The 140,283-nt window shown below is 45.5% G+C and overlaps 7 protein-coding genes and 1 pseudogene across 22 annotated transcripts in view; 4 read left to right on the top strand and 4 right to left on the bottom strand.

Moving 5' to 3' along the window:
- The window catches only part of PGF (placental growth factor), a 16,135-nt gene extending 5,941 nt beyond the window's left edge, over window positions 1-10,194 (top strand). Inside the window, exon 6 of one of the 4 annotated variants that reach the window (XM_074909977.1) lies at window positions 4,800-10,194. In XM_074909977.1, coding sequence (XP_074766078.1) covers window positions 4,800-4,902 — 103 coding nt within the window. In that variant the 3' untranslated portion in view covers window positions 4,903-10,194. Of the gene's footprint in view, window positions 1,034-4,799 lie in introns of those variants that run through there. The other 3 variants (XM_074909976.1, XM_074909974.1, XM_074909975.1) reach the window with 3 other exon arrangements.
- LOC141962200 (endoplasmic reticulum-Golgi intermediate compartment protein 3-like) lies at window positions 4,063-12,106 on the bottom strand (annotated as a pseudogene).
- Window positions 12,107-13,033: 927 nt separating this feature from the next.
- Window positions 13,034-21,247, top strand: RPS6KL1 (ribosomal protein S6 kinase like 1). 2 transcript variants are annotated; one of them, XM_074909972.1, is made up of 10 exons: window positions 13,034-13,465; window positions 13,799-13,923; window positions 14,756-14,848; window positions 15,693-15,740; window positions 16,496-16,628; window positions 17,964-18,872; window positions 19,689-19,778; window positions 19,919-20,001; window positions 20,294-20,389; window positions 20,483-21,232. In XM_074909972.1, the coding sequence occupies exons 1-10, from the start codon at window positions 13,228-13,230 to the stop codon at window positions 20,591-20,593; spliced, it is 1,926 nt and encodes a 641-aa protein (XP_074766073.1). In that variant the 5' UTR covers window positions 13,034-13,227; the 3' UTR covers window positions 20,594-21,232. The 2 variants fall into 2 exon arrangements, with proteins under 2 accessions (XP_074766073.1, XP_074766074.1); XM_074909973.1 differs by lacking the exons at window positions 17,964-18,872; window positions 19,689-19,778 and having other exon boundaries at window positions 20,483-21,247.
- Window positions 21,248-23,525: 2,278 nt separating this feature from the next.
- On the bottom strand, window positions 23,526-39,935 carry DLST (dihydrolipoamide S-succinyltransferase). The gene is made up of 15 exons (XM_074909971.1): window positions 39,820-39,935; window positions 35,082-35,115; window positions 33,704-33,752; window positions 32,602-32,657; window positions 32,191-32,265; window positions 31,770-31,825; window positions 30,962-31,073; window positions 30,332-30,487; window positions 29,970-30,055; window positions 29,234-29,331; window positions 27,273-27,403; window positions 26,629-26,702; window positions 25,685-25,768; window positions 24,992-25,159; window positions 23,526-24,519 (listed from the first exon to the last, which is right to left on the bottom strand). Exons 1-15 carry the CDS (start codon window positions 39,886-39,888, stop codon window positions 24,385-24,387), a joined length of 1,383 nt encoding a protein of 460 aa, XP_074766072.1. The 5' UTR covers window positions 39,889-39,935; the 3' UTR covers window positions 23,526-24,384.
- A 6,111-nt stretch (window positions 39,936-46,046) lies between these two features.
- PROX2 (prospero homeobox 2) lies at window positions 46,047-49,269 on the top strand. The gene is made up of 4 exons (XM_074909224.1): window positions 46,047-47,645; window positions 48,201-48,308; window positions 48,720-48,914; window positions 49,022-49,269. Exons 1-4 carry the CDS (start codon window positions 46,083-46,085, stop codon window positions 49,205-49,207), a joined length of 2,052 nt encoding a protein of 683 aa, XP_074765325.1. The 5' UTR covers window positions 46,047-46,082; the 3' UTR covers window positions 49,208-49,269.
- Window positions 49,270-66,381: 17,112 nt separating this feature from the next.
- On the bottom strand, window positions 66,382-105,482 carry YLPM1 (YLP motif containing 1). Of its 6 annotated transcripts, XM_074909970.1 has the most exons (22): window positions 104,368-105,482; window positions 99,283-99,525; window positions 98,152-98,346; window positions 96,226-96,968; window positions 90,226-91,455; window positions 89,098-90,126; window positions 86,434-86,528; window positions 84,138-84,572; window positions 82,882-82,974; window positions 82,306-82,480; window positions 82,030-82,151; window positions 81,498-81,652; window positions 80,816-80,878; window positions 80,424-80,543; window positions 79,963-80,139; window positions 79,661-79,744; window positions 79,319-79,402; window positions 77,762-77,848; window positions 74,693-74,744; window positions 69,385-69,515; window positions 67,421-67,600; window positions 66,382-67,057 (listed from the first exon to the last, which is right to left on the bottom strand). In XM_074909970.1, exons 1-21 carry the CDS (start codon window positions 105,412-105,414, stop codon window positions 67,454-67,456), a joined length of 6,507 nt encoding a protein of 2,168 aa, XP_074766071.1. In that variant the 5' UTR covers window positions 105,415-105,482; the 3' UTR covers window positions 66,382-67,057; window positions 67,421-67,453. The 6 variants fall into 6 exon arrangements, with proteins under 6 accessions (XP_074766071.1, XP_074766068.1, XP_074766066.1 ...); XM_074909965.1 differs by having other exon boundaries at window positions 66,386-67,057; window positions 81,498-81,685; window positions 82,030-82,175; ... (1 more) ...; window positions 86,423-86,528; window positions 89,098-91,455; XM_074909964.1 differs by having other exon boundaries at window positions 66,387-67,057; window positions 81,498-81,685; window positions 82,030-82,175; ... (1 more) ...; window positions 86,423-86,528; window positions 89,098-91,455.
- Window positions 105,483-109,906: 4,424 nt separating this feature from the next.
- On the bottom strand, window positions 109,907-114,661 carry FCF1 (FCF1 rRNA-processing protein). The gene is made up of 8 exons (XM_074909963.1): window positions 114,625-114,661; window positions 114,481-114,548; window positions 114,256-114,327; window positions 113,826-113,974; window positions 113,317-113,389; window positions 112,340-112,427; window positions 111,812-111,906; window positions 109,907-110,533 (listed from the first exon to the last, which is right to left on the bottom strand). Exons 1-8 carry the CDS (start codon window positions 114,625-114,627, stop codon window positions 110,485-110,487), a joined length of 597 nt encoding a protein of 198 aa, XP_074766064.1. The 5' UTR covers window positions 114,628-114,661; the 3' UTR covers window positions 109,907-110,484.
- A 42-nt stretch (window positions 114,662-114,703) lies between these two features.
- AREL1 (apoptosis resistant E3 ubiquitin protein ligase 1) lies at window positions 114,704-139,650 on the top strand. 7 transcript variants are annotated; one of them, XR_012633882.1, is made up of 21 exons: window positions 114,704-114,793; window positions 119,155-119,413; window positions 120,584-120,643; window positions 121,290-121,516; window positions 123,163-123,400; window positions 124,398-124,567; window positions 124,692-124,872; window positions 125,603-125,847; window positions 127,513-127,590; window positions 128,074-128,215; window positions 128,609-128,730; window positions 130,451-130,526; window positions 130,904-131,013; window positions 131,534-131,713; window positions 131,869-131,994; window positions 132,194-132,323; window positions 132,410-132,468; window positions 132,657-132,746; window positions 133,739-133,914; window positions 134,101-135,175; window positions 138,587-139,650. XR_012633882.1 is itself a non-coding variant. In XM_074909960.1 (20 exons), the coding sequence occupies exons 3-20, from the start codon at window positions 120,628-120,630 to the stop codon at window positions 134,201-134,203; spliced, it is 2,469 nt and encodes an 822-aa protein (XP_074766061.1). In that variant the 5' UTR covers window positions 114,704-114,793; window positions 119,155-119,413; window positions 120,584-120,627; the 3' UTR covers window positions 134,204-137,246. The 7 variants fall into 7 exon arrangements, 3 of the variants coding, with proteins under 3 accessions (XP_074766061.1, XP_074766063.1, XP_074766062.1); XR_012633884.1 differs by having other exon boundaries at window positions 134,101-134,958; window positions 138,587-139,649; XR_012633885.1 differs by lacking the exon at window positions 138,587-139,650 and adding an exon at window positions 137,275-138,004 and having other exon boundaries at window positions 134,101-134,958.
- Window positions 139,651-140,283: the final 633 nt, after the last annotated feature.

Here is a 140,283-nt window from a genome sequence, read left to right as displayed (position 1 = left end):
CCTCCTCGTGGCGAAGAGGAGGGAAAGGGGGTTGCCAGGGGTCCTCATGTACTCACAGCCACACCCCAGCCTTGCCCTGCTCAATAAAACCTGGTGGTCAGACACAGGAGCTGGCAGTGTGAGCACTCCTGTCTGCTTCCCAGCAGCTGCAGGCAGGACTTTTCCCTGTGGGCACTGCCCCAGGCTGGAGGAGGGCAGTCCTGTGCTGGCCCAGGGCTTGTCCCTAGCACTAACTCCTACAGCACCCAAGGGGCTGCCCTTGGTGTGATGTTGGCAGTGGGCAACCAGCAGGTCAGTACCAAGCTGCTGCCCTGGCTGGGAGGCCCTTGGGGGAATTGCCCTTCTCCACACCATGGTGTGGGGCTGGTACCTCTTCCTAGTCACCATCCTCATCCCATTCTCACCCCAGTCCAAATGTCTGGCTCACTGTCCTGTGGCTTTTCTTCCCAGTGGCTGGGCTTATGTGAGGTTAGGGCAGTTGTGGGGCAGGCTGCCCCTGGGCTTTCCCACCCAAGAAACACCCTGTAATCCTGGTGCTGCCGGGGGCTGGCACAAGGACATGGGGACAGGGCAGGTCCCCTGGCAGGGAAAGTCAGTGGTGAGTGTTGAGGTGATGTGGACCTCCACACTGCCTCCATGCAGCATGGCATGGACTGGGTGAGTTGCAGCTGGGCATATCCTCCAGGAGCTTGCTGGATCCCTTTTGGACCTCATTTCCACTTCTGACATCCACAGTGTCCTGAGGCCCCTACATGGTCTCTGCTTCAACAGTGGCCCATGAAGCTCCTCCTTGGCTGCCTCATGGACAAGGGGGACTTGCTGCTCCCCTTCCCACACCACTCAGGGTCTGTGTGAGCCACGTGGCACCCTAGCTCTGGTGGCCTGCCCTGCTCCATACAGGCTCTCCCCATCCGTGTGTGCTGTTTCAGCCTTGCTGGTTGCTCTTTGAGGCCAAGGAGAACTGTGGGCAGCACTTGAGGGATGTATGTGAGGGTTTCTGTACGGTTTTTAACAATAAAGTTTCATTGTGGTAATATAAAAACCTTTAAAAAGGAAGTTACGTAAGCCCAAGGACATTAATTAATAACAGTAACTTTGTCAAGAGTGGTGATTAGGGTTGAGAAAAATTCAAACCAATTCCTGCCCTGTGGCTTTTCCTAACTGTTCCTGGTGTCACCTCTTTGACTGCTGCTTGGCACTTTTTCAGGCAGCTCTGCTCAGAGCCAGTGGGGCTGGGCACCTGCTTTGCATGGCCACCTTGTGTCACTTCTCCCCTTGCATCACCCAAGCCCACTGGGTGCTTTGTGTGGCTTCATCCCCCGCTCCTCCTATGGCATGGGGTGTTGGGGTGGATGGCAAAGTTGTGGGTGCCTGGGAGGCATGTGGCTGTCCTGCTGCGGCAGTGACAAGAGCATCGGCAGGGGCAGAGGAAGGCACCACCAGCATGAGAGGCTTGAGAGCTGCGTCTCCAGGTGTTGGGGCCCCCTCCAGCTCCGGAGGGTGTTTCACTGAGGCTTCACATCCAAACCCAATGGTTGGACTAGGTGATCTTCAAGGTCTTTTCCAACCTAGATGAATCTGTGATGAGCCCCAGCATCTCCCTGGGGCTCCCAGGGCTGCTGCAGGCATCATGCACCCAGGGGAGGATGGGCTCCCTTCCCTGCCCCTTCATGTCCCTGCTAGAGGGGAGGGTCCTGTGACACTGCCCCCCCCCCCCCCCCTCCTAGGGTGGCAGGGTCTTCCAGCAGGACATCGCACACAATGGTGATGTCAGGGTGGGGGCCTGCTGGCCTGAGGGGGAGAGTGGGGCTCCTGGTCACCACCCGTGCTCCCTCCCAAGGGGACCAGCCACTGTCTGCCTGTCCCCTCTCTGTGCTGCTTCCAGTTGTGCCTTTGGAGGCTTACACCAGTAGCTTCTGTCAGCCATCCCTGGCCCCAGCAGACATGTTCCCCAAGCACCCTGGCAAGGCCAGCTACATCTGCAGACCCCCACTTCCCCCAGGCACTGCAGAGCGGGGCTATAGGAGTGTGCTGGTTGCTCTGTAAAGGGACCTGGACAGACCCCAGCCAAAGGCCAGTGGGGAGCAGAACAATTCCATGCTGGTCCTCCATGGCTAGGCAGCAAACATGCCCCAGCGCCGGTGCTCCCAAATCCCCCATCCATCCCCTGCCTGCATGCCCCTTGCAGACGGGCAGCTGTCCCACAGAAGCAGCACACCACTGGGTTATCAGCGTCCCTGGGCTTTCTGCGTCTCCCAGCCTTACAGAGCAAAGGTTTGTTTAATAAGGCTTTAGGAGTCAGAGCTGCACCAAGATGGTTTAGAAGGAGAGTTATAGGGGAGACAAAACATAAACTGGGCTCCAGGCTGCACTAGGAAGAAAACATCACATATTTTTGGGGCAGTACAATGAAAAGGCGATGTGGAGATCAGCCCAGAGACGTAGCATTGCAGCTGATGAAGCCCTGACGTTAAAGTTTCTCTCATAACCTCCAGCGTCCCCCACCCCGGGATGCCAGTGGAGTGCTGCTCCCAGCAGCTTCTCCCTGCACATGCCAGCATAGGTATCCCACATCTTTCTGTGCAAATAAAGATGTGCTGAGGTCCTAACCTCTCCCTTGTGACTTACAAGCTTTTGCATCCTGACAGAGTTGGGCATAATCTTTTTGCTTGTTGCAGCCAGCAATGTTTGCAATCTTAGTGTGTTTTAAGCTTTTTCCAGCTCTCATACATCTGTTTTAGGCTGTGAGAAGAACGGTGGCTCTCGCTCCCCTCCCTGTTATTTGTCAGTGCTGGTCTTGCTTTGGAAGTTCCCACTTCCACACAAGCGCCACAAGGTCTTCAGCAGGTTATTCTAAAAAAAAACTCCCCAAATTTAACATCAACCAGACAGCACTGATGTGGAAAATTGGAAGCCCACAGAAGGGCTGCTGTGCCTCAGGGCTGGTACACGTCTTCTCCCCTCGCAAGGCTCTTCCTCACAGGCCCATCCTTGGGGCACTTCTCCTCACCAATGTCTTCAGCTCGTTCTCTTCTGTGCTGCCCCTTGTCCCCTCTGCCTTGCTGGCCCCGCAGCATGACTGCTGAGTGACCCCAGCATTGCCCAAACTCGGCCCCACTCAGCTTCTGCAACTCCGCTGCAGCGTCCCAAAAGGAGGTCAAACCACTGTCTTTTGGCTCTTCCCTTCCTGTCCAGAGGGGATACAGCTTTAACTGTGTGAGGCAATAAAATGCTTTAAATACAGTCCTGATGCGACTGTGGGTAACAGCTGGTTTATCTCTGCAAGGGCTAAAGGAGGCATTTGGCAATGAACTCACCAGAGTTCCTGGCAACTCCTCTGCACACATCTCTACCACCATCAGCCTGATATCCAAATCCCTTAACAGAGGTGTTTTGTAGTTTACCTGTGCTCTCTGTCCTCTCCAGGCCCACATAAATCTGCTGAAGTCAGACAGGTGAGTCATACAAGCAACATCCCTGCTCTCGTCCCAGGCCCTGCTTGACTCTTTCCTGGCTCAGACTTTTCTCTTGAAGGAAGAGCCCCCGGGCTCTGGTGGGAATTAAAAGGCCCTAGAGACCAGGGGTATAAACAGGCTGGGCAGAAAAAATTGGTCTCTGCTAGGTAGAGATTGGTGGGAAAGGGAACCTGGAAGTGTTTTGAGAGGAAGCCAAAGAACGAAGTATATGGATCATGTTTTGGCAGCGGGTTGTCTTACACAGTGCTCTGGTACATCACGTACCACATTTTCATACATCAGTTGCCACCTTTCTGAGTATCTTCAGCTTTGACAACCACCTCCAATAGTCTTTCTTCCACTGTTTTTCGGAAGAAGATAACATTTGCCTCTCTCCAGCACCTCTGCTGGCAAGTTGTTAGTTACTGGTGGTCTGTTTTAACACTCAAAGGGTAGGTGGGACAATCTAACCTCAAAGAAGTTGCCTCTCCTTCTCCAGAAACCTTGGCAAAAAGACTCGCTAGCTAGGTGGTAGGAAAAGCGAAGCTTCTCCAGCCGGCACACTTCCTACCAGCCCACACAACAAAACAGACAATTAGCTCCTTCCCACCACTTCTCCCCTCTCCTACTGAACCCCTTTATGGGCACAAGTACCTTGCTGAGCCCAGGGGTTATTCTATTACAGTCCTGTGAACACCTAAAGCTGAAAAAGGAGAGGAACACCGTGACTCTGCCTTTCCACAGTTGTCACCATCATGCAGCAGGTTCACAGAAAAACTCATCTCTCACCTTGTTGACCTCTAGGAAACCATACACTTGGCAGCCCTTGCTCTTCTGCTCTTGAATTTTCTGGCTAAACCCTTCCCTCTTTCACAGGTCTATGCTATCTGGGTTCTTGAAGGCCCAGCCTCATCGCCTGTAGGCTTCTCTTAACATTGTCACAAGTATTACAATACCTGCAAAAGCACAAGCACGATCTTACCATCGTTACGGCTATAAAGAGATGCTCCAGCTCAAGACTCGCATCCTTGGTGGATTTTTCTTCAACAGAGCAATAAAGCAAACATCAGGGACTGGACCTTGAAAGGTGGCCTAACACTACTGAAGGAGCTCGAGCTTCTCGATGTACTTTTTGAGATTTTGGCATGAGGATGCAAGCTGGTTTAATGCCGTGCTTGAGTCTGAAGAGAGTTTTTCCTGTCCATTTGGACAGCCAGGTCACTCCTTGGTAAAGAAATTTGTTACAAAAACGACAGCAGTGTCCCACAGCTCTGAGCTTTTTGGAATGTCTCCATGTCAACAAAGCATCTTCCTGTTTCTAATCCTCCTTTCCTCTCTTTTTAGGGCAATACTGTCAACGTTGGAGGAAGTGTTAATGGCAAACTTTCTTCATTACTTTTCTACCCCTGGACAACATCTTGGTCATCAGAAAAAACAGTTTTCTTGATGGGTTCCATGTTTTGCTGTGTCAAAAAAGAAGTTAAAAGCGGGAATTGTGAATCCCTCAGTATGGAAACATCTCTGGGGAAGGAGATGCAACTTGACAGATGGGACAATCCAGGTCACTACAGAGACAATAATAGCAAAGGATTAGAATAGTGCAGAACCTGTGGACTGTCATGTATCCATTCTTCCATGAATTTGCAGGTAGGAGGAAGGAGAAACACCAATGGACACTGTTGTTTGTATGAGCGATAAACACCTGGTCTTTGCTCCCATAAGGATGCAAACCCTGCAGCTGAAGTGAGAAGGCAAAGCCATAACCAGGTTTTATTCCAAGACAGCTCGTGTAATGGTGAAATAATTTACAAAGCTCCCCTCTGGACACCAAATAACCCCAGAAAATATTCCATTTGCTACTGCAAGGGTAGTGCAACTTGCACTGCCCTTCAACAGGCATGTAGACAAACTAGACAACGTAAGTCTTCACGTTCTTAACAATCACGAGTACCGCTTCCAAAGGCATATCAAAACCACAACAGTCCTCATCATTCTCTGAACACGTGCCCAGGAGGATTTCATTGCACAGGCCTTCATAGACATTTGTTAAAAAAAACCCCACGCATGCAGCTAAGTCAAGTGCTTAGAAGATACGAAAAGGGGTAAAGGTTACTAAATGCCCTCTGACTCTGCCCCATAACAGCTCTTGCAATGATCGGCATCCAAAGAATTTGGATCAAACCCTTCTTTTTCCTTCCCCAGCACTAAGAGAAAAGAGGATTCAAAGTGAGGAGGCATGTCTAGAAACACTCTCTTGTACTACTGTTCTACGCACAATAACTGTTCTCCACATGAACGCATCCATTTTGTGTCAGAAGCTGCACATCCTGCACCCAAAGCCCACCTGAAATGGTAGGCATAGAGCCTGTTGAGGTGTGAAACAAGAGCAAGAAGCTGAGCAGCATTTGTCATCTCAAAAACACCCTCCACAGAAGGAACTGGCTATCTGTAAGCCTTGCTGGAGTGCTGATCAGATGTTACTTGCATAAAGGCTTTGTCAAACCATTGTCTAAAGTAGACCCAATCAGTAAATTGCGACTGATACAGGACCTGTTACACAAACAAAATTTTACATTGCAGTCAACAGTGCATAACGCATAATCCTGTCCCAAGACACGTGGGGAACACAGTTTTAGACTGCTGTGAAACATGATCAGAGTGGGAGCCTCCCAAGTGGAAAACTGACACCTAGTCCTCCAGGATGACAATGCTGATGTGGCACACACGTGTGCCACTGCTCACTGGCTCTCCAAGGAATTGCTACCTTCTTCATGGCTTAACAATTCTGCCATGTCTGTGCTGTGTGTGTTGAATGCGCAGCCACAGTATGACTAGAGCACAAACTCATGGGAGTTTTATGTTTTCCTGTGTGCAGAAGCCTGAAGAGAGACTTGTACCAGAAGAGATGAGAGCTGGTGACAGCTGAAACCTGCCAAAGGGCAGGAAATGCCTACAGAAAACTCAAACAGGGCTTCTGTTTTCTCAAGAACCAAAACAAATACCAAAAGACGACAAGTTTTGGAGTTAGGAGTAAGTGAGCCAAGGAAGTTTGTGTCTAAAATTTTCAAAAGCATTGGCTCATAGTATAAGAGGCCCCCTTAGAATGAGGCTGCTTCAACTCACAAACCTTGAAGCACAGGACCAAGTCCCTTGGGTTACAGAAGCCCTCTAAGGCTCACTATCCAAGCACTGCTGCACTACTCTCTATAAGCCTTGAAAAGGTGGCTCCCTGGATAACTAATGCTGGGGAATGTGATAAGCTACATAGACAGGCACTGCTGAGGAGATAAAATGCTATCAGGCCCCTGTTTGTCAAGACTGGGAGGTATAACAGGTGGACAGAAGGGAGTATTAAAGATGTCTGTATTTCGTATTAGCCACAGAAAAAGAGATTTTAATCAGTGTCCCGATCCAATATCTGTAATTTACCACAAAAGCAACTCAAAGGGGTTATTGTCCTGAGAGGGCCACACCTTAGTATCCACGTTTCCCCTTTTCTCTCTCAGGAGGCCATACCTTACCCTAACACAAATGTCATTTTACTATCCACTCTCCCCCCTATTCACTCTCAGGAGGTCACATCTTAATGTATGACAAAGGGGGTTATTTCATCCTGAGAGGGTTGTGTTGAACACAGCAAGGTAGTACAGCACCCTCACCTCTAGGGATCCTGTCTGCAACGCCAATTGAAAATGTCCCAATACAATATCGGGGAAGGTTCTTAAACGATCCCAAGAGTGAGAGTAAGACACAAAGGAGGTGACATGCTGTACAATCTTGTAAGCTTTATTTCGTGAAAAAAACTGATAATAGTGACAGGACAGAAGGAAATAAAAAAGAAAAGTCAGAATACCTAAGCAAGCCAACAAAAGAGATGGCAGCAATACTAATTACTACTACTAGGTCCCGCTGACCTGGTTCCAGCGCAGGCGATGGGGAATGTGGCCACCACGTGTCCAGTGGCTGCCGGGCCCACTGTAGGTTGGGGGGTGGATCCCACAGGTGATGGAGAATCTTCAACAGGCGATGGGGGGAATCCCCTGCCAGGCCATGGGGAAGGATGCCGCTGGTCTGATCCTGGCACAGGCGATGGGGAGAAAGCTGGCAGGTGAAGGTGTTGGCAGGTGAGAGAACTCGGCAGGCGAAAGCTTCAGCAGGCAAAAACAAGAAGGCACGGCAGGAGAGAGAGCTCGATAGGCAGCTGCGGGAAAGCTTGACAGGCAAAAGCTTTGGCAGGCGGAAACAAGAAGGCTTGGTAGATGAGAGGAAAACTTCGGAGAGTGATACAGCGAAGGCCAGCGAAGAACTATTGCAAGCGCGAAGTAGCACCTGAGGGGAGCATGCAGCCCCGTTTATCCAGTGCCCACCACTAGTCGCTTGCTGCCACGGAGCTCATTTGCATATTCACCTCGGCATGTTCCCCCATGTGCACATGCCCATGTGCCCACAGTGGTCATACCAAAGGGGGTTTGGCCATTGACGCCTGCAGCTTCCACACATCCCCCTTGTCCCCTGGCCCTGCACACATGCCCGGCTTCTCTAGCGCCAGGCGGATTTTGTCCTCCTGGCAACAGGACCGCAAGGCCTGGCCTGTGGCGTCGTGCTGAAACAGAGAGCTGCCATGTTACACCACCCTGCGGCTCGGGAGGGGGTAATGGCGTAACGGCGATGTCGAGACAAAATGGCTGACACAGTCCTTTACAATCAGAAAGTATGAAATATGCATGAAAATCAACCACTAACCTTAATTCTTTAGTTGTATACTTTATGGTAGTTATGATCAAGCAAATAAAAACTCTTAGGAAAATATACCCTTTATTAGCAAGAAAGTCTCGCACAGGTGTTTAAAGCTTACAACATTCAAAGCAACTGAAAGTGCACTTCAGAATTGTTTAAAAAGTGGTATGGCTTTTAATCTTATAATTACCCCAGAAGATAGCATCAGGAAGAACACAGCTTAATCGTTGCTACGCTTTCTCAAAGACATGATTCCCACCATTTCTACAAGAACACCTGCACAATACATGGAGTCTGTCAAGATATAGCAACCATGAAAAAGTCAGGACAGTATTACTGTTAGAATGCAACAATTTGCCAGAATCCTTTCTGGTTTGTGTCAAAGTACAACAATGACTCATAACATCTGGAAAATGTAGAGGAGAGGTTTATGTAGCCAAGGACCATTACTACTTGCTAAGATTTGTAACCAGTAAGTCAGCTAAAATATATATTCATCAGGTAGGCATTAACACACGCAAAGTAAATGTTGTAAGGTGCAAGTTTAGGCTTAAGGGTCGAGTCATTGGAGCCCTCCCTGGAGAGAGGCTCTCTCCTCTAACCATGCTGTCCCATTTGTTAGTCCACTGTGATTTAAAGATACAACCAAATCCAAGTTGTGCCAGAACTGCTGCTTGATTCCTAGTCATCAAAGACCATTAACTCAGCAGCTTTATGCCTGAAAGGCATCCATGAGTCCCTGTCATAATTTCTGAGGGACTAGGCAAAGGTTCGCCTTGCAAAAGTAGTGAGTATAATGGGAGTTTCCCTGATCTGCCAGTTCAGTAGATGTGTGCTTATAAACTCTTCAAGAGTTTGTGGAGTTTAAACGCTCTTCAGCCATCACTTGTTCCTGTGAATCTCAAAACAGGCATACAGAGATGGAAAGACTATGACAGCAGCACCCATCCAGGAAAGGCATGATAGCATCCTACTGTGTCTCTTTGCCTCTGGAGTCACATAATTGCCAGCTTTATCCAAACGTTGCTGAAATGGATTGTGTTCTACATCCAGCTGCTGCTCTCCTGCCTCCATGCCATCCATGCTCAAATCTGAAACCAGTGTGCAAGGAAAGTGGTCTGTGAACATACATTTGTTACGGTCTGTGGCAGGCTGAAGAAGCATTCAACCAGTGAACACAAGGAATCTTTCAGCCAGGGGGATGACAATGTGCCAAACTGGAAGGGTGTGTGTGGCTGGGGGCAAGGGATGTATAGGAAATAAAATGCACATTGCAGCACCCTGAATGACTCTTCCAAATACGAGCTTTGGTTTGGTGTACAAGAAATACCATTGCCAACTGCCACAGAAAGCATTACCCTGAAAGGTAGTAATACACTTAAGGCAAAAGACCCCAAATCAAACCTCTCAAAGCCCATAACCATTTTCAGGAGTTCAGCTTAACGTTGGTTGAAAGCTGCCTCCTACCTCGACCCTCCCCCACCCTTCCCCCTTCAACATCAGCACATTTCCTTGGGGTCCCTTTTAACAAAGCAGATGGAGAAGGTCTGTGGTCTCAGCCTGGTATCGAAGCACCATGACGCACTTGCCAGCTACACACTCTCTTATCAGACTGACAGCTTCTCTGCACGGAATAGCAGAGGCTTCCAGACTCCCAGCCTTCCCACACCCTTTAAATGTGAGGAAGGTAAAGAGCAATAATATCTTGGGTGGTCGAAAGGAAGTCAGACTCACTACATTTAGAGCCCAGTGCGTTACCCAGCGGAATTACTACAACAGAACAAGAGGCAGATGAGCGGACTGTCGGATAACATGCGCAGCAGTAATACCCAGTAAGACTTGCAAAATCCTCCGTCACTTCTCCCTGCAACCTGGTTTTCAGTTTAGTTCAAAGGTAATCAGATGATAAATGCTTGTTCTGATTGTAAACATTTTGGAGAAAGCTTATCACGTGGCATTGGCATTACAGTCAGAATTTAAGTACAAAAATCAAGGAAAAGTTGTGCCTCATCAAGTAACTGCCAAAGGAGGCTCAATGAGGTTTTTTCAACAATGACACAGTAAAATTTTGAGACCCAGCTGAACTCTGTGCCAGCTTTTTCAGTACTACTGAGCTCCCTGACACAGTACACCACCATACAGAAGTCTAAGTGGGTTTATACCGTAGCCTCATTTATAACCTCGAAAAATGCTTCCTGACTAGAAGTGCTGGTTGAAGCACCCAGCAGGTGATTTGCGGAAACAGACTCTACAACTCGGAGAGAGTTATAAAGCAGGTATGTTTACTCCAGCACCAGGGTGCAAGGGGATTTCTCCACAAAGCTTGCACACCACCAGCACATGTTACCAGAAACTTACGGAGTGTGGATATACATATTCATTGGATTACATAATACAAATACACATATGCATAAGTAAGGCAGGGTTAGTTCAAAAGGCTGGTGTCAGCAGTTTATATCTTTGTGCCTGCACATTGCCTCCTGGTGGTCGTCTTCAGGGGTCTTTGGAGGAAGGCTCACAGTCATCTTCACCTTGTCCTTTTCCTCAGAGCATGCGCAGATTCTCTTAGCCAATTTCTTGAACAACGAGTGGTTCCATCTGTTTTACCAGCTCTATCTTATCTAAACCCACTAGTTTATTAGTTTCTACTGACCGTATATAGTCTCAAAGACTAAACTTGTTAGAACCCATTTGCTTTCCAAGGACACGTCTCTTGTTTTTGCTGAACATAGTAATTCTTGGTAAGTTTCCACGGAAAACTGCTTTGTTTTGATGAACACAGTAGCCCTTGGAAAGTTTCCACAGAACAGTCAGGGCAAGCAGGATTATTAAGCAATATTCAGAAATCATTATAAACTGCTATAAGTTGCTATAAGTAAGTAAGTTGCAAAGCAGGTGATCATTTCCTTGTATCACGGGCCTGGATGAAATCGCTGCATGAGCACAAGGGATCACCAACGACTCCCTGCCCAGGGCCCGGGCAGAACCTCTCGGGCCCTCGGCAAGTATGAAAACTACCCCCGATATTCAGAAGTCTGACTCACAAGCACAAGGCGTGTGTGGAAAAATGACATCTAGATTGATCTTCAGGTTACCTCCCCTCGGTTTGTTAATGTACAATTCTGGATGAACCTAGGAACAAAAAAAACCCCAGAGTCCCCTTTCACTTGGAAGCAAACCGAAAGGCCCCCTTCCCTCGACTGCTCTGGCTCAGGAGCCGATTTTTAAGATGTGGGATCGACGACACAGCTGAGCCGCTGCCTCCCACACCTTCCACGGTAGCTAAGCCCTTACCACTTGTAAGGCCTTTTACAAAAACAGTAACCTGGGCACCGGGGTGGGGACATCGCTCTCGCTCGCTTTGCATCGCCTGCTCGCAAGCAGCGGGGGCAGCCAGAGGAGATTCCGAGCCGCTCTCCTGCCGCGGCGCTCCCAGCCGAGCTCGGCGCCCAGCGGCTCCTGGGGGAGGGCAGCCGGTCCCGCCGCCACGGCGGGCAGCTGGCGAAGGAGAAGCCCCGACAGCTCCGGGCGGGCGGAGCTGCTGCGCGGGCAGGGGCGGCGCCGCGGGCCCGCTCCGCCGCCGGTGCTCCCCTCCTTGGTGAGGTGGTACTGCGCTCCGAGGAGAAAAGCACTGCCGTGATGGGCCCGCTGACGGCCGTCACTGCGGGGAGGCGAGACCCGCTGGCAGCCCCGCCACTCACGCCCGCCCGCTGCCGCCGAACGCCGCCTCCCGCCGGCCCGCAAGGTCCCCCCACGGCGGCCGCCGCCCCACGGCGAGGCCCGGGCCCGCCCGCCGGCCCCGGCCGCCCTCACCCCGCCCGCTGACCCCGCGCGGCCCCGCACGTTTTGACCCGAAAGTCTTCCAGGGTCTTGGGGAAGGCACCCCACCGCTTCAGCCGCCACAGCCCCTCCATGGCGCCTCCCGGCGCGGGGCCCGCACCGCGCCCCCCGCGAAGGCACCGGCACCGCCCCTGCCGCGCCCCGAAGCCGGCCGAGGGGGCTGGCGGGGTGGGCCGGGGCTTCCTTCCCGGGGCGGCCTGCCCTGCCCTGCCCTGCCCTGCCCTTACCCTTCGCTAACAAGCGTGGTCGTCTAGCGGGCCCCGCAGACCTGGCGTCCCAGGGAAAAGCCGGGCCGGGAACGCGTGCTTCTAGGTTAAGCCGAAGGCTGATATTTCCCGAATGGAAAGCGTTTGTTAAGCATTAGCTGGAATCTCCACTGTGCTGTCATTTTGTTGCACCATTAACGCATTTGTGCTGATGTTCCCTGCTCTGTGTATTTGAAATAAGTTTGTAAAACCAAATGGGTCAGTAAGAGTTGGTAAAAGGGCCGGTCGGGAGCCCAGGGCTAGGGGGCAACGACACCCGCCTGCAGGCTGCAAATGAGAAAGGGCAGTGCCCCGGGACCGGCGGGGCGGGGCGGGGGGGTAACCGGGCCAGCAGGGGGCTGCGGGGACGGGCGCTCCCTTCGAGGGGCAGGCAGAGGCAAAGGGGGGTTAAAGCACGGCCGAAGACGTGTTAGAAGAGGGAGGAAACACGGCAGCAAATCCAGTACGTAATGAACGGCAGCGTTATTAATTAAGGGCCCTTAAAGGTGAATAACGACGGTAATGAATCCAGCAGAGCAACCGCGCGTCAACGGGGCGGAAAGGGGCCCGCCTGGGGGCGGCGGCGGCACCCCCCCGCCGGTCCGGACCCCCCGGTCCGGCCCCGCGCGGCGGAAGGGCGGGGGCGGGGGTGATGATCTCATCCGCAGCCAATCAGCGCCGCCGCGGCAGCCCCGCCGCCCCGGGAGCGCGCGGCGGCGGCACGCGGGCCCGCCCCGCCCCGCCCCGCCCCGCCCCGCCGCCCCGGGGGATGCTGCGGGCAGCGCGCGCGCAGGTGCGTGCCCGCGGGGGACCGGCGGGGACTGAGGCCGGGGCCGGGGGGCAATGCCGGTCACCGGCCGGCGAAAGGGCCGAGGCGTGCGGCGCGCCGCGCCTCACCCGCGCGTCCCCGCTCCCCGTCTCCCGGCGGCGCAGGGCGGCGGTGCGGGGCCATGAGCCGGCCGGAGGCCGAGCCCTGCTCCCGGGCGCTGGCGCAGGCCCGCGTCTACCTGGGGCAGCTGCGGGGCCGCGTCTCCCCGGCGGGCCCCGAGGGCGGCGGGCGGCGGGACTACCTGGTGGAGGCGGCGCGGCAGCTGCGGCTGGCGCTGGAGCGGGACGTCAGCGAGGACTACGAGGAGGCCTTCAACCACTACCAGAACGGCGTGGACGTGCTGCTCCGCGGCGTGCAGGGTGCGTGGGGCCTCCCTGGAGCGCGGGGGGCCGGGGCATCTCTCCGGGAAGTGTGGCCGGGGGATCCGGGCACCCCGCCAGGGAGCACAGCCAGGGGAACCGGGACAGCCCGCCAGGGAGCACGGCCGGGGGGACCGGGGCATCCCTCCAGGGACTGCAGCCGGGGGGCCAGCGCATCCCCTCCTGGGGGAAGGGTGAGGGGACCAGCACATCTCTCCGGGAGAGCAGTGAGGGGTCCGGGGCACCCCTCCGGGGAGCACGGCCAGGGAGACCAGCGCGCCCCTCCGGGGAGCGTAGCAGGCGCCTCATGCCTGCCCTCTGTGCCAACCGCAGTTGACCCCAACAAGGAGCGTCGGGAGGCCGTGAAGCGGAAGATCACGCAGTACCTGAGGCGCGCGGAGGAAATCTTCGACTGCCACCTCCAGCGGGCTGCGGGGGGTGGCAACCCCACCGCCACGGTGAGGCGCTGGCACGGGGCGGCACGGGCGGGATGGCAGCGGATCTGCGGCACTGGGGGACGCGCACGTAAAGCAGCCCCGGTGAGCCTCCTCGACTGCCTCTGCCAGATGCCACAGTCAGGTGGTGTAGAGAAAATGGCAGACGCATCAGCTGCAGAGCGTCCCAGCATGCTGGTGGCTGTGAGGGAGCTGGCAGCCCTTCACGCTGCCTGGGTCGAAGAGCTGAGGTGGGTCGAAGAGCTGAGGTGGGCCCAGCTTGCCTGGGGCTCTCCCAGGACCCCCCTGAGGTGTGTATGTTTAGCTTGCTGCCACCATAGTGGAAATGGCCATTTTTGGTGGGACTGAAGCCACTGGGAGGAACTACCTTGTCAGATGTTTAAAATGTCATCTTCCCTGTCATTGTTCCCATTTGGATGGAAATGAAAGACAATGTCTGCTTGTGGCACTGTGGAGGGAGGTGGTTAATGAGGGGGCAGGGGAGTGAGGCAAGGCAGGGTCAGGGCCTGGTGAGAAGGGCGAGGGGATAAAGGCAACTACTTTCTGTAGAAGAGGTCCCGTTAGTGTTGAAGCAGCCCCGCTCCAGGTACAAATTTTAGAGTGATTTTACCTCTGCTGCAGGTGCAAGCTGTCCCTGAAAACTTCAGAAATCCAGGAGCTGGCCAAGAAAATGGTCTAGCTGATGTTAGGAATCAACCACAGCCGTTGGAGAGTTGTCTCTAGATGTTGAGTAGCCCAGCAGTATTGCTGCCTCCTCTGGAAAATGTGGGGACTTCTCCCACTCTCTGTCATGGCATCTCTCGGTCCCTCATCCTCTTATCTCACCGCCTTGCAGGGTTACAGCAGCCTGCGCTTCCGGCCGATCAGGACGCTGAGCTCGGCAGTGGAGAACCTGAAACGCTGTAAGGTTGTAGGAGTGATCGATAAGGTAATGACTTGACCTGGAACTGGGGGGGTGTGGGGGGGGGGTGTGTGAAGGTTGGGGCTGGACCAAAGGGAGTGTAAGCTAGAGGGTCCTGACAGCTGGGATGGGGGTGCCAGCCCCCAGTGCACCCACCAAGAAGTGTGAGGGTATCCATCCACACCATTCCCACCAAGGAAAACTTGCAGGTGAGGATGCAGACCCTTTCAGACTTAGCTGGGAAATGTGTTAATGTCCCCACTACTTTTGCTTATCAGACCTCCCAAAATATTTACAGGGAGGTTGATGCATTCAGTTCTTTCTCATGCATGGAATCGTGCTTGATGCCTAGGTACCATGATGGTGGACTCCTATGGATTATCTTCAGCAGAAGACAAGCTATCTGGATGAATAAACTAATTGGTCGTTCATGATCTAGGAGCAAAGATGCCAGACTTCCCATCTCCATGCAGGCACTGGCACATTGCTCTCCCCTGCTGTTCACACATCTCAGTTTGTCAGGACTGATGTGGTCCGCCTGGCCTGCCAAGGCCCAGGTGGGCAGCCCAGCACACCCCACAGAGCCCAGAAAGAGCAGCGCAAACCCCTCCTTTGTGGAGGAAGAAAAAATGGTGTGGGAGTCACCTCTTGGTTTAATTAACTTTCCACACCCTGGCTGCATGGCTGTCCCATTGCTAATAACCCATGTTTTGTCTTCCAAGAGTAGGGGTTTGAGCACCACCAAGCTCTTTTACTTGGGTGGGAGCATGTTTCAGTTCCAGAGTTCTGTCCCATGGGTCATTCCTGCAGGCTGTGTGTTGGGGTGGGAGAAGTCACCATTTCTGACCAATACTGCATCTGCTGCTCTCAGGTGCAGATCGTCCAGGATCTGGCCACTGGAGGGACTTTTATACTGAAGGTGGGTGTTTTCAGTTTCATCTGCCTGCTTTTCCCTGTCATGCCAGAGCCTCCTTGTCCAAGCAGGCAGCTGGGGCAGGTGAGAGGACCGAAAAATAGCAGCTCACAGGGGTATTGGAGGAAGCTCATTGTTAGTAAAACTCAGCCTCAGCCATCTTCTGTGATCAGAGGGGAAGTGGTTCTCCTTGGTCATCTCTTTCTCTGCCTTGTAATGCTGCAAGCCAAGCCTTCCACCCATGTTAATCTGGGTCAACCCCTGGAATAGCTTGTGGGTGAGATGTGCTTAGTACAAGTCTTGGGATATTTTCTAGTGCCCCTGGAACTAAAAAATAATAATTGGACAAGGAGACTCTGGCATGAGAGAGAGAAGCATCAATTCCAGAAGGGAGAGGAGAGGGGGCCGGGATGTCAGGTTCCCGTCTGAAGGGCGTGGAGGCAGTTGCAGGGGAAGGCCACTTCTCTGGACCAGCAGTGTCCTCTGGGTTCCCCAGTGCAGGTGGGGAGTGCTCTGCCTTGGCAGAGTTTTGGAGAGCCTTGCCTTATCACAGTGGGGTGCTGAAGACTGACAGACCTCTCAGTGTGAGCTGCAAGTTTTCACAGATGGGAGCTCCATTGCAGGTGATGCAGGGGAGCAGCCATGGGGCTTGGCAGACGACACGATACCTTTCTGGCTGGCCTCTTGCCCTGCCAGGTACTAGGTTGCAGGAGTCCAAGTCCCTATCATGCTGTAACACCCGTCTACGTGTACCTCCTCAGAGCCTCCCCAAATCCCATGTTGAGACCCGTGAGCGACAGACCATCATCCCGCATGGGGTCCCCTTCATGGTCAAGCTGTTGTGTTACTATGTGAGTGAGGACTCCATCTTCCTTCACCTGGAGCATGTGCAGGGTGAGTGGGATCAGCATTGCCTCCCATCCATGGAGCATCCTGCTCTTATCCCCAACCTCCCTTTCTTTAAAATCTCAAATACATTTCTCCTGCTGCTTTGGGACTGTTTTTTACAGTGACAGCACAAACCATCGTCTTCATAGAAGGGTGGTGGGTAGAAGGGCTTGGAGACTTTGTGGAAGGAGCTGCTCAGCTGTGTGGGGGATTCTGGAGATTTAGTAAAAGCTGACCAGAGAAGTAACCTACAAATGGGCCTGTGGAGACTTACAAGGAGGAAGAGGTTGTGTGTGTAGGGGTGTTATACGGAAACTAACCTTAGCGACCACTGAGTCCCATGGGAGGGACCCATGCCTTGAGGTAAAGAGGTTGATGTGGTCCAGCCTCTTGAAAAGAAAAACCCCTTCATTTTACTGGTATTGTTTGACAATGACAGGAAGGTGGTGAAGAAGGAGAACAAAGTGAGGTAGTTCACCTGGATGTTGTAGAACAAAACAACCTTTTGATGAGAGCTTTATAAAACATTTTTTGGTTACAAAAAAAGGTCACACTGGATTTTGAGATCAGACCAAAGAGAGGAGATGGAGAATTTGGGGCATAAAGGGCAGGGAGCATGTTGGGGCTCGAGTACAACAAGGAGGCAAATTTGAGGCTTGTCCCAGATCCTGCTGAAGTGTGACAAGGCTTGTCCCAGGGAGCTTCTTTGCTAGTTGAATGGATGCGTAGGGAACAGCAGCTGGAGTCCAGCGATGACAAAAGAAGGCTAATGTGTGTTGGAGAACAGCCTCAACTCCTTGTGCATTGCTGTGGGATGAATTTGCAGAAAGCAGCCAGCAGCTGAACGTAGTGAGGCTGGGAAGCCCTGGCAGTGTGCTGTGGGCTCCAGGGCTCACTGCTCTGGCTCATCTCTGACCCACAGGTTCTGTGCTGTGCCGTGGGAGCTCTCTGGCATCTCTGTCACACAGGGAGGGCAGACTTTTGGGGAAAAGTAGGGATGGCGGTGAGATCAGGGGCATGTGTGAAGATGTGGCTGGTCTGTGACATAGAAGTGGCAGAGCTGGGATCAAGGAGACTTTGCAGAATGGGGAGCAGGGCTGCTAAAGGAGGAGGGAATGAGCCTTTGGTGTGCTACATCCCAGGGGAGGTGTGGCATTGAGCATGGTGTGCTTGTAGGGCTGGGGAATATTCTGCATGGACCAGAGCTTTGCTGCAGGGGAGATTAACGATCACGTCCCCAGTGTGTGGGCCTTGGCCTGTGTGTGAATGGGCTGTGTCCACAGTGGGGGAACCAGGGATGCTTTCTGCCCCATCACTTCTCTTCTTCTCCCTGCTTTTCAGGGGAGACACTGTGGTCTCACCTCCGCTCCAAGTGCTGTGTCCAGCAGGGCTCTGCTGATTCAAACACCGTTCAAGCCCTGCGGGACCGTGGCAGAGAGGACAGCGTGGGAAGCCCCCAGGCCAGCAGCCAAGTCTCCATCTTCTCTGCACGGACAGTCAGTGGCCTCCCAGGCTCTATGACCCACCGAGTATTGGGAAATACTGATGCCTCGCCCCCTCGGGAGCAGTCCCCCGACCCCACGTACCCCAGCTCAGGGAACCACTGCCAGCCTCGCCTGGCTCCTGCTGGCGGCACAAGGGCTGCAACTGGAGGGCAGGACCTAAGCATGACACAGGCTGTGTCTGGCGTTGTGGACCATGTTCCAGCAGCATCAGCCAAAGGCCCCGGCCACCTTACCAGCCAGGGCCTGACCGTCTACCCTTGGGACACTCTAGCCAGCACTGTGGGCTGCGTATCAGAGAGAGCAGCCTCCCAACAAGACCCCAGGCTTCCCCAGACGCCCGTCTCTGTACCGAAGACTCTGAGAGGGGGCCGGCCAGGGGCAGGGGAGCTGCCATCTCAGCAAGTGTCTGAGGTCTCCTGGGCTTGGCCCCTCCTGACCTTGGGTCAGAGGCAGCTTCGTGCAGAAGTTGCCCCATCCAGCTCTGCCAAGCCCTGTGGGCCTGACCCAGTGGTGCGGGAGCCCTCACAGGAAGCAAGCCTGACCTGTGGCTGGCTCAGTGAGCAGCCACCGTCAGGACAGTACAGGGCTTTGGCTTCCCGTGGGCATGGCCGGAGAGCATGGGCTGTGAAGGAGGAGCAGGTGCAGCTGTGGGCAGCAGAAATCCTCCTGGCCTTAGAGGGACTTCACCAACAGGGTGTATTGTGCCGGGACCTCAACCCCAGGAACCTGCTGCTTGATGCAGCTGGTAGGTAGTGCCCTAAGCTGCTGCCCCAAGGAGGAGGTGGTTGGCTTTCTTGGCTGGGAGACTGCCATTTGCTCTGTTTCCAGGAGACGTGGACTTTCTTGAGTTTGCTTTGGGGGAGGGTGAGAGTCTGGGGAGGTTTGGATGTTTCTGAGCCTGGAAGTGCAGTCTCACTTGGGATTTCCAAGCAGTTATTACAAGCGATGGCTGTGCAGTGGGAGAATCAGGGCCTGTAGCCACAGGAATGCATTACCCCTGCTCCCACATTGGGGCTGGCTGCCTGGGAAATCCCAGCATGGGGAAGCTGAGGGTAGCTGAACTGTGCCTGAGGTTAGTGGGACTGCAGTATTCCCCTGCTTGTAGTTACTGCTTGCTGGGGTATTCTGGAGCCATCCCATCCCTTTGAGCCATGGGTTCCACTGTCAGTGCAAGCCAAAGGCAAGTCCCTGCTCAGGTGGCCGCTGGGGCAAACTGGAGAGGTGCAAATTGCTTAGGAAAAGAAAAATGCAGAGTTTTACCAGGGGAAAGCTAACCTTCTCCCCTTTGTAATCTGCTTCTTCCCTCATTACAGCCTGTGCTGAGGTCTGTGAGCTTGGAGCCCACCTAACCAGTCTCACCAGCTGCAAGTACCTGCTGGGCATCTCGGGCAAGCACTGGGAGGCTGGGGGGATTCACAGTGCTTCTGCATTCAGGGCATGTCTGGGGCCCAGTGCCCTGCCTGTTCCCAGTTGCAGGGATATGGCTTGGCTTTGTGCTCTGACCAAAAGTCCCTAGCTTTGTCCTAACCTTCCTGCTTTTGACTCTGGTGCTGCTTGGCAGGTCACGTCCGTCTCACCTTCTTTGGCCAGTGGACAGAGGTGGAGCCCCAGTACTGCAGCCAGGCACGAGAAGAACTGTACAGTGCCCCAGGTGAGGGACGCATCCCCTGCCTTCTGCTGCCCTCTGCCCAGTACCACCGACTGGGGAGGGGGCTTCTCCAGGCAGTGAGATGTGTCCAGCATGGTACAGCTCCCTGCCTGCAGCTGTAACACCTCTGGCTCTTTTCGCAGAAGTAGGGGGGATTGTGGAGCCCACTGAAGCAGCTGACTGCTGGAGTTTTGGCTCTCTCTTGTATGAGTTGCTGACAGGAGTGGTAAGAGGCAGAGGAGTTGTGCAAGGAGGTGGGGGAGGAGGTGATGCTGTAGTTCAAGGGGTCCCGAGCATGCAAGGGCTGGGAGGGTGCCTGGCCCTGCTGGCACCTCAGTGCTGTGTCAGCTTGCTTCAGGTGTGGGATTCCTAGTGCCTCTGTGTGGTCTGTGGGTGTTCAGGACCCCGGGTTTTAAATCCTGCCGTGCAGGGCTCCGGTTGTGTGGCAATGAAGGCTCAGCAGTGTGGTCCTACCCTCCTCTGTGCCTCCACTCACCATCACCCTCTGCCTCCTGCAGCCACTGTCCCAAAACCACCCTTCAGGGATTCAACCTCACACCCAGCTGCATCTGCCGGAGGGGCTCAGCCTGGCTGCCACATCGCTGCTCACCGAGGTGAGGGGCTTGGGAGGATGGGGCAAGGCAGCTTGGGTAGCTTTTTAGTGTCCCCATCTCTCCATCCTGCTGTCCCATCCCCTTTCTCTGCAGCTCCTACAGTACAACCCAAAGCAGCGCTTGGGCTCTGGAGGAGGTGGCATGGCGAAGCTGAAGTCCCACTCCTTCTTCAGCACCATCCCATGGAACAAGCTGGCGGGCTAGGCAGGCTGTCCTTCCCCCGGGGACCTGGGCACAGAGCTACTGTCCCTGGCACTTGTGACCCCAGGTGGCACAGGCAGCTCTGCCTGCTGGGGGAGGTTTGCCTGCAAGGGCTGCCCCAGGGCAGGGTTACACATGAGGTGTTCTGTCTCTGCTTGTGTTTGTTGGCATCTTCGAGAGGAGGCTGTGGTCTGGGCCAGGCTGTCTTCTCCTCTAGGTCCTCCCTCATGGGAAAGGGAGCCCAGGTGCCCACTCCCAGGGTGAGACCATGCTCCCCTTCTGGGACATCCCTTGCTCAGCTTAGCACCACACCCTGGGACTCCCTCCCTGTGTTTTTTATCTCTGCTGCTACTGCAGTGACCCCCTGCCCTGTAATGTTTTGTGACTTCCAAGTGCAACTCCTCTGGGCCCTGCTGGCTGGTGCCCATGCCCCGGGGTCTGTGCCCATCCCTGACTGCATGTGTGTGTGGGTAACACCTGCTGTGGAGGCGAGACAGGAGGGAGCCCTCTGCTCTTTTCCCCACAGCCCTCTGAAAAAAATAAACCACTCTATCACTTGCAGAAGTGTCCTTTTGTTTCTCGTCTGGGCCAGCCAGGACTGGGCCAAGCATGCTGAGTGAGGGAGAGCCCCAGATCCATTTCTCAAACCTGCTGGGAGCCCTGGTTGGTGTTGTCCACCAGCTATCAGCATCCTGCAGCCAAAACCAAGAAGGTGGCAGTGAGTGCCTGGCCATCTGCCTTTGTGCCCTGCCTGGCTCCTGGCCTCTCAGGTCTGCACGGCCACACAGCTGCAGCTCAGAGTGGGGAAAAATGCCCAGAGTGCCTGTGTTTTCCTCCAGCCTTGACTTTTGTCATTGTTACCCATTCTGGCTCCAGCCTCCTGTGCCTGGTTGCTCCTCTCTGCTGGCAGGACAGCAGCCCTGCTGTGCTTGACCAAACAGCGAGGGCTTAAAGGGATGAACGCTGAAGGCCAGCACAGATGGAAGGAGGATAAAAGTAAATACAAACCAGGATGGAAGAAAGAGAAGCCTGAACAGAAGGTGTCTGCTAACAGCCCAAAACAGGCTGCTGTGCTCATTTGTGCAAGTCAAAGCCATAGGCTGAAGGACAAGCTAGCAATGGCAGCGGTGTAGTTTTGGCCCTCCTCTCCCCGCACTCCCTCATCTCTAATAGTAAGGAATTAACTGGCACCAGTGAAACTTTCCTGTGGCTAGCTGGTTCCAGCTCCTGCTTGCCACCAGCAGGACCAGCCTGCTCCGTGCTTACTGTCGGGCAGCATCAGGAGTGTTTGCCCACCAGAGGGAAGCAGAGTCCGGGAGAAACTCACCTCCCATCCCAGCAAGGGCAGGGGACACCTCAAAGGCTGTGCAGAGGCAAGAGGACTAACTAACCAGGGAGCCGACCACTAATGCCACAGCAGGCCAGACAGCAGGAGCAGCTAAGCCTGGGGCTTCTCCTCTCTAGGGCAGCCTGCAGTGGCTGAACCCTCCAGTAGCAGGCTTGCACCCTTGGCCACCAGCCTCCTAGTCCTGTGATTCAGCTCAGCAGGACCAACCCTGTGGCCAAAGCCATAGCATGGCTCCTTGCAACCAGTGACATGGGCATAGCCCAGGAGGGTCAAAAACCAGGAAACTTCATGAAACTGCATGACCCTCCAACAGGGCAGATTAAGCAGTTTGCTGGGCTGCATCATTTTAAGCACTTGATTGTACATTCACTCCCTGGTTAGTTCAAAGGCTGCATTTACTGTGGTTCCAGACAGAACACAGGCATTGCCCTTCCCCAGGCTCATGTACACCATCAAGGTGGGCCCTCTGTATCCTAAACCAGCATGGACAGCTGGGTGGTAGCAGCACTTTTTAAACCACAATCCTCTTTCAATTTATTTGTGCAAGAGCAGCTAGACTCTTTGCCCTTCCTTTCCAGTACAGGGAAGGGGTTTTTCCTCTCCTCTCCTCCTAACCTTCTACCTCAACCAGGGACAATCAGAGGAAAGCTGACTCCATGCACCGGTTTGTCCACAGCTGCCAGGAAGTCACACAAACCAGTACAAGGAACTGTTCTCCCTTTCATCAGCATGCCAGCTGCGAGTGCAATAATTTTCTCTTAAAAGGGGCTGCCCTCTTCACTCACAGCCGGGAAGGGCAAACCATTCTCTATAGTTGATGTCAGAGCTGGAAAAACCCTGCCATGACCCAGGAACAATTTCATATTGTTCCAGCAAGGACAGCTCCTTGGGGAAATGCTCTCAGCACCACAAACAACTTTTGCTTTACAGTTCTTTTATCATGCCTCCTTTCTCCCTCTGCTACTCTTAACAGCCTTTTTCCCCACTTGCATGATTTGCAACTCTCCCCTGTTGTAGCAGGGAAAAAACAGCCTGGCTCCACACCTGTACTTCATAAGCCTGTCCCAGGTCTCCCTCTTGGCCATCATAGCATTTAACAAACACTGAGATTTCCTCACCATCTGTAACAGTTCTGTTGCTAGACCAAGAAAAGGATGATATCCAGTCCTGAAAACATCATGTTTGCTGGGAAGAGCCAGTTCTGTGCTAAAGAGGGTTTGAGGACACAACCAGAGAAGCCTCAATTTACCACCACCAGCAATAGGCCCAGCTCCCATTTCCCTTTCTCTCACCACTAGGTAACAGACTTCTTACACTACATGCTGCTGATGCCCAAGTCCTTGACCAGGAGCTGCTGCTCACCCCCTCAAACACACCCCACCTCGCAGTCGTTGCCCAGTTTTATTTCATTTAAAATCCGCTGTGTTAAATATTTTAGTTACAAGTTCTGTGTAGAGGGTAAGAGTAATAGACTCTGCAGGCACTAGCAACCCCCTCACTCCCCAGTACACGTGTGCGCTATCAGATTAAGGACTGCCCCCCTCCCCCCAAAACCAGCAGCCTTGGGCTGGGATATACATTAAAGGCCTGGCCCTCCCCAGCTGTCTCCCTGCTGATAGCAGGCCAAGCCCCGCACGCAGGAAGCCAGCAGTCGGACCCACCATCAGTGAGCTGTGATTCAAGGACAGCCGCTGGGGGCTGGTTCTTGCCCCTGTGTTGGGCATGTAACTGTGACAGGGTTGTCCCCCCAGGAACAGGGCTCTGCCCACCCGGACATGAACATTCACACCACAGTGACCAGGCTGGAGCCAAACAATCTCCAAGGGAAAGCAGGGGAACTACCACCGCTGCAATCCTGTCTGTGGAGGGAGTGTAACTAGGGCACTGCCAGAGGCAAGACACCTACCTCGAGCCCTGCTCTGATCAAAACCTCTGCTGCAAGCAGCCTGGGGTCCCCCAGACTGCCCTTGCAAGGCAGATGAGTGTGAAATATTTTCAAGCAGAACAGGGACAGAACAGTAGCCTTTCCTCTCCTCTCCTCTCCCTCCCAGGAACCTCGGTGCTAGGAAATAAAGCTGAACCCGCCTTGGAGCGGCAGGGAAAGGTACCCTAGCACAGCAGCAGCAAGCAGTTTCCAGTGGTATAGGACAAGCTAGAGGTGAGAGTTTGGTGCTGTGAGGGAGAGGACGCCATACAGATGGTTCTGGAAAGGCAGCGCCATTCAGTGTTTGGCCCACTGCGTAGCAATCCTCGTGAGAAATTGAACCTTCGTTAAACAGAATAGGAAAGGAGGTAGGAGCTATCCCCACAATTCCCTCTGGGACAGCTCGGATCACAGCGGAGGGAGGGAGACTGGAATGACCCCTGCCAGTTCCTGAATGCCCTGGATTGCCCCTGCTGGTGCTGCGGCCCTGCCCTGGGTGGGTTGTGTGGGGGTGTGGCTGCTCTACAGGTCGAGCAGCAGCACGCGGGGATCCTCCACCGCTGCCTTGATCTTGCGCAGGAAAGTCACTGCCTCTCTGCCATCAATCAGCCGGTGATCGTACGTCAGAGCCACATACATCATGGGCCGCACCTCGATCTGAAGGGGAGGAATAAGACAGGCATTAGTGAGCTCAGCACCATGATGCCCTCCTGTGAATCTGGGCAAGACCTGGCTTCTTCCTGTCCTGAATTCAGGGCTCAGGCCCTCCTGGATGTGTTCTACCTGGCAGGATTGCCTATCCCCTCAATCAGCCAGGCACTGATCACTACCCGGGCTAGGTCCTCACCACACAAGACTGCATCCCTTTCTGGAGCTGTTCTCTACCACAAAGGCTACAGCCTCCTCCTCCTCCCCACACTTAAGCAGATTATCCAATTCTACTCCTCATGAATAGGACAAAGCCCCCTGCACACCTCAGGCAAGTACCAGTGCCAGCCCTATACCCATTAGTCTCTGCTCCTCTTTCACATTAAAGCCTTTCAGAAGTTGACACCAACCTGCTAGAAAAAGCATATGGGCTATGGTCCTCACCTCTGTTGATCGAAACCTCCTGTGCAGCTCCACCTACCTTGCCTCCCACAGCCACAGGCCTGTTGACAATGGCATGCATGCCCAAGATGGCAGACTGGGGCGGGTTAATGATAGGCGTCCCAAAGAGTGACCCAAAAACCCCTCCGTTGCTGATTGTGAAAGTGCCACCATCCATGTCTTCAATGGCCAGTTCATTCTTCCGTGCCTAGAAAGAAGAGTAAGGTGTTAGAAAGCCACAGATCACAGAAGGCAAAGGACATGTATTTGGACATTCACTCTCTCCAGGAATAAATGCTGATGGCAAAAACTTCACTTACTTATCTGTTCAAACCAGCACAAATTACTTGAAAATGCTTCCTGTCTTTAGATCTTAATGCTTACTGGCTTTGGGGAAGGATTCTCTTGCCTTCACTTCCAACTCCTGCTTTTGCAGGGGACACACACAGGGACTTCTACCCCAGGGCAGTTCAGCCTTGGCCTCTAAAGGCAAAGGTGAAGATACACCATGTCACTAATGCATAGTTTGTGGTCTTCTAGAAGGGTAACAAGTAGACAGGCCTGTCCTGTAAGGCACAGGCACAGCTACAGATGTTGCTGATCACGCCTCACAGCACAACCCAGAGTGTTAGAGGTCAGAGATGATGACACAGAGGGACTGAATCAATTCCTGCCTGTCCAGCACCCCCAATTCCTCACAACTCTTTTCAGAAAAAACTCCAACCTTTCTTACCTTCTCCCCCAACTCAGAGATAACACGTTCTATGTCAGCATAGTTCATGTTTTCAACATTCCTAACGACAGGGACCACAAGACCCTAGGAAGAAGCAAAGTGCATGATCAGCAAATTCACCACACCGAAACACAGATAACTGTGGGCAGGAGCCTGGCTTCATCCCAGCAGAGTTATTGCCTCCTCCTCAGCACACAGCAGGTGGTTGGCAGAGTTGCCTCACACCCTGGCGGCCTGCCGGGAAACCTGGCACGACACACACCAAGGGCTGATGCCGTCAATGAGACATCATCTTTGCCTTTGTAAGCCAGTCTTACAAAATCAACTAGGTCTCTCTGGACCCAGCTCCATGTCCATAAAAGCAGGTGAAGCAGTGGGCAGAGTTCAGCTGCGACTTCTTTCTCCACGAGAAGAGGGGAATCCCTTTATGTTGGACCTCCCCTAGACTTTAGGAGAGTGTGAAAACTTCAGTCCTGGCCAAACCTCTGCCTCACAACAGAGCCAACTAATTCAATATCTGTATCTCCATTCCATACTCTCCCTGGACAAGAAGATCTCTTTGAAGCAGCAACTTCATTTACAGAAATGGTGGAACAGCACAGCAAGGTTAGCCAAAGGACAGGACATGCAAAGCTTTTACTGTCTATGCAATATCCTCATGGGTCCATGAAAAAAACAGTTTCCCTAACTTGGCCCTACTCATTAACCAGATCTATATTGACTTTGCTACTACATCTCCTAGTACAGGAGCAGAATATTCTTGGTCCTCCATCTTCTCCCAAAACCACTCATCTCAGCAGTCCACAACGTATCAGATGTCTCATTTAGAAAGTCAGTCTCATCAGTAAGTTTCTGCTGCAGTGGAGCTCAAAGTTGAGTTGGCTCAAAGTAAATGACCATCCCGAGGCTGCAGAAAGCATGGCCAAAGCATCCAAGGTACCTACCCGGGGAGTTGCTACAGCGACACTGATGTCCACATAGTCCCTGTACACAATCTCTTTGGTCATGTCATCAATCACTAGAAGGAGAAAAAAGTTGGGTTACACATGCAGTACCCAAGATCAAGGGCTCAATAGGTCAGAAGTAGCCACAAAATTGTAACAACTTGCTCATCTCTAGCTTAAACATAACGATTCCTTACTGCACCTGTGGGAGAAGCATCAGGACAGACAGAAAGGAAACACAGCCCAGATAGGTCTGTCCCCCTCAGACATCCTCTTGGTTGTTCTTCTCTTCTGGGTTTGAGCAAGCACCTCTGACACCCCCCACGAACTGCACTGCACCTACAGCAGCTACCTCAACACCAGCCAGCAGGCTCTGCCCCCTGTGAGTTGTTTACACACAGCTGGCATACACACTCCTGGTGACCCCTTCCTAGTAGGGCCCCTCTTGGCAAGCTGTCCTCCACCTACATAGTGGCATTAGCAAAATAAGCTGCAGCACGTAGGACTGTTCCCCTTTTGTCTGTATATTTGACTTGCTTGTTCAAGCTATTAGCCCCCTGCCACGGACTTGGCCACCTGCTTTCCCCCACTTTGCCACATTCACCAGTCAGACATGCAACTCAGCAGCAAGGGTCACCACTCACCTGCATTCACAACAGGCTGGTCCTGCAGAGCAAAAGCTGCAGCTTTCACAAAAGCTGACATGAAACCTAGCTTCAGGTTGTGCTTTTTCAGGAAGGGATCCTTGTGTAGAGCTCTCATCTCCTGGATGTTGCTGCAAAACACATGATAACGCTGGTCAGCAGGGAGTCCAAGAAAACACTTGCTCTGTAATAGATCTCAGAGCCAGCCCCAAGGACCACAAACCTGTACCACCAACCAGCAAAGCCCCAGTCTACTGAAAAATGCTTCAAATGTCATAGGTGAAGTGGGCTGAAGGTGGCTCTAAGGCCCCTGACAAAGGATCTAACAGGAACTGGTCTTGGACCACAAACTCAGCAGGACAGGATTAACCTGCCAGGCACAAAAGCAAGATGGGGCATGGCATATTTCCTGCTTACACCTGATGTTGCCACCAATCCTCTGGAGACACCAGTGCTGATACAACACCACAGCCAGCAACTGCTTGTGTGGTTGGGCCAACAGCCCTGGAAGGGTGACAAAACGTGAAATGCCAAGAGCAGAAAAGATGCAAGCAGTGATCAACAGAAGATTTCAATCATTGTGCAAGTCCAGCGCCAGTCAGAACAATACCTCCATACCCAACTCTCCAGCTTTGGGAGTTATATGAAAGAAATCTTCCCAGATACTATGGTAGTGGGTGCCAGCCCACCCACACACTTCAGCCAGACTAATCATGTTTCCCAACTGCTTCTATTTATCAGAACTGAGGCAATTTACAAAAAGTCAACCAGGCTGCAGCTACAAGCTCTGCTTATTCCAGGCTAATACCAGATGCTGTGGAATTACACGGTACATCCTTCCCCCCTCCAGAGATCTCAAGTCTCTGAAGAGACAGTTTCAGCAAGGGGCAGGGGTCTCCATGGTTTAGAGTGTTTGTTTTCCTGTGTCTAACCTCGTTTAGGGCTAGGATTACTGCCCAAAGACATTAGTGCCTCCCAAGACACAAGGACTGCAGCAATGAGGACGAGGTTTGCTATGAAACTGGCTCATTATGGCTTCCTCCTTTCAGACACTGACCCCCCGTGGGAAGCAGGAGGCCCCAGCACAGCTCCTCACGAGTCAACCGTACAGCAATCAATCCAAACCAGATTACCACATGCAATGAGAGCCCCAGGCCAGCGTAAAGCGACACCTCAATGAGCCTCTGAGAGGAGATAAAGCTGCAGCACTTCCCCTCCAATCAAGACTATTTTGCCAACCTTATTGTTCTGAGACCCAAATATTTACATGTTTTGTCTTAAGGAGCAGAATAGGATTTCACAAGGCAATTTGATTTGGGTACAATTTCCCCTTAATGCACTGTAACATAAGCTGCCCACCCTCCAAAGCCATTAGTGCATTCAATCCATGCAAGCATTTGAGTCAGGAGACCCCCACCTGCCTGGAGGGGATGGGGAAGGATGCTAGTCCATCTCTGGAAAGCTACACCATCTGACAGCAAAGGCCTCAGACCTATATAACGCTCACCTGGAAGGCTGATGAGCCCCGGGGAACCACCTCATTGCAAGCTAAATATGCCCACCTCCAAAAGCAGAGTAACCTGGTGGGGTGGTGGAAAGCAGATGCTACATCTTGCTGTCTTCTAGTAGCCACTATATAAGTGATACTAGTCACTCCTGGTCTTCTGCTCAACATCTACCAGTCCTCAACCACGAACCACACAGATGAGGAAACAGACTGCCTCTTTTACAAGCAGCAGATGACTCTTGAGGAATGACAGGCCATTAGGAAGCTATGCAGTATGTGCAACAGCAACATGGCCCTGATGAAGCTGCGCAGTCTGTAGTACACACCTAAGAAAGAGGTCCCAAAAGACATGTTGCTAATCTCTCCAGAGAGAATCAGTAAGGTCTTGACCGCTATTTAAAGGTGACTGCCTGCATCTATTTCTACTTGTAAAGGGAAAAGGTCTGCTCCTCACCTCATATCAATCTCGTTGAAAGTGGTCAGCATGGCACAAGTATTCTGAGCCTCTTTCAGCCGCTGAGCAATACGCTGACGCATCCTATTCATCTTCACCTGAAAATTAAAAAGATATAAGCAGAAGCTGCCTCAAGCTCAACCAAGGGGCAAAATGCACAAAACTCATAAGGCCCCTCTTCTTGCCATCTGGTTGACTAGTAATAGACAGCTAGGGCCAAGGCTTCCACTCCAGGTCTCCCTGAGGAGCATGACAGGCTGAGTTGATTTCACTGCGGAGCTGCCCAGCTGAACACACAGTATCACAATATAACTACTTCTGACCTGTGTGTTCCTCAGGACCTCCAAGCATGTGTAGGATTTCAGCATGAGGCTAATGCGAGAAGAGCAAGACTGCTAAGAGAGCAGCTGCTTAACCATGTTCTCTTAAGAATGCACAAGGCAGCTGCAGCAGCCTCAACCCTTTGCTGAGGACTTGTGGACAGATCAAGCAGATCAGTCAGCAGAGCTCAAGACAAGATTTTTGCCTAGAAAAGACCTGTATCAGATCGGACCTGGCTCTTCTTCCACCCCTAAGTGGTGCTGTCATGTAGAGAATTTCCCCATCTGTGACAGGCCCACTGAGCTGGATGTGAACCAGTAGATATGGACACACCCAGAAGGCTCAAGGCTTATGCCAGAACAGATTGTCACCCAGCAACAGAAGTGCTAGCAAGGCCCCTATTCCCACATCTTACCCTGTGCTCTGATCTGGCACCTTTGCTGGGCACTGCCTCCCCAGGAGGGGCTGCTGCTGGGGCTGCAGCCGGCTTCACTGCAGACACTGAGGGTAAAGAACACATCAGTCAAAAAGGAAAGCCGGGGCTTGATCGCAATGCCCTGAGGTAAAACACCCGTTTTGCCCAAGCAACACAGCACAGAAGCAGCCTTGAATCAGGCTGGGCAGGTTCCAGGCATAGCTGAGCTCTCCAGTCTGGAGCATGCAGGGCAGTGATGCAGGGAGGCCTTCACCATAAATGCCAGACTGTTTGCATCTCTAACCTTACACACTCTCCCCAAGGAGAGACTTGAAAACAGAAGAAAACAGCTGTTGCCTCACCTGGTTTGCTGTCAATCGGCTGAGCTGACACAGATGGCACTGGTGGCATTGTAGTGGGAATTGGTGCTGCGGGAGGGGGAGGAGCAGCCGCAGCTACCGGTTCAGGGGCTGCAGGAGGAGGAGGGGCTGCTGCTGGTTTGGCCTTGGCAGGAGCAGCTGAAAGACAAAGAATAACCATGGTAAGGGCAACTGACAGCTTCCACTGTCAGGGATCTCCTGATTCCAAACAACTTGATAAAAGTTAACCATCTGGCAGAGTGCCTTTATGTTCTCAGCACTACTGAACTCACAGCAGCCACCACAAGAGAATCCCATGGTGAGTGTTTTACTCACCGACACCCTAGATCTCCCTATGCGGAAGACTGGATGCTAAAGAGCAGTGGGCAGAAAAGGGAGTTACATATCAGGAGAATTCTCAACTAATTTTAGCTTAGAGCTGCAGTCTTCTCCGGAGGGAGCAAAAGTAAAGTTTTCCCCTCAGGAGGATTTCTAATGGACAAGATTGGAATATTTTCTTCCAGCTACAGAGGCAGATGGAGGAAACATTTAACCTCTCTCAGAATTCCTCCGCTTCAGAAAAACATCAGTGGAAACAGGAAGGCCTGTGCAAGTTATACATGCCTGACTTACCTCCAGTTTTCCTGAGTTTGAACAGGGGTGTCCCCCCTTCCACTTTGCCACCATCAGGTACCAGAAGGGCTTCAATCACACCAGCTGCTGGGGCTGGAACTTGCACTGATGTCTGCAAAAAGGAAAATCAGTGAAATTCCCCCAAACACTGGATGGAGAACAAGTGCCCAAGAGAAGGTGCCAATATGCGCAGATACACATTGTAATTTGGCACAGGCAGCAGCTCCGTCTCGCATCATTTGCGCCAGTTTTCACACCCTCTACCAGGATTTTGTGCCAATACTGAGAAGTTTTAGGAGATGCTAGCAGTATAACATATAGCCTGATCTTCCTGCTCCAGGGTACAATCAAGAATTAACTGGCTGCCACCATCCTCCTGAGAGCAACACCAGAAGCAGAAATTGGCAGGGAGTTTTAGTAAGAACTTAAAAGCTTAAGAGTCCTTTAAGGAGCGAGTAAACTTAAAGGCTAAATTTAAAACAATCCAAAGACATCCTATGGCTCTGCAGATTTCTCCTCTGTTTAAACACAAACAGCTTAGGACTGAGATTTGAAGGAGTGGAATTGCAGCTCCAACAAACATCGGCACCCCTGATGCTTAATCAAATGTATAAGGAAGGAAGAGTTATCAAAGAATTCTCACTTAAGGCACAGCCAACTTCAATACTATATGAGAAAAGCTTTTCTCCATGAAGGGAGCAGGAAACATGGGCAGGGCCTGCAGGCTCTAGGAGCTCTTAGCGGGAGAGGAGCCATACAGGGCATCTGCTACAGAACTAGAAAAAGTTTTGGTCCAGAAAACTCCTACCTTGTCTGTTTCAATCTCACACACCACTTCATCTTCTGCCACTGTGTCTCCAACAGCTGAATGATAGATATGAACACCACTGTGAGGAGGGAGGTGTGCTCCAGCCTCCCCTCTTAACCCACAGCAGTCTTCCCCACCAACCCAGAATTTTCTCGTCCCAGTTTTCCACAACTTCTAAGGAAAAGTCTAGCTCCAACAATCAGTCTACTGCACAAAGTCTGATTCCAGTTTAGACATCCAGCATCACCCATAACAGAGAGGTGCTGAGGCAGTAACTTCAATTTTCACTCCTTAGGAGAACTGCAATTAACTGTCTCATTTGTCACAGACTGAAAGGCACAGAGCAGACTGTCAGTCAGTGAACTACAATCCATCCCTGAGCTGTCCAGCGCAGAGTTTCAGGGAAGAGGCAACTGCTCACCTTTCTCCCACCTGACATCTCCTTCTGTGACTGACTCTGCAAAGGCTGGGGTGTTCACTGTAACCACATCATCCCCTGTGAGAGAGACAGACAGACTTGAAGACATTCAGAGCTCAAAATTTATGGCATTGCTTCATTCTTGTCAGCAGGACTCTACTAGAGGGGCAGGACAACAGACATCAAGCTTTCTCCTTGCTTCAATACAAGAGAAATTCCCATCTGACCAAAAGCCACACTGTGACACGAATGCCCGACAAAATCTTTAGAGCCTTGGAACATAAACCCTCACCCATCCATCAAGGCAGGACAGCAGTGGGCCTAGACTAAGGATGAAGAAGTAGCTTCAGCTGTTGTCAGGACAGCAACAAGTAGCACAAGAGCCATCCCACTGACTCCTGTCTTTTTACTTACTATGTACTGCAGTGGTTCTGAAGTAACGGACAGTGAAGACACCGGAGCTATTTACTCTGCAAAAAGAGAGAAAGATATGAACACAGAAGTACATTCCTCTGCAGGCTGCCAGCACCAAGCTCAAGTACAGAATTTACATTTGCTTAACTGATCTGAAAGGCTGCTCAGCTGTTCTGATGTATTTGTTCCAAGGAACTCCTGCAGTTCAAGCTGCAACAATCCCCACTAAGAAAAAAACATTACAGCTTACCATCACTAACGCTCTCAGAAACTCAGTGAGAAAGGACATTTATGGAATTTTAATTTAGGAAGACAACCCAACAGAACCCCTGTGGTTTAAATACTGATAAAAGGCTGACCTAGCCAGCCCACCCTATGCCCAAGACTAGAGCAGTAACCATTTTTTACCTCCACATCAGGACTGACTTCTCTACAGAAGTTGCTAGATTGCTCCAAAAAGAGAAAGCACCATAAATTGCCTATTGCAACACATCCAAGGGACAAGCTATTTCCACCATGTCTCTTCACAGGGAGCTGGCAATCCCAAGTATTCCAAAGGATTTTTTTTACACCTACTGACACCACATTTGGAAACCTGAAGCAAACATGATTTAGTATTTCCTCTAACACTGGCTACTTGGTGCAAACAGACCAGCATTTCAGGCTTTTATGGGTGTGCTATTAAGGTTATTTCCCCAAATACATTTTTACAAGACCACTTCATCAATGCAAACCTTGCCATATGAACAACAGCTCCCTGAACCACCCCACTTCTGACAAAAATCCTACCGAGAGGCCACCATAGAGCAAACAACACTTCTAGTCAGATAATCAAAAGGTAGAGATGCACTTGTCACCAGTCTCCTCATTCCTGTTCTTTCCCTGCCTCGGTGTCTGATTCCAAACGAAGCTTGTTTTCTTTAAGCATGCCACAGTTCCTGACCTGCAAAACCTAGATTTTGTTAGGGCTAGCTCCACGCTCCTATGACATGCACAGGGATTTTATGACAGACAACCATATTCTTCCTCCCAGCCCCCAAATCTTATCAGAGCTAGAGCAGCCCCAGCCTCTCCACATCACAGCTTTCCTGGGGATACTTACACAAGCTTCCTGCTGTTGGTGTAAGCCAATCCCTGGCTCCCAGCCACACCTGTGAATGAGAATGGTGTTACCCCACAGGAACGTTGTCCAGCCCTCAAGTGTCCCTGTCAGGTAAAAGAGTGCAGATAACACTCCTATCCACCCTGAAAGAAGCTTGGGACTAAGTGGGGAACACAGTCATATAGAGCACCTCAGCACCACCAAATCTGCCCCTAGCTTGCTAAGAACAGTGGTCTTGTCTTCATCTAGATTTATAGACATGGCAAAACCAGTTATATCTTGACCTCAAATAAGGATAACTTTGAAATGGGGCAAACAAAGCAGCAGCTACCCCAGTCGGAACAAAACCAGGAAACAGCTATGAGGGACACCTCCAGGACTGCTAAAATCACAGCTGCTGCTGAGTTATCCTCACCAATACAAACGGGTTTCTAATAGGAGAAAGGCATCAGTCCCCTAAGAGGCATCACCAGGAAGCCTCAGTTGCATGGACAGGTAAGGAGAAAAAAAGAATGAAAACAGGGTGTAGAGCAGAGTAGCAAGCCATCATCATCCCTCTTCTCTGTCCACCTGCTGTCCCAAGAACATTTCCAAAACTCACAGCAGGGAGGTACTTGCATAGCTTCTCAGTTTCACATACCTCACTGTCCCCTTCCCACACTGCTCACATGCCCTGACACCGCAATTTTTATTATGAACTGAACTCCTGTCCTTTGTCTCTTTCAGGGCATTGGGCAGTTTTCCAGACTGATCTTAAAGAGACCCAGCGTAGCAACTGGAGAACATAATTATCTCAATTACACAATGCCAGAAGGAAGGACCATTTCCCCACTTGATTTTTTAAAAAAGTGACACAATTTTGACACCATATCCCCTACTAAAGAGCTGATATTGGAACTCTAGAAACAGAAAAGGTAAGCAGATCTAACTGGTGTCTCAAAGTGCAAGCAGAAGTGAGTGATGTAATGCTATATAAACACAGTACAGCTAGGAAAAAAGAGAGATCTGGGAAAATCCAGTTTAAGCACTGAAGAGGAGTTCACAAGCACACTAGATTTGATATGACACTTAACATTCACCCATCATTTTCAAAGGAGTTTGTTAGAGAGCTAGGCTCTGCAACAGCATGTGTTTCAAGCACTGCAATGCTTGAAATACACTGTGCTGCTGCTGTGAAATCTTCACCAGAGCGGAATGAATTGGGCAGCATGTCCATTAGGCAAGGGAAGCACTCACATGGAAACACAGCTCATTTCACCCACTGTTTCTTCATTACGTGACTGACAGAAATAAACCCCAATCAAACCTATTACCAATTTCCATCATCAGCTCTGTTCTGTCTAGGTAGCTTGAAATGAAATAAAAGTGTAAGACTCACCAGACAGAGAGCATCTTGCCAGAGTACAGTTTCCCTGTCAGAGAGAAGAGGAACTATCAGTATTGCAAAAAGACAGACCCACCCTAGAAGGACTTTGGTTTTCCCATGAGACCTGGATCAGAGATGGAACCCACCATTCCCATGCTCCAGACTGCAGGCGTGCCACCTTCCCATACTGTGCACAGCAGGGAGGTGGGGAGGGCACCTACAGCCTTCTTTGCTTTGTCTCCTTACAGGATGCTTTCCTGTGGAGTGATGCTAAACCTGACACACTTAGTTTTCAGTTGTGGCTCCAGCTATTTTGACCTTCTCGTCCTCTTTAAGAAGGAGCAGATTTCTAAAGATTCATTCACTAAAATTTGCTACAAGAAGGTCAAGGGCAGCTACTGGATACGATGAAAAACATCCCATGATGTTTACTTCTACAGTCATGAATGCAGCATCTGGGGTTTGTTTGTCTGTTTGTTTTAAGGCTATGGAGCCTTTGAAGTGCAGAAGGCCAGAATTTACCTCGATGGCAAAATTTCTACTGCCTTGAGTGAGCCAGGAATTCCACCTTCTGGTGACATTTCACTTCATACCCATGTAATCATTGACTGAACTCCTATCTCGGTGTAACTTTCCTCAAAAGTAAAACACATTTCAAGATATTCCAGTTGCTTTCCTTATTGTTTATAATACATTTCTCTAGCATCAAACCTGCACATCTGGAGAACCTAAGAACCCTGTAAAAGCTATAGGAAAACATGACACTAACCATGACTGAAATGCAGTTGACTGGTTTGGAACAGCAGTTACCCAACAGCTCAAAGCACCCTTATCCAGCAGCTAAGATAAGAGGTAAAAATTAAGATTCCATTCACATCTTCGGTATCTGAAGGGAAGTTTGCTTATAAGCCCTGATTTCAGCTGCACCAGGGCAAGCAGGATGGAATATGATCATAGATATCAAAATAATTTGTGGAGCTGTGTGTGATAAGACAACATAGACATCAAAGATCAAAGAAATACTTTAAGCTTGCCACACCATCTACAGGACTGAGTGCTGTAGGGTACAAAAACATATTCAGTGAACAATTTATATTGTCAAAACTGCTAACAGGTCTGGAGTCAGCCCCTTGGCAGTTTAATTATCCAAACTTATTGATGGATTTGGCTTCTCAGATACTAGTGCATGGTCAACTCAGTGACTGACAGGCAGTTCAACAGAGTTATGATTAGCTGTGCTGAAGATGCAGACAGCCAGGCTGATTTGCTGCTAAGCCACTGTCCATCTGGCAGCGCACAGGAACTCCAGCACAGTGCCATGCAGCTACCCTTTGCCAGCCCACCGCAGGGACCAGCTATCCCAGACCAGCAGTCCTGCAAGGATGGCTTCCAGCAGGGCCTGTTAGAGCCCCTGCCCCAGGTCTGGCTGGGGAAAGGAAAGCAGGGAGCCCTGCACGGCCTGCAGAGTCATCGTGAAGGCTACAACGCTTTATCTTGGTGCAGCACTGGCTCCCTGCTAACTCAGATCTGGTTTGTGTAAAGCCAGCCATAAACTGGGATCAGTAAGACAAACTTCAACTTAACTCCACTTGGTCAAGCATCTAAAGCACCACAATCCTCAGCACACATGTTAGTCCTTGTATTGACCAAATTCTTCCCTCTTTTCATAGTGCCCCAGATAATATGAAATCAATCAAATATACAGTATCAAGTGACCTGAGCTCCCCTCTGCCCATTAATGTTTTCCTGGGTGGTTTATAAAAAAAGCTGGTTAAAGGTATTCCTAGCATCCCAGACAATAACTTGTTAAGAAAGAGGAAAAGCCTCAGACTGAAGCAGAAACAGCCAATTTTATTTGCTCAGGACCAGTTTACTGTAAGGTTAAAAAAAAAAAAAAAGTTTAGAAGGCCTGTCCTAAAATAAATCATTGTGAAAAAACACATCTGCATCTCTCTTCCACAAAAGGTGACAAGTCTGTGTTCCACGACGGCTGCAAAATTAAGGAAAAAATTGGTATCGCTCAACCCTTCTGTCCTTTAGGTTAAGAAATGAGGAAAAGAGCTCTAATGTGAGGAAGAAGCCACTAATAGGATACTGAGATTCCTCTGTCCTGTGTTCTGCTGAACTGCTGTGTGTCCATCTCTTCACTACAGTACCTCAGAGAGGCACCTGCAGCCCCAGAGATGCCTGACAGGGCTGTTTACTGTTCCTTTTTTCCCTGAAAGAATCATTGTGATTCCTTCCTGTTATCACCTGGCTAAACTTGCTCTCTGCCTGATCCTAGAGCTTCTTCAGTGAAAATGGAAACATTTAGATTTTGCTAGCTGGCATGAGCACTTCAGGCCACTTTAAACTGATAGACTTCACTTGGAGAAATAAGTCTTGGTCTAATTAGCTAGTGACTCACATACCAAGTGATTAATTTTCCCCCTATGTTTCACATGACTTCTCAGAATTGTTTTTATAACTGTTATGATGTCAAAATGACCTTGGCACAGAGCATCCCAGGCCGCACCTTTCAAGGAGCCGTCACCTTCCAGTAGGTCATAACACTCTGAAATAAATTATGGAATACATCAGCTAAAGCGACAGTCTGTATACCTACAGATTTCTTCTCCAACACGGGGAATGGGGACCAGTTCAGGTAAGGACACAAACTGAACAGGAAAGTACAGCTAATTTCAACAGAGGCAAAGCAGAAGCCCAGTGCTGGGCAGCTCTGACAACAGACAAAGCAGCAATTGGTTCTCCAGCCTCAGCTTCTTCAAAGCAGAGAAGCTGCTGCTTTAACAAGAACGAATGTGAACCACTGCTACACACAAAAACCCCACTGCACATCTTTCACTGATTTTAACAGAATTATATAGAGCAAGGCAAGGCAGATGCTAAGACAGGATGGAGATAACAATGCTGAGTGGTAAAGGATACTGTAACTAAGACAACAGCCTGAGAACTCTTCCAGCATGTGGGGAGGATCAAACAGGGAAAAAAGAAGTTCTTTACAAACTCTTCCCCAGATAAATAGAAGGACTTGATTCTCAAAGCACTGAACGCAGCTCCTGATCAAACCATCCCTTTTCAGACTAGCTCTTCTCCGGACTTTTTCAGGTCATCCTTCAGCAGCTGCCCCCCCCCCCCCCCCCCCCCAGGTCTTACATGCTCAAAGGCAGGCTATTCATGATTTCTACTTGATACATGAATTCAGGATCTTTTTCTCCTTTACAAGATCATCAAAATCCAGCCAATACTTCCCCACCCTCGTTGTTTCTTGCTGACTCCACTGTTCTCCCATTCAACCCTACACTTCTGAATTCTGTACTTGTCTATTGTTCTCACTTCTCCCATCAAAGGTTTGCCAAGTTCTGGTGTTTTTTTCCCTCTCCCATAAAAGACTGTATTATCCCCTTCATCAAAACTTACTTCCCACATCCTTACTCAAATTGAATCAAACTATTACCACCATCTTGACTTTTCAACTTTTCTAGTACATCTAACAGGTTACCTAAAATTATCTCCCCTTACTAGTATTCACCTATAACGTCCTGATTTCCACACTACTTTTGTAAGAGGTTTGAATACTCCATCTGGCTTTTCCCCCTGCTCTGTATAATTACACCACTGAGAGCTGACAAAGCTTAAATATTGTTAAAATGTCACTTTAAAAACTTAAAGCGCACTATAATTAATTTATATCTACATATATGTATAACGAGTTATAACTATAGAGTTAGTTATAAATTGTTTATAGTGCAGATTTTTATATATACACACATACTTACAAACACAAATCTATATGTAGCACCCAAAGACAAGCATCTAACATACAACAGCCCTGTGAGGAAGTACGACACAGTTAAATATTCAATATTACAATTAGCTGTCGACACTTGCTCGCCTACATTCACACAATGGCCGAAATCAACTGTCATGCTCTAAGGCTTCAGCCAGTCATTTGGAAGAGAAGTGATGCTTTTCCTCCTGTAAATATATATATATATATGTTTGCATATGCACGCATATACACGTATGCACATAAAGCTATGCATGTTTAAAGGGAAGATGCGGCCAGACGTCAGCAAACGACAGAACCAGTGGTCACGCGAGGCCCCGGGGTTGATTTAAGTAGCCAGCTCCGGCCAGCTGGCCTCTACAAGCCCAGGCTGCCACCAGCACCGGTTACTGCCGTTTCCATCGGTTCAACGACTGCTTTGGAAACTGAGCACAGGAATTCAACCAGGAACTAGACACCAGTTTATTTGCCGTTTCTGCACCGGGCCGGCCCCGGCCGGGGAAGGGGGCGGTGCGAAGCGAGTCGCGGTTGCCAACAGAGGCCCGCTTCAGCCCAGCGACAGCCGGAGGCGGCGGAGCCCGAGACCGGCGGTTTTCGGAAGCTTTTCCCGCCTGTCAGTTCCGCCCGGTGCCGCCGCCGCCGCCTTTCCCGAGAGGGCGGCGGGCCTGGCGCAGGGCGGGGCAGTAAGGGGGTAGCGGCACACGCACCGGCGGCGCCGGGCGCGGGAAGGGGCAGCGCCGCGCTCACCCTGGCCCTCCCGAGGGGGCAGCCCCGCCGCCCGTGCCGCCCCTCCCTTCCCTTCCCGCCCCGGGGCGGCGGTGCCTCGCGGCGGGCGGGCGGGCAGCAAGGGGGGGCGGACGCGTCCCGGTGCCCTTGGCGCCGGCGTCCTCGCCCGCCCAACCGCCGCCCTCCGCTCCTCCCGCCTCCCTCCCGGCGGCCGGTGTCCGCGGCGGGCAGTACCTGCCGGAGGGCGCGCAGCGAGCGGCCCAGCGCCCGGCCCAGGCAGCGGGACCGCCACAGCAGCAGCATCGCGGCGGCGGGAGGAGCCGGAGGGCGGACACCGGAAGCAGGCCCGGCGCGAGCCGGAAGCGCGCGGGGCCGGACCAACCTCCCCGGGACGGGGGAGCGGGCCCGGAGGGGCGGTACCATCCGGGGCGGGGGTGCGAGGCCGGGCCTAAGGCAGGGGCTGCGCGGAAGGGACGGGGCTGCAGGGCTGGGACAGGCCTAGGGCAGGCACAGGCCGCGGTACCTGAAGAGCCTCCTGTTAAACGTGTTATGCCTTTGTTTTGCCAGTTACTAGGCCTAGCATAAAGGCCACAGCCAGCATAAAGATGAACCAATAATCAACTTGTATTGGATACAAAAGGGTCAGTACATGGGTGAGCGCTGGGGGTACAAACAAGTCAGTCAGGTTATATACATAATCGACATCAATCCCACTGACCCCAACAACGACGCCACACGACCAACAATGGGTGGAATAAATGGTGAAATGCAGTCTCCCATAGAAGGGACAGGAGACAACCAAGTCAACAAACTAAATATATGAGACCAAGGAAACCACATACTGAATCTCTACACAGCCTGCGTTTAGAAAGGCCAGACCTGACTGGAGCCCAGTCCCAGGGAGGCAGAAGGTCCTTCCCCAACAGGGAACTCTGCTCAGGGCATCCACCTCACAGACAGACACTGCCCCTGCCTGCAAGTGGTCCCAGCTTTTATCCCTCAGTGGGACACCTGACCTTTGTTTACTCAATGGGGGACACCCGGGGCTCATTTACCCAATGGCTCTCCCTGCCAGGCCGGACCCACCCTGGAGGGAAGCCTAAAGGTAAACTCACCTCCCCTTTGTGAAGGGCTGTGGGAATCACCCACATGCCAACCTTAATTTGGGGCTTGGAGTTGAAACCCCTGCATTTCAGCCTTGTGTTCTGCTTGTCGCTACCTTTGTGCGGCCCTTCCCGTCCACATGCTGTTCTGCCTCTGGCACATGTGGAGACAGGAATTTTCACATCACAGTTATGCGACCTATGAGTTATGTTACCTACAATTCCCAGTACATAAATGGACCTTTGTATTACCAAAGGGTGCCATTTCATGGTGTTCTTCATTGAACCGACTGGATTGCTAGACAGCTGTATCAATGGTCTTCCTGCTCACCTTGACAAATCATAGGGTCTGGCCCATGTAGGATGATACTGCCCCAAGTGTCAGCCAGTGGGATGTTGCATGGTTAGAAATGGGCAAGGAGGTCATCTCACTGTGGCAAATGGGCAGATGAGTCCACAAGTAAGCCCGGTTTGTTGGATGTGGTCTGTATGTTGAAAACATTTGAGAATGCACTAGCTAGCTTCTGTTTTCTGCCTGCTTTCCAGTGGGGATCCACTGGTAGAAGGAAACCCAAGGAACTTGTAAGCCAAAATGACCCATTTGCAGAATCTGAGAATTAGCTTGAGATAGTCATGAAAGACTGTCTGGCAGCCAGGCATCTCTCAAGGAGTCAAGACCAGGTTATACACATGTCCTTAATTTAGCCATTGCTTAATAATATATGAATGGTAAACTGCAACCATCAAAAGAGTCTCCCAATATAAATTCAAGTGAACATCCTTGAGATCTTTTAAAAGAAAAGAGTTTGAACAGAAATCAATAGGGGATAGTCTCTGAGGATCTGAAGATGTGCTGACTGCTTTAATAAAAGGCAGCTGAGCCAGAAAGGCTCTCTGCCAGGGATTTCTCAAAGATCTGTCTTTCGAGGGCTAATATCCTTGAACATGACCACCTGATGTCAACTGCTTTTAGCCACAGCCTCCTGCCTACCAAATGAATACATCACCACGTTCAGTAAGCATGTAGAGGCAAAGCAGATGAAGCCCCAGGTGTGGCATGTATGGCTAGGCTTTGTCCACCCACCCCACAGCTCCTGCACTAGGAGTTTTGCAACCACATGTGCCCCAGGGGTTTGTCCTGGGTCTGGAGGGTGCTCAGCTGAGAGCGGTGCCAGCTCTGCTGGCAGCAGCAGTGTCTCTAAAGAATTCTGCGATAAGGAAGGGACTCAGTCTTTTCCTGTGTTGCTCTATTTTCTGGTGACATCCTACACCACAGACCCCCAGGCAAGCCAAAATGGCTCTGTATCCCTATGGCGGGTAATGTTGGAAATGCCTGGGCACTTTCTGTGGGAGCTGGGTGGCACCTGGAGCTCTGGACCGGGTCCTTCCTTGCCTGGAGCACTGCTTGCCTCTAGCCCGATGTATTTGCATCATGTCACCAACAGTTCATCATCCTGCATCCTGGATGGGGTTTCCAAGCCAAATCTTAGGGAGGAATTGCTCATCTGGCCCTCTGCCCACCAGGGCAGCCAGCAGCTCAGCACCAGCCCTTGCCCATCCGACCCTAGGGGCTACAAGCCTGGGAGACAGACAGCTGAGTGGTAGGGAAGGTGGCTGGACTGCAGCGCTGGACCTGACCTCTTGGACGTCCATCTGCATATTCAGAAGTCATTTCCAGCCGGTTGGCTGCCTCTGGCCTCCCCACACCCTCTTTAAAGGACCTAAACGCAGCGGGAGGACGCGCTGGCGCTGCCTCTGCGGCATCCCCCAGCCCCCGGCCGCCTGCCCTGGGGGCACTGCGCTCCCGGCACCCCTGGAGACAAGGTGAGTGGGGTGGACGTGCGAGCCGCTCGGGTTGGGGACTGCTCGCTGGAGAGAGAGACAGAGATGTGATGGCTGGGGAAGGCTCGGGAGGGATTTGCAGTGCTGAAGGGGCGGCAGGCTGCTCTGTGCCCAGCTGTCCCACGGAGGAGCACCTGGGGCCCCATGTGGGATGGGTCCCGTTTTGGAGAGGACACTCTTGCCTTCTCTTCTGAGCATCTTCGTTTCGTTTATCGGTCTTTTTCTTTAGGGAAGAGGAGCCTCGACTGCTTTTTAGTGTTTTGGAAGGTGGTACTGGTGAAGGCTCGCAGTAAGAGTAGGAACTGAAGCACACATCTGCTAACTCAGCGGGGAAGGGGCTGCATCAGCGGGAGCCATTTGCCTGGGGGAGCACCTCTCGGTCCTGCAGTGCTGGGGAAGCTGCGGGGGGAGCAGAGGCCACCCACGGCGGGCTGCTATGGCCTGGGACCACAGGCTCTTCTCCCAGCCTCCAAATCTTTGGCAGAAAGGTGGTGGTGCTGGAAGCCTTAGGCAAGTGAAAGGCTTCCTGCCAGCTCTGAGTCGACCTACTTATGAGACGTGTATTGTCCCGGGTTTCTGGGGCTAGGAAGCCTCAGCATAGGGGACAGGTCAGCTCCCTGACCTTGCTGTCGAACACAGATGAAGTGAGAAGTTGTGACCAAGTGCCAAAAGAAGGTGTTTCTGTAACAAACTGAGTGAAGTAGAAGGACTGGCTTAAGGGTGTAAGGAATCTATGACTGCATTGCATTTTCTGTGTGGCTTTGTTGGAAGTGGCTGGCAGGCTAAGGGGTGGCCACAGGTGATGGTGAAACTTGTTATACAAGGGCAAGGGGTGATGCTAAGAGCTGCTGGGACCCCGGCCTTCCGCTGGCCATGGATAAACTGAGCAGTTTTAATGCCCCTATGACAGACTGTTAGGAAAATGAAATCCTAATGGTCGGGAGGTGGAGGAAGACAACACAGGAGAGCAACAAGTGGTGTCAGACAAAAAATATTTGGTTTGTCTAGAGCTCTGGAAAAGGTAAAGCTCTCCCAGATACCTGCCTGGAATACAGGGCTGCTTGAAGAAAGGCAACCTGCTAAAAACCAGTGAGAAGAAACCCATTTTGTACACTGCTCACTAGCCTGGGGGACTCACCGTGGAGCAGACATGCAGACAGGAGACTGATAGTGTTGAACATGATCAGAGGTTTCTGGGTCATAGCAAAAGAATCTCAAGACACTTCAAAGGTGTCTGGAAAAGGCATAAACTGTCCTCCTTCAGGGATGCAAAGCTACTTCTAATTAATGTGGATGAGGAAGAAGCACCCCCCAGGGACAGTTACTCTGTAATTGTCCAGGATACAAGGTTTTGCACCTTCTTTTGCAAAGCTGTCCCAGCAGCTAACTAGTGGAGGGGGTGGATCCCTGCCTGGAGTCAGCATGACAATTTTAAGCCCGGGGCTGCTGGCTCAGTAGTTTTTCTCTTCCCCGGTAATCCCCATCTCCACCCCTTTTATTCAGTGTTATGCCAAGTGCTTAGGAGCCCCGTGCTGTGTTAGCCTGAACATCCCGGTGTGTGCCACTTGCAGCAGGTCACATCACACTTTCGCCCTTGCTGTGCCCCTTTCCACCAACCTGTTTGTGCTGCCCCAGCCCCCCAGAGCTGCTGCCCATCACTGTGCCCTCGTGGCTGTGTTACTGTAAATTCGGTCTCAAAAGAACCCTTTAAGACTTAGTTTGAAGTTTTAGAAGACAGGCATTCTTTATTGCAGCACTGGATGCCCAAAGGATCATTCCACCTAAAGTGCATACTGAAAGACAAGGGCACACTTATTATATACAATAAAAGAAATTAATATTCATGTAATTTCCAAGAAGTACACACCTATTTCCAGAGAATGTAATTAATATGTTAATACATTGCACAAGTGTACTAAAATTTGGGGAAGGGTCCCTAAGAAGCTTCCACAGGTGTCTGCTGGTTTATCTGCCATGTCCGGGAGGTACCCTTCAGTTACAAAATTATGTCCTTGGGCACATTCTTGTCTGAGGCCCCTCACAGCAATCAGCACCAACTGTTTGCAGACATCAGCTAGCAGGCTGTGGTGGCAGGTGCTGGGTGCTGGCAGAAGCAGGCAGCAGCCATGCTGTGGCCTCGCTGCTACGTACTGTGAATGCCTTCAGCGGGGATGTAGCTGCTGTCCCTGTGCTCTGCCAGCAACCGGAGCACCCAAAATCAGCTTTGCCCAGGCATGCCTGGCAGAGGGCTCCAGCTGGTGCTTACCACCCTTGTACCTGAGTCCATGAGCCCAGAGGAGGGTTTCCCCAAATGCCTCTGGTGCAGGTGCAGTTGGCAGTGTGGGAAGTCCATGCTGCCAGGCACATCCAGGGCCCAAACTGTGTGAAAGGTACTCCAGGCATGATGGATGCCTCGCTGGTAGGTGGGAGCTGTGACAGTGTCCAGGGTGTTGCTGCTGTCATGCAACACCTGGCAGCCCGTTGTGAGGAATTGAAGGAGTTAATGCCTCAAGGACAAGCTGTGACCTTTGTGGTTAGTCTAAGGGATGAACTAGCTGCCTAAGGAAGCGCAGAGTCCATCGAAGGGTGCACAGCTCCACTCCCTCATGGTTGTATTGCCAAGTTCTCTAGATAAGCCTCAAAGCAGGCAGAGTAAACTGAGTAAAACTGTATGTTCAGGTTAATGCCTACACTTTAATTTAGGAGCTTGATAAATGATGTAGGCCTTGCTAATGACTATACCCTTGAAGAAGGGCTAAAAAAATTGATAAGAGGGAAACACCCTGCTCCAGAAGGAGCCAAAGGCAGGATAATTACCCAAGAAGCAAAAGCTGGAGGAAAGGTAGAGGTGGCAGGGGGAGATCATGACCACCAACTCAGTTGGATGATGCACCCCATACCCCTCAACACATGCGCAGAACCCACGCTACACCTTTTCCTCACCTTTCATGCAAGTAAGTTTGTGGAGATCCGCCTCTCTTTGTCTAGTATGCAAATCAGCCAATACGATGAACTTAAGAGGTGACAGAGAACTTTGCTAACCCAAGATTATGAGACCTGAGACAACACTGGAACCCAGGGTGGTGATCTGGATTCTTTGACTCTCTTTCTCTTCTGTTTATTTCCTTTCTTTTCTTTCTTACAGATTTTTCAGTAAAAGGCCACATCACTTACTATTCTTTCCAAGTTTAGATTGTTTCTACTTCAGATGAAACATTCCAATGGGTCATTTTGTGTTGTTTCACCTTAAATTAACCTGAGGGTATCACAAAACCTCTATGACTCTCTGGGCTACTCAGTCCAGGTCATAATACCTGCTCATGGATTCTGCAGTGCTTGGAGGTTTCTGCCTGGGTCATTCTCTGCTGAAATAGATTTTGTGGGGGATCAGGGGTGCCTTGAGAATCTGGGAGGAAAAATTTCTGGCCATGTGCATGGAGAGCTGCTGTATGAGGTCCTGCCCACTGATGTTTCTTGCTCTTTCTCCAGCTCCACACTGCTAGCAGGCTGAAACATCAAACACATGGGAAGCCTGCCAGTCTGTCACCGGAGATGATCCCCAACCAGCTGAGGGTCAGCTCTCTGGGTACCAGGCAGGAAGAAGAGATGATGGATGGCAGGACTGGCTCTGAGCAGGATAGAGACTATGCCACTTCAGGGCATGGCCAGGGGCTGAAGTCAGAGCCCTGTTTCCAGACCGACTCTCTCTTGCCTTCCCCTAGTGCATCCCTGATATCTCAGCTCCTCAGACACCCAATCGTTGGCAGGAACCTGGATCCCACCATCCTTTTCCCTCCCTCTCAGGCAGTGTCCCTGCCTCAGGACTATGAGCATGGTGCATCTACTGGAGGAGCGCAAGCCCTGGCTTTTGCCAGGACCTGTGCCCCAGCTCCTCTGCCCTGTGCTAGCAACAGGGACCAGCTCTCTGACCAGCACCTGTGGGACCAGTTCTCTGACCAGCACCTACAAGCCAAACGGGCCAGGGTGGAGAGCATCATCCAAGGCATGAGCCTTCCACCAACCCCTCAGGCATTTGGCAAGAGCCTGGAGGCAGCTTTTGGTCATGAGAGGGAGAGGGGTGGTGAGATGCCTCCAGAGAGCAAGAGGAAGCCGAGGGTGCCCCAGCAGGGCACAAGGGCGGCCAGGCGAGTGGCCCCCATAGGGGACAGCCCCCATGCCGAGGGCTGCCAGCAGCTCAAGGAGCAGCTCTGCTTTTTAGAGCAACAGCTGAGGCAGCTTCAGGAGAAGTTCTCCCAGGTCTGCGACTCTGGGGACACTGCCCAAACCCAGGAAGGTGCTGAGAAAGTGCATCCACTGCCTGGAAAGCTTGGAGACAGGTGGGACAAAGACAGTGCTGCTGCCACCAGTGACCCGTGCAAAGCACCTCTCTGGAGGGATGTCATGGAGGTGCATGGGCCGGAGGAGGATGAGGACAGAGGCGAGACAGGTACCCTGCCCTCAGCAGCGAGGGTCCTTTCACAGGCTCTGAAGCACGAGTTGGCCGTGGTGACGTCCTGGGTAGTAGACTCTGTCCTGAAAACTGTCTGGCCAAAGGCAGCCAACCATCTTCTGCAGCAGCACTGCAGCCTCCCGGTGCCAGGGCCAGATGCCAGGAGAGAGCATTTTGCTGCTGGGAAATGCAGAAAGCCACTTGCTAAGCCATGTCCCATGAAAGCACAGGGCTCGCTGGGCTCACTCCAGGCTGAGACCCTGTCAGGAGCTTCAGGGAAGAGCCCAGGCTCTCATGCTGGCTCATTCAGTTCAAAGGGGGTCAGAAAACCCTTTCAGGTGTCCAGCGTGGGTTATTCACTGGGCTTGGCCACCCCCGTCCAGGACAGCCAGTTGCTAAGCCAGCTGCTGGGCTATGGCCAGCATGGCCTCTGGGGCAGCGTCTCTTGTGGGACCCCCTCTGCTCCAGAAAGAGGTCCTCCAGAGCCCTTTGACTTGCACTGGGGAACTGTCAAACTGAGGTCATCAGCCGTGAGACAGCAGCATCAGCATCCCCTGTCCCTGAGCCCTGCTGACATGGAGAGCCTGGCACTGCTGCCAGCTGGCAGGGATGGCTGCAGGGAGCTGCAGGCTGCGATGGATGGGGCACCCTTTGCCTCCACCCATATATCCTTTGGGGGCAGCTGGAGAGGTCCCTAAACTCAGCTGGAGCTAGAGAGGTCCTTGGGCTTGGGTGTGCTCCCCTTGTCCTCCAGAGCCACAGCACAGCCCCTGCCTGACTCCCCAGGGCCATGGTCCCTGCTGCTCCACAGGGGGCTAAAAAAGGGTGGGCAGGAAAGGGATCCTGAGCTGTGGAGGGGCACTGCTGCTCCTCAGTGTTGGTTAGATGCTGTAGCATAGCTGGGGGTAGAAGTCAGGAGCTCCCAAGCCTGCTCTTAAGCCATCCTGGTGGTCCCGTCATTCTATGTCAGGATCAGGAATCTCACGAAAATCCCTGTTCCCACTGGCCTGGGAAGCATCTTGGGGAGCAGCGGCTTCCCTGGGGATTCCAAAGCAAAAAGCCAAAGGGTACTGAGCCAGGGATGAACCCATCCACCCTGCTGCCAGTCTGTGGGGAGGGGTTATCATGGGCACCAGGCATATGTGTGCCAGGGCCAGTGCTCAGGGATGCACTGAGCTGCTCAGGCTGCTGCGTGCAGGCTTTCCTTGACCCCGATGCAGATGCAGGAGGCACTGACCCCTGGCCACCTGAAGAAGGCCAAGCTGATGTTTTTCTTCACCCGCTACCCCAGCTCCACACTACTGAAGACCTACTTCCTTGATGTGCAGGTAAAATGGCAGCACCCAGTGCTTGGCACCCAGCCTACCTTGCTGGGGAACCACAGGGAAGAGGATGCTCTCGTGTCTCCCTGCCCCGCTGGCAAGAGCAGGGGAATGGCACCCCCCACTTCAGCACAGGCTGCCCTGGAGCGGGTGCTCAGGGCTGTGGCAGACCTGGGCTGCCAGGTCTTTGCGCTGGGCAACTGAGGCACTGCGATTAAATCATGAATGTGCCTCCCCACCGCAGGGCAGCTGGGATCCCAATCTCAGAGGGGAGAGGCACCGTGGGCACCCCCATGTTGTGGTCCTGGGTGGTGCTTTTGCACCCCTGGGGCAGGGCTGGGTTTGGGGCCGGGCCAGTGGTGGGTCAGGAGACTCTAAGCTGGCCTAACACCCGTCCTTCGGCTCTCCACCTGGCAGTTCAGCCGCTGCATCACCTCCCAGCTCATCAAGTGGTTCAGCAACTTCCGCGAGTTTTACTACATCCAGGTGGAGAAGTTTGCCCGGCAGGCCCTGCTGGAGGGCGTTGTGGATGCTGGTACCCTCCGTGTCTCCCGGGACTCAGAGCTTTTCCGCGCCCTCAACATGCACTATAACAAGGGGAACGACTTTGAGGTGAGGAGCAGTTGAGGGGTAGGGGTGGTGGGGTGATGGGGTTTGCTGGGGTGAGGGGGCAGTGGGGGACCCGATGGTGCCATGGGCTGATGCCTGTCTCGCTACAGGTGCCAGGACGGTTCCTGGAGGTGGCCAGCCTGACGCTGCGGGAGTTCTTCAGTGCTGTCAGAGCGGGCAAGGACGCCGACCCCTCCTGGAAGAAACCCATTTACAAAATAATTTCCAAATTGGACAGCGACATCCCGGAAGGGTTCAAAGCCACTGGTTGCTCCCAGGAACTGCTCCGCAGCTGAGCCTCTGTGAAAGCAGCCCGGGGTCCTGTGTGCAGCCCCCATGTGCTAAGCACCTCATGGGCACTCTGTACAACATCTGTTATTCTGAGTATTTTCTCTCTGGCCTGTAAGACAGCTCCTTGGGTGAGGCCTATCACTTGCCTCAGGTGCTGGGATTTTATGCTGTGTGTTTTATTGCCCTGCTCAAAGCCAGTGGGGTCCTGCTGGAGACCCTTGGAGGGGTGGGACAGAGATGAAGCTATCATGTTGGAGCCTGGGATATCACCCTGTCCCAGCTCTCCCTGTGACCCTGGGCAAGCCACCTTCCTTGTCTTCTCCAGAGGGCCACAGATCAGGGCAAACAGCCTTTCTGTTTATAAAGCAGGCAGAGGTCCTAACAGCGGGCAAAGTTTTCTTGGCGCAGCAGACCAGTGGACGTGCACACCTCCGTTTCTGTCCAGATACAACAAGCCAGTGTCCAAAGAAAACAGCTGGTGAATTTCAGCATTTTAAGCACCCCATGGGGATAGCTGACCCTGTATGAGAGATGTAAAAAGTGTTGTAGCCAGCATGAACAATACTCCCCCGTGCCTCCCCTGTCCTGTTTGGCAAGAGCCCCCAATGCAGCTGCATGCTGTGGCCAAGCAGGTGCATGTGTACTGGTGGAAGCAGCCCAGAGTGACCGCTCACCAGCAGTGTTCCCCGTGATGCTGGAGGAGAGCAGCGTGCACAGCCAGCCCCCATCAACCCATCAACTGGGAGGAAAGTGCCATGTTAACCACCCACCTGTGTCCCCTTACACTGTGCTTCTGCTGGCAAAACTGCCCTAAACATCTCAGCTCCACAACCTGCCCATGGTGAAAGAGGAGCATGTATTGTGGGACCTGTCAGTCCCTGTGAGTTTTAACACAAGTCAGTAAGGAGCTTGGGCTCTGAGGTCTGCACCTCATTGCTGTAGGATTGTTTCTTTTCCCTGTAACCAGGACTCAGCGGCCACTTTTCCACCTGATGGCATGTGGCAAAGCATTTTAAGGGCTCTCTCGTCTCGGCAGAGGTGGTGATGGGGAGGGAAAGGCTGTGAAGAGGAGAGAGATCCTGGGAGAGGCATGGCCGGAGGGCTCTGGGAGGGCAGCAGTGAGTAACTGAGGATGAGCAATGACACCCCCATGCAAAACACTCTGGGAGAAGAGAATCAGGAGGAGGTCAAGATGATGTTGGATGTGCTGCAAGGTGCCAGCTGTGTACTAGAGCACAGCGAGTGACATGGGAAAGGAAAATGGCAGCTCCAGTATTAGACAAGCGGCTGGTGTGATCTAAAGGCAGTGTGTCTGCAGGGGTAAGGAAACATGTAATGACATCAGGGCAGGATGGGGTCTCCAGTGGTTTCCCCCAGCATGAGTGTGGCTGCCCTGATTTCCTGCTTCTGGTTATATGTTCATTTCTTGTGATTTGTATATTTTACAACCCCAATAACAAATGTATCCATTTTTAAATAAACAGACGGTTTAAGCTACCCCTTTACATCCCTAGAGATGTATTTGATAATTTCTGCTCTAAAGCATTACCCTGGGAACTTCTTGCCTTTTGTTAGAAGAGTAACACTGCAGCAAAAGGGCTCACTCCTCCTGCCAGCATCCCTGTGGGGCTGAGCAGCCCCCACTAACCAACATGCTCATTTAAACCCACACCCTCACCCCAATGCCTCAGGGTCAGTCTGCTCCACAGTGCAACTTGTTGGAAGCATCGGCAAGGCGGGTCTGGAGGCAGACTGAGACACATCCCAAAGCTTGCGAGTGCCAGACTCAAATGTACAGCATCTGAGAAGTGTTGCGGGTGACACCATGAGGGACAAGACGGTGCTGTGCATGCAGGCAATAACTACCTCAGAGCTTAAGTAATGCATTGGGTAGGCAAGACCAACACTGATGGAAAAGGCAGAAAGCCTTGGTCAGAGAAGGAGTTAGTAAATTCTTTTGGCTGTAGCTAAACAAAGCTTAGCAAAGACAACCTGCTAGAACAAAGCCCTTTTACACAAAGTCCTTGGGGGAGCAGTTCTTTGCTTCCTCTGCTAACACACAAGTTCATGGGTGTCAGTAAAGTGGCAGGTAGTGGGCTGAGGGCAAGGCAATGCCCCAGATCACAGTCATGGAGCGGCTGAGGTTGGCAGGAACCTTTGGAGGTCATGTGGCCCAACCCCCTGCTCAAGCAGGGCCAGCAAGAGCCAGTTACCCAGGGCCACGTCCAGATGGCTTCTGAGTATCTCCGAGGAGGGAGACTCCACAATGCAACCATTAATGAAGATGTTGAACAGGATCAGACCCAGTATTTGGAGCAGTATTTTTGTTCCAGGGTTTGCCATGTAACTGTAAGGAAGTGGGAACTAAAGAGCTGTGTTTTACACTGGCTTTTGTGAAATGTAGACCAGCATGACAACAACAAACAACATCTCACATCAGTTTTCCTTTGTCTGTGATGAGGCCTCGCCACTTGTATCCAGGGGTTGAATTCTGCCTGGGCAGCTTTTTCATCCAACATAAACAGGAAAAAAAAAAAAAAAAGCATGGTTAGAGTGACTGTGAAGGACACGAGACCATGGGACATGTGTCTGGCTGGCATCTTTCCCAGCAGCTTTTCAACCCTCTGTCCACCTTCAGCCAAGTGTGACAGAAAGCAGAGAGGTGTCAGGGGTGCAGAGAGAGCATCTACCCACCTTTTGGTCACTTCATGCTCCCTCTGCAAGTAGAGCTCCTGTTTGGGGTGGCTGGGGTGCAGCTCCCTCCTCTGGTGGTGCACGTCTGCCCAGTGTCAGGGTGGTTGCACCCAGGCAGGCACAGCTCTGCTGTGCAACGCTGAAGCAGGGTGAGCTGAATCACAGCCCCATGTTCCTGCAAGAGCCTTGGAAAGCAGCACTGCCTTTGCTTTATCTAGGTCATAGGAACGCTGATATGGAGGTCAGCACATCTGCTGGGACATGGGGAGAGCTGGGGACAACGGAGCCTGAAGCAGAAGGGAAATAGGGTGTGAATTCTTAACAAATTAGGGTTTCACTGGTTGTGCTGTGCAGGGAATGGTGTGTAATTTCAGTTATGTTCTAGCAGTACCCAAGATACAGCAACTGGTTTTCAAACAAAGGCTAATGGATGACCGGCATGGGGAGATTTCTACAGACAGTCTACTTCGAGGGCTGGGAGGGGAGAAGGGAGAGCCACTGCCCACACAATGACTACAGCTGTGACCTTCAGGCTTGGGTGGGCTCTTGCTTCGCCATTTCCCACCCCTTACCTGAGGAAGCAGTGGGGAAGCACTCACCTACTGCTGACTCAGTTTCCTCTTTAAAAAAAAAATAATCCGTTCCTTCACTCTATCCAAATTTCTGTGGTATATGCAAAAAGCCCACAGCCACCTGTAACTGTATCCTCTGGGAACAATTCCTTGAAGCTATCCTTTTACATTTCCAATTGCATTCATAACCCATCCACAGCAGTTTACCCTGTCCACACAGCTGAACAGCAGCAAAGACTGTGAAGCTCTAAAAATCGGTTTGTTGTCTCCAGGCTGGTCCTGTAGCAGCCGAAAGAGGGAGACGTGACCACGCTGACTAAAGCTGGCGAGGCCCCAAGAACTCTTATGTACTCATCTATGTTATTACTTACCATAAAAGCCCATATTACACATGGACAGCTAATTATAGCTGGAAGCAGCTCCTAGTGAACATTCATCTCATGTGCCAAAATAGCTTGGGGGGAAACTCTGACAAGCAATAAAATATCTCTTTTTTTCTTTGCTCCTGCTAAGGACTTGGACCTGTCTACTGTGACTGAACCAGCCCTGGAAGTTCCCATCTCAAGCAGATGTTCTTGAAAGGGACCTTCTCTCAAATACCTAAGATGTGTATTTGGCATCCGGGCACCTCTCTCCAGGTAAGCATCCCCTGGTGAACCTGTGCTCATAAAATCTCAGCAACATTTGCTGTGCCATTACATGCACTGGAAGGACAGCCTAATCCAGGTTACAGTTCAAAGACATTTGAGAGATCTGACATCACTTGCCAGCTGGAGGAGACACCCCTTCCTCTGTCCCAGCTCACCAGCCTGCCCGCAGCACTAAAGCCTGAGTGCAAGGACAAGCAGGGTGGAGAAAGGATCTCTGCCCAGATGGCAGTGTGGGCCAGCACCTCCACAGGAAGGCCACTGTATAGTCCAGGGGCTTTTGAGGGAGATATTTACTCTGAGCACAAGTACACAAGAGTGAGAGGATAGTCAGCAGCTGCTGATAGTCAAGACTCACCTCCACCACCCAAAACCAGCAGGTTGGCAGGGAATAATGCTCATCATGGAGGGGAGGCAGCTGGAGTGGGAGAAGATGGGAGGCACACTGCCAGAGAACAAGCACACGTTTCTGTGAATAGATAAATGCCAAACTTGTAAACCCATTTTAAAAAGCAAGCCTGATCTAGAATACTTGAGAACAGCTACTTAGGTAAAGCCAGTGAGAGCTGTGCCACAGATCCCAAGGAAAAGCATATTTAAGTCAACACTCAACATGTGTGAGGATACAGTCCATATTTACACAGTAATTCCTTCTCAGCTAACTGTACAGGCTGCTGCATGGCAGGTGAAGTCCCATGTCATAATCAATTTAATTTTCTTTCTCTTTTTTTTGGTAACACACGTTTGAGAAATTTCCTATTTGTCCTTTTGAGATGACTTTCAGCATATTTACAGTAAGCAATCGTATCTACTGTCAGCCTCTGCAGCATTTCTATAGGCTTCCCAAATCTAGTAATCTGGTTTTTAGCACTAGGATTTTGATTAAAAGTTCATAGGGTAATTTTCATTTTGTGTATTAGAGTCAAACACTGTTCTTGGTTTTGCTATTCCAATAAAATGGGTGTTACAGACACTTTCTGTGGCTATTTCTCCATTACCTACTAAGCAACATTTAATGACGCAGCATTAAGTTCAACTGGCATGAACCAAACGTGGCACCTTCTCTGCTGGTGTTTATTGCTCAGGCTTTTATTGTTTTCTCACTACTTGTTCTACTAGATTAATAAAGATCATTCTTACAAGTGCCAGCCTGTACCCAACAGGGCAAATCTTTTAGTTTTACCACAATCATGGAAAATAAGCACCTAAAAGCAAACAGTGAAGTGAAAAGCTGGGAGTATGAACAGGAAAAAAACTGAAACTTCCAAGGAAAATATTTTACTGGATTTCCCAAAGCACATATATGTCATCCATAACTTTACACAAAGAACAGAAATTATAAAAAAATACTTTGTATTATTTTAAAAAAACTAAGTGAAATAACTGACAACATATATGTGTATATACACATCTATACATCTCTATATAAAACCAGTCCTCATTTGGTTCTCAGAGAGCAATCACAGAATATTCAACAGCTTAAGTGTTTTCCATTTCTAATTTCCAGGTCTGTGAGTAAGAAATAGTAGACATAAGGACAACTTTTGAAAACACCATGAATCCATGCTCAAGGGAAAAGTGAGGCCAGCCCTACCCATCTCTGCATCTACTGAGTCCCTATGACTGGCAGTGCAACCTGTGTTCAAATAAAAACAATTACAAAGGCTGCTTTTAAATAAAACACTTTAGGAATAGTAGCCTCAGTTACAAAAAGATAAGTCTGTAGAAACAGTATTTTTAAAAGCGAGAGTGCTCTCCTCTCTTGAGCAATCATTATAAAGCAGAGTATAATCTATTCATGTTCAGAAATGTCCTGGGCTGCAGCTGCGAGCATGACACCAAGCAGCAGCAAAGCTGTATCTTCTCAGCTCTGACAGCTGCTGGCCCAGAAATTTTTCAGTTTGTTGTTTCTTTGTGGAAGGCTGTGCCCATAGCATGGCATTTCCAAGTGAGTACAGAACAGCAGGGGCCTTTTGCTTGGCAGCAGACCCTTCAAATAACCTCTGGGTAGAGTGCAAGTCCCTGTGCAGCACCTGGAGTCACTGCTGCTGTCAGAGCTCACGTAAAGCCCTTCAGTGCATTTTTCTTCATCATCCTGCAACTTCAAATAGACAATTTATTCTGCAGCTATTTCTAAACCCTAAGCTTCAAAGCAATCTCACCTGTTTCTGACTAAATGTTTAATGAGCAATGTTATCCAAAAGACCAGAGCAATCTTTGCAGGAACTGGCAACATCTGGAAGCTGGAAACACTGTCTCAGTAATGGTCCAGTCAGTGAAGGTCTCTGTATTCATGGCACATGATCTTGGCTTCCCAAGGCTGCAACAAGCCAAGCCAAGGCGGGAGTGTTTGATCTGGTGACAAATGCTCCATTTCAGGAACTGCATACAGCTTTGATTATTTTTTAAAATATAAAGAAGTGACAATACTATATTCACCCATATGTTAGCACTTAACTGGAGACATGTCCATTAACACTATACTATTTGCTTGTGTAAGCATCTTCCATACCTGCAACCTGAACACGAACGTAACCAGGATGCTGGTGGCAATGCTTTCTGCATTTTAACAGTCACACCAACCAGGGAAACAAAATCCTTGCAGATCCTGGGCTTACTCAAAGATGATTGCATTCCATTTTTTAGAAGGGGACATGTCATGCTGGAAGGAATTATCTTTGGAACAATGTTTCTTGAGCAGCTACTGTGAGGAAGCCTGCAATGGCACAGAACATGTTTGGTGCCAAATTGTTCCTGTGTGAACTCTTGAATAGCTGAGACAAAACTACAGAATCCTCCTTCTCCTGAGTTGTTATAAGCTTGTTTCCATAAAACTGCACTGAGTATTTAAAACAAAAAGATAGCGATTTCTTTCCCTTACACACTCAGGAACAGTGGCTGTCCTGTTCCCTGCTAACAGCCTACAGTCTGTCTGCATCAATACACTGACAGTCAACCCCACCACCTCGTCATGGTATTGATTTACTCGGATCACCGCTTTACCATCTGTGACCATTTGCCCCCAAATTTACTGGTTATGCAAAAGCGATTTTAGTTTTTGTCTGTGTCATAAAACACAGGCCAACATTTATGTGGGAATGCCCTAACTTCAATTCTCAAGATCTGTTTCTTAACAAATAACAAATATTAAGGCCTCAGTCAGTAGACTGGCAGTTACCATCAGATCTCACCTCTCTTAATACTATTCTATGGCCTGTTATGTCAACCACAGCCGACTGCCAACCTCAGAGCCATCCAGCTGCTCTTTCTGCAGAAGTTGTTTTCCAGCAAATAGTGGCAGCAGCCATCCTTTGTAGAGCAGCTCCTCTCATTGCAAACGATGCCAGAACCAGTGTGGAAGGTGTTCCTTGGGAGCACAGCGCTGACATCACCTGAAAGCTGCATGTAATGTCCCAAAAGTCTTTCCAGAAAAATTTACTGGCCCTTGCATCGTCCCAGCAACACGCTTCAGTGAGCCAAGAATCTTACTAGTTGCAAAACTCAGCTCACCAATTCACAAAGCTTCTCCTATAAGCCTTCTGGTGCCAGCTCAGTTGTCTTTATTCAGTATGTTACTGAATGGCTATGTGTTTGGAAGCATTCAGGGGCTTTTTCCACTGGAAATAAACCGGAGTTACGAGCACCACACCCAAAACACAACAACACATACTGGAAGCTAAAGTTGAGAAAGTATTCTCAGGCATACAAAACAGCAATTAAGAGAGCTGGAGGAGAGGAAGGCAGAGAGGACAGATAAATGCAAGTATTGCAGATGTAACTCTGATACCATGCAGGTGTAAAATAGAAATCCATAAAAGTAATGGAGTAATGACAAGGTAAAAATTGTGTTACAAATACAATAGCCCTAAATCCTGGTAGAAATACAGGAGCACTGAGATTAATAGGGAGGAAGGTTTTATGCAGACACCTGTCCAATGTCTGTTTTCCCCATGAGACATTTAAACAGAACTGCAGCACTGGAAAAACCCCTTGCCACGACAACTCAGTTCTGCACTGTTAAGATTTATCACATGAGTATGTTATCAATACATATGACCACAGCGTAACTTCAGACATTCAGTGTGCCCCAGCACATGAATCCACACCATAGACAGTTCAAAATTACATGTGATTCATCCACCATACCATGTTAAGATGCAGCATCCCCCCAGCCTGTCTGCAAAACGTAAGAGGACTGACTCACAAGGGTAAATCCCTAGATGAAAATCAAGTTAATTAGTCTATGAGAAGTTATAAGGTGATTTCTGAGAAGCATCACTGAAGACATGCATCTTTGTGCCATTTCCCTTCTGGTAACAGGGCTTATCTGCTCCACATTAACTGTTCAGAGTTTGGCTCAGACGCATCCCGGGCGCAGGACGGAATCCCTGTGTGCATAGGGTTCAAAGGCAACATGTCAGTGACGCTGCTGGAGGTAGGCTGCTGCTTCTAAAGGCAAAACTGCTCTTAAAATAAATCAAACTCTGTAACAATGACATCAGCAAAAAAAACATCCAAACAAAAAATCCCAGTTGATAACACTGTAAGTCAAAAAATGGTGCCTAATCACTACCGAGCATTCTTCTCCCCAAGATCACCAAAAGCAGCATTTTACATATTATCCTATTTTCAAAACCTTTGCTTTTTATCACAGTTAGAAAGTTAGCAAAAAAAAGGAATCTGACACACTGAATGCTGAATTCCAATTCTTACTTTTTCATAATGTATTTCTACCCTTTTATACTTTCCAAAAATTCCCTAATGCCCAGTCTGATTTATATTCTCTTTGCCAGTGATTAGCCAACCAAGTGTATACTGAAAATATTTTAATAATGTTAATGACTTTAAACTCAATGCAATTTTAGCACCATTATTTCCAGAGGTCTCCCTTCTCCACAGATGGTGTATCACGGGTAGGGAACAATGAAACCAGTAACATTTAAAAAAAAAAAAAAAAGAAAGCAACCTACATATTGCAGAAAGTTAACAATGTTTCTACAATACCCAGACTCGCTCTGTACATTTAGCTATACTGTACTCTGTACTCACCAGGTCTACACAACTTGACACAAACACAGAATACAAAAAATAATCACAGCAAAGACTGAAACTTGAAAAACAACAGTGCAGAAGGCTCTGGAGGCCACACAGAAGTCTTAAATCCCTGCTGGACTAGACTAGTCCAGCTGGAGAACTGAATGTAAAGGAAACTGGTTTCAACATCACACATTTAAGTTTAATACACATAGGAGGTGCATTACACATTTGTTTATGACCTGTGCTAGAAAATGCAGAAAAAAGACACAGTAACTATCACAAGGAGAGAAGTACATTATTTTTCTCTCCTGTACATCAAGGCTAAAAAGTAGCTTCCACTGTTGAAAATGGGATTTCCCTCATCCTGATACATGTAGCCAAGGATAAATTAAGATCAAAGGAAATGCCATAATAGTCCAGAAAAGGCAAAACAATGCGTACAAGAGACAAGCTATAAATCTTTATCTTAGGTAAGTAAATCTCCTAAACTGGAAGAACTACTATAACAAAGTCTCAAGCTAAAGCATTCATCTAAATGAGAGACTGATACAGAACTGCTGCAGAAAGAGTATTTTCCAAGGCAATGACATTTGAAAACAATCCTTCTATGAATAACAACACCCGGATGAAGAACATATATAAATCACACTCCTGCAAAAACATAGCCACCTCACCACCAGCCCTGGAACTCATGTCAATTGTGCAGCTTTTTAAGTAATGTGTATTTCTGAAGTTCTGTTTCACTAGGAATGGTAAAACAACTGTCCATGAACAAGAACACAGCACCCGTATTTTCTGTTTATGGAACTTAGCACCAAAAAGGTCAGACGCTGAGAAGAAATGACTGAATGAAGAGAGAAATTTTGCAATACTCATTGAGAAAGACACTCTCTGCAAGATTGCTCAGCTGTAACAGACGCAGTTGAGGAACTTGTCTGCAAAACTCCGCACTGGATGCTGCTGCATCAGAGTATGTAGTAGAGAGCAGCCTTTAATGGAGAAATTCTCTGGACAACTGTGGTTTTTTAAATGAAATTCAAGACTATGATTTAGATGCAGAATCCAAGAAACTAGAAAAGCAGTGTGCAAAGTGACGACGTGATATGCTCAGCATTTTTGCATTTAGCAAAACATAAATTGTGCTAGTCAACTTCTAGACAGTCCTTTCCTTCAACACAGCACATTGTAAGTCTAGCTTAGGAACAAGAGGATGGAAATCCACAGGATTGAGAATCTTCTATGAGCCAGTACTGGACACAACAAAGGAGGTGATGGAGAAGTATTTATCACTGAAGGTCACAGGTTCCATCAGTTCCCCAAACTGACCCAACGCCAAACAGCCACTTCTGTTTTTTAACTGAGGTAAATCTAATTTTTCTGTCAGATTTTTATTCTGCTCCAAGTTCATCTTCAATTAAGGAGGTACAGATGTGCACTGTTAGCATACTACTAGCAACACAGCATACTCACCATGTTAGTGTCTCTCCCCAGCAGATTTGCAGATAAACTGCTTAAGGGGTATCCAAATATTCTTCTCAAGCTACATCTGAAACATATGTACTGCAATGAGACTATAACAGACAAACTTTTAAAGTAAAAATGAGGAAGTTTATACCCAAGTTTACTTTAGGGCCATCCCTTCAGCAGATTCCCTGCCTGCTGGGAGAAGGGAAAGGAGATACAAATCATTATATTCCTAACAAAGGAATATGTAGATTGTCAACTCCTTGGAAAAGGGTATTCACATTCCTCCTTACCTTAACTATAAAGTACCTACTGCAAAACGTGTAGTAATCATATCGTACATTGCGCAAACCTGTTTGAACTGTTCACATTAGAACTTCAAGTATGTAAGAAATCTCAGTAGCATCTCTGATCAAGCTGAAGTTCTAAGATTTTTTCAGTAGAGCGAAGTTTTTATCAGTGGATTCTTCTACGAGAAGTATCTTTAGTGCTTTGGTTTGGATATATCCTTGTTTTTCTTCACTCCAAAAGGAAAAAAGCAAAAGATTCAATAAGAAACCTTGGAAGGCTTCAGAAGAATTATTTCTTGCTACAGTATATTTAAAGACTCTACAATCCAAAAGCAGCTACTAGCAAGTTAAATCCCATTTTCCATTAGATGTCAGCAGTTGTCAAGCTTTTTAGCAGAATATAAAAAGACCTTTTCATTTTGATGCCTCTCCTTAAGGCAGAAGAAAGATCTTGTTCCATATTTATGCAGCATGTAGGTTCAATGGGGTGCAAAATCTCGACTGTGGACTGCAAGTGATAACTCCATACAATAGTGCAATGTTAATCCACTGAAATCTTTTCCATAGTAAAGTGGTGACATTTTCTTTCATGAAATCGACGTTAATGGTTTAAAACTGTACTGGGCAATATGAAACTGCAAAAATTTAATTACAGCAGAAACAATTTCAAGCTTTTGGTTTTTTCTCCAATTTAATCCTAACATGAAATCAAAGCTTTAGTGTCATCTGGTTGTCATTACCTGAAAAATCTTGATTTCTGTGTGACTCTAATTGAAGAGTACAATGAGATCTGCTACCATACAAGTTCATATGTCCTTATCTTCTTCAAATAAAAGAATATGGCAACTTCAGTTCAAGCAAAAACCTCAAAGAATAGGAGTAAAGACTCAACCCTTGCACAAGAATTCTGAGCATTCACAGATAAATAAATTGAAACAGTGTAGGTGTTTGTCAGTAAAGCTGTGTTTTCTGTGCTTCAAACAGTAATACAGTATTCTCAAAAACCAGAAGATACATGTACCTGGATCAGCAGTGGTCAAACAAATATTTTTATTACTAACTGCATCAAACTTACCAAAACAGAATAAAACGCTGCTTAAGATACCATGTCATCCACATAATGGCGTGGTGCCAAATTAAAGTAATTGTCCATATTACCTACCTGTCAAAACAAATACTTAAGTTTTTTTTTGCATTTTAAGGCCATTTACACACTGAAAGCAGGGAAGAACTGCATTTCTGTTCCTTTTCTGTATTGATCCCCAGAGAAGAAAAGTAACATCCTACAAGATTTAAGCAGAAGTCTTAAGTTTTTGAAAAATACTTCTGTTTATTTGGGGGCAATGTTTCAGTTTATATGTGATCTGTTAATGGCTTGTGCTTTTAAAGACAGTTTAAAAGTACTTTCAAATCACCCTTAACAGGCTTTTTCAAGACAAACTGCTTTCTAAATCAGCTCAGTCAACTATACTTTTGACCTGCAGACAAAACTTAGCAGGGACTAATTTCAGATTCTCCTCCACAAATATATATGCAGCCAGTTGCTAAAGCAGACACCTCAGACAGTGTAGTTGCTAGCACATTCTAGCCACACAAGGCAAGATTACAGCAAAACTAACTGAATTTCTATTTTTCATTTCTCCCCCCCCCCCCTTCATTTAGATGGAGAATTTTTACTTCTTGGGCTTTGTGGGGATTTTTTGTTTGTTTTGTTGTTGTTGTGTTTTTGTTTATTTGTTTTGTTCCAAAGAGCACCACAGTTATAATTTCTCTCCAAAGACAGCAACATCAGAGAAACTGGTGAAGTGGTAATAACCTTGCAGTCTTCATATATTCCCCTGAGAGTACTAACTGTTCAAACACAGCAACCTGATTTATGAATATACTGATCACAGCAGACAGTTCAGATGTCATCCTAATCATCAGAAACTTCTTGTGTAACACTGAACATCCACTCATATAAGTGTATCGTGACCAGTTAAGGAAACAAACTTTGTCCCTGTACACACATACAAGGGAAGCAGTATAGAGAAATATTTGAATGACAGACACTCCAGAGCACAAGTCCTAGGGAAAGGCCTCCCCTCCCAAAGAGATTCCATCTGAGAGTTCCACAATTCAGAGAAACATAAGAAAAAAAAAAAAAGGAAACTGTGCCATTTCCACCCAGGCAGCTTTAAGGTTTTGCATATTCAAACCTTAAACCCTACAACTCAAAGAGACCAGAGCTTCCTGACCAGAAACTTAACAAAGAATGGAAAACACTAAGTGACTTCAAAACACTTTTGTCTCTCAATTTCCAGTAACTTTCTGTACTTTTTGTTTGGTAACCGTACTTGCGCTTACCTGGTTTAAGCAAAACCATGAATAAAAGAGCACATTCTGTTTCCAAACAATATTAATCAGCTAGAAAGTGATAATCTACCTTAATGAAATATTGTCATTAGCAATTTTCCAACCTACATGCATGAGGAAGTTTTAAGGCTCCAGGCTGCAGATCCAGTACCAGGCAAATTTGGAAGTGGTGGAAAAAGACACTGCAATTGCTGGATCACTCCATGGTAAGAATGAAAAACAAACCAGTTTTGCCCTGAAGAAGAAAGTGATTAATCTTAAGCAGAAGTCTGAAGAGTTACTCGGTGTTCCTTTAGTTGGTTGAAGGATTCTGACTTGCACCTGCAGGAATGGATGAGTAGGAGGAGAGAAGGCAACTTGATTCAAGTTTTATAAGAGAACAAAGATGGTCGCACTAGAGAAAATATAAAGAGAATTGTGCCATTCATATTTTAAATAATAGGAAATTTCTGTTCTCATTTCTATTATGATAAAAAGCCTAAGTAAAATCAGCTTTACACCACCACATCATAAGAACCTGAATTTCTTTTCACCCTCTTACAGTTCACACTGCAAACGTGCAGATCTCAACTGAGATGACCACTTCTGCTCCTCAAATACATTATCTCTTGGTATGCATATTCTCCTGGTGCAGTTTGATCCCAAATTGACAGTGGACCTCAAGTTAAGTATTGAGACCTCATTTCCCAGAAGTAATCCAAGAAATATTAAATAACGAAGAGAGGCATAATAAAAAAGAACCATGTACCCATCAGCATTTGGCTTCCTGAGGATGCAGACGATGTGAATGTTCCACAGGCAAAGAAAACTCTCAGCACTGCTTCCCCTTTCTAGTTCACATACACCAAGTTACAATACTTCAAGAGAGCTCCTGGGTTTCTGTTCAGTCAACTCACAGTTAGCTAGCTGCATGCTGGCAGAGACATTAGGAACTTCACAGCAAAAAGCACAGTTTGCCTCCAACCTAGATCAACCATGCTTTCATGTCCTGAGGTCTGTCCAATATCGTGTGGGTTTCCAAAATTTTGTGGCAGCAATATTAATAATAAAATGGCACAATCTGCTAAGGGGAATTGTGTCCAAAGGGCATGAAATGATTCACCATGGCAGCTTCATTCATTAAATGGGCAAAGAATATTTTTTCTTCTGGTAACACTGAATTTGTTTAGGTGGCAACAAGCTGTCCCACAGGCTGAATTACTTCATTCCTTTGAAAAGGGTTCTCTGAGTGTTCCAATGATGCAACATTCAAATTGGGAAAAACTGATTTTGGATGGTGAGGTCATGTTCTTCTCTCTCATTTAAAAGCACACAGACTATTCTCCTGCAGGAAGCATACTTTCTAATGCGACTTGCAAATCACAATTCTTCATAATTTTTAACTATTCACCTGGATTAGATGCAGGCTTTTGCGGGACTGGTTAATATATTTGTTTCAGTGTAGTATTACAACTCTACTTTTCCAATTCAATCCTTTCATAAAAGCCACTACTGAAATCCTACTCAGGATCTTCATGGTATTTAAATGGCTGTTCAGAGATTAAAAGGCTTCAGAAAACAGTTAAAACAATGCCTTTCAAACAGACAATAACAGCGATGTATTTTGTTTAACAACAGACAGGCTAGGAACAATTAATGGACAAGGTTCACAAAGATGACTGAGGCAAAGTCCAAAAAATTCCAAACCCAACCTAATGGGCGAAAAGTCAAACTAACTCGTACCAACACCAATTCTTCCATTCTAAAGAATTAATGAGCAATCCTACAGTAAAACACAAGGTTACTGAAGATGACAACTAAGCTCTATTCATATAGCAGCAGCATGTCCTAGGTTGCACAATCCCTTGCAAAAAGCACATGTACTTCTGCCATGAGATAGGTAGTTTCAATATTCTAAAAAAAGCACATGGTCTTGAGAAAAACTGAAGTGCCATATGAAATTTTAATTCACAGAAAATACTGTTTTAATTTTTCTCAAGAGGTAGCAGCTCCACTCTGTGGCAGCTGATGATTTTTTCAGAGTTGTCTTTTTAAATGTGATGCAATGCACAGAAACAACCCAACTTAGAGTTAGCACAACCGCATGCATGGTCAAAGATGAAACATTATCCAGGAGTGCTAGATGCATATTTTCCTCTTTAGCCATCAAAGTGGGTATTCTTTCTGTTCAGTGCTGTGAAAGAGTCTACTGCCAACATAAGCAAGCAGATGATGAGTAAGAAGTATATCAGGATCAAAACTGACTGGATTCTGTAGTGAAGGATTTTCCAGACAAAAGCAAAATCACTAATCACCATGCTCTGACTGCGAGCCAAGCAGGGGACTACCTAGCTATTCTCAGTTCTGTCAGTGGCCATGATGAATTTTTCCTTTTTGCTCAATTTCTTCATTCACTGAAGGACTAGAGTACGTAGAATCTGTTATGGACTGTAGTTCTGACATAAGTTATTTTCTCTGAGAGCCACTTCCCATCAAGCAGATGAAGACTGACCTGCTAAGCATTCAAACCAACTGAAACAAATGGCAAAGATTATGGAATGATATTTCTGTCCTACAGAAAAGTTCTGAACTTCACGGAACCAGGAAAACAACAACAGCAAACCCCAAGCCCTTCAGCCTGTTCTGATCAAACAGTCTGACAAACAGTGTGCAACAGGACTGTTTCATAACTGAAATTTTGCCCTAAACTTGAAGATTGATACATTTTCTCTCTGTTCTCATCAAAGTAAACTTCATGTGTAATCTCCACTCATCTCTCTAATTCTACATGTACCACAGAATAAACAGTGTGACCTCTCTGGGTGTTATCTGCTAAAATAATTTTCAAAATTGTTACAATCAGTAAACAGTACCATCAGTTCTGTCACACGCCATCCAGATGCACGCTCCAGAATTATTACCCTGGAAAGGAAAATGTTAGAAAAGGATCTAGTTCAGGTCTATTACCAAAAATACACACAAAACCATCATCGGTTCTTAAAAGACCAGAAACAGCATCAACTTGTAATGACAGCGTGTCATAAGAACTCCAGTTTTGTTATAGACAACTGAGGATAGACTGAAACCCATTTTACACATACCTGAGAGAGTAACTTCTCCAAAGCAAAGCTTGCTTGATTTCCACAGCAATACTGATTTTTGTTAACTGTTAAGTTTCCCTTCATCAACAATTCTCGGTCAGAATTCAAAGAGTATGTAGCCACATTTAAAAGAGAAAGTATATATGCTACATAGTAGTATGTGCACACAGAAAATGCATATTTATTCACCTTCCATTTTAAAAATGCTGCATTCAGGGAGATTGATTTTCTTGTATTAAAACACATTCAGGGCATAAGACAAGTTCAGCTATTTCCCTTATTTACCAAAGAGCTTTCAGTCATGCACCACAGACAAGGTTGAGAAACATCCAATCAACCAAAACATTAGAATTGTAAACAACACCATCTATTAGCATCACTGCTCTCCTGTAGCAGCATGAACTACCACCACACCAGAACTCACTGATTTACCAACCTAGATGCAAACCACAATGTAATCACTCAGTAGAGCAACAAAGAATAGCAGAGAAGGAAATTCAGGACTTCATTTTCTTCCCTCAGAAAGGAGAAAAAGATCAGTTCACCAGAAAAACAGCAAGTATTTTCAGATTTAAAAACTTTGTTTGGTTACAACATTGTTAAAACAAGGCATTCGCTTCAAAACCTGAGAGGACAAAAGAAAGTTTTCATCAGCAAAACTGATGCTGTGCAGAAGTGATGTACCAGCATCTATGAAGAATTTGTACCGCTTTTAATAGTATGGGCTGCTATTTGTTTATCTTTTTTAGCAAGCTAAACACATTAAATGAATAGAAGGGTATAATTTCTGGTCTTTGTTGCTTCTTTTAATGATGTTTCTCTATGAGACAGTAGACTTATGAATGGAATGAAATACCCTGATAGGGATCAGTGTGGACTAAAAGACATAGTAAGACCAAAAAGAGCTTTCTAGGCTGTCCTCCAGAGAACTCCACAGTACCTATTTTCAAGTTGAACATTAAAGAAATGTTTTTCATACATTACTACCTTGAGTATTTCAGAGCCATCCAACAGAATTCATACTCACGTAGTAATGAAAATTTGACATAAGAGAAACTAGGATCCATAAAATAACGATCATGCCTTCTCTCCAGGAAGAATGAGAATGGTATGACTCCTAAAGGCCAGCAAAATCTGGGGCCTTAATGGAGCTGTCTATGAGAAGAAAAGCAGGTGATAAACCTAGAAGACAGGACACATTCCAGAATATGAGCACAGCACCTCTTCCAGGTAAGGACAGTTCTGAGCACTGTCAACATGTGAACAAAGACCACATTTAAAATGTCAAACAAAAACCATGCTATATGGTCCACCAAGAACAGTTTATAGTGAAATTTATTGTTCTGCTTCCTAATACAATAAGCTACAAGGTACATACAGTATAAAACGATAACGGCCACAAAGCAAAGGTGATAAACATTCTGTGATGGTACAGTGGAGGTAACGTCTGTCTAATCCTTCCACTTTATCCCACAAACAGCAGCTAAAACTACTGGCCCTCCCCCTCCCTCCCCTCCAAAAATATTAAAAAGTAAACTGTGTCTCATTTAGGAGCAGCGGGATTCATTGGGGTTTTTTGAGGGCACTGCTTATCTGCCAATAACTCAAGAAAATTACTGAAACAAAGTAACAAAGAAAAACTGTGAAGGTGAGAGTGACATGACCCATGCAAGATGCTCATGACACCTTGGTTCACTTCTCCTCAGAGCAAATGGCCTGTAAAGAAAGGAAAAGTTTGTTACACCAAATAAAACAGTAATTAACATGGTCAGAGTTAAAACATAGCAAGCAAAATCTCAACTAGACAGGACCGGGCACACAGCTAAACTACTCTTAATGAAAACATAATCTTCCTGTTAATACGGTTTGGAGATTGATAGCTGACAATCCTTTTATTTTTAGATGCTGTACAGGAGGGTGCACACTGACATGGGCACAGCTGACACCTGTTACACAAGCCTCCAAATCACATAATCTTGTCTGGGAGAACTCTAACAATGACATCAACTGCAACCTCAACTCTTAATAAAACTGAAAAACCATCAAGGCTATAAACAAGCAGGAAGACCAGATACTTACCTTAAAGGCACAAAATTCTGTTTAACCTCTTTTTCATATATACTTGGTGCGGTTGAGGGCTCTCTCAGCAAGATGACCACTTTCATCTGTTATCTTCTCCCAATCTGTTTGTCCAACGACAAAACCAATGGCCCTTTTTCTGTCTGCATCTTTTTTTTCTTCTAGATCTGCCCACCGCACCTATGGAGAACATACTATCAGTCAAACAATCTCTTCAGAAATCCTGAGACAAGTGTAGGCTTTCCATTGCAGTAAGAGTACAAGAATTCTAATTTTTACTAATTTTCATTCAAACTGGCAAGTATTAATTTCTTTTCTGATGCTTAAAAGATGGAAACTACACCAGTTACATTATTTTCAATTGGACATCCCAGGTGTTCCATGGAGTAGAAGAAAGGTATAGGTGACTAGCCTTTTCCATTTCAATGCTGTAATTCTGAGAGCTGAAGTGTACTTACTACAATTATTTCTCTGTTCAAAGCAATGTTTTCTGCAGGAAGTATTATCAAAGATTAATTTAGTGTCTTTATTTTCTGTATGACCTGTCTTTCAATTGCACAATAGAAACATCTAGAAGATGACTATGAAACTCAGAAAGGCAGTGTTAAAGAGCAACTCAGCAATGAATGAGTGAATGAGGGACAATTTTCTACCTTCTGTGATACATTTCTATTTAAAACCTCTCCACTATTTCTTTACACTAAATAACTTCTAATGCATTTGTTATCTCCCATTTTTACAGCTGCAGCCATCTCCTCTGTGGCTCTTCATGGTCATGCAGATCACTTGTATCCATCCTGTTCAAACATATACAGCCACTTGCTCACGCACAAACCCAGACACCAATGGGAGGGAGTGCAACAGGGAGGAGGGAGTAAGAGAGGTGATGATGAAGTGCTACAGTCCAGAAACTCAGCTGAAACACACCATTGCAGGACAAGAAAAAACAGTAAGTATCAAGTGAAGGAGCTCTTCCTTGACATCCTAACTGATTAGTCCCATTCAGGCTAATTTGTTACTTGGGGACATAGCCTTATCACCAGTACCTCCCTATTCCACATTCTACCTGGATTTCCCCAGACATTCCTGCTGGTGAGCAATGTCTGTTTTCTTCCACCATCACTTCCGCTGCCAGTGCCTTAGTAACTCCACCTCTTTCACACATGCTGTCCAGTATTACCCATGTTTTCTATTTGACATGACAGAACAAAGCAAAGTCCAAACACTAACAGTTAACTCAAATTACTTTTAATGGTAAAAGCTGATCTATTTTGGAGACAAGAAAAAAAAAAAGAATTACCTCTTCCTACTACCTCTCTTTCATCTTCCTCTATGATTTTTGCCCTTTTTTTCCACAATGGTATTTGAGAATGTAGCATTTTGTGTTCAGAACAGAACATACAAAGTGAAGCCAACCACTTACACACTATCTCCCAAGTTTTATGCAACGTATATGAAGGAGATAACATCTGCAAGACTTAATTTGATATAAAATCTACATAGCTGATACTTTCCTCAGTTGAAGCTTTTTGTACATAATAACAGCATACTGTTTCACTGTCTACTTATTACAAAACCTAACAAAAAAATAGTTCAATAAAATCATCATCTTGTCTTGGAATGGCACTCTATATATCACACTATCTCATCACAAAACACAGCGTAAGAAAAGGACTTCAGGTTGCTCTGAAACAAAGTGCATCATCTCCCTCAAAGAAATGGGACCATGCCATGCCATCTTCATTATCTACAATTCCTCACTTTGTTATAATCAATCTGTTTACCTCTGGAAGACCCTACTCTCAAGAATATTCTCTTACATAAACTAAAAAAACAATAAAATGAAAAGTGAGTCAAGTGAAATTACCATATTCACAGACACTGAGTGACTTGATACAAACTTTTTTTCACAGAGACTGTTAAATGGTCATATACACACAGTAAGTCATTTGAAAATTTATTACCCTTTTCTTTCCAGGTTCAGAAGCACGTGTATCATAGTCATCTGGAAGCTGTAGATAATCTTCCATTCTGCTGGCAATTGCTTCCCAGTCACGTTTCCTTTTAGTGCCAGTCCGCAAACCATCCAGCTTGTCTGAGAACAAACACAGAGCCTCAGAGTTAAAGAAGAATTTTTTTCTCTTATTCACACAAACAAGACGAGAGTGGAAAAAATTTTCAAAAGAATGAACAGCAGAACTTGTATATCCAGCTTGTCTTGACAGGTGGAATGATGAGAGTTGAAATAAACTAAAGAAGACTCAACACCATTTTCAAGTTTTATTGATCTTTCATATTAACTGTGTGGCAGTAACAGTCTTTTTATCTGTATGAGGGGGAAAAGCTTGCTCTTCTGGATGTTCATACTATATGGAGTCTGTCCTTACAGGTACAATATAGCCAACAATAGCTAGGAACCACAGATCCACCTTTCTGTATTAGAACACACTACTAAAGCTGTAGCATTTTTCCCAATTTGGGGTTTAATACTGTGTCAAACATAGCATACACGCAGTATCAGGGAACAAGTGACGATCATATAATTAAATGCATCAAAGACCAGTTTTCAAGATTCTGTTTCTGCTAAACAAAAGCTCCTTGGAAATCCTGATCCTCCCCTTTCTTTTTCTCTCCCCATAAGGAAAACACACTCAAAAAATCCTCCAGGACTGGAAAAAAAAAAAAATATCTCAGAATCTTTTGTTTAATCATGCAAGAGGTCAGCCATGAATATTTGAGCAGTACATTTGTCCAAGTCATAATTTTCTTCTTTCTCTTATTGAACCAATAAGGCATGAGGAAAAACAATTCCATTCCTATGTTCTAAAATTTTGTTCCTCTTTGGACACTTATTTTCAGTGAAAAAACACCACCTTCCTGAAATTATGTGTCAAACTGCTTTCGGAAACGAGATGAAGTATTCATTGTAAGATTATGAACAAGAAAGCATGAAAATGAAAAACGGCCTTAGAAGTCAAAGGAAATCCTAGTGCTTCTGTTGATATATGCTACCATTTTATAAGCCAACAATTCAAGTATATGCAGAAGGAATACTACGCTTGGCAGTTATACATTGTAAACCATTTCCAGTGATGTCAGTGTTTCAGAAGTCACTGATATAATTCAATTCACCCACAAAGGGCTTCAGAAATAAACCAAATATAAGGCAGCATATTTTTTTTGGATAGCAGAAGACAATGTTCAAAGGTATGTATTTAAAGAAGCTCAGTTCAGAGATGAGATTTTTTGCTTAATATGGGAGAGAAAAGAGCAACAACGGAGATAATGTGAGGCAATGGTGATGCAGACATGCTAATACAATTTAAATGCCATAAACTAATGAAGTAATTTCTCCCTCATACAACTCTAAAATCTTTAAAGACTCCACCTTTGCCCTATTTCCCTGGAACAGATACAGAATTTCTTCTAAGAAAACATTTTAATCCCCTCTGCCATTTAAGAAAACTGTACAGAATATTTATATCTGTTACATTATATCTTGTTACACAATTCAGTTAAGGTTCTTCTTTTGCTCTAAATTAAATCTGCCAAATTTGAAGCTCAATCTCCACAGAAAGACGGCACTCCCTCTAGAAGACAAAATTGATTTATACAATATTCCTCTGTTACTCCAGCACATAATGTACTTGCACTATTCCTCAGTATTACTTTCAGATCAATCAGCATAGATCATTCATAGCATAACAGTTTCCAGAAAAAAGTAACAATGAGAAGGAGAGCAACAAATGCATTGAGGAGTATTCAGGAACATTAACTGAAAATTCAGGAACTCTGTCAGCAAGTATCTGTACACAGACATATTCCTGTTGGAAGGCAACATGCTATGATGCAAGCTCATCTCATTAACAGTGTGGAAGAAGAGAGTTCAGTCTCACTCCCTGCTGCACACAGACCGACTGAAAAAATCACCAAGAACGGTGTAACTCTCAAACATGAACAGAGGAGTCAGGAGATGTTCAGAGTATGAGGTTCCCCTCTGTTCCTTTTGTTACTGCTACACAGAATTTATCTCCTTGCATGTTTGAAGCTGGATTGCCTTTCCAGAGGGATCTGCTTCCATCCATACTATTGTGATTCAAGGTACATGTGCCATGTAGTAGAAACACTACAGAAATGTCAAAAGCCTGCCACAGAGCATTATTTCAGAATATGCTTTTCTGAAAATGAGACAAGGTGTCATTTTGTAACAATGGTGCTTGTGAATATTTGTGTCAGATGATTACTTAGTGTTAAACTTTCAAACGTCATTTTAGCATTTCCATTTAAAAACAACGAAGTAGCAGCATTTCTGAAAACTCGCAGAACTTAAAAACTCACCTTTAGAATTTTAATAATAAAGCATCTGAAAGTAACTGATTTAATTAGCTCCTTCAAAAACTAAATGTATCGATCAGCTAAATTTTTGCCCTTCTCATACAAAAGCCACAAAATTTTATGTAAAACGTTATGTGCATTCTAGAGCAAATTTTACAATGGTATCAAAACTTCAGCTATGCCAGACCTCATTTATTCTTTCCTGAAAGTTTGTATAACTTCCCACTAAGCCACATTTTGAAGCAGTATTGCGCTAAACACTTCAAATATAGTCGAATTTTAAAAATAGAAGTCCATTTCTGTAAATTTATATACAAGAACCCATGTGTGCTATGCACTGAGACAGACCAGCAATTAATCCTTAGAATAAAAATGTGGCTGTGTGCTCACAACACATAAGGAAATGATATACCACACACATACTCAGAAGAATGCATCACCCCTGCCAAAGTAAATTTGAAGTAAAGCAAGAGCTCTGGGGTGAATGGCAAGGTGATTGTCACAAGCCAGCCTTGCAGCTAAAGAATTCGAACTTTTCAGACCTTTTCTGAGGTTTATTACAAACAGCAAGATCTTATTGTGCTTTCCTGTAACATCATCTATTCAGAAAAAAAAAACAAAACACAACAACAAAACAAGACTTACAGTGTTGGTTTTGGATTCTGCACTTACATCACTTCTGCAAATGTGTGCCCTGTGGGACTAACGCAATAAACCTAATGGGCAGGCCAGTTCCCAGGAAGTAACTCAACTTTGGAATAACATATGCATACCACAGTTTACATGCCTTTCAGGAAATAATTTTAATTGGTCATCTACAACAACATCTTATTGTAAATTAAATATAATTCTTACTCACAGACTGCAAGTGCTTACAATGCATACCTTGAGCTGAAAGTTGTTTGCCCTTGCCCTTGTTTCAAAGAAACAGCATTTATTACATAGGAATGCTAGGCTTTTTCTAAATGTATGTTCTGTCAGAATTTATTTTAAATTTATATTTATAAATTTGCATTTTTATAAATATATATTTATAAAAATTAATCTAGAGGGTAGTTATAAAAGCAAAATCATGAATACAGATTTAACAGAAAGACCTCAGCGTCTCCATCTGTGTCTTGCAGCATGCTAACATCCAGTTTGTTAATGGAGTTTGATTGTTCAAGTTGCAACAGCCTTGCAAGTAACTTACTTTAGCATAAAACTGACTCTGCTGCTTGCTTCCCATTCTAGTTTATGTGGTAGCCATACAAAAATCCTGTATTTTATATTATGGAGTTTTCATATGGAAAGAAACACAACACAGTTCTTTGTTTCTATTTGTTAGCAGTATCTGAGGGTGAGAGAGGGAAATTTTGAAAGCTGTATGTAAATTTCTTCTGCAGTCACAGCCTCCACATTGCTAGAAACTACACATAAATACTTTCAGAACACACTGGACTCCTGTGATATTTGTAAAATGTGCAGGATGACTTAGGGTTCACTGTATGCAGCACAACACACCTGTTCCTAGAACTCAGTATTTAAAGAAGTCTGTGTTATTTGGAACACAACACAATGTATCAGCACATTCTTCAACAATGCAGTTTTCCAGTACTATGATTTCATATATAACTGGGGAAAAAAATAGTTATAAACTTAAGAAATAATCTTAAGATATTAAAACAATCAACTCCCATAACAAAACCGCAGAGCAATCCTGAATTAATTCTAACTTCCTATCTGTCTGATGTGTCAGAATCATTGAGTACAAGGCTCCTCCAGTGGTACTGTAGGTGCCACAATGTCAATATATTCCATAAAAATTTAAATGACTTAAAAGACAATGCAGCAGCAGAAGAGATGGTGCAGCTAAGTAGTTAACAGCAAAAGAAGAAAGGCTGACAAAAATTCTAATGTGATTTCTACGGTGCAGTTGTGATTTCGGTTATTGGAAAGTAATGATACAGAGGACTGTACCACACACAGAGAAACAAACCTCAAACAGTTAAGGTGTGCTGTGTCCCATTCAGATATTTGTTACGTCTCACAGACATGACAGAAAATAGCAGCTTTATGCAGATTGCACTGATAAAATCTTCACTTAGAACCATTACTGTTCAGGAAAAAAAACCCCAAACCAAACCAAACTGATTATAATGACTAGAAATCTCTTTCCACGTGTACACCTTCCACCACAGCTGTGGTACACACATTTCAGCCTGTAAGTTGCTTTTGACTGACAGAATCCTAATATTAGCACTTACGTTTAACACAACCAGCAGCACTAATTGGAACAAAAAGTGCAGCAAAAATAGTGCCCTTGTGCTCCTGGAAAGTCCATTTTGCATCCTACTAAGAAGATTTCTAGCACACTCCTGGAACTGAAAAGCATAATAAACTTTTTCAGCATCTGAGTTGTTGAAAAGATACACTGAGGCCTAATAATTCAGAATCAGTTTCAAAGCATGGCACTACTTTGTCCTCATACTTGTCAATTTTGGAGAGCGAGAAACATCTTCAACAGAGTTAGGTACTAGGCATGTCTCCAAGAAAGTAAGAAGTTACTGATGACATTTAAGCTTGAAAAAAAGGTATGCAGTATGAACAAGAATGCAATGCAATGTAAGTTGACTCTTTGCTTTTTGTAATACGGAAGAGATGAATAAAGAATAAAGAACAGAAATACTGCTTTTTTAAAATTTTAAGACAAACTACTTTCCTTGAACAGATGGAAGAACAATTAATGAGTATATAAAACAGCAATGGTTGTCGTAACTCCCTTGCTTCTGCCAGAAGACAAATTTCTGTATAGATGTGTTTGCAGTTTCAGACACATGTATGAGATCAACACATTTATTTGTCTTTGGTAAGGAGGCACAGTAAAAACGAAAATTCAGGTTTTGCAAATATCATCAGATACCAACTATAAGAAACAGGAAAAAAAAAAATACCCACCTAGCTTTGCCTCAGAAGTGTCCATCTCCCATTTGCTTTTCGGAATGTAACCCTAAATCATACACAGAGAGAAGCTCGGAGGATTAGAGAGACACATACATGCATATCACTTTTGAACTGGAAACAGCATTACAATGGGATCTTAAGGTATTTCTTTTTGTAAGGCACAATTCTTGTTATCAGATGAAGGAAACAAATTACTCAGTATTTCAGAACTTCTGCATCCACTTCCCATTCAGTGATTTTAGCAGCCCTTGCAAATCATTACAAGAGTGCTGCCCTCTGCAAACACAGAACTCCGGAATGAGTCTAACAGACAGCAATGGCACTGTGTGCACAGATACTATATTATCACAGGTGGCAAAGTTACTGCAACACAACTTATCTCACATAAAGAATATGCGGAGCTTTACAAATACAAATGAAAAAGTTACCACAGTCATAAATTTCCAAGAATATATTCCCAGATTTACTACACACAAGCTTCGCTTAATAATCATTTCGAAGGGGCATACTAAACTCTTGTCTGAGTGGCTAGTCCACACTAAACAAAATTTTTTTTTTGTTTAAATGAGAGTATCTACTGAATCACTAATATTTAAGTATTATTCTTAATTTAAAAAAACCCCTCTTAGTTCAATGATTTTTTTAAAACACTTTTTCCCTAGAAATAATGTCATCATGTGTTTTACATGTAATGATCTTTAGCCAGTTTGTTCCTTGTAAATTAGCATAATGATATTAAATTTAGGAGAAATGTATTTTAGGTATCTGCTTGTCATCTTTTCATTTTATACTCTTGGACAAGTAAATCCTTACTAAGCAACCCCTTATAACTCATTTCAGCTGTTCAGATTGGGTATAAAACTACTGATGTTTCTCTGCAATCACATGAAAAGCTCAATGTAGTGAAATGGAACCCCTGGGAGAATTTCATTATTTTAAGAATGATTTTTAATAGAGAGGGAAAAGAACTACTCTAGAAGATTTCAACAAGAACAATCCACAGATCAATTTTATTACACTAACTTCTTCCCTGCTCTATTTATATGTTGCCTCCACTGTGGTAAACATATATGTGTATTTGTTAATGCTAAAGGTTACTAAATTAGAGCGTACTGTTCAGAGAGCTACATTGCTTTTGATTATGTTCAGCATTGCTCTTCCAAAATCCTTGAAAGACCTTTTTTCTATCAAGCATATTAGCAGTGACTTGAGACTGTCAGATCTCTGTATTTTATTGTTTTTAATCAAGTCTGTAATTAATACAAACTAAAACAGTTTGTGCTGCAATATTGTAACAAATAAACTTTATGTATATATGTATGTTTATACTTCTAAACCAAGTTGCACATTAAAACTTGCTCAGAAAGTTTACACCACAACTAACAGCCTGTATTGAACAAAGGGATGTGTGATATAGTGATTAGAACACTAAGTTAAATGCATCAATAATTCATACCATCAAGCACAGAAAAGCAAGAATCGTCTGAATGCTACAAACAACCCTATGGGAGTTGATAATAGCAACAAAAGAGTGACTTTGATGGTGTGAAACGACCTATTGTGTGCTGAATCTGTACAATATCCCGGTCCTCAGATAGGATAAGAAAAGATTCAGGCTTCATCCTTTGGTACAAGACAGTAGGATATTTCAAGGATATCTGCCAGATGGCAGGAGCTTCAGACCTCTCTTTTTCCACAGGATTAAATGCAGCAAAATGAATTGAAGAACCCTTACCAACTGCTCTCAGGAAGGCAACAGATACCAAATACAGTGTACTGTTCCACCTTTCTGTCTGACATACCTCTCTGAGAGGTGACTGAATAGCAGACATTAGATACAACAGATAATTATTTGCTAGTTTTCATCTCCTGTGAATCTGAAAACATTCTTATATGTAGATTACTTTTAGTTATTAACAATTTGCATAGTTTTCACAACCAAGCTTTCTCCTTGTCTCAAAGAAAAAAACCTATTGTTACATGTACTGTACATTAGGACATTCCCCAGAGCCCATAAACACACACACATACACACACATTTATGCACAGATGTCTCAAAAGCTAAAGACAACTTTCTCTTCTAGATATAGCTCATTTCCAAGAAATGAGGCTAGCAGCCATATTCCTGTAAACATGGATGCATCTTTGAAATGTTCTAACCACACTTTATGTAGTTTCATACTCTGTGCCAAAGAATAATTTAGTAAAGAGAATAAATGAGTCATGCTGCAAAAAAACAGATGTTTATTAAGATCCACTCTTCCTAAGCTTTATTTTTAAATTCTGTATTTCAACTGCTTTCTAAACTGCCACTCCTGAGGAACAGTAAATTTCCATCAAGAAAAAGGACTTTGCTCATCTCAGACATTTTTGGTTACTTCCTGTTTATTGGAGTTTAACTGCTTGGTTGTGAGAACTGGGATTTGACACGTTCAAGTTATCAAGCACTGATCAGTTGCAGCTCCAACACATACCAAGAAGTTATATTAGGAAGCCTTCCGCAGACTTTTAAATACATACCTAAAAATGCCAGCCCCTCAGGGCAGTTCTCTGACCTTCATTTATCCAAGAGACCTAATCCCTCAACCTGGAAATACCTACTGACAAAGTCAGCAAATTTTGGCAGAGAAAGCATACTTCTTCATAACTGTTGTCATATACTGTGACAGTCAAGAAGAGTTCTTTAGACATGTGAAAGGAAATAAGCTAAATTACTCTTTACCCATTCTTCCCATCCCTCGGTGTAATTCCTAAATAATCTGGAAGACAGCACTATAGTGTACTGCAATTTATAAATGTCTGTAAGAGGCATGTCACCACGCTCCACTGATAATGCTGTTTGTGGCATATACTCACAGATTCTTAAAAAAACCCCAAACAGTTAGGAGTAACATGATTTAACATTAAAGTTCTCCTAGAAATGTTTAAGGAACAAATGACTAGAAAAGCACGTATTAGGATTGCACTGCTAAGAATGGCAATGGGTTGGCATTTATAAGGCTGAGATTCTCCCTCAGACACATTAACAAACATTTTGTTAGAGATGGCTGATGTGTCTCCTACCAGTTCACTTTCTTCCTCCTCTGCTGTATCCTTCTTGACTTCTTCTTTCTGGTCTTCAATATTTGCATCAAAATCCTCCATCTCCACCTGTTCCAAGTCACAAACACCAACTTAAAAGGCACTGCCTGACTTCTAAGTATTATCTTTTTAGTAGAGTAATTAGAAGACTCCAAGTTCAAAGAGAATAGGAAAGAAAGTATTCATTTTGGAAAGGATGATGATGCAATATATATGAATACTGGCTCCATTTTGGCTTCCCTCAGATGCAGGCTCCCTTCTAGCTAGAGTGACAAACTGTGTGGGAAAGTAGCAATCATTTATTCTCTTCCTTCAGGTGCATTCTTTGTGCTACCAGTATCTGTAACAGTATGATACTTCTCTTGTTTCCCACACACATTTCAAAACTTATAATCTCAGGAAAAGATCTTAGACTTGCCATATACACATCACTGGAATGGCACTCTCTGCACAGAACATCTCTATCAAGCCTTTATCTTTTATATATTTATGTATTACAGTGAAAAATAATAACCACAGTGATTAATATGATAAAGAAAATGGATGCTTTAAGACATACATCTAACCCTGCCCATCTAATGAAATACTTTCTGGGATTCACATCTCTAATGGGGATTCATGTGTATACTGTGGAATACTTAAAACTTTCCAAGAATATACAGTTCTTCATACCATTAGTAAAACCTTGATGCAGAGAGTAAATCCCAGCTCTGCCCTTCTCTTGAGTTTACATGAGAGCTGAGCTTTTTGCTGTCCTCTTAAAGACTCCTATTTTCTCATACAAAGAATTTGGAGATTCAAAAATAACCTGCTGACCTCCTGACAAACTGCAAACTCTCTGCCTACTTTAGCATTTCACCAGTTTCTACAGCCATGGCAAGAACTGTTCTGACTGCAACATACAGCTACGATTCATGATGACCATACAATTAACATACTAATTTATTCCCAGAGCTCCTGAAACATCTGCCAAAGAAAAATGCAACAATACAGAAAGCTGACACACCAAAGACGCATGCCACAGCAAACTGCAAATGGAATAAAAAGGTAGCATAGTTCTACAGCAAGTGTAATCTTCTGCTACATGTTATTTATGTCTTCATTCTCTGCTACAGGTTTGTGTTTTTCAAAGCAGTGACCGAGAGGAGATCAAATTTGTTTATTTATTTATTTTACCAAACTACTTCCTCAAATTATGATCCAATTAATCCAGCAACCTGAAGATGTGCTGAGTTTTATCTGAGAGAGAAGATTACCTCTTTAATCAGTACTCAACAGCTGCTAAGGAGGAAAATGGCTTCAATTCTTGCTCAAAGATGCCTAAGTCTGGGCTCCAAAAAGGTCATAAAAAGTAACATGTACCTTCATGTTTGCATAATTGATAAAAATAATGGAACACACTTGTCTGACACAGCAATTCTAGGTTTCTATGGTGCCAAGTATAACTGCCCTGTTGTGATCACACCTTTCCCTGCTTTGAATTTTCAGTATAGTCACATCTGCATAACTTGTAATTTTAACAAGCACAGAGATTCTCACCTCTTCAATAGCAGCATCCTGCAATAGAGAACGAATGTCCAGGCGCATCATGTGACGTGGTGCTGCCTCCCAGTGATCAGACATCTAACAAAAAACAAACAAAAATGAAGCACCTCTAAAAATATAACAGATTCAATGGAAAAATTGGCTTCTGATCACAAACAAGATGTATCTGTACTTAAGAAAAGTAATTTCAATCCAATGCAATAACTACCAGCTCTTCTTAGAGGAAAAGTGTAAGCATTATGTAGTCTAAAAGAGCTCTATCTCCAACAACAGCAGGCCTGAAAGCACAATGAAACCTATCATTAATCCTATGTAACTCCAGATGTATACAGTTACCCTGCTGATTTCTTTTAGCTTGCGTCCATGAATATTCCTCTTGGAACACGTCTGGTTATCTGCACTCATTTCAGCTAAATACACCTAGAAAGAGAAAGACAATATTGAATATTGTAAATCAGTTTTTAGAGCTCTTTTTCTACCTGGTGATACACTCTGCAGTTGTACATTCTAAGAAAGGTAAATTTATAACTGTAGACCACAGCATTTTTCCTGAATGTGGGCTGGACTTTGCATTCAAAAGTTTAGAAATACCAGCATACGGGTGCTAGCAAGTTCAAATGCTTTTTAGGCTCCATTACCTCAAAACCCTTGGTTTTTGCAGCACTCCAAAACTGTTCAAAGTGTCGCACTCTATCATTGATAGCATCAAGGATAATGAAGGGGAAGAAGCCATCATCCAAGGTCTTTTTGAAAGTTTTAAACATGCTGGTACGATAGGTCTCTTCCATATCAGCTTCATATTCATACTCCATCACCTTTATCAGGGACAAAAGCATTTAAAAAAGAGGAAACCTATTAAATTGCTAATGTTCAACTGCTGAATGTCATGACCATAAAGTACACTGGTATAAGAAAAACATCTTCCAGGCCAACTCTTAAGATTTTGCCCATTCTGCCTTAAGTTATATTGATTTGTTTTGTGAAACAGCCCACAGACCTCTGCACTTTTTCAAAGAGACAGACTGAAATTCTGATTGCCACTGTGTTGTTCCAGAAAGTCTTGTTACTTTGTCAAGATAAGCAACTGAATTAAAAGTACCTTCTTTTTCACTTTTTTCCCTGTATCTGGGTCTCTCTCTTCTTTTTCTACTTCAGTGATAAAATAGTCATCCAGGCTGAGCACTCTTGGTGCAGGTCCTCCACACTCTACTTCCTTATCCTGGGAAGAAAGCAAAAAGAAAACATATACTTTTGCTGTAAAAATTCCATTCTAAATACTTCTGGCAAGCAGCAGTTCCTTGTTCTACTGCAAACCAAGAAGAGACCAGTACACCTCACACTTGTTAATAGCTGATGGGATCCACAGGCCATATGAAGACATGGAACATGAAATAACAACAGGTTGAAATTCCAGACAAACAGAAAGAAAACAGCAGAGGAAGCACACATAAAAGACAAGCAGCACTACACAGCAAGTGGTTGTTTACATACCCTGATGAGTTTTGCTACATGTGTCTTTCCACTGCCAGGCAACCCTCTCATTATGATTACAATCTGAAACAAAGATTGTGTAAGACGGCAAGATACTGTACTACATTTAACAGAATCTCTTTTGCAAAAATTTTCTTTTATGTGCTCTGTGTTCATACTTCTGCATATCATCAGGCAAAGCCAGTATCATGCCTCACTGCCAACAACCAGGTTGTGAGGAACGGTAGTAGTTCCACAGAATAAGAGTGTATGATGTTAATAATCTCAGCAGCTTAAAGTGCATAAGATGCTGTAGATCTGGTTCGGGTAAAACTAACTGAAACTTGTCTAAATGTTTTATAGCCTGAATCTTGTTATGGTGCATTGTCAAATCCCTGCCTCTGTGTAAAGCCAAGTCTTTTTTCCAATACATCAAAAACCCAAGTGAAGATCTCAGAGGAGTCTAAAACACATTAACATTACCCACTAACAGGAATCTCATCTTAGCATTCCCAGGAAGTTTACATCTCCCGTGGACTCCTAATAGCTATGATACAACACTCTAGGCATTTGCAAAAGAATCAAGAGAATTTCCACAGCTTCCTCAAATATAGGCTTGTTCCCAACATATTACCATCACAAGCATTTTATCTGAATACAGATGTTGTAGAAACCAATTATTGCTTTCAGAACGCATACTTACCCTCTCCGGCCTGCTATCCCGTCCTGGTGGCTTCAAAATATCATCTACATTTTTAGATTCTGGCTTCCTTTCCACTCGTGGAGCAGGTGGTGGCTGACGGGGCATTGATGGAGCAGAAATAGGAATTCTTTCCTCGGGGTAATTTCTACGATCACCTTCAAATTCCAGTGTTTGGACAGAAGAATTTTCTTAGTTCAGTAAAACAAAAAAATTAAGATGTTCATACCTGGCTGAGCTGATTTAAACAAACCTTTATTATTTTAGGATAAATTCACAGATTTGTCCCCCAAATAATTCAAATTTCTAATCTTGAACCTATTGCAATCAAAGACATTTTTTAGTAGAGTATATAACTGTTCTGTTCCTGATCCCAGCACCACTCAGAAAACTACATGACACTGCACAAATAAATTTTCCTGAATTATATATTCTGAACAAAGAAATACTGCAAATTAATTTTCTCCCAATTAATCTTTACCTCTGTGAGTCCATATTTTTTTGTAATATTCTAGCTTCAGGATTGAAAAACTACCTCCAAACATGGAAGGCCCATGATCATAGGCTGGACGATCTGTCTTTCGTTCATATGGTGGTCTTTCAAAACCACCCCGCCTGGAGGAGGGATGGTCTTTCTTGTCACGGTAAGACTGAGTCCTTGAAGGTGTAGTAGGAATAACCCTGCCAAAAGAGTATTTTGCATATTTCTAGAATTTCTACTACAGATTCCAGATAGAAGTGAAAAATGGACAGCCTGATACTCAATACAGCCTGAATTGTATAGACTTCAATAGTGTCCAAAACCACGTACCTATCATCTCGGGGATGCCGCTCTTTTTCAAACCTCTCTCGTTCATAGTCCACAGAACCACGGTCTCTGTGCAATTCCCGGTCTCTCTTGAAATCCCGGTGGTCTGTGTTGGAATTACCTTGACGCTCAAAATAAGGCTCACGATCTCTTTCTCTGTTGTAACGACCAGGGTGATCTGAAAGAAGAAACCCATGGAAATTCAAATTAATAAAACATTCTCTGAATTTATTATTTTTTGAAGGAAAAGCAACAAACAAGAGTGCAAGAAAAGTACATAGAAACATACAATGTGAGGGCTAGAATGGACTTAAATCAGCCACTGAATATCTTTTCCAAACTGTAACATACAACCATGTCACAAAATCCTACTCAAAGCTAGCGAATTTTTAAAGTGGCTAGGTCATTGACTGCATTACTTCTCTTGACAATATGAACTGTTATTCTTATGGGCCTCTGAAGAAAATAAAGTGGTTCTAGCTTAAACAAGAGTTACTTAGTTTAAAATATGCTTTTAGTGCCTTACAACTTTTCTTGAGAGTTAACTAACTGCCTGAGAGCTAGCCAAGCACTCTCTACCTTTTTGAAATGTTTGCCTCTCCGGCAGAGGTTCCGGACGCAGGGTTACCCTCTCCCCATATGGAATCTGTTCCACTTTACTGGTGGTTATATCTGGTTAAAAATAATAAAAAAATAATTAAAGTGTTAAAATGGCCCTCTTCAATTTCTTTGTATCTGTCATGAAAAGCCATCCATCAATAGCATTAAAAGTGACTGGAATAACTTACCAAAATTTCTTTTGATGGATAATGCAAAAAACCCTATACATAAATACACAGCACCATGGTTTTGAAGGCCTGAAGAGTGTGTGTGTGTGTGTGTAAGTATCCATACTTCATGGGACTTCTGCCTTTTCAGATGAATTCAGGTAGCATGCATGGTCAGAAGATTATGAACATTAAAATGCTCCGAAAGTTTACAATAGTTCTATGAGCTATTGAATGTCAAGAATATTAACTGAAATTCTCACTTTAGATTCTTAACAGTGACAATTTTTCTAACAGCTTTTAGTAAAATATCTACTTAATGGAATCGATATGGCTTCAATTATGTTATGGCACCTTAGAGAAAAAAACGCTATTTAAACGACAATGCCCAATTTAAGAATTTCTTTATGATGTGATTTCACTCCTGTTAAAAACTAAGTATGAGGGAAATAAATTATATTTTAAAAACTACTGTTGAATTTCAGCTTTGATAAGCTCAATACTAAAAATCAGAGCTCTTCACTGTCTATGTGTTAAATGCCTGTTTGGGGTGTATGCTCTTCAGAACTAGGACTTTGTCCCCCTCTCTGTCTAGAGGGTACCTCACACCCATTAAGCAGTACATAAATAATGGAAACACCAGTCACATTCTGCTTTAAGTTACTAGGTCACACCTAAGAACTATAAAAATCCAAAGTACCATCTAGCCCAGTTATTTCCATACTCAGCTACAAAGGGATTAAGGAAAAGCATCAGTATCAATCTAAATGTAACACACTGATGTGATGACATCAGTTGGTGTTTATTAGAAGCAGTCATGGCTATACACCATTCAGTTCACATGAAGTAGCTCATTACCATAGCACTGAAGAAAACATTAAACTCAAGGCTGCAGGTTACAGATTCCTTAAAATGGCATTGTTTAACATTAGATAGCAATGTACACAGTCTACAGGTCAACTGCAGAACATCTACGTCATACTTTGTGTGGCACACTCCTTAAGAAAGAAGCTAGGAGAACTAATTAACTCTCCATTACAGATCAAACAAATATACTGTAATACCCACCTCGCCCGTGGCCATAATCCACAGTTTGCTGAATTACAGGTGCTTTAGGAACTGGTGGAATAACTGGAGGAAGGGACACTGGTACAGCTGATGGAACAGAGGTGTGAACAGCAGGTACTTTCACAGGCGAGGAGACGGGTGGAGGCATCATTGACTCCTGTTTACACAACTCGTACTCCATATTTGCTCCTTTATCCTCATTTGTGTCCCAGAGTCCGTGGAAAGAATCCTCATCCCAGCGTTCCTGTTCCACAGTAGAAGGTGATGGTTTTAAAGACTGACCATGACTTGGGGTTGTAGTTGTAGAAACTGGAGCATGTGGCCTTGTCATAGGTGTAGCAGGCCTTGTCAGTGGGGCACTTGGTCTCGTCACAGGGGTGGGCTGTCTGAACAACACGGGAGGCTTTATAATAACAGCAGGAGAAGGTTTAATAGCTTGGGCTTCTACTGATGCCTCTGAAGATAGCTGAGAAGAGACCTAGATGCAGAAAGCACTTTTAATGTAGATCTGTAAACTAACCTCTCTCATCCTCTGTAAGTCAGTAAGCACAATGGCAATCAAATCGTAAGCATTTTCTAGTACCTCCATCAAGGTGCTACAGGTAGGAGGGCAATATTTCAAGAACTGGTGGCTTGAATTAATTTGGTGTTTGTTCACTATGTGAAGGCTTAAATACTAGTTATTTTCTCCTTCAAAATAACCTTACCAATTTAGGTTCCAGTAGGCCTATCTCAGTTCAAAACTGTCTACGGCTTTATTCCCAGACTCCTGCTGTCTGCAAAGATTCCTGCTGTCTGTGAAGAGGCTGAAAAAGTCTGAAAGTAGGGCAGCTTGGTGAGGCACAAAATGATTGATAAGATCAGCTTCTTTTTGGAAGTCACAGGAAAAGTTCCCAGAGAGCAGAAACACCTGGAAACCCCCTTAATGAAATCAACATCAGATCAACATAAAAAATGGGGAGGTCTTGCCCAGTGAAAAACCAAAACAAACCCCTTCATGAACCAAACATCCCCATGGAACCCCATGTGCTGTGTCACAAGAGTCCTGACAGCATTACAGCAGATGCCAAGTTAGGCAGCCTCATTAGCAATGTGCAACAGAACTTGCAAAACGGTTGTAGATACAAAGCTGAACTTTGTAGTTATGGTTCAAAGTCACAGCAGAAATCTGAAGGCAGGAATCCCAAGAAAGACAAGAGTTGTTTGAATACTTCTAGGCAGATGGGTGAAGTAGTCTGAGATATAAAATATCGAAGTTGAGTAAAGTCATTTCCTAAAGGCATCAACATACCTGCAGTTCTTGGTAGCAAATCTGTTCCATTACTTTACTTTATAGACACTGTAAACAAGGAAGAGGTCACCTAGGTAAAAAGAAAACTTGCACTGCCTCATTCACTGCATAACACTCTGGAGGGAGAGACAAACAAAGCTTGGTCCAGCTGAATGTCAGACCCAGAGGTTATTATGGCTAAATTAATTGGTACCAATAATGCCAGGGTTAAGATGCGATGAAGAATAAAGACTGTGCATTGACTTGGGTACCTTCTCCAACATATATTTAACAAAATTGTTTATCCATTCTAGGATTTATAAGCCTGAATTAACATGACTGCAGGAGTTCAGGTGGTTTCTGACCCAGTACGAATTATCAAAAAAACAAATATAAGCAGCTGAGAAGAGTTCCCAGACCCAACCAGGAGACAAGCAGCAGAGGAATAGCTTGCATCACAACAGGAGATGAAGTCATGGAGGTACACCAATGTAAGCTTCCATGCACTTATAATGAGAATTTCCAATGAAGACAGCAAACAAAGCTAATGCCCAATGTACATTGAAATCTCTCAAGTTTTTGATGGACATATCCTCAAGTTTCTCTGACTTCAAAGAGGAGAGAGCTCTTAAAGTAGGAAAAGCACAGCAAGATGTCAGAACCTAGGCAAGGAAGAGGAGGGTCTTCTCATAAGCCTTATGTCCCTGTTTTGGAAGAGCTCACCTCTTCTGGCACATCATTCCACAGCAATCTATGCTGCTGAACCTCATGCGCTACTGTCCCCAGCAGGTCATGCTCAAAAGACATGGTGGACTGAATGAGTAGAAAAGGCTCTGGAAATTCTAAAGAAACTAAGAAGTTGCTTTGCCTCAACAGAAGATTAATGAGGTTGTAAGGGTTGCTGGGGAGGCATTCCACAGAGAAGTTTGACTATCAGAGTGTAGAACTGATCTGACATACACACCAGTTGTAATCACTATCAGCATGTTATTAAGTTAACACAAGATGAATTTACCTGAAAGGTACCCGGCCTTGTGCTTGTGTTCTGTGATCTTGGAGAGTCCTGTGTGGAAATGTCAGCTTTAAACTCTTTCAGCTTCTGTAGCTGTTCTTTTTGCTCTCTGTACATGAATCACAAGAAAGTGTTATCAGTTTGTAGCTTAATTGAAAAATTAAAGAAATCGACTCACAGTGAAAACCACGTATACACTAGCATCAGGGGGCAAGTCCAAAGAAAGAAAGGTCAGAGCAGGCTTTACATTGTCAATGCTGTGATTCATAAATCCCTGTTTCACATCCACCTAACCATGGAGGTATTTAGTGTATTACCTGCTTTCTTTTTTGATCACAAATATCCTGAGACATGCACTTACGCTTTTGTGCTTGGTCGAACCACTCCACTTTGACAGTAAAGAGCAAAGCTGGATTTTTAGCTTCTGCCAACAAGAAGCCCACTGGAGATGCATGCATAAGCACTCTCAGTGACTTGCTCTGGTTCACACACTAAGAGGACTGAGACCAAAGCACAACAGAGATTCCAATATTTAAAATCAAATGGTGATTTTAACTTTTGTGTCCTTATTTTATATATGAAAATGCTATTTAATATACAACCAATACATAGTCTATGGAGCAGAGACAAGGACTAGCAGTGAATACTACAACCACTGGATTACAATGTTCTATTCAATTTCCTTTCAGTTTTTGTTAGCATTTTTTAATCTATTTTTTTTAATTGCTAGTAACTCTTTGTTCATATTAATCATGTGTATTAAAATAGTTTCCAAAGAACAACTAAGAATGGGATCCCTTTGTACTAGGCGCAGAGACTATCCTGACTAGCAATGCATCTGTTCAGTGTCCAGCACAAGCGGAACTTGGCTCACAGAAAGGGATCCCAAGTGCTGTATTAGTACAAACAGTAAACAGAGCAACTGCTAGCACTTATTCTTCCTTACACCTGACTTAGAAAAAAAATACACCAGATGACAAATGCTGAACAGCATGCAGCTCAGCATATGCAGTTTCATAAACAATAAAAGCAAAGCCAGATTAAGGCTTTACCTTTGGAGATGAAAGCAGGCATGTACCACTTTACTCTTATAACTCCTGGCTCAAAAAAATAAAATGAAATCATAAGCAGTCTCCTTAAATTTGTTCCTACTGTTAAGACTGAGATCACCTCCTTAGAAGAACCTGATGAGAAGTACCAGTATAACTAATTTTAAGACTACCCTCATATTCAATTAAAAACCAGTATCATGCAGTATCTTGTTTTTATTTCCCCTTTTAACTGGCTTAGAAAGATGTATACATATCTATTTTCTTAGATAACACAATTTAGTTCCTATGTTCAAATATTTCAGCCCTAATAAATTATTGACTTAGGTAGTGATTCTCAAACTATGGTCTTTATAGCTTAAGTCCAGTGGCTTGCAGCTACACATTAAACAGCAAAACTATGCCTGTTGCTCCAAACTTTTGGCAAATACTGCTTTATAACACAGTTACTTGTTGAATTAATCTAATTGTAGTGAAAGATTAAATTATTCAGAATAAAAGTTCTCCCTTCTTTAAAATTATTTTTCTTGCATTTTGGTGTGCAACTATGGCCTTTCATATTGGACAGATGCTTAGTAATCTTACGAGTCTGAAAATAAAATGGCTTCAAGAAAAGCACAAAACATCTCTGTACCTTTCAACGTGGTTTGATGTAAATGTAATAATGATAACCAAACATTCGTTTTAATTGCCTGTTATTTTAGAATATATTGTTTATGAAATTAAACCCCTGTCTACTAGGTACCAATCCTTAGCTATTGCTCCAAAACTCATGGATAGGATGAACCACATGAACCTCTAAGATGTCTCCTCTTTTCTCTGCAATCTCCTCTGAAAGATCTCATTCACTGAAAATAGCCAAAAAAACTAATCTGTTTTGGTTTGGGGTTTTCTAATATATTTAATGCACCTAAACCCATGCACCAGATCACAAAGATAGCATTTAGATAGGTGGTATGTGCTCCATTTGTTCTAGTATTACTAAATTATTAAGGATGCTTCTGATGTTTTGGGTGGATATTCTATTACTTATTTTTAAATAAATACCTATTAAAGCCTGAGGAACTCTAGTAGCTGTTCTGAAATGTGGTCTTGGTGAACTTGTACATTCATATCCTTCTGACTGTTATGGTGACCCTCAGAACTATGATCAACCAAATCTGACAAAATTATTCACTGATGATGCTGGACTTCAAATGAGGGAGCATAAGAAAAAGCCCACATATGCTTTAATTAAAAAGTAAACAGTATCCAAAAATTAAATAGCTCCCATTGTGTGAATTAAGAACCACATTAATGTATATCTTGACAGGTAAGTATTAAAAAGCAATTATCAACGAGCTCATTTGAGGATAACAAAAAGATTGGTCAGGTGATATGGACAGATCTCTTCCTGGAAAGTAACAAACAGGGAATGCCACATTCATGGTGAAAGGGACAACAATCTATTTAAGAAAAAAGCTGTGATGGAGGTACTTCAGATAACTTGTTTCACATGAGCTCCTACTATCATGCTGTGGTGAAAAGAAATGAAGCCATTACTGCATAAATCAAGGAATGAATTAGGAAAGGAGCACCATCTCCACAGAATGGGATTCCTAGCTAATGTGACAGAACCCAGCAACTCACCGAAGCATTTTGAGCTCCTGGGCAGCCTTCAAAATTATCTCATGCTGTCTTTGGCTAAGGACCATCACTCCTCCCAAGGACTGGTCAGAGTCCAGGTTTGAATCTGCTCCCAGCATATCAGAGGAATGTGAAGGTGGAGGAAGGGATGAATCTGACTGATCATCCAAGGACCGCAGTCTGTCTCCATCATCTGGATACCACCTATCTGACAACCGTTCCCTCTCCCAGTCAGTCCTTTCAGGAAGGTAGTCTTGCTTCTCCCGCCATGTGTCATATCTCTCTGGATACTCTCGAATCCTCAGCTCCCCTCTGTCTCTGAGGTCTCTGTCATAATGATCTCTGTTCCTATCCTCCCTCCACCTATCTTCACGGTATCTGTCCAGAGGTGGAAGAGGTGGTAATGGTGGTAGAGGGGGGATATCCAGTTCACGATTCCCCATTTCTCTATCATCCATAGGTCTCATGTCCCAGTCTCTATCCCAATCTCTGTCTAAATCTTGATCATAAATATCTGAGGATCTCCCAGTCCTATCTAAATCTCTTTCTAGTTCCCTCTCTCTTGGTCTTTTCCAGTCATCCCACCATGAATCTCGTCTGTCATGATCAGATGATAAAGGAGGTAGTGGTGGTAGGGGAGATAATGGAGGCAATGAATGGTGGGATTGCAACCTGTCATCTCTGTCATATACATCTACAGAATCATCCTGATAATCAGAGTTGTGATCTCTCCAGTATCGTTCTCTTTCCCAGTCATCTAATCGCTCATGCTCCAAAGAAGGGTCATCTTGACTATCTAAAGGAAATTCCTCCTGCATTCTATCGTCTTCATGACCCCAAGAACCCCTGAGTGTCTCATCTCGATGGTATGGAGGCAATTTGTCAGGATCATCTCCCAGGTGAATGGGTTTATCTATACCACCTGTTTCAGATCTTCCTGCTTCCCCCTCCCGGCTACCTGGTCTCCTGATGGGACCCCTCTCCCGGCTACCCGCCCGCCTGACAGGGACCCTCTCCCGGCTACCCGCCCGCCTGACAGGGACCCTCTCCCGGCTACCCGCCCGCCTGACAGGGACCCTCTCCCGGCTACCCGCCCGCCGCATGGGCTCCCTCTCCCGGCTACCCGCCCGCCGCATGGGCTCCCTCTCCCGGCTACCCGCCCGCCTGACCGGGCCTCTCTCCCGGCTACCTGCTCGTCCCCTGTCCCGGCTGCCTGTCCGCCCAGCTAGCTCTCTGTCTCGACTAGAGAATACTCTCTCACGGCTATCTGACCGCCCACCCAGTCCCCTCTCTCGGCTGCCAGACCGTCCATCTGGCATCCTCTCCCTGCTCCCTGACCGCCTATCTGGCATCCTTTCCCTGCTGCCTGCTCTCCTGAACATCCCCCTCCCACGGATGGATGCCTGCCTAGCCTGCCCTCTGCCTCTGTATACATATCCTCTGCCACGGCCATCATCCATCCTGCCCATTCCCCAACCACCATCCATCCTTCCCATCCCCCGGCCACCATCCATCCTTCCCATCCCCCGGCCACGGCCCATTCCCCAGCCACGGCCATCCCCCTGCCCTCTGCCACGGCCATCATTCAGTCTGCCCTGGCCCCTTCCTCTGCCTATTGGCCCCTTCCCTCTATCTTCATGCATAAATGGCCCTTTCCCTCTGCCTTCTGATCCAGGTAGGCCCTGGGTGCTATCTGAAGCAATCAACTGGCCATCCGGCGAATCCAAATCCTGATTTCCTGTTACAGGGGTTACTGCACCTCCTGCTCTTGCAATACCTGACTGCAAAGCTACAGGGTTACTAGAAAGGGACGTGGATTTCTGGTTCTGAATGGGTGGTGTAGGTGCATTGGACTCTTCTACTTGCTGGTTAGGATCATGTGAACTCCATGTCCACTTTTTAGGAGGGTCTGGAATAGTTTCTTTGACTTCAGGTTTGGATGGTTCCTGCTGAGTATTTGCCAGGTCCTCATTTAGCTCAACAGGACCTGCACTCTGTGCATCAGGAGTAGACTGTGTTCTGCTTGCAGTCTGCTGATTGCCAGCTATGTCTGTAAAAGGTTCTTTATTTTCTGACTGTGAGTCTGTCTGTGACTGCTGCTGCTGTCCCAAATGAGGCCTGGGCCCCCTCCACCGTGGACCACTAGGTCGGGAACCATGTCCATGTGACGCATTTGTGGAAGTATAAAATTGTCCTGCTGGTCCTCGTGGGATGGTCCCCCATCTACTTGAAGACTGTCCATCTGTATTCTGTCGGTCAAAACGTGACCTGTATCCTTCTGAGCGCTGGGAGTCAAAACGAGGTCCTCTCTGCCTTGAGCCTTCAAATCTGTCATATCCTCTTCCTCGAGGTCCATCAAATCTGTTGATGACAATGACAATTTTATTCAAATGAACACGTCAAATTAAAATCCTGTATAAGAGTTTCATTCTGCGCCCGCTCCCAACTTCTAATGATGAATTCTAGTGTGCCTTAGGATCAAACCCTACTGAACCAGTGAGGAAGCAGAGACATATTCTTCAATTCAATATTGTCCACTGAAGACCAGTTTAAGCAGATTATGTAACCCTAAACAGAAATTTGGCTTAAATAGCTCAGGACTGAAACCTGACTGACAAAGAGAGCTGGCAAACTCATTTGAAAATAAAGCTTTCAGCCTTTGTTTAATGTAAGTTTTGTTTCAAATCAACAACTCTTTTTGATCTTTTGCTTTGATACTGTGTAACAAGCCTACTTAACTGTGGTGATGAATGCCATCTAGAAAAATCTTTAAATACAGATCCTTTCAGAAAGTGCAACAAACTGTGATATTGCCCAGCTCCATGCAAGATAATAAACATAAAAATAAATATATTTTTATTGCATTACTTTTTAAATTCCTTTCGAGAGCACCTACAATCACTAATGCTTCCATATGACAAAATCGGTCCAGGCAAACTAAGGAAGAGTAATTCATGTAATCATATTTAACAGGGCTGATCTAGTAAAAAAAGCTGATTTTTAAGTATATGCTTAAATACTGATTTACATAAACTAGAACAAATCAAATTCATTTTATATAACACAGAGAACTCATGTCTGAAGTCAAGTTGCTTGGGATTCACAGTGGTGTCTCACTGGATAGAGTCAGGAAGGCCAAAGCACAGCTGAAGCTGAACTTGGCAAGGGATGCAAAAAGTAGTAAGAAGGGCTGCTATAGGTATGTCAGCCAGAAAAGGAAGGTCAAAGACAGAATACCTCCCCCCATGAAAACGACTGGCAAACTGGTAACAACGGACGAGGAGAAGGCTGAGGTACTCAACTTTTTTTTGCCTCAGTCTTCACTGGCAGCGTCTCTTTCCACAACTCTGAAGCAAATGGATGACAAGACAGGGACTAGGGGAGCAAAATCCCTCTCACTGTAAGAGAAGATCAAGTTTGTGACCACTTGAGGAACCTGAAAATACAGAAGTCTATGGGACCTGATGAGGTGCATCCCAGAGTCCTGAGGTAATGGGCTTATGTAGCTGCCAAGCCATGCTCCATGATATTTCAAAAGTCATGGCAGTCAGGTGAAGTCACTGGTGACTGGGAAAAGGGAAAGATTGCACCCATTTTAAAAAAGGGTAAAAAAGAGAACCCTGGGAAATACCGACTTGTCAGCCTCACTTCTGTGCCTGGGAAGATCATGGAACAGATCCTCCTAGAAGCTATGCTAAGGCACATGGAGGACAGGGAGGTGATTCAAGACAGCCAGTGTGGCTTCACCAAGGGCAAGTATCGCCTGGCCAACCTAGTGGGCTTCTGTGATGAAGTGACTACATCAATGGACAAGGGAAGAGCTACGGATGTCATCTATCTGGACTTCTATAAGGCCTTTGACATGGTCCCCCACAACATCCTTCTCTCTAAATTGGAGAGTGATTAGTTTGATGGATGGGACTGTTTGATGGCTGAGGAATTGGCTGGACGGTCGCATCCGGAAGTGGTCAGTGGCTCAATGTCCAGATGGAGATCAGTGACAAGTGGTGTCCCACAGGGTCCATAGTGGGACCAGTACTATTTAATACCTTCATCAATGACATAGACAGTGGGACTGAGTGCACCCTCTGCAAGTTTGAAGACAACACCAAGCTGTGTGGTGAAGTCAACATACCTGAGGGATGGGATGCCATCCAGAGGGATGTGGACAAGCTTGAGAAGTGGGCCCATGTGAACCTCATGAGGTTCAACAAGGTCAAGTGCAAGGTCCTGCACCTAGGTCAGGGTAGCCCCCAGTATCAATACAGGCTGGGGGATGGAGGGATTGAGAGCAGTCCTGCAGAGAAGGACTTGGGGATACTGGTGGATGGAAAGCTGGACATGAGCGAACAATGCGCTCACAGCCCAGAAAACCAACTGTATCCTGGGCTGCATAAAAAGAAGTGTGACCAGCAGGTCAAGGGAGGCAATTCTGCCTCTCTGCTCTGCTCTAGTGAGACCCCACCTTGAGCACTGTATCCAGCTCTGGGGTCCCCAGCACAGGAAAGACTTGGAGCTGTTGGAGTGAGTCCAGAGGAGGGCCACAAAATGATCAAAGGGCTGGAGCACTTCTCCTATGACAATAGGCTGAGAGAGTTGGGGTTGTTCAGCCCGCAAAAGAGAAGGCTCTGGAGAAACATTATTGCAGCCTTCCAGTATTTAAAGGGGGTTTTAAGAAAGACAGGGACAGACGTTTTAGTAAGGCCTGTTGCAACAGGACAAGCCATAATGGTTTTAAACTAAAAGAAGGTAGATTTAGACTGGATATAAGGAAGAAATTTTTTACAGTGACGGTGGTGAAACACTGGAACAGGTTGCCCAGAGAGGTGGTAGATGTCCCATCCCTGAAATCATTCAAGGTCAGGTTGGACGGGGCTCTGAACAATCTAGTTGAAGATGTCCCTGCTCACTGCAGGGTGGGGTTGGAATAGACAACCTATACAGGTTCCTTCCAACCCAAACTATTCTGTGATTCTATGGATATTAATTCATTACCTCCTAGTTACCAATAGCAGTTGACTTGTTGCAGAATTTACTGTTTCAGTGAGAGATTTACCAAACAAGATAATTCATACAACCTCAAAGAATTTTAATAATTCTGATAAGTTAACACAGTAAACTGCATTTTTTGGGGGTAAGGGCAGGTCAAGATGAATATGAAGATAAAAAAGAAGAAATTAGTTTTGAGGGATCAACTTTTACAAAGAAGGTATAGCTAGAAAGTTGGATATTGTAAGACACATTTCATCCCCAGAATTCTGAAAATTAGTTTAAACCGGTTCTTTAGAGCTTCTTGAGGAAAGCTAATTGTTGAAAAGAGGTGAAGGGGGTGTGTGTGTATGTCTTTTCATATGTTTAGCCATTACCTGGGACTTTTTTAGGTGGGATGGCAGCAGGTAACACACAACATTTTTAATTTATCCCAGGTTCAGTTAAAAATGTATTAGGACTCTCTTTCTACAAACTATATGAAGAAGAAACAATAAACAGATTTTTGGGAAAGCTCTGATAAAACCCTAGAACGGTCATGTAACCACAATATTGGAATGCACAAAGGTTACAGTATTAATTAAATACTGTAAGTATGCTCAAAACCAGAGCTCTTGTATGTGCATTCTAGAAATTTTCGACTATCCATAGCTTATCATCACACATCACTCAGCTCTAAACCAATGCACGTAAAAGACATGCACTAGCAAATAATTAAAAGTCTGTTCGGAACTGTATATCCAACAAAAGCCCAGGACCAGAAACAACACTTTGTAAAAACCATCAGAAGGTAGAAAATTATTCAAAGTTATAAAAAAAATAATTTCCATTGCTAGAAATTAATGAATTATCATGAATGATCACTCTGGAAGCAAAAACAAGGGAAATAAACATGAAGATATGATTGTAAAGTCTAGCAGCATATGCAAGAATAGAAACAACTGCACAGAACAACACTGTTCTTTGATTCAGAAGGCATCACATCAACCCATCTTGAACTAATGACCAGACAGAACAGATGTTGTTTTTGCAATCTGATATCACATCAGGTATAACAGAAAAACATTCCAAAACAAGATCTTGGATTAAACCATGTATCAGGTACAAAACCACGTAAAAGACACAGAACACTGACTCTGATGTAGAGTAGCTTTACATTAAGGCAACAGGCCATCCACATGATAAAATTAAGATTTAAATTTGAACACAACTGTCTCTTACAAAAAGATAAAGACAGCAACCTTCAAAACCAAGAGCATCATCACGTAATGTGAAAGGAAAAGTGGCAAAGAATCCTAATGCTAGGATCCTAAGGCTCAAATCTTCATTTCTTTCCTTCTTTCTCTTGTTTATAATTGTCTGAATGCTAAGTAATGCTACATGTATACAAAACCATTAATTTGCACTTAAAGACAAGCACTACCTCTCTTATTAAATCGCCATTGTGAAAAGTGCACTGAATAGGACAATCATACATTTGCAGAACTCTCACACTAGAAGTTAAAGTACTGGCGAACAGCTTTGAATTTTCATTTCTTTCTGCAATAAATGTTAAGATTACAAACAAAGAGTACTTTTTATTGTTTCTAAGAAGTAGTATCTGAATACTTTCCTGAATCCCTTCCAGAATGCCTACGTTGAAGTGCTACCATATATAACAACACCTTAAAAACAATCCTTCAACATTTTTCTTTAGGTTTTCCTAAACTATGTTCCAAGTAGCACAGACAAAATACAGGGAATTTAGATCACTTTTCATAGAGGATCACTGTTTCAAGCGGGAGTTATCTTCAAACTAAGGTCAGCAAAGACATATCAAATATTTACAACAGTTTTCCCATTTTCACAAAAGGGAGAATGAAAAGGGTGCAGTGTGTCCATGCACTTTACTAGAAAAAAAAAGTGCATTCTACTCTAGGTAATGCTCAGGTGAAAGGCATCTATCTATCTATCTATCTATCCTTGCTTTACAAAGATAAATACAGAGCATGGCATACATACATCAAAAGCAAAGCCTCCACCAAACAAGCACACTTCACACAACCTCAGGAAGATCTGAGAGTGAGACATGTTTCATTTCTTAATGTATCACTGAAAGTCTTGTAGCCTGGAACATGTACAAATCAACAAAAACATCCTTACCTAGGACCTCTGGGGCCTTCAAAACGTGCTGATCTGGGCGGATCTGGAAGCAATCCACCTGACCTCACTGGTTTATCCTGCATGGTAGGCGCGTGTGTTGAAGACACTGCAGAAGTGGGTTTCAGTTCCCCACATCCTTGCTCCGACGAAATAGAGACAGTTTGTTTACTAAGATGAACTTGAGACTTTCCGTGGTCTGAAGAGCCAAAGGAGGAACTTACTTGAGAATGATATGGTGAATAGACAGTTGAACTAGCTATTTTTGATGCATAGGTACCAGGAGTGGGAAGCAGAGCTGGCCTTGGTGTCTCAGTAGATTGACTGCTTTGGGTACTGGATCCTGAAGGGACAGAGGAATTAGATAACTGAGAAACAGAAGAGAGAGGCGGGGGGACCAGTGGAGGTGTAGTTGAAGGTAAAGTTGGAGGCATAATAGGAATGCCACCTTGAGTGGTTTGAGAATATGGAACAAATGGAGGTGGCAGCGAAACATTTGCAGGATACTGATTCTTCAGATTTTGAAGTGAGCTCACTTTCTCCTGCAGATGGGACTGAGTGACCTTCATCTGTTCGTCCCATGCTTTCCACTGTTTCTCATACTCTTGAAGCTGGTCTTTGTGAGGGTAGGTTTGAAGCTGATGCTGCCACTGTTGGTTCATTGATCGCTCCCAATCTTTATGAAGCTGCTGGAACTGTTTTTGCTGTGCCTCATAGTGTCGCAGCTGCATGTCCACTGACATTGTCTACAATGAGAGGACAAGAATAGCTTCAAAATACCATCTTAGTTACTTTCAGGGCCATATATTTCAGTATCACTAGCAACATCACAATTTCTGACTTAGGCACAATCTTGAGGAAGAGCTACACTGAAACAAAAGCGAACACCAACTGTGACCTCTAAAGCCATTGTGACAATTTACACATTTTATGACTAGACAACATCTATGGGGGGTTTTTTAAACAGAACAGCTGAAGAAAGCTATAATCAAAGGGCTCCAAGATGTATTATTACTGGATCCTAAAAATGGCTAAAGCCCAAATCAGTCTTCACACTTTCAATACACACAGTATGTGGCTATTTCTCAGGGTTTCAGTTTCTTCTATTAACCTGCTTCAGCTGTCTGCAATTATTTTTCTCCAAGACTTTCTCAGATCATCTTATTTGCACAATAAAGCTTCTTTCAAGGTGGTACTGTCTTTCATTATGTGTAGATACGCATCCTAATATCTACGGTTTGATCTTGTCTGAGATTTTGGCGTTCACGCTTATGTTTTTTTTTAAACAAGCAGACAGCCCAAGCTACAAAATGCTTAATGTACAAACTCCACCAACCCAGAAAAAGTTGACTCAACTCTTAATACAGTAATTAACTTCTACTTAAAAGCTTAAAGGTTGCAACACTGATATAATTATCCAAACAGTTATTAAGACTTTTTATTTTATTTCACTGATTGAGTCAAAAATAATAAGACAGAGATTTTCTTAATTACTTTAACTGCGTGTTCTTGGCATCTGTGTTCATCATTGTACATATCCATTTTTGTACTGTACAATATTGTAAAAAATATCATCTGTTTACCTGACCTTTCTTCTAAACTGTTTCTCCAGCAGTAAAACATTCAAAGCTGAGTAAATTCAATATTATGTTCAGCTTTGCTCCTGTATCACTCAGGTATGTTTGAAAAATCTTACAAAAAGTCTTGTATTTCTCATCCTACTGAAGCTTCATCACCATCTGTCAATTTTTTTTCATTCTGAAGTTGAGTGACAAGTAGGAAAAGGGATATAGACTTCTACTCAAGCAGAAAAAGTAAATAGGCAAATAACCCAACCATGAAAAATTATTCAACTACTTGTTTTCCAGCAGCCCATGAGCGCTAGTTCACCCAGGAAGTATATCAAACACCATCTCCTTAGTGTTTCACCTGTAAGTGTGGAGGCTGTTGCATGATTTGTTGATACTGCTGTACTATCTGCTGCAGCTGGGCATGCTTCTGCATTATTCTCTGATATTGAAACCCAACCCGATGATGGGGATGCTGCTGCCATTGAGCTGCTGCTGCTTGCAATTGCTGCAATCTTAAATCTTCCTCAGGGTCGTCAGGAGGTTCAATATTGAGCTAGGGAAAAAGGCAAATACTATAAATAAAGGAAAGCTCCTTCTGTCAGAAGAAAACCACACTTGGTCACTACCCAGTTTACAGGAACTCTCAAGTGTTTGTTATTTTACCACTCTGTATTTCAGTGTTCTAGCCACCCACAGCTTCTGGAAGGCTGATTTTTATTTAATTTTATTCTTAATGTGAATAGCCTGATCTAAAGGTTAGGCTAATGGCAATTAGGGTATTCATACATATAGAAACTACCTGCAGGAAAGAGATTAATGCAGGTCTGTTATCTGTTGTTTGCAGCAAATATATTGAGACAACAGTGCTTTTTCATGATGCTGTACAGTAACTCTGAGTGCATTATTTTTGCCACTTGGTAGGAACCCACACACTCTAAGTTAAAGTGGAACACATGCCACAGGGTAATCTACTACCCTACAGTAATCTTCAAACATCAATCATGACCTCCATCCATTATCTAGTAACTGTTATTAAGCATGGTGAAAAAAAATACTCTGTGCAAAGATCTTGGCTTTCAGACAAACTATAACACAGAGAGAGAAAGGGAGCCAAAATTGACAAACTGCCAGAGAGAAATTAAGGAATAGTGTCTTAAAGACAGCATTCCTTATCTACCAAGTACTTGATTGGGCATTTAGGTATCACAAAGTGTTTCTCATAGATGAAGACGATGACATTGGGGAAGGTGCTGAGTGAGTCAAGCTTGGACTCACTTGGTGCATGTGTGGGTGACTATATAAGTCTATATACAAGGAGTGTATTTTTATTCTTTTAATTGGTGCAGCCTTAGCAAATGTTCTTTTAAGATGGCTTTATCAAATTCAGTTATTATTACACAGTATACATGACAATTTGATGGCATTATTTTTCTGTTTCTTTGTCCCACCTAGCACAACAAGCGAAGTGGCTTCACTTTACAAAGCCTACCTGAGTTTCATTGGATGTAAGAGAAGACTCGTCTTCTTTGGAAGCTGGAGGCAGGGATTCATTAAGCGGAGGAGGTTCAGACTGCTGAGTTGAAGCACTCATTTTCCCTTCCTCAGTCTTTGCTCTCTGCTCAGATGTATCCTTCACTACTGGACCTTTCATTTGCTGCTGGCCCTGAGCATGGGCTTTTGCCCTTTGCTGCAGGCTAAGCAGGTGCTGCTGGTACCAGTATTGCTGCTGTTCCTACAATAGACAGGAATTTTCTAAGACAGCTTTCACAAGAAAACCCATGAAAAATTAATTCATGACAGTCACTAGAATCACACTTCAGGGATGGTTCCAAATCCGTTTTGAGGGAAAACTCACTTCATCATCAACAGTATTGCAATGTCATAAGATTGAATCAAAATTCAGAAACCGCTATGTAAGGCATAGTACCTGCAGCAGAATTTATTTTCAACCTTAAAGAGCTTACAACTAAAGAGAACAACAATGAAAAGCAGAAAGATGGCCAATAGTTAACCGACATGCAATTAAGTACCATTTTCTAGTGCTTTTTCTTCCTAACAACTATAGGTACTTATTACAAGACTAACTTAGGGAAAATGAAGGGAAAATGGAGGACAGGTATGAGTAATGGAGCACCAAAGAGAAAAAGATAGAAATGTCTCTTCATCTGTCTTTGTACATCAAGTACAGTGAAAATGACAGTTGAGCAATTGTGGTAGAGATGTTTGAAAAAAGGCTATGGAAAGAGGCTAAATAGTTCTCAGCATATAGTGAGAATTATTTAACCTCTGAATTCTCATTAATTCTGATTCATTCAACAGCTGAAGAGGTAAATAGATATGGATGCACCCAAAAAGATATCCATTTAAGAAGTGATCAAGTTTTCACTTTTAATATTTCAAGCTAGAATTATTCAGGCAGATGACAGTAGCTTCAAAGCAATGTAAACTGCCACCAACATAAAGAACAAAAGACTAAAGATAAGTATGTCAACACTTAAGTAGTGGTTCATCTTAAAAGAGACTTGAATAGGAACCACCCGTTCTGTATCTCTCCAATACAAGGAAAGATCAGGCCTCAAATCAGACTAGCAGGATGCATTTAAAACATGCAGGAGGCAGCTCTTCACCTGACATGGCCTTGTGCTACTGAAGTCCCTGCCAGAGACCACGGCAAGGGCTAAAATTTTGTGGATTCAAGACACAGCTCCATAAGTTCATAGAAGAAAAATCTAGTGTTTTTAAAAATAAAGACACCAGTTGAAGCTAAGGCAGCTCCTATATTTTAGGGAAGTATCACTACATAGTTGATTTTCAAGTTATTCTCTTAGCATCTGCTTTAGTCACTGTCAAAGACAGAATGATAATATACTGTACTTTTGGTCTGACCTAGTGCAACCATTCTTGCGCTCTCATGTCAACTTTACCACCTCTGAGAATCTGTGACTGCTCTACATCTTTAATATTCTCTGTTCTCCCCTTCCATCCAAGCATGCACAGTTAAGAGACACCTATATAAAGCCCACTCAGAAACAGAAAAGAATCCAAAAGATGCAGGTATTTTAAAATGTGTGACAACAACAAAGTGCTAGGTGCTGTCTGATGAGATTTCTCAAAACTGAATCATTCTATCTTAAAGCAGGTTTAAAAGAAGTGCAAGCTTCCTCCAAGCCTACCTCACACTCAAACCAGGAACAATGTTTTCAACTGGTAGCAATCTAGCAGACACGATTAAACATGGAATTGTACATTAAAAAAACAACAACCCACCAAACTTCTGTAACACTGTAACTTGAAGATGAGGTCAATAGAAGGAGAGGCTATGCTTCTTGGACTTTATGTTGATCCTGCAATAACTCCTGCCAAGAATCTTTTTAACAAGAACATGACTCAGAAGAGCTGTCATGGCTTTGGGTGGAAGATGTGCATTCACGCTCCAGCATGGATTCTCTCAGAAACCTTCAACAACATGGTGTAGTAAGTGCAACTTTCAACACCAAGGAGGAGCATACGTCCCCAGTAATACAAAAGCTGGTTCAGTTATCCGTCTCAAAAGGCGTTATAAGGTGATCTACCATGACCATACTGGATGCTATGCTTGGTGAGCACCTGTTTTACTGCCACAAAGTTGTTGTCTCCATGGATCTATTTCGTTTCCTCCTCATTATACCAATTGGACAAGGGACTAAAACTCATAATATGACCCGGGGTTCATACAAAGAGCTATGATAATACCCCATCATCAATTCTTTTTCAGCAGATTAAGTCAGTGACACATGTATTGCAAGTTTTATCTGAAAACTGTGAGAAAAGTGAAAAGGTGTATTTCTATAGCTTAGTCAGAGCAAAACAGAGGTGCTAGTGTAGAAAATTCCTGATGGCAAAAAGTTCAGTTATTTGAGTGCTTATCACAATGCCTGTCATTCTTCAAGTCCAGTTACAATCCTTAAACCCAAGAAATACACCAGCATCAACATATGCCTTTTTCCATCTTTGGCTGACCAAGACACTACGCCTGTTGTATTGCACAGGGAACACTAGCCTTATCAGCTCCTAACCACAAGACATACCACCAAAAACATTAATGCAGAGCCCACACCAAAAGGCTACTTCAAAATGAATTTAGGTGACTCTAGGTCATAACATAATGCTTACTTTGGGGTACAGTTGGTCATTTTCTGGTAAAGAATGCAAAAGAATTGTTTAGCACCCTTTCTAAAACAGAGGGGGGACTTTAAAGAGTGCAGCAGTCTGCTGAAAGGTGACATGGTTGAATTAAGGTAGCTTTAACAGATGTAGATAAATGCATATTTATGGGTACAGATGCACCCACACATATTTGTTTACTACTGTAAATAAATAGCAGCATACAGTACCCAAAATCAGATGGAAAATTAATGAAATACCACAGGTATTTTAACAGAACTTGACAAAAGATTCATCTCATTGTAGAGAAACACAAGAATCCAGCAATTTAATCCAACTGTACACCATGCAAGAAACTACGCTAAATTTACAATACTGTCAAGGCAAAGAGTAGTATCTTAGACAGGAAAGGGAAATAATAAAACACTAGCTCATGGCAAATTGCATAATATTTTCTATGTTAAGAATACTGATCTATTTGGCTGCAGTCACTGATACTGTGGGATGAGAAGAGAAAGAATTGTTTCAATAACCAGTTTAAACAAAAGCTTAATAGGATCTTATAAATCACAAATTGTAGTATTTCTCTACTTGGCTTTTAAGATCATTAGCAAGAAAGCATCACTACACTTTGCTTTCCAATTTCCATTGTGTAAGGACTTGTTGCTCCAAATTGTCTCATTTTACCGCCTAAGATAGCCAAAATCATATCAATCTGTTGTAATAAATTTATTACCAGCAATGTACCATATTCCTTTTGAATTAACATTGAATTGCGTACGAGAGTAAACAAACTACTCAAGATAGAAGTTGTTTGCGTAAACACTCATAAACCAGACAATGCAAACTTCAGCAGTATTCTGCTTCTGCTATGTGTGCACCACAATAATGCATTACTTGTGACTCTTCTAGAAATGAGAGGGGTTGAGGACCAAATGAATAACATTACTGAAATTTCAGGCTACATAAGGGGGGGGGGAATTACAGTTTACTGTTTGATCTTGAGTTCAATAATTTAAGTCATCAAGCAGCCTCAATACCAAATTAACATCACTTTCTACACCTGATTTTTCAAGGTTTTGGGTTTGTCATTCAAAAATTTAATGAGTCATTGATATCACTATAAAAGATCAACTACTACTGTCCAAAACCTTTATAAAATTAAATACATGAATTGCAAGCACCACTTTGCTAAGCAGTAATTAGTTACATGGTGCAACCTTAAAATTTATATGATCCCAAATGCATTCAGGTATTGTTATGAAATTCTAATGGATACAATTAAAAAGGTGTCCCAACGATTAACAAATTTAAAGTGTCAGTGACTTCAATACGATGCAACAGGATTTTTACAAACTTAGCTTCAGAATCCTAAAATCAATTTGACAAAAGGAGATGTATTTTAAGTTTAAATAAAGGAAAATTAAAGCATGCACTTCAGCTTTGTTCTTGCAGCTGGATCTCTACACGCCGACCCTAAAACCATGCAAAAGCCTCACTGAATCTGACTGACCTGTAAACATAGCCAAGGACCTCAGCACACATCTCTTTGTGCATGCTTAACCTTAAGCAACCGGATTGTCCCTAACTTAATGCGTACCAACGGTCACATCTGGTTCACTGGAACTGCTCACGTTTATGAAGTGAAGCATGTGAACATTCTGCATTTTGGCCCTAGTGTACACATAAAAAGTACAGAGCATTAACAATAAGTATATTTTTCACCTCAGAAGAATTTCAGAACATTTCCCTCTAATGTCCCATACAATTTTATACTGGAAAATCAAGCATGTGTAGCATAAAACATGTAAGTCAGTCTAAGTAAAGGGCAACTGCGTACTATGAACAGAAACACTTCTGGAGCTTTAACTATGTGTGGCAAGATTAAAATAGTGACAATTCTACAACGATCAGACAGACAACTGAAACAAAACGCCGGGAGAAAACTAAATGAAGAAATCCCTGAAGACCAGAGGCACATATCCTGCAAGGTGCAATAAGCAGGCTGCTGCATCTTACAACAGGCCAGACGAAGTCAACAGAGGTTCAATGCAGGTCACCCACGTGCTGTACTTTGGAAAACAATTGTCTAAACACCAGCAAACCCCCCAAGAAAATTAAATTCTGTCAGGATTTAAGATTTTTCCCTAAACAGCTCATTTGCTCCTGAAAAACGACGATTTGATACATGCCAACAACAACCACTGGATAAAGACGCATTTAGGGAGCCTCGCCTGAGCCGTGCCATTCCCGCATGTCCAAGGGTTGCGTCCAAACCCTTTAAGTGTTATGCAAATACGGCGTGGTTATTAACTGCCCTTACTCGAAGGCCTTCCGCAACACCTCGTACCCGCCAGCAGTTCATCGCCACCGCTGCCCAGGTGACTGCCTGCTACCAGCCGGGGGGAGTGCGGAGGGGGCGCTGCCTTACCTGGGGAGTCATGGTGGAGGGGTCCGGCTGCTCGGTACCACCGGCCTCCTTGACGGCACCCTGCGCGGCCTCCGGGGGGGCAGCGGCGGGCAGGGGCAAGGCGGGCTGGGGCGGCGGGAAATGGGCCTGAGAGGGCTTGGCCGGGGGAGGGATGGAGGGGGCCAGGCCGGGCTGCGCCGGCTGGGAAGGGGAGGCCTGAGAGGAGAGCAGGTAGGGCTGGGGGTGTGCCATGTAGCCCTGGGCAGGAGGCGGCAGGTACGGCTGGGAGGCGGTGGCCGGCGGGGGCTCCAGGTAGGAGGGCGGGGGCTCGGAGAAGGAGGGGGGCGGCTGAGAGGTCTGCGCCCGGGGCAGGTAGGGCTGGAGCGGCGGGGACTGGGCCGGGGGCGGCTGAGAGGGGGGCAGGTACGGCTCCGTCTGGGGGGGCGGCAGGTAGGCCTGGGCGGGGGGCAGGTAGGCCTGGGCGGCGGGCTGCGGGGACTGCGGCGGCGAGGACAGCTCCATGTCCATGGGCACCGGCGAGGAGGGCACCGGCTCGCCCCAGTCGCCGTGACCGCCCGGCGGCTCCTGGCCGTCGCGCTCCCGGGCAGTGGCGGGCGGCTTGCGGGTCGGCGGCGGCGGCTCGCGGTGGGCGAACTGCTTCTGGTAGCTTCGGACCGGCGGCGGCACGGGCGGCGGCGGCTGCTGCCAGTCGGTGAAGGAGCCGGGCAGCGGCGGCGGCGGCAGCCCCGGAGGGGGCGGCCCCGGCGGCGGCGGCCCCAGCAGCACGGACTGCAGCTGCTTCTGGTGCATCTGCTGGAGCTGCTGCAGCTGCGCCAGGTGCTGCTCCTGCAGGCTCAGGAACCCCGAGGTACCGGCGGGCGGCGGCGGGGCGGCGGTGGTGGCGGCGGGGGGCGCGGGGCCCGGCGGCGGGTAGCTGGGCAGCGGCATCGGCGGGACGGCGGGAGGCGGCACGCTGGGGGGAGGGATGGGCAGCGGCGGGGGCGGGATGGAGGTGGGCGGCGGCGGGTAGTGCCCCGCCGCCCCGTACAAGCCCCAGGCCGGGTACATGGCGGGGCCGCGGCGGCGGGAGCGGAGCGGAGCGCGGCGCTTCCACAGGCCGCGGCGGCGGCGCGTGCGGCCCACGGCGCCTGCGCGGCGGAGCGCACCGCCCTCCCGGGCAGTAGAGCGCGAACGGCGCGCTAGAGCGTCGAGCGGCGCCGGCAGCGCGCCCCCTCGCGGGAAGTTGCCGTCCCTGCGGGAGGGAGGCCGCTAACCCAGCGGCAGCGCGCACAGAGCGGGGCGGAGGCGAGTGCAGAGCGTCGCTTCCCCGCCCCCGCCGGGAGAGGGGTGCGCGGCAGAAGGGAGCTAGAGCGGCTCCCGGCATGGGGCTCCATTTTGCGTAGGCCGGCGACGAGCGAGCGGGTGTCGCCGGCCTGCAGAGGAGGCTCTGTACGGCTCGCCCGATGCGCGGCGGCCTTCCGCTCGGCCGCGGGGCTACCGGGGCTGGGGCGCTGGTGGCCTCGGTTACTCCGCGGAGGCGGCCATGTTTCCGCGCCTGCCCACAGCTCCCGTCAGGGGATGCGCCTTCGCCGCCCGCCGGCAACGACTGTGGCCAGGAGCGGGCGTCGCCAGCCCCCGGCGGCTACGGCAAACCCGGTATCGGTGACCCGAGGTGCGATAGCAGAGCTAAATAACTGGAGCTATCAAAGGGTGAAGTGATTGCAGCCCTAATCCAGCTCAGCTGGGCCTCGGGAAAGGCACTCGAACGCAAAGGGGCATAAACAACGTTGCAGAGCCCCTGCGTGGGAATGGAGGTAATGGTAGGTGGGCCATTCCCTAGACAGGGATAAAAAATTCTGGTTTGTTCTCAGGGAATGTGCTGGTGATACACCTGAGAGGCAAAAATGAGAATGGAGCAGAAGATGTATTTAATTGCTTCATCCATTACAGAAGCAACTGTACCGAGGAGCAGGAACGATTTTTTTCTTGTGTTTCTTTCCACACTGAAGTAGGAGTTAAACATACAAGTATATTCTGTGCACAGATCTTTGCTAACTGGCTAAATTACTTATCTCCTATTGGAGAAAAGACATGAGGGCTTGTATGCGTGAGTTCTAATAGCTGGGCAGCAAAGCCTAGTGGCTAGTTTTGGTCAGCAGGGCACCGTCCCTCCTTCCCAAATACAGAAAACCTGACCAATTTTTTTTGTCATGTTCAATCTCTAGTTCACCAATTTTTTTGTCATGTTCAATCTCAAGTTCATGGCTAGTGAATGAAGAATCCTTGGCCAGTAGAGAAAGGCAAGTGTTAGAGGAAAAGTATTGAGATTTTTCAGGTAGAAAAATCAAGAAAAGCAGACCCTTAGGTAGAAAAAAAAGCTTTGTCCTCTCTGCTGGAAAAGCTGGACTTCATGTTCATTTGTTGTTAAATTCCAGGGAATCCACAGAGGTGATACACCATGAATCTACAGGAAAAGCTTCAAGTAGAGTGTGAACTCAAGTTATGAGATTAAAATCTTTTAAAAAAAGCTATCTTAACTAATTTAATACCCATAGAACTGTCTTTTCTGTTCTTTAGTATCCTTTCATCTAAAGGTGTTTATTGATCCTTTTCTGTCTAGGGTGGTGTTCCTCTAAGATTTCCCTTGCAGTGAATGACTTACAGACAGCATTTCCACTTTTAGCCTCCAACTCCTCCACACTGTACACATAGTTAACATTTATAACCCTGAGCTCTTTGGGCCAGTTTACTCATCAACTAAGCTTTCAAAAGTCTGCCCTCTTAAAACAGGGAATTCCCATTGCAATCACCCTTCGATTTATCCTCCTGATCGACTCACTCAAAATTTCTCTTGTGATCAGTTCACTCAAATCAGTTATTTTCTGCAGGCAGGTCTCTCCCAATATTCCTGCTGTTTGTTGTTGTTACTCAATACTGTGAAGAAACCTGATACTTCCTTTATGATGAAACACATGTACTCAACTATTTTCAGTAACAATTTTTTTCCAGCCTACATCATAGAGGCCAAAGTGTAACTTCCAAATAACTTGACAGATGCTTTTGTCAATACCCAAATCTGGTTTGGGCAGCAATAGAGTTGACTCCGGCCAGCCAAGATATATTGGCTTTACCCAAGGTTACCTTGTCCTAAAGCAACCCTGTTAAATCCACATTATGCCCTCTTAATCTCTGACAGTCTCTAACATTACTGTATATCATCATGCTGGTTTTAGTTCATTTTTAAAATAGCTCATGCTCTTTCTGCTTCTAAATGCTAATCTACCACATTTCAGTTATCCATCAATTAACCAGTGTTGCATATTAAGATCAGCAGCTTAAGTTTCTTCATCTGGTGGTAATGCTGCAGCAGGCTTGGGCCTTCTGGTGACCCCCAGAAAGGAGAAATAATTTTCTTCCATTCTTTCCACAACTTCAGACCTTTTTGTGACTTTTCCAATTATTCTGTCTTCTGAAGCTATGGAAACTGGCTTCAGCAAGAGACAGGGTGTTACCAGGGAAGCTGGGTTCCCTAGAGTTACTGAGAAACACTGCAGGCATCTGTTTGGTATTTAACTCATGTGCAGGTTTAAACCAACTGCCAGAGTTGAGTCAGGAAGTAATTTCTCTTCTGGTTTGGACTGGCAGAGTTCCGCATTCGTGGGAACATCAAAGCATTCTTGCTTACCAAACTCTTTCCTGTTATAATGATCTTTCCTCCTTTGACATACTGTAAGTTGGATCTGAGGATGGGATGCCATGGTGTGCATGGAGTAAATATTTTCCTTTGAACCAAGTGTCTGGTACACAGGTTCCCTGGGACTGCAGGGGAAGCAGCTGATGACTCAGGTGGTCCTTTCCTGTCCTGTTTCTCTTCTGATTAGGCTCTCTGAGCTAATACCCAAGTATTTTCTGTCTTGCCAATTATACTCAATTAAAACTTCCTGAGGGGTTTGTTCATTGCCAGTACTTTCTTCCTGCTGCTCATTCTCCAATCCTCGTAACGCTTTTTTAGCAATTGCCTTATGCCTATTCCAGGTTCCTCCTTGTTACTAAAACAAGGCAGATTACAAGGAATGTTAATTTAAGGAGTAAAAGACTTCAGTAAATGCACACATTTGCTTTGATTCCTACCCACACTTGATGCTACATACGTGTATTTTCATTAAGTCCCCCCAACAGGCATTCTGCTGGCAGGTGTTCCCCAAATTCATCGTGTTGTTCTGCCTTTGACCTCTTTGGCAGTGCCAGAAAGATTTCTATCAAATGAGTGTCTGTTTCTTTCTTCTCCAGCCTCCTTCCCTTTAGGTTAATTCAAGTGAAGTTATTTGCACAATTCTAGTTAACTCTGTACTTGAAGAAGTCTTTCAAAACTAGAAATATTATGAAAACCAAGTTACACAGATACAACCGTTTCTCAGTCCTCATTTGACTAAACAGTCTTCAAGTGCTCATGGCAATACTTAGACATTTAGCTTAAAGAAATGTGACTGGGATTGAAAGAAAACTAATACCACCACTTTCGAAATGTATAATTATACACTGAGTGTAAAATCTCAGGGTTGTTAGCTACCCTCTTTCTAGCTGGAGGTGGAAAAGATAAACTTCAGTTGTGATAGCTTGGAATAGGCTATGTTTTGAAAGCATCAGCACGCTGTTATTTTGGCAATGAGTTTAGTAGCTGAGCCTGTAGCAAGCAAAGAGCTAGTACAAGGGGTAAGTCTGGTGTGTTCCCAAAGTTTCCTGCAGTATCTGTAGAGGCAGGGTGCTAGCAAGAAAGTTATTAGCACACCAGGGTATTTCCCAAGGGCAGGAAATGATTAGCAGAAGAGAGGTATTATCGTCAGGGTATGCTGTCCAGCATACAAACAGCTGAGTTCAGCTATTCTCTGAAGTGAAACCAGTTTAAGGCACCATAGGATAAGAGCTCTATTAAAGTTTGAAAATTGTATTTATTATACCAATATAAATTTTTGGACTCCCCCTTTACTGTACCTCAACTCGAGCATTTTGGCCAGGAAGCACATGTCAGCATGTTGGCCCCTGGTAAGCCTCGTATTGTCTCTCACCTCTCAGTCTTAAGACAGTTCTCCTCACTGCAAAGCAGAGATCAGAAGAGCAAATTATATTGCTAAAAATTAAAAAGTAATGGAGAAGATATAAGAATGCAGTTATAGCTTTGAAATATTTTTGCCCTGTATCTCTCCATGTGGCTTAACCATCTCTTTTCCTTCCTTCCTCTGACCACTTCCTTTCCAGCAGCAAACACTGCAGGTCTCTGAAGCTCTTGGTCCACAACCACTGCTCTGATTTCCCCTCACTGACTCTGCTCCCAGTCCACATTAACACCTTTCCCAGTTTGATGCCTTCCTGTCACAGTTTGATATATTCCTCCTCTTCCCTGACACCTAACGAAAGGGAGAAGTGTTTGAGGTGCATAGGTGCCAAGCAAACAAGGGAGAGATCTGTCTTGACCCAACCCTGCCCTGTCTTCACCACTCTGCATGTAAGCAAAAGGACCGGGCTGTCAGCTAACCCAGTACAGACACGAGAATCTGAGCAGGACACTTAACCAAACTTCATTCACTCTACAGTTGAATAGAAGCCCATCGATTTCAAATTAAAATCCTCCAGACCGCCGGTCCAGAGAAGGCACACCAGCTGCTGCAGATCTGACAGTTCTTCAACAGAACATAGTTTCTGATTTGCTCATGGGACAGGTGTGAAGGAGTTTCCCAGAGGAATATTTGTCTTGCCGCACGTGCAGCAATAACCTTTTAAAATTTCTGTGGTTGCATTCTCAGCCAGAGTTGCACCATCAATATTTAATTTGGAATACTGAAATAACTTTTTCCAGTGATGCCAATGAAGAGGGAGTCATGCATGTTGTGGGCACTACCATCCTCTCTTTTCCATATGCTTCTCCCAGCTATAGGTGATCAGGCCAAGCCAGAATAAGGATGATTAAAAGCAGACTCTTCCAAATAGCTTTTTCTTAGAAGGTCAAGTCTATGAAGTCAGTTCAATGTCACCCATAGTCCTACAAGCAGAGTCCCAGCAAAAAAGAAAGCAGGAGGGTTGGAACCAGAAGGACCCCCATCCTGGCTCAGGGTCCTGGCATCAAGGGCTCGGCTGGACAGGTTAGAATCGAGGAGCTCCATAATCATCTGGCATCCTCTCAATATTGTATCTGAGAGAAAAAAAAGAGGAAAAACCTATGAGGACAACCTACTCCACATTGCTCCCCTCCCTGTACAACAGGCTTACAGGCAGACTGAACAGCAAGAAGCTTTGTTGCATTTCTATCTGCAGCTCAGATCCCCAGGAAGAAAAATATTACTTCCAAAAGTGAAAAGCTTTCATAAGGTTACTGTTATCCTTCACCTCAAACTCAGAAATCAGGCATCTCAAAAACTCAGCATCTCAGGAGCATCAACTCAGGAAAAAGATGGTGTTTTTGTAAGATTTGACTTTGGATTTAAGAGCAGGCCACAATGAAGAACAAAACTTTGGCCATTCAACTTATGATTCATGGCCACAGTGAATAAGGGGCAAAGATGTTTTCGGAGAAAAAATCTTCTGAGCCACCTTCTAATTATAGATCAGTTAAGACTTTATATATTTACAGCAATCAACCTCCTCATTTCTGACATACTGTTCTGTCTGCATATTACTAGATTCACTGTCTCCACTTCTAGCACAACTGCCTCTCCCATCTGAAGACTAACACTTCTCTCCTTATCATGCTACCAAACATACCTACCATACTGTGAAACAATTTGGCATGGGTTCAGTGCAAGATAAATCTTCTGGGCTGTATATTATGTAGAAGAAATAACACTGAAGATGAAAAACAAAGGTGAGTAAAGTCTTCTAGGCTTTACAAGTTCTTTGGAAGGAATGGGAAATGAATTTAAGCAAATGTTTTTACAGTAGATCAATGGTCCTATTGCGTATTTTTTAAAAAAATGAAATAAAGTGAGCCAGTACTCGCAGGTACTCGAAAAATCTGTTGCATTGAAATTGCTGCACTAGTATCTTCCCAAGTTGGTTTGGTTTTTCAGCTAAAAGGCAAATTCAATCACTTAGCCGAGGGTACACAAAACTACCAAAGACTATGGACCGAGAATGGTTCTTTTCCTCAAGAACCTCTAGAATGCATTTGCTTGGTAGTCCTGCTGCTGGTAAGCAAAACTGATCTATGGAAACACTGGCCTCGGGGAAACTAGTTTTCTAGGCAAAAGCAGGGGAACATGTAGACTGCAATAAAAGTGGGTCTGTGACCAGTCTCTTCCCAGCAGCAGCTGCACTTCTACTTCTGTGCAAACATTTCTACTTTTGTGCAAACACTAGGCCCTTTACTGCAACCCGCACTACAGGCAATGCAAGAGAAGTATGTGGTAAGAGTCCCTCCCTGTCAGGCAAGGATTGTACCAGGCAGGGTTCCTCCCTGTCAGAGGTCCCTTACCTGTGCCTGGAAATATACATTATAGGCACTCCTGGGATTTTTCGTATTCTCCGCTTGAGCTCTTTATCCACTGTAGCCACAATATAACATTTATGCTGCAAAAAAAAAGAGGTGAGTCAGATTCAACACCGGTGAACTTGCAGAAAGGATACAAAGCTGAGCAAAAGCTTCTATTCAGTGAGCTCATTTAAAACAGGAGGGCTATGAGTCCTTAGCAAGGCATTACTAGGACCTGTACAGAATTCCACCAGTAACATCTTTCTGCTCTTCAAAACAGACTCACAAAAACATCTGAAGTCCGTCCAGCCTTCCTAGTTGACAGCTTTCCCATCCAAGTGCTTCTTGATGCTGTCCCATACAACAAGGAAGACTATACCTTGCTCCAAATAAAGTTGTGCTAGGGACTGAAACTGCCTCTAAGTGAGATTTTACAGTTACTTTGTGGGAAATTAAAGTTTTCAGTAACTAGGAGGGTTCAGGCATTTTAGTATGTTAGCATAGTATAGAAAATTTCAGAAACAGAAATACCTGAGTGACTCTCTGTACCAAGCAGTCATCTGCATAGGTTCCTTTGTGCCCACATGGCAAGCGCTCAAACCGAGGGTCCTTGGCAATTCTGTGGGGACACATAAGGCAGCATCACAGCAATCAGACCAGAGTGTACAGTAACACAGCACGGAGGAACAGTAATGCTACTTTCTGTGATATACAGCATGTTATTCTCAAAAAAAGGCTGAAGGGATGGAGGGAATGGTACACAACAGTCAACTGAAATGAGGAACAAAAAAGAATGCAGTGTGTCTGGCTAATTACTATAGGTTAAGTATTTCTTAGTACTTGTTAGCTGGATTCAAGATCCCTACAATGTTAGGCTCTTGCCTACAAAGTCACTTGAAACAATTTATCTGTGGGAAGAACTAGATATTCTTTTGGTATCTGATCTCTGCATATAGGAACACTTCACCTCCTCTCTGAAGGGAACATCAAAGCTGTTTATTGGATGCACTTAGATACTTTACAACACAACAGGCCAAAATAAAAAGTAAAGAATGGTACATCTGACTGGTACACCTGGAGAGCGGGAACCACACTGGACTAGTTTTGTACAGATCACACAATAGCCTGGCTCTAGATTATCATGCTATCTACTCCTACAAGAATAACATGAGGCATGAGTGAAAGGTTCCATAAGACCTTCTTTATTTTTAGCAATTTCTATAATTAAAAAAAAAAATCAATATATATTTTGAGAAACAGGATGAAGTGTTATTCTGAAAGCCTTAGGGGGAAAAAAAGATTTACACATGAATACTGTGCATTCATATCTAGCATTTATTTTTTAAAAACTTGAGCCATCATACCATTCTCATACAGCCAGAGAAATAAAACCAAGTCTTATGCAACAGCATAACCATCCTCTACTGCAAGAGCACCTTCAGGGAAAGTGCTTTCATTTACATTAAAAACATTAGTTCTAGAAACAGAGAAGAACACCCTGCACCTACCTTAATGCCACACGGTACTTCTGTCCTAACTTCTCAATTTCACCCATCACACAATCTGTGATACATGGAATACCTACATGCAAAAAAAGCCTGTATTAAAACCAAGCAGTATTTCTTAGTATTTCTTCACAGACCCCTACATATTGCCCACATGCCCAGGAACTGTCACGGAACTCTGTAATGTACTACTTACAGTTTTAAACTTCTGAGAACTGGTACAGTTTCAAAGTAATGAAACGCAGACCCACTGAGTTTGACCATGCCTTAGTAATTTTAGATTTTGAAGTTACTAATGCTTGAACTTTGTTGAGATTAGAATTTAAGACCATTGTCTGACTGAAAGCAGAGACAGTTCTATGGTTACCATAGCCATGAACAATGAGCTCGATCATTATAGCACATATTATTTTTTCAAGATTTCTGTTATTTTCAGCTAGTGGTATGAGGCCGATAAAGCACACCATGAGCGCACTGTGGCACTATGTCCGGAAGAAGCTGCGAGGACTCACACTTGGCATAGAGACAGTCCATCATTGACTGCACTAGGTCCAGCTTGGCCTTGATGGAGAAGTTGATGAAGTTAGTGTCAACCAGGATATGATAAGGGGGGCCCAACTGTGTGTTATACTGGAAGAATAAGCAAGAGGGATGCTGGGGGCTGCGAGGAAGACAAATAATCCAAATCAGTTAATTGCAATTAACAATATATTCAATCCTACAGCTTGCACAGAAAGAAGAGTAATGAGCAGAAACAACACGAGGCAGTGTGGGATGGCGACCTGTCAGGTCTCCAGCCGCCTCCCAAGACCAATCCCTTGGTTTGGGACACCATTTCCTACTCTGACAGTTTTGCTCAGAAAGGCCCTTAGTTGCAGCCTGCAGCCGAGCCGGCCGGTTCTCTCTCCCTCCCTGCCTCCCCAAAGTGTCGGCAGCACTTACACCTCTCGCTCCTTGATGGCACTCGGGTCCTCTTTCTTCTTCGCGGGGGCTTTCGCCCGGTCCTTCTCATTACTGCAAAGAAACACAGGCACTCCTGGGGGGGGAGACGGCAGGGAAGGGCCAGCGGCGGAGAGGCCTGAGCCGGGATCCCCTCCCGAGCGGGACACGGGGACGACGAGCGCCGGGACCCCGCCTGGGCCCGGTCCCAGCCGCAGCCACACTCACATGCGCTGGTCCCGCAGGCTGATCATGCGCTTCATGACCGCGTACTTCCGCGCCTTCTTCTGCTTCCCCTGCAAGGAGACCGACACACAGCCGCGATGAGCTGAGGAGAGACCCCGGCCCGCCCGGCCCCCTCGCCCGGCTCACCATGCCGCCGCCGCCGCTCCTTCCGGTGCCGCCACCACGCGTCGCCGCGCCCCGCCTCTCCGGGAAGGCCCAGGAACGGCGTCACTTCCGGCCGCCGGCACGGGGCAGCGGGAGTCCGCGCTGCTCGCGCGCGGGAGCGGCGCCGACGCTGCGGCTGTTGCAGCCCTCGGTAACGGCTCCTCGGGAGAGGGGGAGGGTGGGCTCCCGGGGCGAGGGAGCCGCAGCCCGGCCGCCCCGCAGTGCTTGGGCGTCCCTCCCCGGGAGGTGGTTCGGCCCGGCCGCGAGTGGCAGCGGGAGGGGCGCGGGCGGCCCCGCTACCGGCTCGGGGCGCCCGTGCTGGCGGCCGCCCCGGCGCGCCCAGGGCTACCGCGGCGGGAATCCCTGCTCTGCCAGCGGCGGGGGGCTGCCCCGGAAGGGCCGTGGCGGGGGCGGGCGGGGCCGGTGCTCCCGGTGAGCGGGAAGGGCCGGCCCTGCCTGCCTGCAGCGGGAGGCGCGGCGGCTTCTGGCTTTCGCTGTTGGTAGCGCCGTGCCCTTTGCACGGCGCTGTCGCTGTATGGGTGGCATGTCGCGGAGGTTGCGGGATTGGCGCCTGTGGAAAGGCCGCGGGGCTTGGTGGCTCCGCCGAGCCACAGCTGGTGCGGGCTGAAGGGGGAACCCACACACCGATCGCCCTCCTTCCCACTTGTTTTCTGCTTTGTGGAGCTACGAGGTCACTGAGGTCTTCAGCCCACTTTCTTACGCTTGCTGGGCTGACATGTTTTGAAGAATTAATGTGATGCTAGCTTTGCTGTGCTCTAGCTCGTGAGCTTCTTTGTGAAAAACGGTGGGATGTCATTATCTGTAGATCTTGCTAACAGTTGTGACCTGAAGCCTTAGCAAGGGAGCATAATTTCAGTTGTGCTTTCTGCAGCCATAATGGTATAGTCTGATCCAAAATATCTTCTCCGCACGTGTAAGGAAACATTCTCAAAGTTCTCATGCTAGTCCTGGGCACTTGGTTTCCAGTGCCCTGTGCAGGGAAGGGTAAGAGAGAGAGACCTTCCTGTTATCTTTCTCGTGCACGGTTCTGGGATTAGTGAGAACTTGTAGCTATTGGTGTCTTCCAAGTGCAACTAGTGTGCTGGTCAGAAAAAGCAGCTATGCAGCCAGTGTGGTACTATGCAGGAGGCTTTTCCTGAAGTGCTGGCCTCAGTACAGCTGTGACTGAGGCTCTGATAATGAGGAAGAAAATTAGACCAAAAGGAGAACTGGGTTTGTTAGGAGAACCATGACTGACCTTTTCACCTGGGTGATTGTATCAGACTTAATTGTTGGTTGAGGAAACACAATTGGCAGAGCTCCACTCACTGCTTAAGTGACCCAAGTGGTTTGGGTGAAGGAAATAATTGAGGAGGAAGGGTGTGATTTACTGTCCCCACAGGTGTGTAGGGTGGCAAGTGTCTGAATGTTGTTCTGGCTTGGGAAGCAGATCTGGTGTCGAGACTGGCTGGAAAGTTGCTCTCTGACTGGCTTGCTGTATTTGAGGAGGACAGTTAGGAGCTGACAGCCCTGATGGTGATTCAGTTGCAATGAAAAGGCTGTAGACTTAGGCAGTTGGCAAAAGTCTCCCATTTTTTTTTTTTTTTCTTGTTGCCACTATTTTATTTGGCTTGTGTGTAAATGCATATGACATTCTAGCCCTGATGAGAGAATGACTGCTTTGTATGGACACTAGCCATTGATGTGGCTTTTGTCCTTGACAGCTGAGAGCCTGCTCAGTGCCTTTTGCGCTGACTCTTCAGTCTTCCGTGTCCTTTAAAGTTAGGTTCCCATGGGCATTCCTGTTTGTTGGTTTGTGCATGCTTTACTTGGTGTGAGAAAATACTGTGCCTTTTCACTCAAAAGAGAATTATCATCTTGTGTGTGGCATGAGATGCACGTGCCATTGGTGGTGGACATTTGTGCACATGGATGGAGAGGATGTTCTGCACAGAAAAGAAGGGTTCTCTCATCTGGGCTGGATGAGGTACTACCAATCTGCAGAAAGGTTTTAAATCTGTCTTTCTTCTTAATTTTGGAACTTGTCAGGGAACTTGTCAGGGGAGAGAAGAAAGGAAGCTAAATTTATTAGTGCATCAAAAAAAACCCAAGAGGCACAACAGATTTCCTAGGACCTCAGTAAATCAGTTCTGTATAGCATTCCCCCAACTTGCTTTGTGCCTGTAGCCACATGGATGTGCCAGTACTGTGTTATTGATTGTTTTGTATGTGCAGCTACACTTATGCTTTCTTCTGGAGCTTTGCACTGTATTCCTCTGGCTTCACAGCAGCAGTAATATAAACATAATGTATTCCCATTACTGGCCTTCCTTTCCTTGCTGACTTGAGAGAAGCAATGGCACTAATATAGTTTATTTTATGATTCCATGCTCTCTATCTCGATTATGCCAGTAATTCTCCTTGAGTCAAACCAAGGTGAAGCTTTCCAAATCCCCATTTTCCCTGCAGATGGCAGGAGACCATTGCTTGCTCTGTCCTTGGATCAAGATCACTAAGACCTGTTGGACAATTCAGCATTTTTTCCAGCCTGTCTACAATGGCACATTATATTGCTGATTTTCAGAATTTGTTTCCCAGATTGTTAGCTGGCAGTTCTAAGCACAGTTACTATTTTAATTTAGATCTGCATTCTGATGAGTGGCAACATATCTTGGATACCAGCTACTCGCAACTAGTTTCTTTACCCCAATGTATCCTGGCTCTAAGAGCATCCTTAAAGCTTCTGGCAGTGTGTATCACTAGAGGGAAGTTGATTCTATGACAGCCACTTCATCTCTGGTGGCCACCTGACTTGGTGTCTTGCTTGCCATTTCATGTAGAGGTAATAAAATGAGAAGTTGCAGTGCTGATTGAGGGAGATAACTAATTTCCTGTGTCCAGCAAGCTCTGAAATTCTCCAATCCAGGTCAAGAGACTCAGGCTTCAATTGACTTAAAAACCCTTATAGTTGAAATGATGGCTCTTTCTGGTTTTGTACTGTCAAGAGAGAGGCTGTGTGACGTGGTATGCTTTACAGAAGGAGAGGAGTTGTGGACAGGCAGAAATAGCTTGGGTAGATGAACCCACAGGGCATGTTTTGCATTGATGTTTTTTTGGTGACATGAAGAGACTGGTTCTGTAAAATGCTGGAGGGAGATCTCCTAGATTCCCGAACTTTGTTAAGTTTCTGTGAAATTCCTCAGCTGTGTGAGGAGCTATTACACACCTTCCACAGCCAGGCCAAGCTGGAGCAGAGTTTCAGCCAGGCATTTGTAGCACATCTTGGGTATGTACTGTGAAGGAACTAAAACATCAAGGAAATTGCTAGGTCTGTAATTCTTAATACACAGAGATATGAGTTTAGAAACCTGAAGCTTCATCTAGGAGGAAAATGAGAACTTATGCCCTGAGGACTGAAACACTGTTCACTCAAGCAGAGGAAAGAAGAAAAGAGCTGAGTGGGTGGGATTTTCCTTGAGATGTGGAGGAGGAAAAGACAGTGAGAGTCTGTCTGCTTCTGCAGTGCAAAGAGCTCTGCAGTTACCTGTCGGTTTTCATACGTGTTAGAAAGCTTAGTGTAAGCGTGCAAAGGCAACCAGATCTGTGTGATTATTGGGATGGAAGAAAATAAGAGACATCTGAAGAGGAAGGTAGATGAGGGGGGAGTAAGGAGAAAGTGGCAGCTGAGGTGGTGGTATGGCAGGCACAAGGAGCACGTCACTTAGATCACCAAAGAAGGTGACTGTCTTTACAGACAGCTGCTGTGATACCGAGCCTGGGTCTGTTCATTTCATTCTCACTCCTTTATATAATCTATGTTCTGAATGAGTGGATACTAACTGTGTAGTCTCTGTGGCTTTTTTTCTGGCGTACGTCCTTGGTTTTGTGGGCTGCATCAATCCTTGCTCTTAGATGTTTATTTTTTTAATCTGTAATTTAGTGGATAGTGCTGCTGAAACTGAAATGGCTTATGAGGGTACTGTTTTCCTGAACACCTAAAACAACAGCAGCAAAAGAAATTATCTAGTTTACTTTGCGGTCCAAGAACTTTCAAAGATTTTTTTGTTTTGGTTTGTTTTAGACTTGATTATAAATAGCCCTCTAGATCTGGGCAAAATCAGTCTGAGAATAGTACATGACGTTTTGTGGGTTGTGAAGGCTTGCAGTGGTACCTGATCTTTAGCTCTCCTCATGAATAGCGCGCAGGTTATTAGTTGCTCCATGAAACCCATGAGCTGGATGAAACCTATGGAGGCAGGATGTGTTTTGTTCCATCTTGAACCTGATAGCTTCAAGGGGTCGCATAATGAAATGAGATTATGGCAGGTGGAGGTTGAGGATATAGTGAAGCCTAGCACCTTGTCAACAGCAGTGCCTTTATAGCACCTATCCTATGGATTTGACGTATAGTGATACTCTTGCATCTTACACCTCTCACGTGTTTCAACTTGCTAGATTTGTCCACAACCGTGGAGAGATCAAACTTTTTGCTCTCTTTTTTTCTTTTTCCAGGGAAGCTAACAATCAACAGGCTACAGGGAGCAGCATTGCAGGACAACGCTTTTCCACAAAGAGGAAGAAATTGCTGTGCTCAGGTCCTCACCTTTCACAGTCGTGCTGTGATGCAAGGTCTAGAAGTTTCTCTTTCTGTGAATGTCTTCTCTATGGCTGCTTCTTGCTGACGTTTGCCCCAGTGTTGGGCACAATGAGAAAGGATGCTGAAGAATAGGTACCCCCTTTTGGCTTTTAGAACGTGGGCACTTGTATAAAGGTATGTGATTGCGATTTAATTGGAGGGATGGAATGTCTGGAGGCCAGCAAAGGGGATTTGCTGGGCTGGAAAGTTATGGCTATTGTTGGTGGGAAGTACCTCATTTAAACTTTCTGCATGCTGATGTCCATTGCTGCCGCTGTTGAGATGACAGATGAATCACTCCCCTTTTGTGTTTGTTTAAAAAAAAAAAAAGAAAAAGCAGCTTGAATGCACAATGTGGCTTCTCACTAACTGAATGGTGACATGGCGAGCTATATTCTATGCATTAGCATATGCCAAATTGTTTGTCTTAATTGTCACACATGTTCCTTGCTGCTGCTCTTGTTCCATCTGTCAGCTATGTCTTAGCAACCAAACAACATGTTGTTGTTTTGGGTGTGGTCTTTTTACTACATGTTTGTTTAGCAGTACCCTTGGTGAGAGCTTGATTCTAGATTGGTGTCTCTAAAAATTGCTGTAATCTTAATAGTGTATAGAACCAAGGTATTAGCTTGTGTGTTGATCAGCGAGAGTTTCAGTGGAGAGGCTTCACTTTGCAGAATTGAGTAGGAAAATACAGATGGACTATTTTCCAGTTGGACTCATAATTTCCACAGTAGAGTTACAATGCAAAAAATTGATTCAGTTCTGCTCTAGAAGGATTTTGTTTGTTCTGAACAAATGGGGATTGTCTTCTTTGCAACCCTTTTATTCCGTAGCTTTTTCTAAGGTTACTGATTGAGGGTCAGCTTCTGTCCATTTTGATGGTGGCTCTGTGATGTGCTTTCATGGCAAACTAGAAGTTAACTTTGTGACTTGCAGAAGCAAGTAGGTGTGAGATTTTTGGATGAGTGGCTTTTGGCCTCTGCTGTCAGAGTTGGTGATCCTGCAAAAATTAGCTCCTTTTTGCAGTACCTGGAGCCTGCTCTCACTGTTTTCTGAGGATAACATGTTGTCCTCCTTATAGGTCCCTGAATCTAAATGGCAGTCTGTGATGGAGAACTATTCCTTGTAGCATGCTGTGCTGTTTGCATATTTCACAGTCTCATGGAATAATGCTTTAGGGATGCCCTTGGAGAGGAAGATAGATGATCAATAGGTATTTGTCTGAGGAATCATAGATTAAATTTAGGCCAGTGTGTGTGAGGAAGAGTCACTGGACTGGACTTGGCCTATTTTGTGTTCTAGATGCAGCTGTGATCCTTGGCTGTGTGTCTCACCGAAGGGACCTGATGTTTTACATTATTGGTAAGTGAAGGGAAGGTTGCCACTGTATTTGCTGATCTCTCCATAGGCTTTAGAAGGGTTTCTTGAAGGCCTCTGCTTTCATCTTAATCAGTCTACCTAACAAACATGAAGTTACTGTCACCCCACACTGTGCTCTCCACCTGGCAGACTTGCCTCTCCACTTTCTTGTTACTAAAGTTTCTCCATTGACCTCATTCCTAAGACATCCTGTTACTTTTTCTTTTGAGAACTAGTGCAGGGTTGTCTCTGTGATGCTTCTTAATCCAGCCTTAATGTGATGTGCAGGGGTTGTGTGGCTATATGACTGTTTCCCTTAAAGGAATCTCTGTAGTGCTAATTTACAGCTGAAAGGGCATTCCATGCTTCTGTTGGGATATCTGCTAGCCATACTCAGGACTCTGTACCACCCTTACCTATTTGCTCTGTTTGCAGTCATTTGCAGAGTTTTAAGGGACTTGTTATTCTCTAACCTTTTAGCATTAACACAGACCGTAAGTGTTCACACAGTAGCTTCTGTCTTAAACACCTAATTTGCAATTGAGTAGAATATCATTAATGAAAGGTATCTTGAGCTGATGTAGAGGGGATTTTGGTACCTGACTCAGGCACGCTGCTGCAACCACACTCTGTTCTCTCCTTGCTGCAGGTGGGATCACGATATCTGTGGTAGCTTTCTTCTTCACCATTAAGTTCCTCTTTGAGCTTGCCGCACGTATAGTCAGCTTCCTTCAGCATGAGGACCGGGAACGCCGAGGGGAGCGAACTATTTATGACTACGTGCGAGGCAACTACCTGGATCCCCGGTCCTGTAAAATCTCCTGGGATTGGAAGGACCCCTATGAGGTGGGCCATAGCATGGCCTTCCGAGTGCATGTAAGGGAATATTTCTGTTTCCATGCAGTTTTGGGGGCAGGAACAGAGTTCTGAGTTAGGGATGAGCTCTTCAAATATTTTTTGTTGGGGACAAGCTGGATGTAATTTAGGAGTAGGGAAGTTATCTGTTTGTCTTCTGCCCCCTGTAACTCTGTTGCAGAACTCTGTAAGTGCATATCTGAGGTTTGCACTCTTTAAAATCTTACCTCCCTCTCTTTAGAATCTTCTGAGGAGCAGAGGAGATGAGGCTTGTCCTATCTACTGCTTCCTTTACTGGGAAGTGAGTGGGCCGAGCCTTGCCTTAAACAGACTTGGTGCTATCTTTTGGTTGCGCAGCTGAGGTTGCGAGTGTGGGAGTGGGCATTTTACCAACGCAAGAGCTGTGAAGCTTCATGGTGACTCCCTGTTCCTCCAAAATTGAATGTTACTCTGTCTGACCTGGAAAAGCCTGCCAAGGACTCGTTTTCTCTCCAGTCCCAAAAGGCCATGTCTAGGACAATGGGACAACTATACAAATAAGAGGGGTGAGGGGCCTGAACACTGGGAGTTTGGAGCTATGTGGAGAAAGTTTGAACAGGTTTTGCTGGGCTCATGTGCCCACCTTTCTGCCCCAATTTCCCCACCCAGAAGAGTATCAAAATAAGAAGAAATGTGTAGCTAGGTTGCCATGCCCATCCCTCTCAGGAAGGTGAGGGAAACCCTTCTGCTTGAGGGCAAGTGAGGAGTTCTAGCTCCAAGGCAGGCAGTGAAAAACCTGAGGAGAAAGGGGCTTGTTCTGTTCCTGCTGTTTAAATTTATTCCCTTCACCTTGCTGACTCTCATGGCAGTTCCAGCAACATGCCCTTCCACTTCATGCTTGTCTCCCATTTGTTTAGCCCTTTATTCATTAACAGTAGCTGTTGCATGCAGTGGTTTCTCTCACTGACGGTCAAAATACATACTACTTCAGGCCCTACGCCCTCCCTCGTTTAGAAACAGGGAATAATAGTAACCTTTTGCTGACTGCAGATGGCAGGCAGGATCTAGCCCACAAGCTGCCAGCTCTTGAGGAGCCATGCACATAGGGTTTCAAAGTGTAATTCTTTCCTTGTAAGGAAGTAGTGATCGAGGTATGTTACCTTCTGAAATTGTCTGGGAGATCACTTCTGTGATTGAACTGCCTGTGATTTTTATCTAACATGTTTTCATGCTGATGCTTCTTAACAGTACAGACTGGGTCAGCTCCTTAGGTCGGCATCTTCTCCACACTGTTTTCTGTAACAAACTGGTGAGAGCTTTTCCAGAGCTTAGCTGTACAAACGGACAAGATCTGCTTCATTTCTCTGAAAGGGTGTGGCTTTGCCTTTTTCCTTTTGCTAGTGGGTCCTCTTGGTTTCTGCTCTGATATTGCACTAACAGTGCAGAGAAGAAATGGCTAGAGGCATGGGCACTCATTTGAACCCCAGCACAAAAGAGAATGAGGCTGTTCAATGACCACTTGTGCCCTGTTTGCTTCAGAGAACACAGCCTGTGACGGAGCTGGCTCTTAATTTTGTTTCCTTTGCTGAGCTGGGGTTCTTGCCCTTGTTTCCCCAAGACGACTTGCATTCTCTTCCTCTGTGCACTGCATATTTTTGCTGATCTGGACTTCTCCATTTCCCATGCAGTTATTTTATAAAAATGGGCAACCCTTCCCTGCTCGCCGGCCTGTGGAGCTGCGAGTTCACATCTGCCATGTGGAGCTAGAAATTGATATTCCTGTAACCCAGGAAGTTCTTCAGGAGCCTAATTCCAATGTGGTGAAAGTGGCCTTCACTGTGCGCAGGGCTGGGAGATACGAGATCACTGTAAAACTTGGTGGTTTGAATGTGGCCTACAGCCCCTATTACAAGGTGTTCCAGCCAGGTAAGGTCTAAGTGGCCCTCTAATGATTCAAAGTAGATTTGGAGGTATTGGAGGCAGTTAGGTAAATGTGTTTCCAGCTAAAATAGGTAGGTGACAGGGAAAGGGTTACCCTTAACCATTTTACTCTTACCATGTGTAGATCCCAGCAGTAGACCCATGACTAAAACATACTCGTGACTACCAGTACGTGGCAAAATAGCAACTGCCTTACAGAATAAGTCATTAGTGCTGCTTAAGCTCCCTAACCACTTGTGTCTTGTTCTCCATTTTGCAGTAACTTCTTTATGATCCACCTAGTAATAAGAAAATGCCTTTTTTGAAAGTATTGAGTTATTGAATGGGAAATGCTGTCATGATTCGACTCTTCCTCTTTTAAATACCCTACTCTGTTTCTTTAGGGTCCTGGAGCAGTTGATACCTTTGATTATAGACTTCTTTAAAGACATTTCCTTTTTAATCCATTTTAAATTTGTTTCCTTCTACTTTTGTTTTTTGACCCCAGTTGGCATCTTTTATATTTCCTGTACATGTTCATTGAAAGTACTTCTATTCCACTGCATTGTGAATAGATACAAAGCTTGGTAAGATACCCCTTCAGAAAGAAGAAGCTCAGACTTAACTCAAATACTGTACAGGCTAAAGTTTGTTTTGTAAACTGACTTTGCAGGTTTCCTTGCATGTTATCTGAGGTGTACTTTGTATGTGCCGTGGGAGCAAGTTCTTGAGCTGAAGCTTAGAATGGTGGAAAAATCATTCTTTAGAGGGCTAGTAACTGGGTTTGCTTTTATCAGTATTAAGTTTCTGACCCAAGGCAAACCCTGTGCACCACAGCATGTATTTCAGTGCTCAGATACTTTGTTTTTTGAATGTAGGGGCATAGAATGTGCTTAGATTTAATTCATTTTTGAGAGTATTGTGCCCCTAGTTGCTTTTTATTTGCTTTTTGTAGCTTCACCGTGGAATTTGTTTGACTCTAAACTGTTGTTGTCTGATTCAGGGATGGTGGTTCCCTCCAAAACCAAAATTGTCTGCCATTTCTCCACTCTGGTGCTGACCTGTGGGCAGCAGCATACTCTGCAGATAGTTCCCAGAGATGAGTATGACAATCCCACCAGCAATTCGGTGTCCCTGATAGATGAGCACAATTACAGCCTCTCCATCTATGAGGTGAGTGCAACCTCATCCCTTGCTTGAATTCAGGTGAGCCTGAATATATATAATGTAATATATATAGTAATATATAAATGATATATAATAATGAGTCCCCTTCATTAATTTGTTTTCTGTTTAGCTGGGTCCTCAAGAAGAAGAGAGCTCCGATGTTGTATTTGAGAAGTCTGTGGTGTCCAATCGGCAGACTTGCAAAGTGTTCTTCCGATTCACTTTGCACTGTAGGGGTTGTTTCCATGCCTGCATCTCCTACCAGAACAAGCCCATTAGCAATGGTGATTTTGACATCATTGTTCTAAGTGGTGAGTCAAGAACTGCTCAGTATTCATTCTCCAGTGTCCTCTTACAAGATGCTTTGCACAGTCTTTTTTGCTCTTTTGTAGCAGGGCTAAATGTGGCTTCCCTGGACTGGCCATGCTTAATTGCTTAAGCAATGCCTATTCATTTAAAAATGCTACAGTAAATGAATTTGCTGCTGACAAGGGAAATTTCTGAATGCTGACACTCTCAGTTCCATCAGCAGATAAAAGCATGTGTGTTTTTACCCCTGTCTCGGAGGTTAACTTCTGAAATTATGCAATATTTATTCCTTGCTAGTTCTTGGCATCTGACCCATACTGGAAGTGACCCAGTCATGTATTGTATGCTAAGCTACATGGATGAAGAACACTGCATGTAACCTATGTGCTTTTTTACAATTTTGTAATACCTGATTTCTTCAGGAGTGAGCCAGTCTGCAATGTGGCTATGCATTCAGGCTGGTTCTCTGAGAGAGATATTCTGTATGCTTTTTTCCTTTTTTCTTCAACCAGTCACTGCCTGAAGACAAGACAGACAAACTGCTGTCTTGAAATTTTTGCGTTCCACTCTGGGTTCTCTTTATCAGAGTTTTACTTCACCAGGTTTTCCTTCGAATGTGTAGCCTTTTCTTTAAAATCGTAGTAACTAATTTGGTGGTGGTCTGTGGATTCTTTACTTTTTGATTCTGGTCTCCATTAAGATTTACACAACTCTCTTATCTGTTTCCCTCAGAGAATGAACAGAACATTGTAGAACACAATGTGTCCACCTCAGGTGTTGGTATTTACTTTGAAGCCTACCTTTATGATGCTCCTAGTTATACCAACACTCAGTGGCAACTTCCAACGCACCTGAGCTCCTCCCAGCGCCGTCCTTCTACTGCAACTGAGGATGAAGATGAAGATTCTCCCTCTGACAGCCAAACCCCGGAGAAAGTGAAGAAACCTAAAAAAGTGTACTGCTATGTGTCACCTAAGGTAGATAGCACAAAGTTACTGCTTTTGAGTGCATGTTTAAAGTACGCTGCAGCTGAAGACCTTCTTTGTGCCCTTTATCTTAGCTCCAGACTTAGGTGCCTCAGACTTGGTTAAAAAAGGTTTGCTTAAGGCTAGACAGCAAATATGGAGCTCGTGACTGAGAATAATGTTAAAATGCTCCTTGAAGTTTTAGGACTCCGTGGGTCTTTCTAGGTCTGATCCAAAGCCTACTGGGAATTTTCTCCCTGATGGTTCAATAGATACTCTGCCTTTCCTTTGGTCAGGTCAGACTTGCAATTCCCTTTCTCAGTTTCTGATACCTGTAGATTGGAACTTAGAGATTCCCAGATTTTATGACTTTGTCCTGTTTCTTGAATGTTTCAGGGAAAATAAAAGGGGAAAAAATGGTCAGAGTACAAAGGTTAAATGTAGAAGGAAGAGGATTAAAGCAAGTCAAGAGACACTGAGGATTCTCTTATAGTAAGAATATGTTAACAGAAACTTATTATTGCCTGTGAGCATTCAGAGAACCTAGAAAGAAAATTACACTAAATCTTTCAATAAATTTAAATTCACTTTGTTAATCTACCGATCTGAATACATTCTGAAAAATGCAGTGATAAATATCAAAAAGAAAGACTAATCCAGGGATTTCTTTCCTGACAGAGAGGGCTATGAAACAGGTATAAGATGGAGGGATTTATAAATCGCTGCTGCATGCAGCTCTGACTGTGGGAATGAGTGCTGGGTCCTTGTGAGCTCAGCATCATTTAATCCTTGTTCTGGACTTTTGTACTATTTTCTATTGCATTGCCTGGTAAAGGAGATCACCAGAAGTGGGTACTGTTGCAGGTTCCCTTTAGTTGTCAAAGTTGTTATGATTCTGATGCTTGTGTAACTGTATCCCTAGATATCTCTGTATATACCTAGAGTATCTGTCCTGTACAGTAGAAAACTATGCTGTTATTTCTCTAAGGGGTTGCTGTTCGTATTTTCTTTGTTTCTGGAGAAATGTTGCTAGTAAATTCTTCTAGTCATTGCAGCTAGAACAGGCTTGTGGGGAAAATGGTTTTATGTTTTGTCTAAAGATGCTAGAATTTCATCCTAGCTTGTTCTCCAGAAGGTGACAGTTCCACAGTTAGTAGTTATTTGTTCTGGCAGAAATAGACTGAGAAGAAATTACTGCAAATCTCCTGGATTTAGCAATTGCAAGTGCTTTTAAAAAGTTGTTTGAAATGGTTGTAAAAGTTAGGGCATAGTAGCAATGATTCTGTTAATGTGACTTTTTCCAAAACTTTTTTGTCAATGCATTACAAACTTGTCCTGAATTCAGCCTCTCAAGCGTACTTAACATTGCCTTCCAATCAGACTGGTGATGTTCTACTGAACAGAGTGGCTTACTGCTGTAAAAACTGTGTCATGCTGTGATCCTACTTGTGTTGTGAATACACACAGTAAAGTCTTAGAAGTTGCTTACGATTCTGTACAGCTCTAAAGTTTTTTATGTATTGTGCCAGAAGAAGATATCACCAAATGTTGCAGAAACCTGTCCCTGGGGTTGGAGGGAGGTCTGGCTTTATGGATATGTTCTGTGCCTCATGTGTTTCAGGAACAACCCTTAACAGATGTGACCTTTAACATTTTCTTTTCCTTGTGATTACTCAGCAATTCTCAGTGAAAGAGTTCTACCTGAAGATCATTCCATGGCGCCTTTTCACCTTTAGAGTATGTCCTGGCACAAAGGTGAGCCTCCTTCCCTGTAGCTGTCACTGCACCTCCATATTGTTAGCTTGTGGACCTTGTGAATGACAGTCTGATTTTTCCTTTTGGAGAGAAGCAACATTTTGTTGCATAAAATTCAACTCTGGAATTTCCCCTCAGTGCCTAAGTTCTGATAATATTTATGAATAGGAGCTAGTTGTATCACTCCTCCCTGCCTTTTGTTCCAATGCTAGGCAAAAATCTTGATTCTTTTGTATTTCTCTCATTTTTCTCATAACCTTGCTAAAAGGCTGTGACTGTGTCCACTGAAACCCCTAGGCTAGGATGCAAAGTTTGAAGTAACGTCCTAACTGGAGTCTGGATGCCTGAAATAGTATTCCTGTTGACTGCATCTGCATGGGTGAGCAGAGAAAGCCTTAGGGTGCAGGTGGTGTTGCTCTGTCTGCTGAACATGCTGTGCCTTCTGCATGATGGGTTTACTTTCTTGCATCTTTTTGCTGCTAGTTTTCATACCTTGGTCCTGACCCTGTGCACAAATTACTGACACTGGTGGTGGATGATGGGATCCAACCTCCTGTGGAGCTCAGCTGCAAGAAGAGGAACATCTTGGCAGCCACTTTCATTCGCTCTCTACATAAAAACATAGGTAAAGAGGTGGTGAGGTGGGTGCAGCTGTCAGGAAGTTAGCACTTGAGTCTGCTAGTTTCCCCAGGGAATTAAGATTTCCAGCACTGACTGACCTCTGATGAGAACTCTAATTCCTGGAGTCTCATGTTCTGTTCTGGTTGGTGTTTCTAGTGAACGTATTTTGTCGTGCCAGCTATTCCTTTTCAGTTTGGCTTTTCTGTTAGGCTCTTTGAAAGCACACCTGTGAGTATCTGAATGTCAGCAAGGCTAACTGCAAACTCCCTTTAGAGTTCTGTCTTCAAACCTTGCTGTAATAAACTCATCCTTGGTGTGTAAAGCTGACCTGTGCATTTAGTCTTAGGAATGCCTTCTAGATGTTCAATGTATTGACCCAAATTGTCACTGTTCTCAGGAGGCTCAGAGACCTTCCAGGACAAAGTGACCTTCTTTCAGCGAGAGCTACGTCAGGTGCATATGAGAAGACCTCATTTGAAGGTCACGCTAAAGGTCAACCGTCACTGTCTGCTGGAGTCGGTGAGTGTATAGGTCACTTTGCTTAAGCCCAATGCTTCCTCCATCCTTTTCCTTCTGCTCAGTGCCTAAAGAAATCCAAACCGGCATGTACTAGGACAACCATGCTAAAAATGATTAGTCCTTCTGTTTCAAGGCAGATGCCAGTAAACAGCTTGAGATGGGAGAAATAAATCTTAAAAAATTATCTCAAGGTAGCTCCTCTGTGTTCAGGTTTGGTATTGTGTGTTCCTTCTCTACAGCTGGTAAGATGAGATCAATTTCTTAAGTAATTAGGAAACTTCAGCTCTGATAAATTTTTAAGGAACTCAAGCCCTAGGAGATATCTAGGGTAAATACATGCATAGCCTGTAAAAGCAGGAATCTGCTGCTCCTATTCTTGTCCCAACTTTACATTGGAACCAGAGGCCCAGAGAGAGACTATCTACCTGGAGCAGACTTGGGAGCAGAACCTAGAGCTTCTGAGTCTGTGTACTGTTTTTCTGGTACAGAGCCATTCAGTAAGATAAGCTGTAAAGTCAGGTGTTACTGAGCTGCGTCCATGAAACTCATGTATTGACAAGCTTCTAGCAGTGGTTCAGTGGATGATAAAATATTCCATAGAGTCCTTGAGTTAAGTTTTTGCCGATGCTGACCTAAGCTGATGTGTTTCCAAAATGGAACTTCAGAAAGAGTCATTCATATAATACAGCTCTTAACTGACACTCTGAATACTGTGTGTGCAGGGCAGGCAGTTATCCTGACTTACTGTTTTCACAGGTCTCAACAGTAATCTTATAAAGACGGAAAAGAACATTTCTGGGGAAAGCAGGAATGGCTGGGCTTTCCCTTGATATACACTCAGTAAATCTGTGTTTCGAAATATTTTCTGCACATAAGAGTTTGCACATTTACAAGGTTATGTTTCGTTTTGTAGCTTTTATAAAATGACTTCTAAACAGTATTTCCTTAACAATTTTTTCACCACTATTTTGGAAATTCTTGCAGTGTCGTGAGCACTGGTGTTACAGCCTAATAAGACAAAATAAATTAAGTGCCATAATAATTGTAAGCTTTAATGTCCAAGGTTGACAGGCACAATGAATGTGACCTGTGTGTTTAGCCCAGAGGTGTGACTAGCATGATGCTCTAACCTGTTTGAAGATAAGTTAAGCCAAAGCTACCTTTATGACTGAGGACTGCTGTGTAGCTTTTAAAATTTTCTTTAATTGGAATCCAAAATCGGGACACAGGAAGCTCTAGACACTTGAAATATTTTGTTACTTTTTTGCATCGTGACTTGCTTTAAGTATGAAGTCAGTGAACCCTTCAAGCTATTTTCTATTGCTCTCTGAAATGTTCCTGTTTTTAAATCTAACTCGTGGGCTGAGAGTGCTTTGCAGAAATTGCTCCTTCCCACAGGCATTTTAATACTTTAAACAATACTGCACTGCAGCCTTGAGAGGGATACATCCGTGCTGTGTTAAGATCTCACACTGGTTTTAAGATGAGCTGTATTTTTGTGGGTAATGTGTCTCATAATAGAAAATAAGGAATTGGCTTCTGTGGCTTTAGAGAAATAAGAATTAGACCTTATAAGTTCCTAATTCTCACTTTTATACTTTAGAGTACTAGACTGTTTCTTGATTTTTGTATTGCTTAAATTGTCCATCGCATGTGGAGGATTGCCTGTTGGTTGCAGGGTGCCAAGCAGTAACGGCCGCTGCTATATTTTTTCTTTCAGTCTTTTAAAGCAACACGAAATTTTTCTGTTTCTGACTGGAGCAAAAACTTTGAAGTGATTTTTCAGGATGAAGAAGGTGAGTTATCCTGTGACTATATATGAGGAAGAAGTGAAAGGAATGATAGTGGAGTAGTTTTAGTCTGAAATTCTGGTTTCTTCTAGTATGTCTCTCCTTTGTGGCTTTCCAGCCCTTTCACTTTCTCACAGATTTAGTGAATTATCCTTCTGGTGCTATTCTAATCCCTACTTTACATAGGGATGTGAGGCCCAAGTGAAAAAAATATGAGGACTAGGTTTAGGAGCAAAACCTTGAGTTCTGGAGTCCCTGTCTTCTGCTTTTTTGCTATGGAGCTGTTCACTGTGATGAGCTCTCATGTCAGGTAATAATGAGCAGCATGCATGAAACTCTTGATCTGATGACCCATGGATGACCAAGCTTGTTTTATCTTGTAGCTCTGGACTGGGGAGGTCCACGCAGAGAGTGGTTTGAGCTCATCTGTAAGGCGTTATTTGATACCACCAGTCAACTCTTTACCCGCTTTAGTGATAACAACCAGGCCTTGGTGAGTCTGCAGTTCCTATGCTGAATGCATAGAAATGTGTGCATTGATATGCCAATGGTTAAATAATGCTGCTGCTATTAAGTGGTGTGCAACCTTACCCATTCTTTAGCTTGCCTTTACAGTCACTTCCAATGTCTTTCTCAAAGCTTTGCTTAATGATCTTAACCCACTGAAGGGCCTAAGAACTGACTGGATGAGCATCAGAGGGTGGCCAGTCAGCAGGGAAGGTGGGATTTCTGGGCAAGAGGAGGTGGCATCAGGGTGTCTAGAGGTTTTGTTGGGTCTGAATGTTTCAGAATCCATTTCTGCTTTTATACAGCTTCTGGCCTGTGCATATGAAACATTTTGTATTCTTCCTAGGCAGCTTCAGGCTTTTTATTTCTGTTGCTTAACTTTGAGGATATTGCACTAAAGCTCCTGGGCAGCCTGAGAGATGTCATGACTTGAACTGGTCTCATGCTTGCTATTTGTGCTAGTCTTGTCTAGCATTTGGATATTTCATTTTGCTTCCTCTTTGCAGGTGCATCCAAATCCAGGGCGTCCCACATATTTACGACTCAAAGTGTATGAATTTGCAGGCCGTTTAGTAGGAAAATGTCTTTATGAATCATCTCTTGGAGGTGCTTACCAACAACTGGTTCGAGCTCGCTTCACCCGATCCTTCCTGGCTCAGATCATAGGGCTTCGTATGCATTACAAGGTAAAGCTTCCCAGCCTTGTCTGAAGCCTGTATTGGTCTGGGGAGAGGTTGAACATTGGTGTAGTAAAGCAGATCCAGAGTCCTGGTTAACAGTGTATGTTGATTTTTTTTTTTTTCTTCCTTCCATGTCCCTGCTGCCTTTTTCTTTCACACAGTATTTTGAAACAGATGACCCAGAATTCTATAAATCCAAAGTTTGTTTCATACTGAACAATGATGTGAGTGAGATGGATCTGGTCTTTGCTGAAGAGAAGTATAGCAAAACAGGACAGCTGGAGAAGGTGAGGGAGGCAGTTCCTGAAGGTGGGGCAGTTTAACACCTTCTGCCTGTACCAGGGGAGGCTGAGTACTCTGCTACATGCCCCAGAAAGTTGAATTTACTCTGGGCAGTGGGTCCTTTCTTGGGTTTATTCTGGTTGGGAGTTCAAGCTTGGAGAATGCTGCTGGTCACACTCGCATCACGTGTTCTTCTGTTTTCAGGTGGTGGAACTGGTGACAGGAGGGGCTCAAGTACCAGTGACCAATGAAAACAAGATCTTGTATCTAAATCTGCTTGCACAGTACAGGCTGGCCAGTCAGGTTAGAGAGGAGGTGGACCACTTCCTTAAAGGTAACATGCTCTCTGCTCCCTACTCCTTTCTGCCTTTATGTCCCAGGGGATAGCGCTTGCTGCTCTTCTCTCCTCTTCTCTTCCAGGTCTTAGTGAGTTAGTTCCTGAGAACCTCCTGGCTATTTTTGATGAGAATGAGCTTGAGGTAATTGCTGCCTCCCTAAACATCTCTACCATTACTTCCCCTCCTTTCTGACAAATGAAGCACGTTCTGGATCTGGAATAAAGCCAAAATGTTTCTTCTCTAAGCATTTTAAATATTTTTAATTTGCACAGTAGCTGTTGCCTTGTTTCCCAAGCTCCTGACTTTGACTGCAGTCTCTTGCCTTTCAGTTGCTGATGTGTGGTACTGGAGATATCTGTGTCTGTGACTTCAAGGCACATGCTGTAGTGGTAGGAGGATCTTGGCACTTCCGTGAGAAGGCAAGTGAACGGATTTCTCCCTCCTGCTTGCTGAAACCAGCTATCCCAACTACAGCAGAAGGCAATTTAAACTGGAAACGGATTTCATTGTTGGAAATTAGGCCTCCAGAAGGACAAACTGGAAGATTCAGGGGTCAGGAGTAGGACTTCATGCATTATACATAATAATGTTTCTCCCCAGAGAGCTCTTTCAGCCTGGCTGACTAGGGATGATGCTTAATCAGTTACCAGCAGGTAAAAATCAGCAGAGGTGTTCCTTTTAAGAAAATCCAACAAAGCGCTAATTAAGAACAGTTCAGCAGGGAATCAGGAGGAATTGGTGGGAGTTATTGTTATTGAAGACATTCGTGGTGATATACCTATCTCTAAGGGATGCTTGAACATCATGATTGCAGCCCACGTGGAGCATTTGGAATTCACTTCCATGGTAAAGGCTACTGATGTAGTAGCCTAAACTTGTACCCTGAAATTGTTCCTATCCCTTCCTGCCTTTCCTAGTGGGAGAGGTATGGGAATGGTAGCGGCTTCATTTAGAAAAATAATGAAAGCTGCCAAAACACTCAAGATGAAAAGAGATTGGGAGTACAGGCTTCTAGCTCTAAACACTTGGATGGTTTCACCTTCCTGCAAAAGTACCAGACAATGAGAAAAAGCAAGAGATTAGCATACTGCAAGAAGCAAATGAGCTTCTTCATTGTGGACCTACTTCATTGCCTATGCAGGTATTTCTAAAAATAAAATCTCTGTGGGGAGAGCAGAAGCCTTTCTGCTTTAAGAGAAGGGACTGGTGGGAGGTAGTAGTGTGGGGCATCTCTTAACTGATAAGAAGAAACTATGTAATACTTGTCTCTGTGTCACCCTGGTAAAACAAAAAAATGCTGTTGGTAGAGCACTTGCTTGCAAGGTTAATTGACTTATCTTCTTGCAACTTGCTTATATGTTTATTTTATTTGCTTGACTGATCTGGCTTTACCTTTCCTGCTTCCTAACAGGTCATGACGTGGTTTTGGACTGTGGTCTCCAGTTTCACCCAGGAAGAGCTGGCCAGGCTCTTGCAATTCACAACTGGTTCCTCCCAGCTGCCCCCAGGAGGGTTTGCTGCACTCTGTCCATCTTTCCAGATCATTGCAGCTCCAACTCACAGTACTTTGCCGACAGCCCATACTTGGCAAGTATCCTGGGGTGGTAGAGCTTTCTGCATTGTGCTTTTGGGAATGACACCAGGTAGTTGTGGTGGGCAAGCAGTGCATAACATGTAATGTGTGTGATGCTTATGTTAACCCTTCTAAAAGCATCTGGTGGGGATGGTCCCCTCTCAGATCTACTCTGAATGGAATTTTTCTTTTTTTTACAGTTTTAACCAGCTGTGCCTCCCTACTTATGACTCCTATGAAGAAATGCACAGGATGCTGCAGCTAGCTATCAGTGAGGGTTGTGAGGGCTTTGGCATGCTGTGATTGCCCCTTTCTAGGAGACCACTTAGCCTCCTGGCTCTTCATGGCAAGATCCAGGTTCAGGCCTCTGCTTGTTCTCCTTCCCTTCACAGGGGCAATGGAGGTAAAGCAAAGACTCCATGTAAAGGAATTTGTCATCCAGAAGATGTCACGTTGCCTTTCCATATCCCAAATGTGTCATCAAGAACTTATCTTTGCCCTTTCCCTCATTCTCCCTTTGGTTCAGTGTGGAACAGCAAAAGGACTGTGGTGCGTTCATCAAGGAGATAATTGCACTTGATTTCTGTGCACCCCGTACACCCACCCATCCTTCTCTGAGAAGAAGTTCATAAGCAGAAGTTACAGTGAGGTGCAGGAGATCTGCTGAGCTGCCTTTATTGTAGCACGCTGGGAGGAAGAGGGAAGACCAGCATGGAACTCTGCTGGAAACCTGGCTCATGGGAAGCCTTAGTAACTTACCATGTCTTGGTTCAGCTCCCCCAGTGATGCTCTCCAATAGCTCATCTAACTCTGACTCATGAAGAGTATGGGGACACATCCTTTCAGCACCTGACCCAGAAGGGTTTCTGGTTCTTCTGCATCTTGCTCTGGATGCTGCTGTCACCCGTGCCACAGAGAAAAGTGGGCAGAATCCACTGAAGGGAGTAACCCGAAGGGGAGAACAATCTCATCGGAGCACAAGTGCTGGCCCTGACAGTGATCTTGTACTACCTCCGCCAGGGTCCAGCAGCAGAAGCGTCCTTCTCCAGCAGTGGCTGGTAATGAGCCTCTGTAAATGAACTGGAAGAGGAGTTTCTCCTCCATTGAATGTTTCTGACAGTTGATGTTGCACAGGAAGCTGTCCCATGCCCTTGCTTTCTTTTCCCTTCCTCAGGAGAGAGAGTATGGGCATGAGTATGATCCCTCAATGCTGAGCACCAATGCCTATCCCACATTCACCTTCAGGGTATATATGCTACGTAGTAACAGCTAAAGGTCAGTAAGCAGCTACAGTGTGCACTGGGATGTGTTTGTTGTTGGGATGATGGTACCGGGCAGAACGTGGTACCTCCACCCCAACATCCCACAGGGTCTTGGCTTCTACCTCTATCATGCAGCAGCCTGTGGCTTCTCTTTCGCTACTGCGTTTCAGGCAGTTTCCAGAGGGGTGCTGGTGCCTGGAGAGCAGCTGGATTTCTGTCCTCCCAATCTTCCTACCTTCTTTGTCCACCTCTCCTTTCCTCCTGTTCCGTTCAGTGCTGCTGGCTTTCCAGCACAGAATGTTAACTAGAACTTCACTTAAGTGATCACTCAACAGCCTGCACTCATCATCGTCTGGCTTGTGGGGAGAGGGGTGGGTAGACCAGCATGACAAGTAAACTTATGATTGGTGTGTGGTGTCACTGGCAGTCCATTCAGCCCTTCACAGGGAAGCGGAGGAAAGGAGAATCTGCGAATCTTGATGAGTTCTTCGGTGAAGTAAAATTCAAGATCTTGAAGTACTTCCTTTAAGTTCCTTAAACAGTTCAGGTCAGGAGTCAAAGACACGCAGAAGTCAAAGTGTGAGAAACCTGCATTGCTACTACTTGCAATGTAAGCTTTCACTGGATTATGGAATTGCTGGATTTCTTCCAGAATGGAGTCTGACTGGCATCCCTGAGCTAATTTTAGAACACTGTATTAGATAAAAAGTCTCATCATCTTCTTCAGTCCCCTTCTGCTGCCCTCAAACTGATCCAGACAAACTTCTGCTCAGTGTGGATATTTTAAGATAACTGTGTTTTTTCAGTGTAGCTTAGTTGAATTGACTGGGAATTTGGGGGGAGACATTCTACATCTAAAAATTGTTTTTAAGGCAGCATCTTAGCCATTCTTGGGCTAGGTGTGTTACTCCTATACAGAAAAAAAGCCATTTTGGTGCCAAAAAGCAGCCAGCTGAGATTGAGACTACTCAGGGGGATTTCTTTGCCTTGCGAATTCATTCCCTCACTGGCATCGAGGTGCTGGGAGGCTGCCAGTTTGAGAGTTGCCACTGTTGCGCTCTGATAGATCACTTAAGTAGTGGCTGTTCTCCCTTTTTTAGTGCAGGCTCTGTTCTGCAAGATCCTGACCTCCTTTGGGTGGAGAGTATGGTACCATTTTATTTACACTGTAGATGGCTTTCATGGTCATAGAGTTACAGCTCCTGTGTTCTCCATGCCACCACTTCACTGTGCTCTCCAGGGACTGAGAGGAGATGGTGGTGCTCGGCTTAACTCCTGTTTGTTGGGAGGTGTAGCTTGGTGCTGTTCCCACATTGCAGCTTTGTCTTGTAGTCTCACCTTGGAGCTATGGGCCAACTCTGCCAGTGACATCTTCCTCAGGAATCTTTTCCCTTCTTCTCTTGAGCTGGATTTTTTTTATTCTGAGGGTGAAGTAGTTGGGCACTGGGCAGTCTTCCTCTGCTGGAAAGAACTCCTAAATGCTTCTCATGACATTGCAGCCAACACCCCATGCTTCCCAGCAGTTGTGCAGATGCCAAGGACTTCTTAATGCAAGTGCAGTCAGAACTGTGATGGGTGCTCTTAGGTAACTAAACCCCTCCCCATTGTTTCTACAGGCCCCTAGCTGGTTCCATGTTCCTGAGATCCATCACAGCGTTTCTAAACTTACCTCTAGCTTTATACCATTTTCCAGTACGGTCACTGTTTATGCTGCCCTTAACAATGTGCTTCGGTCACCTGTACTGTATGTTACTTCTGGCAGAGGCTCGTTACTTTTCTTTTCATCCTTTGTTTATTCCCACTTAATAGAGGCTGTTCTGTAGAAGTCTTCAGGATCCTGGTATCATCTCAGACAGGTTCCGTGTTTCCTGAAGCTGCTTCAAGGTGCAGAGGGCCTGGCTTCAGCCTGCACCTCCAGGCCATGTTGCATGTTTTTAGAAACCAGGAGCTGTGGATGACACAGGTTAAATCCTAGTTCCCTCTGGTGAATTTCTGGCAGAGTTCAGCCAAAATTTGGAAGCCAGTGGTTGTAGTAGCTGATTTTGTAAATAGTTCGTATGATAAATAAAATATTTTAAAAATGCTGCCTTCTCAGCTCAGTGTTCTTTCAAGGCTGAACAGAGGGAACCAAACTGATTAGTCCTGTCCGTGGGTGAGTGGCCTCCAGATCTTCTGATGTCTTGCTGAGGAAAACGGTTCTCCACCTGCAGCCTTTCAGGATGCCTGACTGAACCCAGGACCTGTGAGCTTCTGGGAAGAGACAGGACACTGGGCTGGGGTTCACAGCATACTATGAGGCCTCTCTGCAGTAGTCTGGAAAATGGGCTGAAGCAGCTGGTAATGCCAGAAATTATTTTAAGTTCTCTTTTATGTAAACTAATAATGCAGTTGGTGCAATTACTTTTTCATCTCACTGTGTATTACCCAACTCTTTGAGCTGCAGGTATTTGTACTGCTTGTGCTTCACTGTACTGTCAAGAGAGTTAGATGAAGCCAGGAGAAGAGGGGGTGTTTGAGTCCTTTGGACCTTTCTAAATTGTACAAAATACTTTCAGATTGCAGAGTGGAAACAATATACCTGGAAGTGTCTGTTAATAATGGAGTAGTTAGTAAGTTGACAGTTTGTTCCCTTCAGGGGCAATATCCAGTTTCTGTGATGTCTGAGCTTGAGCTGTTCCCAGCTCTGACAAAAAGCATTCAATTTATTACTGGTTTTCCTTGGACTTTTTTTTTTTGTAGTTTAAGGATTAAAATCATAGCTAAAACTTGAGAAGATTCTACAGCATGATTCTGCGTCCGTTAACAGTGCTGCCTATAAAACGATGAAAACACTGTTTCCTGAACTGTACAAAGATTTAGCCCATCGTCAGCCAGCATAGCATTGGCTGACTGCGTGTGTTCTACCACATGACTAGGCAGATGTTCTTGCGTATTATGAAACCAGCATCTAGCCTCAATTCTGGATTTCGAGCCATGAGCGCTACCTAAGAAGAGAGGGAGCAGTGCATGTTGGTCTCTGGGATTGCCTCTGTAGCATTGTTCTGGGTTATTTAGAAGCTCCTTGTGGGAACAAAGTTGTGTTACGCAGTCAGAGAAGACAGAGTTCAGATAAAGCAGTGGTGAGCGTTCTGAAGAATCCAGAAACATGTTCCAGTGTCTCCTGGGTTGTGAGTCTAGAGCTGCTGGAGTTGGGGTCAGGGCACTAAAAGGTGGGTGACTTTGCAAACCTGGCATGAGCAAAATGTTACACAGCAAACCATATGGACATGTCTTTACATGCCATGACGAGTATTACTCGTGGGAAAGGGGCCAAACTGAGGCTGGAGTTTTCAGGGAAATTCTGTTTGGGTGTGAAGAGGAGCGCTCAACATGCTGGATTACTTTAGCATGAAGTAAGTTCTAAAGTTTCTGCTTCTCTTTGCAGGATCCATGATACCATCTGGCTGCCCACATTGTTTGTCCTGATGACCAGTTTCTTGTGATGTCTTGGAGAGGGAGTGGTGTCAGTGACCTGTTGCTGACTCCACAGCCTCCATTCATCCTGACAACCTGGCATGGACTTGGGGCTAGGAGAGAAATCATGCCCATACACTTCACGCTGGAATCCTACATGCCCCAGCTTGTGTCTCCAGCAATAGCAAGGAGTTGCCTGATGTCTTAGGATCCGTGATTCCATACGTGGCCACTTGACCTGAGATGTGTCAAGATGTGCTCCTTGGGAAATTGGATTTTTGAACATTGAGTTCCTCTGCTCAGCTTTCTGTTTGCCTCAATTGTAGAGCTACAGAGAAGGATTATCTTCAGATACCTGAATGAGAAAATGGGGAAATTATGCTTGATTTGGATAAGATCTCTTCTTGTTTTCACAGTGTTATGGCTGACTTGGGCAGTTGAACCAGGCTGCAACTCCTGCTTCCCATAGTGAATTACTATATTTTGTATGGTTTTGGCTGTTCTGCTACCATCTTGTGTCTGACTGACCTGGCACATGACAGCAGAAAGCATTTGAACATGTGATTATGGGAACTATAAAAGAAAAACACTTATGGGAAACAGCAAAGTCCACCAGAACCTCAGCCTATCTTGGCATCAGATGTGCAGTGCAGAATCTGAGATTTTTAGAATCTTCCTCTTAAACTCTTTCCTTGTTTGTTTTTTATCATTGAATGCGTGAGAAACCCTAATCTCTGCTCTCCAGAGCATGAAACTTGATTGTAGGAGGGAGGTGTTACTGCATGAATGTGTTCATTTTTAGACATAATTTGCTATAACTTTTTCTGCAGTAAAACGAAACAGCTGTAGCTGAAGTTCACCCAAAATCCTGATCAGTCTTTTCCAGCTACCCTTCTGCAGGAATGGCGTGCTACAGAGTATGTTGAGGCGTGGGCAATTGCACACGGGGTTGGAAGTGGTGAGTGAGGCTGTGAGCCAAGCCTCTCAGCCTTGGTATAAATCTGCAATAAATACACATGAAAGAAACGGAGCTCTTGCACCATATGAGGGATGGAGAAACTGGAATTGGCTTAAGGCTGCTCCAGAGTTTTCTCTGAGGCACGTGAAGGCCAGAGTGAGTTTGGGTGGTTTTTTTGTGGAGTGACTCTGCAGTGGCCAAAACCAAATTATTCTCTCCCTCTTGAGCTAATTCTCTGATAAGCTGCGAGAAGTGTGTTGGCCTGTACCCACCCCTTAATTTAGGGATTTATAGTAACATAATTATGAAGGCCTGTAAACTCACGCAATTTTCTGAGCAATCTTAGAAATCTCATCTCTTACCAGAAAGAACAGCTGCTTGGGGCTTTTGGGCTTCAGTAGCTGAAGTGTTAGGTTACCTCAAGATGAGATAGTGCTGCAAGGAAATACAATTGTCTGCCGTCCTCTTGGAGGATGATGAGACTAGCTCCAGGGGTTTCAGATTTGTCTGGAGGTTTGCTGTGTAGAGGCTAGCTCAGATTTTCAGAGGCCTTTATTGCAGGTGTGGAACAGACTCAGACTCTTACTTGGGGAAAATGGCAGCCCCTTCTTGTCTGTGACTAGAGCAGTCAGCGGCAGTACACAGCCTTCCCTCTCCTAGGCCCTTTTATATTGGGAACAACATGCAGTACACTGGTAGCAATTGTAGTC

The sequence above is a fragment of the Athene noctua genome, chromosome 6 (genome assembly GCF_965140245.1).
Source record: "Athene noctua chromosome 6, bAthNoc1.hap1.1, whole genome shotgun sequence".
NCBI classification, from domain to species: Eukaryota; Metazoa; Chordata; class Aves; order Strigiformes; family Strigidae; genus Athene; species Athene noctua.
This window is presented reverse-complemented; position numbering and strand designations above follow the sequence as displayed.

Excerpts from the sequence above, each read along its gene's own strand:
- RPS6KL1 (XM_074909972.1), top strand. The coding sequence starts at position 13,228 with ATGAGCCGGCCGGAGGCCGAGCCCTGCTCCCGGGCGCTGGCGCAGGCC. Across the intron at positions 15,741-16,495 it reads GAGGGACTTTTATACTGAAG|AGCCTCCCCAAATCCCATGT; the intron begins GTGGGTGTTTTC and ends GTACCTCCTCAG. Across the intron at positions 20,002-20,293 it reads ATGAGTTGCTGACAGGAGTG|CCACTGTCCCAAAACCACCC; the intron begins GTAAGAGGCAGA and ends TGCCTCCTGCAG.
- DLST (XM_074909971.1), bottom strand. The coding sequence starts at position 39,888 with ATGCTGCTGCTGTGGCGGTCCCGCTGCCTGGGCCGGGCGCTGGGCCGC. Across the intron at positions 32,658-33,703 it reads ACCAACAGCAGGAAGCTTGT|AGTAAATAGCTCCGGTGTCT; the intron begins GTAAGTATCCCC and ends CTCTTTTTGCAG. Across the intron at positions 24,520-24,991 it reads CTGTGGCTGTGGGAGGCAAG|ATCGAGGTGCGGCCCATGAT; the intron begins GTAGGTGGAGCT and ends CCTCCCCTTCAG.
- PROX2 (XM_074909224.1), top strand. The coding sequence starts at position 46,083 with ATGATCCCCAACCAGCTGAGGGTCAGCTCTCTGGGTACCAGGCAGGAA. Across the intron at positions 47,646-48,200 it reads CACCCTTTGCCTCCACCCAT|ATGCAGGAGGCACTGACCCC; the intron begins ATATCCTTTGGG and ends ACCCCGATGCAG. Across the intron at positions 48,309-48,719 it reads CCTACTTCCTTGATGTGCAG|TTCAGCCGCTGCATCACCTC; the intron begins GTAAAATGGCAG and ends TCCACCTGGCAG.
- YLPM1 (XM_074909964.1), bottom strand. The coding sequence starts at position 105,414 with ATGTACCCGGCCTGGGGCTTGTACGGGGCGGCGGGGCACTACCCGCCG. Across the intron at positions 80,879-81,497 it reads GGGATAGCAGGCCGGAGAGG|ATTGTAATCATAATGAGAGG; the intron begins GTAAGTATGCGT and ends TCTTTGTTTCAG. Across the intron at positions 79,403-79,660 it reads AGCTAAAAGAAATCAGCAGG|ATGTCTGATCACTGGGAGGC; the intron begins GTAACTGTATAC and ends GTTTTTTGTTAG.
- FCF1 (XM_074909963.1), bottom strand. Across the intron at positions 114,328-114,480 it reads AGCCTGCGGGACCAGCGCAT|TAATGAGAAGGACCGGGCGA; the intron begins GTGAGTGTGGCT and ends GTTTCTTTGCAG. Across the intron at positions 111,907-112,339 it reads TGGTACAGAGAGTCACTCAG|CATAAATGTTATATTGTGGC; the intron begins GTATTTCTGTTT and ends TTTTTTTTGCAG.
- AREL1 (XM_074909960.1), top strand. Across the intron at positions 127,591-128,073 it reads GAGTATGTCCTGGCACAAAG|TTTTCATACCTTGGTCCTGA; the intron begins GTGAGCCTCCTT and ends TTTTGCTGCTAG. Across the intron at positions 131,995-132,193 it reads AAACAGGACAGCTGGAGAAG|GTGGTGGAACTGGTGACAGG; the intron begins GTGAGGGAGGCA and ends TTCTGTTTTCAG.